This window comes from Halichoerus grypus, chromosome 7 (assembly GCF_964656455.1).
Source record: "Halichoerus grypus chromosome 7, mHalGry1.hap1.1, whole genome shotgun sequence".
Classification (NCBI taxonomy): Eukaryota; Metazoa; Chordata; class Mammalia; order Carnivora; family Phocidae; genus Halichoerus; species Halichoerus grypus.
In genome coordinates, this window is record NC_135718.1 from 148,958,875 (window position 1) to 149,103,053 (window position 144,179).

At 41.4% G+C, this 144,179-nt stretch overlaps 2 protein-coding genes across 11 annotated transcripts; one reads left to right on the forward strand and one right to left on the reverse strand.

Moving 5' to 3' along the window:
- The first annotated feature begins 12,229 nt into the window (after positions 1-12,229).
- LOC144382630 (uncharacterized) lies at positions 12,230-86,797 on the forward strand. Of its 9 annotated transcripts, XR_013449975.1 has the most exons (8): positions 12,230-12,699; positions 12,915-12,994; positions 47,251-47,337; positions 53,902-57,736; positions 57,953-58,065; positions 61,038-61,169; positions 65,175-65,309; positions 80,748-86,797. XR_013449975.1 is itself a non-coding variant. In XM_078078418.1 (7 exons), the coding sequence occupies exons 1-5, from the start codon at positions 12,692-12,694 to the stop codon at positions 61,098-61,100; spliced, it is 351 nt and encodes a 116-aa protein (XP_077934544.1). In that variant the 5' UTR covers positions 12,230-12,691; the 3' UTR covers positions 61,101-61,169; positions 65,175-65,309; positions 80,748-86,797. The 9 variants fall into 9 exon arrangements, 2 of the variants coding, with proteins under 2 accessions (XP_077934544.1, XP_077934543.1); XR_013449974.1 differs by lacking the exon at positions 61,038-61,169; XR_013449977.1 differs by lacking the exon at positions 61,038-61,169 and having other exon boundaries at positions 53,902-57,720.
- Positions 39,176-46,351, reverse strand: RGS4 (regulator of G protein signaling 4). Of its 2 annotated transcripts, XM_036103477.2 has the most exons (5): positions 46,216-46,351; positions 43,231-43,335; positions 42,858-42,919; positions 42,114-42,280; positions 39,176-41,687 (listed from the first exon to the last, which is right to left on the reverse strand). In XM_036103477.2, the coding sequence occupies exons 1-5, from the start codon at positions 46,257-46,259 to the stop codon at positions 41,448-41,450; spliced, it is 618 nt and encodes a 205-aa protein (XP_035959370.1). In that variant the 5' UTR covers positions 46,260-46,351; the 3' UTR covers positions 39,176-41,447. The 2 variants fall into 2 exon arrangements, with proteins under 2 accessions (XP_035959370.1, XP_035959371.1); XM_036103478.2 differs by lacking the exon at positions 42,114-42,280 and having other exon boundaries at positions 41,617-41,687.
- Positions 86,798-144,179: the final 57,382 nt, after the last annotated feature.

Consider the following 144,179-nt stretch of genomic DNA (forward strand, 5'->3'; position numbering starts at 1 on the left):
ATGGAGCCTACTAAAAAAAAAATATCTATATATCTATATCTACATCTGTATCTATCTTGGATGAGTTTCTGAGAGTTTCCATTCAAGAATTATTACTAGAGTGAAGATCACTGCTACTTCTGTCTTCCCCATGGAGAAGTGATGTTCTCAAGATCACTACGAATTAATGGCAGAACAGACTTAGAGGTCAGAGTGCCTCTCAGACTCCTGTTTGTTCCACTAGACCAAAGGAACCACATGTGATCCCTCAAAGCATTACAATTACTCCTAACTTGAGTAAAACAGGGTATACCAACACTGCCCAAGTGGGAGTCCATGCTATCAACCATCAGTGATGTAAGCCGAGTTCTCCAAGCTATATGATCTCCAAAGCACATTTTGCTAATTTTGCATTTTCTAAATCAGCAGTATCTTGAAAAATCATTTTGCTCATAAAATACTTTCCACATACCTTAACTCTTCAGATGGCTTCCCAATGCCTCAGTGCATTTTTCATTTAAATTAGTCTCATCTGGAAAATTCCTGGTCCTGTTTCCATGCTTTTCTACTTTTTGGTCAAATCCTACCCTCTCAATGTTTTCACTTATTAAAGTAAATGACAATTTTATTAGAAAGCAAAGCCTATGAGGAGGTACTCATTGCTCAATCTTTGGTAGCCAATGACTCATGGCCAGACTGCCAGGTCTCTTTGTTCTATTTCCAAATGAATTTCACCATGGGAGAAGGCTGAGCTTGAGGCAGGAGACCAGGGTGGGCATGCCTTCCTACAGGTGAATTTGGAAGTCTTAGTTATGTCTTGAAGAAGTAGTACCTTGTGACTGCCACTGGAAGAAACTGCTGGGACATACGATACATAGACACCTACCTCAGAGTGTCCTGCCAAATGCCCAAGGCCTCTGTGCTTCCAAGCAGAGTTCTTGGGAAACAGAAGGCTTAAGGAGGAATTGGAGCCCAGAGGCCTTAGTGAATAAAGGTAAATGGACATTGATGTTCCTTTATTTCTTTTAACTGAATATTTATTTTGACTGCTTTTTCATTTAGCAACTAAAGCCATAACTTTTATATCTCCTTGAGTTTCTCCAATAATTCTATTGACAGTGAGCAGAGAAGTGATAAAGGATGTCAGCCCTGGAACAAACATGACAAATGTCCAACATGCAGGATGAGAGTGCAGTCTTCCTCTCTCTGCAAAGATTTTCTTCAGTTGAGATGCCAGCAGCTGGGGGACAACCCTTGAGAGCAGAGGGGGCACCCTTTTGTCCGGCCGGGGAGATGAGCTGGATTGCCCTGGGTGATCAGTCCAGCTGTCACACACACAAAAAAACCACCCTGCCATCCTAAGAAATTATTCTTCCCAATCTTCATTTTAAAGATGAGGAAATTGAGACCCATGGACATGAAATGATTTGTCCAAAGTTACACATCTGGATAAATGGCATACTTCTCACAGATGAATTGATTCCCAGTCTGGGGTATTTTTCCTATGGAACAAAATTCATGGTATGCCGCACTCACAGATCTATAACCAGGAGTGTTCTCAAAGTTGATATTAAAGAACTGTAAGATACCAGAGAAATGGTAGGGTAGGGCTGGCCCAGAAAAGCTGTGCTTCTCAAAAATATATGCCTCTCCTCTATCTCTATAAGAATTTTCTCAATCAAATGTCCTTTTGGGTTAACAAAGCACTCCTTTAAAAGCAAAATATCCCATTAGAAAGTTATCAGTTACTCGACGCTAATGTGAATAAATCCAATAAGATGATACATATCCCTTATTTCTCAAAATCTTCCTGAGGACAGCCAGAGGGAAAGGGTATTTTGATTGAGGGGAAGACAGTTTTGGTTGAGGAAGAGAGGTGGGTCTTTTATAATCTTATTTTCTGAAATCTGGTCATCCCTCTATGGTCTACATGACCCCATTCCCTGACGCACCAGGTTATAAGTAAAGATTTATGGACACAGAACAGTCTTTTATCCTATATGGTATTCTAGCAACTACTGTGCATTGTTTTACTCTTTACTGGGATTTGAAGAACAAGCAAAGTAGTCATGCTAAATTTCTCAACTACTATTTGCAATTTATCCCATTTTGTTAAGCATTGTCCACATTTAAGTGTTCTCCCTTAAATGCAATCTCTCTTAAGAGGAATAACACAGAAAATCTTTGTTCTCCCTTAAATGCAAACTCTCCTAAGAAGAATAACACAGAAAATCTTTAACAGCTTTAAATGACCTGGGACAACACAGCTTATCTGATCATGTCACTCCTCTTCCGATTCATCTGATCATGTTATTCCTCTGTTTAAAACCTGTCAATGGCTTTTCATGCTTTTCAGCCTCCCAGAGGCTCTGGACCCAGGAGGAGAGTTTATAAAGACTATATGCTCCCTTCACTATCCCTTGATTAACACCACAAACTTCCATGTATTAATTCCAATGCTCAAGTTTTAAAAGCAAAATACAAATTTTACTTAAAAAGATTCCTGATTTTCTATTAGCTTGTCATTTCAAATATTTTAAATTAACAGATAATAACATTACCACTACTCTTATATAGATGCCCTCAAAAATTACTCTTAATCTTAGAAGTTTGTTTTAACTCTAAGATCTTGATTGCCATTATCCCAGAGAATAGCTTCCTAGATCCTCAGCCTAATACAGAAAAATCTTAAACCAGCCAGCCTTCCATGACTTCTCACAGAACTCCAAATGCACCATGTTGTCTCATGCTCTAGGCCTCAGTAAGGCAGTTCTTTTTACTATCTTCCCTCTATCTCACTGAGCTAACACCAATGCATTTTTAAAGAATTAGAGTACAGATACCATCTTCCCCAGGGAGACTTTCTTCATACCCATTAGATCCCACCTAACAAAAATGGGGGACATTCCTCCAGTCTGGGATGCTTCCACTAAAGACGTGTCCCTACCAGTTGGCTAGGGTAATTGTGTGGAATCGTCAGGGAATTCTCTTCTTTGAAGAGTGTTGGAAAAGCAAAAAGTTCTGGTATTTTAACTTCTGGAAAAGTCTGGACATGAGAACTTCCAGACACCTCTTTCCTTCCAAGTTCCTAGGATAGGCCCAGATTTAAGGAGGTTTAAGTTCTTGTGGCTTGTAACTATGTCCTCAGGAGACAATAGCAACGGAACTTCTTGGCTCTGTGGCTTTGCTCCTTTTCTGTACAGATAAGTCAGACACCTCTCATATGAGTCCTTTATCCCTGCACATGAAAAATAGTGAAAAATAGACCATGAAAAAATAGTGAAAAAATAGTGAAAAAAAAAATGAGTTCTTCTTGATTATTTTATGGCAGGTAGCTCTTGTGACTTTTCATCCTAATACCATTTAATGTTAATACCATTTTTGCTTCACTTTAGAGCTGGGCAGGTATTGGGGTCTAATCTTATCCCTTTGAAACTGCACTTTATTCCTGTAAAAATGTTTAATGGCATTTGGGTATTGTATGTCTCTCATCTTGACAAATTCTTCCCAGCCAAGTCCTTCCAGAATTACTAAGAATAGATAAAAGAAGGAGAAAAAAGGGTATATTTTTAGCTGTGTGAGGCACCTTCTATTTTATTTATCAGCTGTCTATAAAGTATCTGCATCATGAAGATAAAGTCATTTGAAATCCCAATGAAAGCATTTATTCAGATCTTAGCTCCTCAATAGGCAACAGGGTTTTAAGATATTTTGGTAAAAACTAAATCAATGTCTCTTTGAACTGTAAGTGCAGACTTCAGAAAATCATGTGTAGATAATATTAGGCTTTAGAGCTGGGAAAAAATGTCTTTTCTAGTTATAATCATCATTTCTCTCTAGTTGGCTCAGTATATGTGGCTTAGAGTCATAAAATTTGAGCTGTAGGCTAGGTTCTTCCTCTATTCCATCTTAAGCAGTGTAAGTAATTCCCTGAGACTCTGGTTGCTCATCTGCAAAAATGGGGCTACCTAGATTTTCCATCACAGAAATGTGATGAGGAGTGAATGAAATAGTATGTATGAAATGATTGTGCAACCTATAAAGTAAAATCTCAGATCCTCTTTTGGGTCAATTTGCCTCATGTTATATCTTGCTGATGTGAGTCATCAGGAGCCTAATCAGAGAAAGTAAGCACTTCTTTAGGTATGACCAGGAGAGACAGCAATATGTGCTTAATTCTACCCCCATTGCCCCTTCCCCCAGCCAATTCCCAACTGTGATATGGAGAAAAGCTGGGGCCATTTTTTAATCTTTGGTGTCCTTATGTCCTGAGAGTCTAGAATGTAATTTAACCAACTGGCAGAATCAGGATTGATTAACTGGTCTACCAGGTATCTACTTGAGCTATGTTGGTTTCTTCAGTACCATGGTCTTCTCGATGATCTAATAATAACTAGTGTTTGTATAGATTTTTCTTACCTTATTTCACTTAATAGATCATCATAACTCCATGAGGCGTTACAGTAGGTAGGATTAAAATGTTCACTTCAGGGGCGTCTGAGTGGCTCAGTCAGTTAAGTGTCTGCCTTTGGCTCAGGTCATGATCTCGGGATCCTGGGATTGAGCCCCACAATGGGCTCCTTGCTCCTCCGGGAACTTACTTCTCCCTCCCTTCTGTCGCTCTCTCTCTGCCACTCTCTCTCTCAAATAAATAAATAAAATTTAAAATAAAATAAAATAAAATGTTCACTTCACATATGTTAAGTCTGAGCCCCATGAAACCTAAAGGACGTTGCTAGGTCACACAGTTAACATCAGCAGAGCTGAGTCTAGACTATGGGTCTTCTGGCTCTGGTTTTGGAGCTCCTTTTTTTATACCAGACTGCAGTATGCTGTTAACTCAGCACTGAAGCATCTTTTCAGGGTTGGCAAAAGAGTGAATGACTGTGAATAATGTCTGTGTGCTCTTTATTGAAGATTCATGGATGAGTGTGTATGTATATGCAGAAAAATGTGATCTTTCCTTTTAAATCTTTTTCTTCATTAATACTAATAAAGTCACAGTTTATCTAAGTAGGTAAGAAAAAGAGAAGGATGTGGGAGTGAATACATGAAGATTTTCCTTTAGTTGGTGGTCTGGTTTATTTACAAAGCCTCTGCCTTGTTCCTTGGTTTAAAATGTGTTTGATCTCAGATTACAGCCAGTTGGGCCATCTGGTACCTTTCCTCAAACCTAGAATTCTTGACTGACATCTGAGGTTAGACTTTCGTGTCTACTCTGAAAGCCTGAGAGTGGCTCATTCTGCTTATGGTTGCATTGCTTTAGTGTTCAGTGACTTCTCACATCTGCAAGTTTCCTTTAAACTTTCAAATCATTCCCACGCATGTGATTACATTAGCTTCTCACTTCCAGTTTCTTCTCCCTCAGAGTCTTTATAGCTACTACTCTGCTTCTGGTGTTGCACTATCCTATTTTGGGATTAGGTTATATCATTTATTCTTGGATTTATTCCTTCCTGTCTTTTTTTTTTTTAATTACTCCTTTTCTCTCTCCTTTGACTCTTCTACTTCTTTCTAATTTGTATAATACAGCTTCCTTCTTCCTCCAAATTTAATTTGCTCCCACTCTTGGTGGATAAACCCATGATTTTATGATACAAGAATTTTTAGTGCATTCTGTTCTTATGAGGAACTAACACTCAAAGAGAGTCAGTGATGAGCTCAAGGTCACGTAGCTAGAAAGGGGCCAAGTGAGGATATAAAGTAGCTATGGATACTGAACTATGTGTTTTCCTTTTCCTTTCCTCCCCTAATTTTCTTTCTTCTGGTTTTAACTTCAATCCAGGTTGTTTTACCCGAAAGAAAGCCTGGGTTTTCTCTTTTACTTCTTCAAAGGTATGTAATCCCATGCACAGAATGCACCTTCCATGTCCTTTCCCCCAGCATATCCAGTCCGCGCTGATAGTCCACACCTCTGTGGAATCCCACTGAATCCTACCCAAACCCAATTCTCCCTTATCAACCACAGACAATCACCTAAGGGTGCCTGAATAATTCATACTTGTTTAAGCACAAGGAAGTAAGAGGCTATGCTAATAGCAACCAGAGGTTACAGAGATTTTCTAAGACAGTTGCCGTTCCAAATACCCTATCTTGTCTTTCCCAAAAGTACGCTTGTCATATCACGTGTTCTGGTTTGGGGTTTAGAAAATATATGTACTCCAGCTAAGCTGTAATTCAGTCCAGACAGACCAGCTTTGTATAACCCTAGTAATGTTAATAAATCAGCAGCTGTAGAAACATTCATTCCTAAGCGTCAAAGGACAAACAGCTGAATTTTCTAGATCCCAAAGGATCACTGGAACAAGTCACATAGTGCCTAAGACGTTTTCTCTTACAAAATGGTGGTCTAATAGGATAAACACCAAGATCCTGACCTGATCCTGATGAACATTATTGCTTATGAAGCGTTTGGCTGCACTTCCGGCGAAGTCAGGGGCTCCCTGCTCCTCTGCACATTAACATTTTGTTCTGAACTTGATTATAGCACTCATCACAGCTGTTCAAGATACTTATATTCACTGTGTTTTCTCCGTGCCTATGCTGGGTAGCAATGTGAACATGAATTAAACCGAGTCCCTGTTCTCCAAAAGGTTTGGGATCTAGTTGGGGGGACATATTGCATAAACAGGGTTCCAAAAGAAAGTGGTAAGTGGCATGCTAGAGATCATGAATGTGGAATCTTCGAAGGATCCCCAGCTCTGTGTGGCACAGCACAGTGGGAGAGTCTGATCAGGTGCTCAAACCACACTAACCTTTACCTTCTACCTGAAAGAGCTCATCAAGCAGAAGCTGCACTGCTGACCAACACACCCGTCCTCCTCACTGCCAAGTGCTCCCCCCTCTCCTTACCTCCAGAACCTGCTTCATTCTTATCAAGTGAGCCTTTCTTTAAGACTTAGCTGGAGGGTCATTTATTCATGGAGATGTTCTAACTATACTCCCTCCAAAGTAAGATAGATTCTTTTGCTTAGTACTTTCTCTCTAAAATAATAATAACATAAAAATACTAAAATACTTATTTGTACTAGATGCTATATATTTTGCCACATACCTTCTGTCCACAATAACCCCGAGAAATAAACACGAGGTACTTGTTACCACTCCTCTTTGGAAAATGAGAAAAGAGGCTTAGTTACTTGCTCAGTGTTGCAAGGTGTGTTGTATACATCTAGGCTATGAACCCGTGTCTTATTTAGTTGTGTAACCCAAGGAAATAGGACAGGACAGCGCCTGTGATCAATTATATTCTTAAAAAATATTTGTGAAATAAATGAATGAATGAATGAGTTACAAAAGTGAAGCTCACTTGATCTTCGTTGCAACTTTGTGAGGCAGGAAAAGCAGATACAATGATCCGCATCTTACAGGGTCTCACAAGCAGAAAGGAAGAGATGTACATGTCACAATTCCCAGTCCAAGACGCATACACTTTCATGACCCCTCCCCACAACAGCACCTCCTCAGATGCCTTCCTGACCCTCCCACGTGTCCAGATGCAGAGTGGAATTATGCTTAGTCATGCCAAAGCTAAAAATCAAGCTGAGTTCCAGGATTTCATTATTTGTGATCTCCTTCCTCTAGAACATTGAATTTTGTGTCCATTAATCACAAACATTCAGCAGCCACACACTGCTCTCAATTCTGGGTTGTCAGGAAACAGCCCTGGCTAAAAAGGGTTTCCCTGGTACAGACCTCTGGCATCTGATCAAAACACTTGTGGGGCCTCCCAGTTGGAGGTAAGAGGTCACAACTAAAGGAAAGCTTAGAAACATTTTTACTACTTTTTATGTGCTTTGAAAAGGTAACAATCAGCAACTTGCTACTCCCAGACAACTGGCTCCAGGGTTCTTATCACTGTTTACTAATTTTATGGCAAAATTTTCCCTCAGTTGCACTTGAAATTCAAAGAAATTTCATTGGGTATGGTGAATCTTATTATACAAAAATTCCTATAGAGAATTAAAAAGCTCCTGTAAGGGCACCTGGGTGGCTCAGTCGGTTAAGCATCTGCCTTCGGCTCAGGTCATGAACCCGGGGTCCTGGGATCGAGTCCCACATCAAGCTCCCTGCTTAGTGGGGAGTCTGCTTCTCCCTCTGCTTCTGCTGCTCTCTCTCTCTCAAATAAATAAATAAAATCTTTAAAAATAAATAAATAAGATAAAATGCTCCTGTAATTCAGGAATAAGTTTATATGAGTCATTTCCTGGAATTAGCACCTCAGATGGCAGATTCTGTTAGGTTTTTTGTTTGTTTGTTTTTAATTATAATGAGATTAGATATATGGTGCAGAACAGAGGTGTGGATTTTGTTGTTGTTGTACTGGGAATTAGATGTGGGTGTAAGGTGGAGGAGAGTGAAATCAAGCTGCTCCCACGTGCTTGAGCAGAAATCCACAGAGAGAGACCAAAACCGTGCTTCTGATCCTGGTGGTGTGGGTGTCCTGCAGAAGCCGGGATCTGACTTAGCAGAAGGAGGATCCAGGGTCCACCGAGCAAAGAAGGAGAATTGAAATAAAAGCATTTATTTGGGATCTCAGAATTATAATTTGGGGAACACAGATTCAGGTAGCAACCCAAACTGTGTCCCCCTAGGGAATAAAAGCCAGGGGTTTTTTGTTTTGTTTTGTTTTTTGTTTTTTTTTAAGACAAAGGGGAACACTTGTATATGTTGTTTACAAAGAATTTTGATTGATGTTGGTAGCAGAAAACCAATCCTGGCTAAACATCATTGATCGCTAGGGCTCTCCTTAAGCAAAAGTCGGCTACGTAGCAACTTGCAGATGTTCAGACAGCGTCCTTGGAATATTTGCCTTTTGGCCCATTTCAGAAGTTCATGGTTCCATCTGGTGAGGACACGCACCTCCTTAATGCCCTCTCAGCTCCATGTTAAAACACTTTGACATAAGTGACTCCATTTTATTTCACCTGTCACAAGGGTTTGGCATAGCAATTGCGGGCCCAGCTGTTGCTTCAGCCAAAGAAAGCAGCGGGCAGATAAATGACAGTGTGGACGAGCTACAGGGGCTAGGGCTCCACCTCGGCCCTTCACACAGCATCTCTCCCGTAGCCTGCTCTAACCACAAGCACACAGGGAAGGGAATTCTGGGAAACATAGGTCACCTGAACCAAGGTGATCCATCACAAAACCACTACATTTTACCCCCTTGTCAGCTTGGCACCCATACACATTTCCTGAAACCATATTTACTCTCCATACAAAGACAGTAACAAAGTCATGCTTCTGCCTAAAATTACAGGACCATCCCCAAATGGCTACCCTTTCTGCAGAAGAGGATACAAAATTCTTTCTGTCTTTGAGTGATATTCATTCCTATCCCAGCAGATTCATGTATCCCCTTTAATATCCCATAACTTAAATATGGAGACACAAGTTAATAACCATTAGCACATCTTATGCTATATGATGAGACCATGAGAGAGGGGGAGAAAATTTAAAAATTGCATTTCTTGGAATTCTGCTCACTAGCCAAATTGCCTTTCACCACTGCCCTTCACAGTTGTCCCAGATGGGGCTGCAGGGGTTCCTCTGCTCAGTTGGGGGTATTAACTTTTATATGATGCAGAACCATCTGTAAGCCAGGCTCAAGGTTTTCCTTCCTCAGTCCACTGGTCATGGGTAGAGCCCCAAGAGATAAGAGATGTGGGCAGAGAGAGAAGACAATGTAGTAGGAGAGGGGCCTTGAGCATTCGGGAGCTTGAGAGGGGCTACTTCCTTATGTTGTTTTTTGTGCCTTCGCGGTCTGCTGGAGTCCCATCTCATGTATCACTTCCATCTGATGATAAAGTGCTGCTAAGCACGTCTGACTGTATGGGTTGATAGGTCAGATAACTCCCGGGTCATGATGGAAACCTTGGTTCACATGGCCAAGCATTCAGCGTCTCCTAAGGCCTAGGAGCAAACTCTAATGTAATTTACAGAGGATGGCATGATTGCATCAAAACCCAAAGGGTCTTCTCTGTGGTTAACTTAAAGGGCCCGACAAAGGCTCCCAAGACTATCTCTACCTACGGCTGACATTTCAAGTACCATCAAATCTGTTGGGTCATATGGTCCAAGAGGAGCCCAAGATAGCTAAGAGAGCCACATGGTTAGAGCTGGCATTTGTAACTACATTCTTCCACTACCCACTCCACATTTCCACTGCCTTCAACAAGCACTGCAGTTGGTTGTGGTTCTTAGCCAGAGCGGATGACTCTGAGCCTTCATTCCTGGAATTCATGGTAGCCTAGACCTATTACGGAGCCTTCTCTTATTTTAGGCCCCATTCAAATCTGGTAGGTTTGGGGGTTACTCAACGAAAGGATTTATATAACATGCCCAAATATAGTATACATTGCCTTGAAAATCCAAAGAAGCTCATTAGCAAAATGCTTTTTTCTTAATAGTAGAAATTTTATAATTTTAGATTGTCCAGGTACAGTTTAAAGTAGGGAGTCAAGGTTCATTATGTTACCCATAAAGATACCCAATTTTTCAAGCAACATTTGTTGAAAATTCTTTCTTTTCCCCACTAAATTTCTTTGATGTCTTTGTCAAAAATTATTAACCATAGATGCATGTATATATTTCTGGATTCTAATTTTACCAATTGTATACGTTGCTAGGCTAATAATCCATTCTACTTTTTTTTTTTTTAAGATTTTTATTTATTTGACAGACAGCGAGAGAGGGAACACAAGCACGGGGAATGAGAGAGGGAGAAGCAGGCTTCCCGCCGAGCAGGGAGCCCGATGAGGGGCTCGATCCCAGGGCCCTGGGATCATGACCTGAGCCCAAGGCAGATACTTAACGACTGAGCCACCCAGGCGCCCCCCTCCATTCTACTTTGATTACCGTAGTTTAAGAATAATTCTTGAACGCATATAATATAAGTCCTCTGACCTTGTTCTTTTTGTTTGAATTTGGTTTGATTAATCCAGGACTTCTGAATATCCAAAAAAATTTTAGAATCAATATGTCAATTTATATTTTATAAAAACTGTTGTGAATGTAGTTGGGATTGTTTTGGATCCAGATCCAACTGGAGAAAAATGACATCTTAATCATAGTGAAGCTTCCAATTGACGAAAAACGTTTATTTCCCTTATATTGATTTTCTTTAATCTCCTTCTCAGAAATATTTTGTAATTTTTAATATTGAGAATTAGTAGGCTTTTAGTTTAATTTATTCCTAAGTATTTTTAAAATTTTTAATTTCCATAGTTTTATTTCTAGTACTTAGAAATACAATTTTTATACTCATCTCGCATCCTGTGACTTTGCATATTTGTTTTGGTTTTGTTTTGCTTTATAGACTCCTTATGAGTGCACAATGACATTGTCACAAATAGAGATAATTTAACATTTTCCTTTTTGAAGTTTATAAATTTCTTCTCTTTCCTTGTTTTATTCCACTGGCTAGGACCTACAGAAAAGTTTTGAATAGAAGTAGAGAGAGCTGTCATCCTTCCCTTGTTACACCCAGGCTTAGTGTGATATTAACTATAGGATTTTCATAGATGGAGTTTATCAGATGAAGAATTTCCCTTCTTTCCTAATTTATAGAGTTTTTGCTATAAAGGGGTTTTTACTTCTGTCAGCTCTTTTTTGTATTAAATGTGATGGTCAGATTTTTGCTTTATTCTGTTAATATCATGAATTACATTAAGTTGGAAATCCTCAACCAATCTTGTATTTCTGGCAAAAGCTCTACCTAGTCCCTACGTATTACCCATTTAATATATCACTATTTTGGGGGAAGGCTGGGTGGCTCAGTCGGTTGAGCATCAGACTCTTGGTTTCAGCTCAGGTCATGCTCTCAGGGTCGTGAGATGGAGCCCCATGGGGCTCTGAGCTCAGTGGGGAATATGCTTGGGATTCTCTCTCTCCCTCTGCCCCTCCCCCACCACATGCTCATGCTCTCTCTTTCTTTCAAATAAGTAAATGAATCTTTAAAAAAATACATGTCACTATTTCTGAATTGCTACTACTTTATTAAGGATTTTGTAACTATTCTCATGAGAATATTCTATAATTTTCTTTTTTTCACAATATCCTGTCTGGTTTGGGGATTAGGGTTATTCTGGTATCATAAATCAGTTGGAAGGTCTATTGTCCTCTATCATCTAAATGAGTTTTCATGAGATTAGTATTATTTCTTCCCCAAATGTTTGATAGAACTCAATAGTAAAATCATCTGGGGCAAAGTCTTTTTTGACAGATAGAAGGCTATTTACCTTTTCTTTTTTTTTCTTTGCCTTTTTCTTTCCTTTTTCTTTTTTCTTTTTCTTTCTTTCCTTCCTTCTTCTTTTGTTGTTGTTTTGATGGCTGATCTTATTTATTTGTTACTCTTGAACATCTCCTTTTGACTGGACTCAGACTCAGAGTTGGAAGCCATCAGAGAGGACAGGCTCTGTCTCTTGGCAATCTGTTCCTGGTATTTTTCTTTGGCCCTTCATTCTCTTGGTCAAAAGTTTAGCATATTCTGCAGCCTCTTCCTTATTTTTCTCAGTAAGCTGTTTCTTCAGAGCAATACGCCCACGTTTGTGTGGCAGGGTGCACGAAGTAACAAGACGCTGAATCCAGGCGGCTTTGGTCCCAGGTTTCTTACCTTCCTTGTTTAGGGGCTTGCTCACAACATACTGGTGGGCAGCATCTTCTTAGAGAGACTGAAAGGTCTGTGGATTCTGCCAGCTCTTTTGGGCCCCAGATGACGAGGTAAGTAGAATCAGTGAGGCCAGGAATATCCTTCTCCCCCTTTTCTTACAAGGACCAAGTTGAGAACCCCCAGATTGGCATCCACAGATGTGTGCTTTCTTTCTCCAGTCCTCCTTGGTCTGGGACAGGAACGCCCCTCACTCAGTAGCAGGTGGACCCGGCCACGGGTGGAGACACCTGCTTCATGGGGAAACCTTGTTTGTCCTTCCCACCAGGAGTTCACACCACAGAACCCTCCCATTCTTCACCCAGAGCATCAGCAGCAACTTCTGTGACCACACTCTTCTCATGAAAGGTAAGAAGTTTGCAAACATCATCCACTTCAGTGAGTTTCTGGCAGCCAATGGCTGGGAAACAGATGTTCAGCTTCATCCCAAAGCAGCCCAGCACCTCTGAAGAGCTGTGAAAAAGTGTGCTCTTCACCTTTTCTATTTTCTGTTATATCACTTTTATTAAGTTTTGATTTAAAAGGGCTTTTCCCACCTCATCTAAGCTCTTGATTTTATTGGCATAAATTTTTTTCTAATATTTGTTCAGTATTACGGCTATATAATGTTTTCTCTTTCATTTCTAATATTGATCATTATGTTTCCCTGATTTTTTCTTTTTTTTTTTTTTTTTTTAAAGATTTTATTTATTTATTTGAGAGAGAGAGAATGAGAGAGAGAGAACACCTGAGAGGGGGGAGGGTCAGAGGACGAAGCAGACTCCCTGCTGAGCAGGAAGCCCGATGCGGGACTCGATCCAGGGACTCCAGGATCATGACCTGAGCCGAAGGCAGTCGCTTAACCAACTGAGCCACCCAGGCGCCCCTCCCTGATTTTTTTCTTGATTTGCAGAGTGAGATGTATATCATTTTCCAAAAATCTTTTCAAAAAGTTAGCCTTTGGTTTCTTTAATTTTCTTGAGTGTCTGTTTTCTATTTCATTGATTTATACTTTTCTTTCAGTTCCTTCCTTCCTCCTCCTTTACGTTTGTCTTTCTGTTTCTAGTTGTTTAAGGTGGAAAGGTAGATCATTGAGTATATCTTTCTTTTTTTCCTAAATAAGTATTTTAGACTAGAGCTTCCTTTCTAAGCACTGCTTTCATGGCACCAAATTCTCATATGTTCAGAGCAAAGTATTTTCTAATTTCCCTTATGTTTTCCTCTTTGATCCAGGTCTCATTTGAAGGTTGATTGCTTAATTTCCAAATGTTTAGATTTCCTAAATATCTTATTGTTACTGATTCCTAAATTAATTCCTTTGTGGTTGAAAACATACTTTATACTTATCAATCATTTGAAATTTATTAAAAATTTTGTTCTAGCCCAGCACATGATTTATCCAGTGAATATTCTCTGTGTGCTTGAAAAGAATGGCTTTTGGGTTTTTTGTTCCACAAGTGGTAAGTGGGTTAGGTTGCTTGATAACGTTGTCCATAATTTCCATACTTTAACAGATTTGTCAGCTTATTCTAATTATCAGTGATGAACGGTAAAACCTCAAATGTTATTTATCTACTTTTTGTTCTGTCATCTTTTGCTCACACATTTGAATCTTTATTATTAGGTGTACATACATTTAGGATTGTTATGTCTTCTTGAAGAGTCGAACATTTATTATTATGAAATGTCCTTCTTTTTTTCCAGGGATACTTTTGTGTCTTGAAATATACTTTATATCAGATCCACTCCAGCTTCCTTATAATTAGGGTTGGTATTTTTTTTCCTCCGTTCACTTTTATATTTGCTCACATATTTATCATTTTTGGTGCTCTTCATTCTTTTATTTAGATGAGTTATCTGAAGAATTTACATTTGCATTTCTTTTAATGGATATTTGCTAGTAATAAGTCTGTCAGCTTTTGTCTTAAAATGTCTTTATTTTGCTTTTACTTTTGATGGATATTTTCTCTGGAAAAAGAACTTGAAATTGAAATGTTTTCTTGCCTTGTCTTTTGGTTGAATTACCTCTTATAAGATGCCAGCAGTCAATCTTATCTTTGTTCTCCTGTATGTAAATTGCCTCTTTTTTTCTATATATCATTAATTTATAGCTATTTCCCCATGATGCTTACTTATCATTGTGAATGCTACATTTTTTATTGTTATGTTAATCCCCATACATTACATCATTAGTTTTAGATGTAGTGTTCCATGATTCATTGTTTGTGCATAACACCCAGTGCTCCATGCAGAACGTGCCCTCCTCAATATCCATCACCAGGCTAACCCATCCCCCCTCCCCCCTCCCCTCTAGAACCTTCAGTTTGTTTTTCAGAGTCCATCGTCTCTCATGGTTCGTCTACCCCTCCGATTTCCCCCCCCTCATTCTTCCCCTCCGGCTATCTTCTTCTTCTTCTTCTTTTTTTTTTTCCTTAACATATATTGCATTATTTGTTTCAGAGGTACAGATCTGAGATTCAACAGTCTTGCACAATTCACAGCACTTACCAGAGCACATACCCTCCCCAGTGTCTATCACCCAGTCACCCCATCCCTCCCACCCCCCCCCCACTCCAGCAACCCTGTTTGTTTCCTGAGATTAACTACATTTTTGATAGTCTGAATTATGTTGTCTTCTTTTTAAGAGTGTTGAGATTTTACTGGCAGGCAGCTAATTTGCTGGCAGATAGACTTTCTTCGGCTGAGGCTTGTTTAAAGCTTTGTTAAGGCTTGACAAATAGTATCCCTGTTGAACTAGATTAGTCATATTCCTCGGTCATGGCCCTTCTGGGGTCTCAGCCGTGTATATCACATGTTCTGCTAGGATTGTTTGGGCGTTCAGAACTCCAGTAACCCTAGCACTGTGTGAGCTTCCCGGTAGCTGTGCAAATCACAGCTCCCCACTGGTCCTGTCAGTCCTGCACTGTGTCTTCTTGTGTATGCTCAACTTCAAGTCTAACAATCCAACAAGATTCCTTGCAGATTCCTTGAGCTCCTTCTTTGTACAAGTACCTCTGGAGTACTCTGACCTGCAAATTTCAGGCTCTGCAGACGTCTGAACTATTTTCTCTCTCTTCCACTTAGCAAAATCACTATTCTGCTTTGATTCTGCTTTACTCAATGACAGTTTAGAAAACACCCTTAAGCAGAAAGCTGGGGTAAACGTGGAGCTCAAATTGTGTATTTCCATTCTCCCTGGGATCACAGGGTCTCTGTCTGTATACAATATCTGAAAATAGTTGCTTCATACATTTTTGTCCAGTTTTATATTTGCTTATGACAGGAAAGTAGGCCTGGTACCTGATCTTCCAGAATAATGTAAATTGGAAGTCCCTCTTTATGTTTTGTTTTTGTTTTTAAATCCTAGGTGATTTTTTTCTTAAATGTGCATATAATGAAGTTCACTCTGTGTTGTGTTATCTCGTGAACTTTGACGAATTTGGCAAATGTCTTTCACCATACAGAGCAGTTTCATCACCCAGAAAATTCTCTGATGAAGGCCCTTTGTAGTCCAATCTGTCACCATCCCCCAAACCCTGGCAACCACTGGTCTGTTTTCCATCGCTATAGTTTTGCCTTTTCCTGAACATCAAATTCATGAAATCAACAAAAAGTAGCCTTTTGGATCTTGCTTCTTTCACTTTGCAAAATGAATTTAAGATTTATTTCTGTTGTGGCATGAATCAGTTGTTTATTCCTTTTTATTACTGAGTGGTATTTCATTGTACAGATGCGCCACCATTAATTTATCGATTCACTTTTTGAAGGTCATCTTGGTTGTTTTCAGTTTTGGGGCAGTTATGAATAAAACTGCTATATACATTCATGTACAGGATTTAAGTTCCCAATTCATTTCTGTAAATACCCAGTAATGGAATTGTTGGGTCATATGTCAATGTGTATTTAACTTATAAAAAACAGTTTTCCAGAATGGCTGTTCCACTTTGCAATAAAAGTGAGTTCTTGTTTTCCACATGCTTACCAGAATTTGGTATTGTTGCTATTTGGCTTTGGTTTTGATTTTGGTATTGGCTTTTCAATTTAAGCCATTCTAACAGGTGTATAGTGGTAATTCAATGTTGTTTTAATTTGTGGTTTCTGCATCTTTTCATATGATCATTTTTCATGAATACATTTTTAATAAAATTGTTCTGAGTGTTACTTCTCTTAATTTTGCCTGGTTAGCTTTACGGAAAAATAAGATGGACGGGCAGTCAAAGAAAACTCTTTTTTCAAAACAAAACAACCAAAACTTAAAACAACTGTCCTCCTTTGACCTAAATCCTCCTCCAGGTACCTGAAAGGGTTTCCGTTCTCCACAAACTGATTTCCAGTCTCCTTCAAACCTGCTCCAGTCATCCTAACAGCTCCACTGAAATCATTCTTTCTAGTATCACCCCTTGACTCCCACATTGCAAAGTTAATGGTAAACTCTTGGATATTGTCCTCTTCAAAGTCAGCAGCATTTGAAACCATTGGTCACTTTGTTTACTTGGTTTTTAGTCCACATTACTATCTTTGTTTCCAACTGATTTCTTAGTGTCCTTCCTTGATCCTCCCGACTTTCCAGTTAAGGAGTGCCCTAGGGCTCTGTTCTTGGACTTCCTTCTGTTACCTCTGGGATTGTATCTATTCATGTGGCTTTAAATACAATCCATAGATAGACAACGCCCACCAGATAAAACTGATCTTTTCAAGACACATCCAACCAAGTGAGTTCTTGTTATCTCCACTTAGGTGATACAATAAGCACTGAAAACTTTAAAAAATACTTTCAAACTTTAGTTCTCTGGGGACATAAACATTTTATTTTGTTACTATGAACCTATCAAGCAAGATGTATATGGCTCCAAAGTGAAAGATTTTCTTTCCCTTCTATCCTTCAGCCTCTCAGTCCCCCTTTCTCAGGAGCAATAAGTGCTGCCATTTTAAAAATATACTTCCAGACACAGATTATACATCTATAAACAAATACATATATTTCCCATTCCCCATTTATATAAATGCTAACTTGCTATTTTGCACCTTTTTTTGTACTTAGATGTATATCATCTTTAACAGTAAGTACACTATGTCAACATGGATCCATATATCTCATGCTATCTTAATTACTAGAGCTTTACACTATATTTAATAAATTCTAAGATGCACATTTATCTATTTTATTTTAATCTATATGATGATGGACCATGACTTATAATCACTGTTAGCCAAGTGGTGGTTATGATGTAATTTACTTTTTCTGAGCTGATACAAATTTGGTCATAGACATTTGTATTGTAGTCACTTATATTGAGTTAATAAGAATTATTCCTAATACATTTGTACAATTGCCCCTGAAATGTTTTGTTTAAAAAATATACACTATTATTTGTCGATGAAAGGAAAATTCATTGTGTATGCATAACATTCTGAAAATAGAGCAGCTTGGCATAAAGTTGGTGTTAATGAAGAAATATTCTTGGTTGGAGAAATGACTATAATTTCTTATTTAAAAAAAACATAACACCAAATGTTTAGTAGGACCTAATAAATTAAGATAGCTACAAGTATGTGATGCTATTTTTCATTTATTTATTGAGATACATGCAAACGTTTTCTTATCACAAACAAAGCAATTCATCTGAAGGCAGGAAAAATGGTCTAATTTCAGAATAGATGAAATTCAAAAGTGATGAGTGACTGGTATGACTAATTAATGCATTATGCAGATTATCATTAAGACATTGTTTCATAGCTTAGAGTGGCTGTGCTTTTTCTTTCTCATTGGCACATAAATCATGGCGCACCTTCCAACTATGTCATCTTAGATTTGATGAAATAAGATAACCAGTATTGATACCTGGAAGAGCAAGTTCCCATTCTCTGTTGTTTCCTTAGAACTGTATCGACTAAGAGTGTACAACACGGTATTGTGAACCGTACGCACTATGCTGTACTCCAGATCTCTAGGACACATTTATCTTACGTAACTGAAACCTTGTACTCTTTGACGAATACTCCCCATTTCCTCCTCTCTCCAGGCTATGGCAGCCACATTCTACTGTCTGATTCTATTAGTCTATTTTGGATTCCTCAAATCAGTAATGTCATGCAATATTTGTGTTTCTATGTCTGGTTTATTTCACTTAGCCTAATGCCCTCAAGATCCGTCCATGTTGTTGCAAATGGCAGGATTTCCTTCTTTTTCTGAGGCTGAATATTCCATGGTATGTGTATACCACATTTTCTTTATCCTTTTATCTGTCAGTGGACATTTAGGTTGCTTCAATGTCTTGGCTATTGTGGATAATGTTTCAATGAACATGAGAGTGCAGAGAATCTCTTTTTTGAGATACTGATTTCACTTCCTTTAGATATAGACCCATTAACTATATTTTATAATTATATGTAGTCTTCATAAAAATAATTTATTGAAATTTGTTGGGATTCACTTTATAGCCTTGCACATAATAAATTTTTGCAGATTTTCCAAGATGGCTTAAAAAGAATGTATATTCCTCCGTTTTTGGCTTTGATATTCTAAGCTTATAAGTGTTCACATGTTTAAATTGTACTTTTTAAATCACCAAATCTTTACTTATTTGTTACTTGTATCATCAATTAATTACTTGGAGAAGGGCCATTTATACATGACAGGGTAACTTGTATCATACTAACCCTTCCTCTGAAAACAACTATAAAATGTGGGAGAAATAAAAATATATGTGAAATCATCAAAGAGAACCCAGAACAATCAGAAATTGAAGGACACAATTCTAGAGTGAAGGAAAATGTATTGAGGTTAAGCCCACCTTCATCCGTTGCTTCCTACCTCTTACCCCTTAGAATTTTCTGGTTCCTGGCATGGCACTTATATTCTCAGAAGAGAGTGGTAGCCTAGAGATTTTAGCAGTGTCACTGGGCTGGAGGATAAAAATTAGAGGCAGCCAGTACATGAGGGGCCAGTATCACTGAGGGGAGAAAAGAACTTCAGAAAGATGAGCCTAAAGTTCAGAATGCAATTTCCCCTGTATCAGTGGTGGATTCCTATGTTGCACATGCATGGAATGGAGGCTAAGAAGCCAAGCTAAATGCACCTGCCAAAGCAGAGATTTTTGGCAGTGTTGGGAATTTTTAAAAAAAGTGTGTCACATTTAGAAAGACTTTCTAACTTAAAATTATGATCTAATTGTCCAGTGATTTCTTCTCATATTTTTATAGTCCCATTCTTTACCATTAAAACTTGGATTCATTTGGATTTTATCCCGGCATAAGGTTCAAGATAGACTTTATTTTTTGCCATATGGCTCTCCATTTGTTCCCAAAACAATTATTTAATAATCAACTTTCTGCTACCAATTGGAGATGTTGCTTTCCATATATGAAATTGCTGTCTTAAAACAAATAAAACCAAAACCAGAGTTAGACATATTTTCTCAAACTCGCATCTCCTCTCATGTTCCCATTTTGATGAATATCACTACTTACTCGTTGACTTACACCAAAACCTTAGACTCATCTTTTACTCCTTGTTTGTCTACATCTTGCATCCATTTCTTTTACAATCCCACTGTGTCGCCTTCAAAAATGTATACAGAATCTGGTTGCCTTTCATCACCTCCATCTTTACCCTCTTGGGTCCAGGCCATCGGAGTCTTCTTGTGAGCTCCTAAAATAGCCTCTTAGTGGCTCCTCTGCTCCCCTTCTCCCCCTGCTTTCTTCACTCATTTTATTCTATTCTCCACACTACACCTGAAGTGATCCTGTAAAACATAAATCATCTCAGAGCCTTCTGGCGGCTTCCCATCATACCTGGGATGACATCCAAAGTCATTATCATGACCTTACATGACCTAATGTCCACTTTCCAAACTCTTTCTCACCTCTCTTACTCGTTCTTCACTAACCATCCCACTCTTCCTCAAACTGCTCACAATTTTTCTCGAGGCTTTTGTGCTTGCTATTCCTTGCTTTGTTTTTTTGTGTACTTGATTTTTCCTGCCAGATACTCACTTGGCTCACATCCTCGGACCAATTCAAGTTTTCCATCAGCTATCCCTTTCTCAGATACCTGATCTAAAAGATCCCCCTTGTCACTTTCTGTTCACTTACTCTGCTTCACTTTTCTTCACTACTATAGGAAATTACATGATTATCAGTCAAAGTATTTCGTCTTTCTGAGCCTCGGTTTCAACTTCTACAAAGCAGAGATAATAACAGCTTCATTAACACCAGTAATTAAATGATATCATACTTGCCAAAGCACTTAGCACTTCTGTAGGTACATAGTAAATGCTTCAAGTCATTCCAGCTTATCTTATTATTTAAGAATTTTGATGAATTTAATCACCAACTAGTTATTTCTCTCTTAGCTTCAGGGTAGCATTTTTCTCTGCTGTGAGATTGCTTTCAAGGCAAAGTGAGAAATTACTAATCCTGCTGCTTCTCTTTGAATGGCACCCCCTGCCAATTTCTCCTCTGCCTTTACAACCCCTGGCTCAAATCACAGGTTGGTTCTCCCCAAAAATCTCATCATTTATTAATTACAGTAGTGGGAATTATAAGTATCCTGAAGGGAGAAATTTTATCCTCTCCTTTTCACAATTTGTGGAGAATGAGGCTATGGAAAGTGGTTGGCTGACGTTCATACGAGGCATCAAGTGAGAGCAAGCCAGAGGCAAGAGAAAATGGAACCGTTCATTCTGTAGAAGCATCTTATTGATATCTAGATATTACACAGGGTTGAAGCTGTGTCATTATTCTGGATTTGCATTACAAATGCAACTGTATGGAATATTTTAAAATTTAGTTAGTCATTCTTTCCTAAAAAACTATCATGTGTCTTATTATTAAACTTCCACATTTTGGTGTTCAGCTTTTTCTTAGAACTTTCCTTCTCTTTTGGGTCATTTTCATTTTCAAAAATTTGGGTCTTTTGACCATGCCTACCTTTCCTTCAGTCTTACACAACCTATTCTCTTAAAATCTGACTATGACCAGAGTTCCCCTTTTGGCAGCTTACACCCTGTATAATATTTAGGAATAAATAAAATCTGTTGCTAAAAATAATACAGGTTTGAAAATGAAGGATGTATTACTACAAAACTAATACTTCAAATCAGTGGAAAATGTAGATGCAAAGTAAAGCTCCACAAAGGCCTAAGTGCACTGTTCTCGAAGAGGATTGTACTACATGTTAGACAAACAAAGTAATCTTTCTGAACCTGTTTCCTTTAAAAAAAAATGGTAGGATAATTACTATCTGATCTACTAGTCTTTCAGAAAGAAGTCTACATAAATGTGAGAGATATTATATTAGCAATCTTCTGGCTCCCTTCAGACTCTTGGTTCGGTTTAGTTGAAATAAAGAGCAGAGCCGACAAAAACAAAACTTGGAAAAAAAACATATTTCAGTGGAAATTGTTTCCATTACATTTGCCAAAATATCAAACTATGAGATAAACCAGGACTCAATTTGTCAATAGACAAATCAGTTCCCTCAAATCAATGTTTTATTTGAATAAGGATAAATAAAAACTGCTTATCACAAAGAAAACATGCAGATCTGCTCTTAATTTCCATCATAGCCTAAGGTCGGGCAGAGTGAATGAAGAATGTTAAGATTTCCTAAAGTAAATACTACTCCTTATTGAAAATTTGATTCCTATCTAGAATTTTATTAAGTCTTCAATGAGAATCCTTGCTTCTTATCATCACCAAAATGCCCACTTATATTTACAGTTTTCTAGGAATTTTAGGTTTTTTCTTAAAAGTTTCATATATTCTGCCTCTTTCAAAAAAGGCATGCAAAAAGGATATAAATAACTTCCCCTCCCCGTCTTTCTCCCTCCCTCCTTTCCTTCCTTCCTTCCTTCCTTCCTTCCTTCCTTCCATTCATCAACAAACATTTGTATCAGGCACTGGACTAAAAGATGAGGAAATGCACAAGTATGAGACTTGGACGTGTCATGAGGAGAAACTATGAAGGATTTCAATAAAAATATGAAGGAAATGCTATCAGAACAGAAAGAAAAATTAACCAACCCCTCCCTGGGGAATCCAAAAAAGGCTTCACAGAGAAGGAGGCACTGAAGTTAGACCTTAATTATTTAAAAAATAAAATAAAAGAAACTTTGCTAGGTAAAAAGGGGGAGGGTTGATCCAGACTGAAGGAGCAGCATGGGCCAAGAATGGCTTCACAGAAAGGTCCAACAGGAGAGGGAACGCAAGGCAACAGCTGGGTCTGCTCTATGTCAGCGGTGCAGTGCAGAGAAGTTGCTGACTTTGGTGGAGAGGCTGCTAAACCACTTCTCTCGTGCTGCAAACACTTGTCAAAGCTATTCTCTTGTGAAGCATCAGCCCACTTGCTGTGAGCCTAGGGGACATCAACTTCTTTTAATCTTCTGCAAGGTTATTTCTTCTCCTTTGATTTCTCTTTACATGACCTCTTAATTCGTTGAGTTCTTAGAGTGGTCTGTTCTAAAGACAGTGGATTTATGAGCGTCTACGGAGATGAGTAACTTTTTTATAGTTCTCTGGAGTGGAGAAAAATACAGATGAAGAGAAAAAAAACCAAACCTGCCAGCCTCCCTGGGAAGCCCTACTAGTTTTTTTTTTTTAAGATTTTTTATTTATTTATTTGACAGAGAGAGAGCACAAGCAGACAGAACAGCAGGCAGAGAGAGAAGGAGAAGCAGGCTCCCCGGCTGAGCAAGGAGCCTGATGTGGGGCTCGATCGCAGGACCCTGGGATCATGACCTGAGCCACCCAGCCCCTCCCTTTTTTTTTTCTGTCGAACGAGTGCATAAATTGATGAGTGAGGTCACATAGTTATATGGTCGGGGATTAGGGAATAGGCTACGGACCCTGGGATGGGTGGCTAGCCACCGGGTTCTGGTTAACAGCCAATGCCCCATCCATAACACACCCTCTATGCCAGGGCTTCAGCGGCTGAACCATGGCTGGACCAAAGGGCAGGGTGGGGCTTGTGGAATAGGCCTAGGGAATGGGATCTGTAGTGATAGGTGGCTTCATGGCGAAAGGACAAGGACAACCTCAGCACTGGTCACCCCCAAAGAAGAGGGAGAAAGCACTCTTCCCCTTGAGCCACCAGCTCGGCCAGCCCTACCTTCTAGAGAACTCAAATTCTGCAGAATCCAAAAGCCACATCCTAATGGAGGCTAACGACAGGCAGCCTCTGAGAGCTGGGAGGGCCTCACAGGGCACAAAGCCTTCAATTCCTGTGACCTAGTGTGGCCACCAAGAAACCCCAACCCAGCACCAGAGGCCTTGTGTATAGAGATTAAACTAACTTACTTTGTAGGAGGAAGAAAAGGGAGTTCTCGTGTGCCAGGCTAAGAGGTGTACATATTAGATCTGATTTTCAATCCCAGTAAAGTAGGAAGGCTTTTTAGTGGCCTGGGAACCACAGTTTGGTCCCCTGCTACCCCCTTCCCTCATTGCCAACCGTTCATCCTGTCTCCCTCTGCACTCCCGTCACACTGGCCTCTTGGGCTGGTCCTTAAATGTACAAAGCACACTGTCCCTCTGCCCAGAACACGCTCACTTCAGGGATTCATGTATCTCTCTCCCTCACACACTTCAGGTCTCCGCACAAAGAAGCCTTCTGTGATCACAGTACGTAAAACAAGACCACCTTCCCCTTCTTCATCATATTCGAACCTTTTTCCTGACTTATTTTTCTTCTGTAAGTGCTTATGCCCATGTGGCATATCATATATTTTAATATGCCAGATTTTTTATTGTCTTTGTCCTCTCTTTGGAGTTTAAACACCGTGAGAACAGGCACTAGTCTATCTTGTATCTAGAAATAAAGTGTCTGGAAGAGTTGACATTTAGTAAATGGTTAATAAATATATCTTAAATAAATGGAAAATCCGTTATATTGATATTATTACTGAGTAAATTGTATTTCAGAGAAGTGAAATAATTTGTCGGATGTTCCATGACTCATAGGGCATCTGGATTAGAATACACAATGTCTCCCAATGTGATGATTTTTCCATTAGGCCAAACTTTATTCCCTAAAAAATTGCTTTCTGTGAGACTTATCTTCAGATATAACTAACATATTAATGTGTACTACATTCACCACGGTTCTGAAATGTAGAAACCAAATCCACTGTAGGTGGTTTAGGCAAAAAAAAAAAAAGGGTTTATTCGTGGTTCCAAAGAGTGTAGAGACTCATGGGCAGAGCTGAAGAAACAGACTTGAACTGAGCTTCCAGAAATGACTACTGACATGACACCAAAGAGCTGGCCTGCTGAGGAGGTACTGCTCCCTCTCCCACTTTCAAGGAACTGCAGAATCAGAAAAGTAGTTGTCATGGCTTCTGGCTTCAGGGCAAGACCACGTCTGCCATGAACAGGAAGCTGCTGAATCAGGAAGGTCACCACTGTGTTCTAGATCCAGAACCACCATTTGCCACCATCATGCCAGCAACATGACTGCCCTATATCCTGGTTCTCTCTCTGTGTAACTCCTTTCTGTATCAAAGACTCAGACAAGACCATCTATTAGTGGAGCTCAGATCACACTGAGAAATTTTGCTGCAAAGGGAATTAAAGAAGTATAGTTCTTTAGCTTTCCAAGCTAGCACGACTGGAGGGTGAGTTATAAGGGGATCAGAACTGTTGTTGACTGAGCTAGTCCACTGTCCTATTTTGGGCACTGTTAGAGCATGACCTTCTTCAATCTTCACAGCAACTCTGTAAGGCATCTACCATTATGTCCACTGAATTGATAAGGAGATGAAAGCTCAGAAAGGGATTTGCCTAGAGTCACTGATGAGGTCATCTATTGAGAGATTCTTGTGCCTTCTTTCTGGAGTTTATCAGTATCCCCTTTTCAGTTGCACAGGAAGCAGCAGCCATTGTTCTGTTCAGAGTTGACACTTTAGGGTTAGGGAGTCCAATGATGCTATTCTCCAGATGAAAAACCAGAGAAGGTACAAAAATGTAAATCTATGAAATTACTCCATAAATATCTTGCTGACTACTACTAGTGTTTTAAAGGATGGGAGGGGTAGTTTGGGGCTTTCCTCAGGTAAAGGTAGCATCTTGGTACACTTCCATAGTAGTGGTCTAGTTCCCAGATCTGCAGATATAAAATTTTAATTTTTATAAATTCTCTTAGGGTGACTAGACTCTCATTCATATTTTACTTGGGGCATATCCGGTAACAATGAACCAAATTAATAAGAGATGGACTTAAAACCAGATGAAAAAAGAATGGACTGCTAAGTAATATTTATGGAGCAGCTGGTAGATATTTACCTATGAATTTTTATTACTTCCCCCTAAAATCTGGCAACTAGGGTTCCATCATTGAAAAGAAGGAGAGCTAGAAAGCTTAACAACATGGTGCCACATCAGTTTGATGTGCCTAAAGTACCATCAATTAAACCTAGAAATGGGGCATATCTAAAAAGAAGTTGTGAATGTGCTTTTGGCATCATGGAATTGACCAGAATCAAATACATAAAAAACCCATAAAGTTTTGATAGAGTTGTATTGATAAAAGTGCTGCCCACCTAGATGAAAAAGTGGTTCATATTGTTTAATACATAAAACAGTCTCCATGTTCCCAACTATCTACAGGCAGAAAGCAAGTGAGAAAGCTGCTCAGGGCAAGGAGGGCAGATTAACTGATGCCATGATGGAAAAGAAGAACCAACTTCCCAGAGGCTGGACTCAAGAGCTGTGGAAAACAGTGGACTAGCATCTAATAAGAGAACTATTCTACCCTCAGTGTAGAGAGACTTGGCAACATTTGTTCAGCATGTTTTCAGTTTCTCCAGACCAGTGACTATTATGGGTATTCTTTCTCTTTCCAAATAGGAATATTCATTGCAATTGTATGCCCATATCCCATTGCATATTGAGTGCATGAAGGGCAGATTGTCTTGTAAGTTTATAGATCTATGAAATAAGATAAACTTCATCTGAACATGAAGGACATCCAGGGATTCTGAACTTGGAGCTTGAGGCTGGGATTGAATAAGACTTTTGAGGATCTTAGAATGCAGTGAGTATATTTGGAAGGGATATTAAAATGTGAATGAGAGGTGGAATGTGATAATTTAGATTACTTTTTAGCAGATATTCACTGCTTCCCATCTACTAGAGGCAAAGTATACTTCCCAGAATGGCTTCCCAGCATGGCTTTGGCTATGTGATTTTTTAGCCAATGTGATGTTAGTGGATGAGATGTGAGGAAAGACTTAAAATATATTTGCACAATAGGTCTTGCCATCTTCCACTTCTGCCATCTCCTTGAGAAAAACAGGTTGTGGATTGCCTACTGGCCAATAAAGATATGAGGTAGGTATGTGGAAAAGACCTAGACACAGCCTGCAACCTGAGGATAAGCCCAACTGTGCCTGGTTTAGGTCAGAGGACCCTCAGTCATTCCATAGGTACCTAGAAAAGAAAAAGTAATTCTTGTCTTAAGTAATTGAGTTTCAAGTTTTGGAGTGGTTTGTTATGCAGTAAAAGCTAACTGATATAGAAATAAATGGAAATTTTTAATGTCTTGGGGAGCTATCTCCATGGGTGAAGAAAGAAAAATGAGTAATCAGAAAGGTTGCTTGAAGTACATATATGAAATCTAAATAAAGAGAGTTTGGGAATTTTGTATAATATTTCCACCTGCCAGAACACATTTCTGCCAGTGACAGTGTTATCCACAGTGACCTCTGGCTTTAAACAATGGAAATCAACTTTGGTAATTTGAGAAGTCTCAAAAACAATGTATCAGAAGTACTATACAGTTTGCAGAACTGACAAAAGAGCCAAATAATCAAGCTTTGAGAAGTTCAGGACCAGGGAAGGTCTCAACAGCGGGAATTCCGGGACATTTTTGTTCTTCAGATTCACATGACCAGAGTCTGATTAGCCTTGCTCATTTCACATGTCCAGTTGCATGGAGGGGAGGAGGGGCCGTGCTCTTGTGACTGGTAGTCCCACCACAAACACATAGAATGAGGAAGGACAGTTGATCGTCAATAGTCCTCTCACACCCAAATGGCCTAGATAAATTCTTATTCTCTTATTCTCAATATTTTCCACCAGTTAAATACCCCCCAGGATCTCAATATTAAAATATTACATCATGTTCCTGCTTGCATCAAAGTTGCATCCAATCAGGGGATGTCTGATCTTCTTTTAGAAACTATTTCTTAATCATAATGACTGATGACCTATGACTACATAAAGTCATTGTGCACTGAAGGTTGTTAGTGTCTACTCTAGAAATAACACTTTGAGTTTTATACTTAGACTTCAAAGTGTTTTTTAACTGAGGTAACCCAGCGCTGTATTCATTCCTTATAGGTCTATCAATAGCACCCTACCCCAGGGTATCACCCAGGGCTTTTCACAGGTTTCACAGCCAATAAATACTTTCTGGGGCACCCTATTAAGTTCCAGCTCGCCTTCTGTGATGCCACTATAGATGGCTACTTTTGAAAAATTCCTTAAAATACTTTCCCTGCCCACCTCTAAATATTTCTCTCAAAAAATTGTGACCAGTCTCTGGAAAATAGGGATTATGTTATCTATTATTTGTTCTTGTTTTCTCAGGCTGCTAGTAAGGGTTTTTTTTTTATAATTGGGGCAGCGTGGGGGGGGGGGAATATAAATATCTATGTTGGCCCTCTATAACATTGTCTTCACTTTAATTATTATTTTGTGGATATGAGCTTCAAGAACTCTCTGTCCCTATTTAAAGAACTGAAGGTGAAATTGAGAAATGTTGCTAACAAGAAAGGATGATAATTTGCTCATGGCTAAATGACCGGGTAGCAAGCATTTTTCATAAGCATGATTCATTGGAGATTAAACAAGTTCTGCTTATCTTCATTCCATCACTGGCCCCATCCCTTTCCAAATTAAAACTGATGAACTATAAGCCATAAAAGGGATTTATTAGAGCATAGTTCCAATTTTAGCTTGTAAAGGTAATAAACTCCCTTTCCCTCCTCACTCTATTTTTCTGGCTCTCATTTCCTCTTGAATGCTGATGGATGGAAAGGAAAGTTTCATTTTAATGCCTCAAGGTCTTAAAGAGAACAGTCTTGGATGATAGATACACCTAGGTCTTCATGGTAACAATATTGGCTTCATCATTGTCATCTGCTGTTGGGAGGATGAAACCCCATGAGAATGGATTCAGCAGTATTTTGCCAATAAGGACAATGTTCCTGAGTGGGTTTCTCCCCACCCTGGAGTCAGCAGGTTCATATTTCTCCTCATGGAGAAAAAGAACTGATTAAGGGACAACCTGTCACCTGAAAGAATCAATGTAACTGCCCAGTGTTGCCTAAAATTTATCTCGAGCACTCCAGTTCCTGGCAGAAGCTAATCCAAGTAAAGAATGACTAAATGCAAGAGAGACCAAGGTACATCTGCTTTATTGGAACCACTGGAACAGCTTTCCTCCCAGTGATCTGTGAAAGAGAAATTCAGCTGACCAATTCACCTTTTCCAGTAAAGCTGGCTATTGGACAACACCTCTTAATTGAACTGTGTCTAATGTTCACTTAACTGACTGGGCAATCAGTGTGTTCATTTGAGCACCAAGTGGTTGCCAAGCACATTATGTTTCTGACTTAAATATACCCACCTCATACATTCTTATTTTCTTATTTTGCTTCCTTATTCCCTGGTTTGCCAGTCTTTTCACTGAAATTCTATTTTCACAAACCTATAAGGGATTAAATCAATGGACTTTCCTACCTCCCCTCCCTCCCTCCTTCCTTCCTTTTGTCATTCCCTCTTTTCTTACTTCCTTCTTCCTTCCTTCCCTCCTTCCTTCCTTTTCTCCTCTATTGCTTTTTTTCTTTCTCTCTCATCCTCTCTTTTGTTATTTCTTTTCATTTTTTTTTTTTTTTTTTGCATTCGGTTCCCTTTATTCAGCAAGCAAACATCACTGAACATCTACTCTGACCCACAGAGCTCCAAGGGTCCTGTAGTGAGACAGATAAGTCCCAGATGAGTTCTAGTATTTGCGTGAGACACACCTTAATTAAACACTACATTTTCTAGTTATATATTTGTGAATAAATGACATATATAAAACATTTGCAGATCACTAGTCTCAATGCCTATGATTCTTCTGGGGTTATGGGATATATTGAAGAAACCTTCCATGTGACATCTGCCTTCTTTAGAGAAAACAAACAAGAATTTAGAAAAATATTGAAGAGTGGCATAAGGCAGTATAGAACTGACTTTTATTGAAGTTGTGCGTATTGGGGATAAAGAAGGGAATCATTGAAAACAGTTGGGGTCATTCCTTTTTTCTAGAAGGGCAAGACTTCACTTGGACTAGAAAATGCAGATAAGAATTTGAAACAGGAAGGTGACAGAAGCTGTAACCAGGTTGAGAACAGGGAACAGAATGTCCAAGATAACAACAAGAGAATGAGGTGACTTCCAGTTATTATCTCCTCCTACCTCTGGGTCTTTCTGGATTTAAAACTTTAGAGCATTCACTAATCTTTATTCAGACCAGAGACTCCTTTATATATTCCTGACGTATATTCACAGCTTTCCTCATTGATATGCTGAGCATATTCAACTGGTGTTAACCTACTCACACTCTACGGCCATCTTTGGCTTACTTTTTGTCCTAATAGATCAATTACATAAACATTTAATAAAGAAAAACCTCAACCCAACATCTCTCACTGCACTAATCTCTTTGCTGCAAACACGGTCTGTTTTACATCAGTTTCTTGAACTATTTTTTGCCTCACCCCCTCCTAAGCCCAGGGCCCCTGTAAAAAACCATGTGTGTATTTTCCAATGGTAGACCAGATACCCTGAACAAATCTGCCATAGGAACAATACCAAGTGCTGGATAACATATGAAATAAGCCTTAACAAATTATGTTAATTGGCATGAAAGTAAGGAATTCTCAAGAGCCAAGAACGAAAGTAGAAGTGTGAATTCAGAGAAATATCAGCAAGTCTTGAAACTGACTTTCTTTCTGAGAACATTTCTAAACTCTAGAGACCTTGAGTTTCCCTTTGGACTATAAAGTGGATTGCAGAATGAGTAGCCTGCTGTGGCTTCACTATATATTAAAATAATTTTTCTTTTCCCTGTAGAAATGAGATATAAGCACTATAAATGTTTTTTTATATAAATGAACTATATATTGGGGATAATTCAATATTTTGTATTATGTTCTTTTGCTCTATCTTTTCACATTTAAAGTTAGATTAATTTTTATTGATATGAATGCAGTCACATCATATCTGGTATTTGGTGGGACAAATCTGTCCTCACTGTTTTTGTTTTTCATACTTTTTCTTGGCTACTTTTTTGACATTACTCCTTCCATATGACAGTTGAGAACATTTTATGCAATTCCAAAAACATCTTATTGGGATTGTAATTGGGATTGCATTACATGTATAGATTAATTTAGGGAAAATTTATTTTCAAAATGGCATTGAGTCTCAGCTTCTTGTTTTATATGCTTATTAAGATGTTTATGGTTTTATTCATATATGTGTATTTTCTTATCAAATGTATTCTTATTAAATGTATTCTTAAATATAGTAAATGGGATATTTTTTGATTTCCATCTATAGGAACTCATTGGTAGAGGAAAGAAAAGGCTATCAATATTTGAAATACAAAGCAAGTTACTTGACCAAATTTTATTAATTTTAATAATATGTTATTGCATCTTTGGGTTCTGGGTATTCAGTTTTTTCATAGATAAAAGATAAAAAACATTTTTTTCTTATTTTTTAATACACTATATACAAAAATAAATTTTGTATGTTAAAGGGAAATGCAAAAATATTAAAATAATAAAATTTTAAAGTAAAAATGAACAAACTGGCTTAAACAGATCATTGTACAATTCTGGAAGCAGAAATAATTAGTAAAGTGGAAGACAGATCTTAAGAAATTATTCAGAATGCCAGAGGGAGAGAGGCATAGGACATAAGATGTAAAGATCAACATGTCTAAGGAATTCCTGAAGAATATAAGAGGGATAATGGGCAATCATCAATAATCAAACACATTGTGTTTGAGCGTTTTCCAAAATTAATTAAAGATTTTATCTATAGTTGAGCATGTCCAAGTAATTTCTTATAGAATGAATAGACCTATAACTAGGAAAAACTGAAGACAAAGGGAAATCTAAAGGCAGAAAAACAGATATCTACAAAGGAAAAATTCTTACACTTATAGCTGACTTTCCAACCACAGCACTGGGCTCAAAGGCCATGGAATATTACCTTTCATCGGTTGGGGAAAATAAACATCCAATTAAAATTATGTTCATAGTAAAATTTTCTTTGAAGAATGAGAGTAAAATCATTTTTTATTGAAAACTGTCAAAATCAAAATTTTAGACCAAAAGAATTTTTTTTGTTAGAGTATAGCTTTCACAGATTTTCCCTAAAGGAAATCCGAGGGCTTTATAACTAAGCAGAAGGAAAATAATCCTCAAAAAAATGGTGGATAAAAATCCTGGTATGCAATAAATATTGATTGTATAGGAAAGCAATAATATTCAATTTTGGATATTTAAAAAAAAATAAAGATAAAATAATGGACAGCAAAGCCATGTAAGTTAAGATAGAGATCATCAAAGTCAAAATAATCTAAGGTCTTTGAAATATCTTTTAGTTAAGGGGTAAAATATTGATTAATGTTTGGCTCCATTATGTATGCATGCTAAAGTATACAGAGTAGGGCACCTGGGTGACTCAGTTGGTTAAACTTCTGCCTTCGGCTCAGGTCATGATCCCAGGGTCCTGGGATCGAGTCCCACATTGGGCTCCCTGCTCAGCAGGGAGTCTGTTTCTCCCTCTAACTCTCCCCCCTGCTCTCTCTCTCTTTCTCTCATGCTCTCTATCTCAAATAAATAAAATCTTAAAAAAAAATAAGGTATACAGAGTAACCTCTAAAATAATTCAGACAGAAAATTTAACTTATAAAATAATAAATGAGAAATAATTAAAATGAGAAAAAATAAGCAGGGGGAAAATAGTGAGACAGAAAACTCCAAAAAAGTGGTAAATATGAATCCAAACACATCAGCAATAAGAATATGCATATTTTACTAAAATATTTAAAAGAAAAATATTATCAAACTAGATTTAAAAGTTCTATTTAAATTATATTTTAAACTATAGTATATAGATAAGAAAAAAGTAAGTTAAGAGAACATGCATAAATATAATTTTAATATTTTTGCATTATGCTTAACATACAAAATTAATTTTTGTATATAGTGAAAGAAAAATCAAAACATATTTTTTAATTTTTATTTTTATAATGATATGTACTTCACAGGTAGTTATGAATATCCAATGAGCTAGTGTGGTTTATGTTTAATATGTTACGCTCGATTGCCGTTATCAATGTAAAATCCTGAGCAGAGGGCCCTTTGCCCTCATCTCTCAAGGACTCCATGCAGGCCACTCCGTCTGCATAGCTTCCATGTCCAGGTCATTCAGTGGGGTTGTTATTAAGTTCATTTTGCCAATGGGGAATCTAAGATACAGAGAGAGATAGGAACTGACCTGTTTGATACACAACCTCAGATTTCTGGTTCTGAGCTGGGTCCCCTAGATCAATGGTTTCCAAGCTGATTATGTAGCAAGATCATTAAAAGTAGATTTTTTTTTTTTTAAGGTATACATCCCCCAAACACCAGATCTTTAGAGTTGGAGCCTAGAATCTGTCATTTATATAAAGCTTCCCCAATTTCTACTTCAGACAAGAGTTTCCTTTTGTTCTAGATCAGGTTATCTATAACTGAGTAAAAGTTCACATAAAATCACCCCCAAATGCTAGTATCCCTTTATGAGAGCCATTTTGAGGTGATTATTGAAAGCAGTACAGTTTGGGGGAACAGTCATTATGAGTCATTAAGACCCAAAGAGCTCTGGATTCAAACTGACCTAACCTTAGTCCTGAGTTTGCTGTTTATTGGTGGTGAGATCTTGAGCGAATGAGTTGAGTGCACTCAACTCTGGATAGATTTATTAACCGGCAAAGTAGAAATATTGGAAGAGTTGAATGGGGTAACACATGCAAAGCACAAATCCCAGTACCAGGTTAAACATCAGCCCTCAGTAAGTGAAAACTATTAATAGTTTGTCTTCTACAGGAGATAGAAGGGACAAGCAGAAATAGGAGCATACCAAGAAATAAGTGAGATTAGCAGAAGAAACTTTCAGAGAAACATTTTTTTTTGAGGTAAGAGTGGTCAATTAATCCACTTTTTCTGAGTTCTAGTAGACAGTAGACCAAGTAGACAGAGTTCTAGGCTTGTGTGAGAGAGAGGGTAGCAAAGAGCATGGGTTCTGGGGCCACACTGCCCTGGGACCAACTCTTGGCTCCTCAGCTTATGAGCTGTGTGATCTTGGGCAAGATACTTATCTTTCTGTGCCTCAGTTTATCACCTCTAAAAGGAGAGTGATAAATTTTAGTGCCTCTTCACCATAGGGTTGTTACATGCAATAAATAAGTTCATACGCATAAAGAGGTATATTAGCAGAGAGTAAACAATAAATGTTAGCTATTTTCTGTTAACATTTATTGCTATTTTCTGCTGTGAATATAAACGAGAAGGTTGTTTATGTCAAGGAGCATACTAATTTTAATTGTATGTAAACTCATATAAAATATATGTAAGTTTTCACTGTATGTATAGAATAGAGAAACACACTGTTCGTACTCTATCAACTTCTTTTTTAAATCTTCTATTCTCTGTAAGGTGGTTCTAAACAGCTCTTCCTTACTCTGGTTATTTCATCCCCAACCCCTAACACAAGGCTGGGAGAAATATCCCTGCATTTTCTAAGAGGAAAATGGTGAGATTACAGTAAAGCCTGAGAGGCTCATGTGAACACTCAGTGTATGGTAAGTATTCAGGACATGGGAAGGGCCTGATGGATCACTTACCTATTTGCATCCAGGGGTATGTAAAACCGAAGGTGGTCACTCAGTCAACAAATAGTCACCTTCCATGGATTAAGCTCATTACTTGGTGCAGGGATTATAAAATCAAATGAGACATGGTTGGTAACCTTGAGGAATTGGCCATGTAGTTTGGGAGACACACTCATAAATCAATGGTTACATTGTGCTAGTAGCAATGAAAACATGACAGAATACCAAGGGAAGCCTTGACATCAGAGAAACAATGAAGTTCTGTCAAAGAAGGGGAGAAGTCTTCTCACTGTGGATAGGTCTTGAGCTGAGTTTAAAATAAACAGTAGGAGGTAGCTGGTTGAAGGAGAAGGATGGAAAGACTGGCTTAAACAATCATAAGAGGCAATTAACAGAATGCCCCATCAGGAAGCACAAATCATTACAGCTGGATCAGAGGAGGAGTCATCAGAAATGAGGCCAGAAAGCTAGAAAGAGTTCAAAATCATAAAGTTCAAAATCTCAAAGCTCACCTAGAGAGTTGAGAGCATTGCAGATTTTCAGCAGGAGAGGGAGAGGTCAAATGTGCCTCTCAGAGCTGACTGGTGGTTACATGGAATGAATCAGAGGGTATCAGACTGGAGGTGGAGAGACCAGAAGGCAATCAGCCTGGCCACATATGACGGTGGCCCAGAGAAAGGGCCTGCCATGGTCACACCAGGAGAGAGGCAGGAATAGGCTTTGAATGATTTTACCCAGAGGAATTCTGCAGAGCAGGGTAATTACTGGGTGTGAGGGAGGGAGTGAGAAAGAACCGGGGGTGATTCTATAGTTTCCAGTTCAAAGGTAAGGGAAGGTGTCTCCAAGATAGGAATTGGAAGAGAATTGATCTAGAACTTGCAAACTGCTCTAGCAGCTGTCCTTTCTAACACCGCAAAGTATGGAATTATTAGCAACATGGCAAGGGTAGCAGAAAGTACCAAGTCCTACAGAGGAGAGATGGGAAGAGAAGCGGCGAGGCAGAGCGTACAGGCATGGTGGTCAGAGAAGGAATGAGCAGGCCTTGTCTTTGACAAGACATAGCTGGGATTCGTTTTCCATCACGTATGGTTGCCGTTGAGGGGACATCTCAGGGCTACATGGCCCTGACAGAAGACAGCAACTCAAAAGCCAGATGGATTGGTGGAATAATCTGGGAATTATACAAATAATACTTCTAAAAAATCAACAAAACTCTTGCTTTACTTTCTTCAAAAGCAACACCCACCCCCCCAGTCAACCCTGGAGAGTGAATCTCAAGAGGTCACACACACCCCCCAATTCCCATGGTCTAACTCACTGCTGATTGGCACATGCTGTTGTCTTGATCAGACTTGTGTGGGGGGCAATTCCCTTTAACCTAGACCCTGCGGTCCTCACTGGCTTCCCTCGCAGGGGGAGCAGGAGCAATGTGACCAGGACCATGTGCCAAATGCCTGCTTCCCTCTGGGGTCCTGTCGGTGGCTGAATGACTTGCAGTTCCTGTGCAATGTCACCCCAAACCGGTGATGTACTGGAACCAAGGGAAAGTTGGCCTGTTCTTCTATCTTTTTTCATTCTTCGTTTAGGTGTTTTTTTTTTTTTTTTTTGGTGTTTTTTTTTTGCAGGGGAAGGGGGTTGGTTAAAGACTTGCTCTGGATCTGGGAAATTTAGAGAGAAAAAGAGGAAACAGAAAAGTGATCCTTAGAGAGAAAGCTGACCTGGTATTTATCCCCTGCTTCCCAAACTCCCTTTTCCATAGTCCCAGAGAGACCTTCTACCTGCCCCAGCTCAGACAGGGCACAGAGACCTCGAGGCAGCAGCAGGATGCTCTGCGGTGGGAGCCACCCAGATGCCAGCACAGGCGACTGTTTGGCAGTCTGTCCTTCCTCACAACATGCATCTTATTTCTGTTTCTTCTGCTTGATATGTCATGGTCCTTCCTTTCATATTTTCTACCCCTTCTGGTGTTCCATTTCTTTCTCATTTCATCTTTTTACCTCTTCTCTCCCTTCTACTTCCAGTTCTTCCTGTTAGGTTCCCCTCACTTGCTGTGAGTCCTTCTTCCTTCTCCTCCCTCCTTTCCCCTTCTACTCGACTAGAGTAATTAAATGTGTTTACTCGGGAGGCAGATTTCTGGGTTTGACCCATGCCCTGCCACTTCTTTGATATATGATTTTGGGTAAATTTCTGAGCTTGCCTGTGTCACATTTTCTCCACCCATAATGGAAAGCCACTAATCACATCTCCCTCAGAGTTTAGGTCTAAGGGTTAGATGAGATCATGGAAAGCATTCAGCATAGACTTGATGATTAAAAAGCCTGCCATAGATGTAAGATGCTACTATTAACTTTTAGTTTTCCTTTGGAAACCCAGTTCTCTCTCTAGGCATTGCTGACCTCCACTGATGTGCTTCAGAAATTCAGTAGTCCCTGGCCTGAGCTCGGTCATTATCACTTGGTATGCAAAGTCTTAAACATTGGTTGCTATCTCTAGGTGAACCCTTCCTCAGTCACCTCATTCAACTTTGCCTCTATTCTATACCACAAAAAGGTCAAAACCCAGTATTTTCCTTTCTCATGTCATTTCTCTGTGACATCCAGAAAGCAATGCATATTAACACCACCGTTTTTAATGATGAACAATTTAGTGGCCATCATGCAGTCTAATGGCCTAAGCAAACTCATGTCTTGAATTCAGTCTCTGAATTCAGTGAATGGAGCCTTTTTTTTTCTTTTTTAACTATGCTTTTGAGTCTTGGCAGCCACATGAGCCAATTTATCTGGCTGGCTTGCTCAACTGATTTTTTTTTTTGTCTGTCCACAGTGGGCCTAGGCTGATGGATAGTGAGTTTTCCCTGGAAATTGCTCTTTTTAACTTTTCTTTCTTCTTTCCTCCTTCTATCATCTCATTTCTAACTCTAAACATTTAAGCACTATTAACATGGAGTGCCGGGACACAGCCTGGCACACCACAGGTCGTGGAGTTTCTACAGAGTCAAGTTTTGTTTGCAAATTGGTATAATGTAAAGGAGTCCCCTTATCCATACCCTTGTGCCTGCCCCCACACAATAAAATGACAACCACATAGTTGAATGTTGAAGAGCATAGCCTCTGCATTTCTCAGGATAAGCAATGCTCTGCTGCAGTAACAAACAGCCTTGTAAACAGATGACTCAAATCAGCAATGATTTACTCCTTATTCACTTGATATTCTGAAGTGAGTCAAAGCATCCTTCATCCTGCTGCTACACAATCTGAAACATATAATCTCCATGGTTGTCATGGAAGGAGAAGAGAGAGATGGAAATGCATTTGGCTCTATTCCTGACCATATAGGTTTGAAAGTGACACTCTGCTCCTCATCCATTGGTGTGTGGGTATTTGGTGAATGCTCAAGTCTCTGCCATCCTCTGGGGCAAAGATGATTCAGTTCAAATCCCAGCTTTGCTCCTTGATGGACGCTTGACCTTGACAAGTTTCTTAACTTTTCTGTGCCTCAGTTTCCTCGTCCATAAAAATCAGCAGATGTTTTTCAGAGGCCATGCCCATGACTGGCATCTCTATCTCAAGGTTGGTGTGAGAATTAAATTTATTACATATATACAGAGCTTAGGACAATATCTAGCACATAACAAGCAATAATAAGTGTTTTTCAAAACATGGTCGTTGATCGCAGTCAGAAAGAGTTTGCACATATGTGTTATTTATTTCATGGCTGACCATCAAGAAGAAAGGATGGGCAAGGTGGAGATTGGAGACAAGCATACTGCTCAGAGTTGCTTGAATTCCTCTGTGATACTTGGAAGATGGTACTAGATATGAGCAGCAGCAGCCATGCACTCGTGGGGAGTCTCACACACCCATGTGGGACAGGGGAAGGGCAGCCCTGTGTGTTTTGAAGGGGAGGTTGTAAAACTTCCCTCTAAATATTTCTGATGAATTTGGATTCCTTTGTGTATTTTTCTCAGGAGATGGTCCATAATTTTTGTCAGATCCCTAAAAGGATCACTTCCTCAAAATAGCTTGAAATCTATGGTCCTTAACAGAGGACAAGACTATTAACCTGTAAGCTGACTCTCACAATGAGAAAGGTAGAATTCAGGAAATGGAGGTCTCATGGCATAACAGACCTTGTACCCATGACTGTGAATGGAAACGTTCTATACCTCCTTTCTAGGGGACAGAATCTTTAAGGGGGTGGGAGGAGAAGGATTTTAAGCAGTTTGGGCAGGAATCTGTCCCTCAGGTATCTACAGCTCCCATTTACCTTCTGAGTCTCCTCTGTTCCCACCTTCTCTCATCAGACAGATACTTGGAGACAGAGGGCAGCTCTGAAAGGCAAACTCTCTCTCTTGACCGTTACTGAGGACCTTCAAGTAAACTACCAAGTCTGTTGAGCAAAGTCTCTGGAGCCAAGATTGCCTCAGCTCTGTGATGAGAGGGAGTCAGAGCAGTGGCAGGAACAGAAGAATATACGACATTCATTTTCTGTTTCCTTCTCCAGAGTTAGCATGGGACAGATCGGATACTGGACATGAGCCATGTTCTGTCATTGCCCTACACCCTGCTGTTTCTCATCACACGTCTTTGTGGATCATTAATGTGTTTACAAGCAGATAGTTTCGTACGAAGCATTTATTTACCCTTATTATTAAGATGCGTGTGTTTCACTGGAAGCATCAGCTTTGAGGCCTTTCAAGCACATGATAAAATCAGGCATGCAAAGGGAAGGAGTATTCTGCCCACAGATCATGAGCAGGTAAGCTCAGCATGTCAGATGGTGGTAAAATAAGAGGAAAATACAATTGAAAAACACACTTGAAAATTGTATTACATAAAATAATTTACTTCTCATTCAGAATGACCTTCTGGACCTCTTTGTAAGACAGTAGCCCATGAGCACAGGTACAATCTGAAAGTCGTGACAGTTGTAATAGGGCAAGATCAATAGAGTTACACGTTTGGATCCTGGAGTCAACTAGACACAAAACTGTAGACCTAGGTATAATAAAAGTGACATTGAGGAAGAACTCTGGGAACATGGAAAGTAAGACTGCCAGAGAGACAAGAAGGGCACAACGGAGAAAACCTACATCTTTAATACAGTGAGATTTGTATAGACACACTCCGGTGTTTTCATTCTGCAACCCAGTCTGTTGGCTTAAAAGCCACAAGGTGCTCACGCATGTAATTTATGCTGGAGGAATTGGTGCAACGTGCATGCATGAGTGTATGTGTGTGTGCACTTCAAAGGCTGTAGTTTTAGAAGAATGAGAAGAAAATTACTTCCTGGCCATTTGTTAATAATTCAGGTGATATCCTGCACCTCCATTTATAAAACAATACAATAATAAAAACATTGTAGAAAACAACATCATAAATAACATAAATGAGAAATTTTCAAGTATTTCATGTGCCTTGAAAAGTTCCAAACAGTAGTTCTAACAATTGGTATCCTTTTTTTTTTCTTTTCTTTTTTTTTTTTTTCCTTTCCTCTCTCATTTAGTCTCAGAGCCTGGAAAGAGATACCCACAAGCTCTGTTAGCCCTGATGTTTGGGGTGGAATGAACAAGGTCCTACTTTCAAAAGAGAAACTTATGAGGGCTTCTCAGTTTGCAAAAACATGTTTCTCCCTTATAAAGTGCACTCCTTCCTTCACTGCTGCTTTGTAAGGGGAGGCATATAGCCTGGAGCCATTATAGGGAAACAACCAACCAACCACACAGTGAAGTAAGGAGCCTCATCTGATGGCTGACGTCCTCAGGAAAAAACAAAATGAGAAAAGCACCTTGATCAGGAGAGGAAAAAAGAGTAGAGGACAAGACTATTAACCTTGAAGTCCCATGCCCTCACTCAGCCAGGATTTTATAGCAGGTAGAGCTGGCGAGACCCTACCTGCGTGTCTTCATTTGGTTCAAGCATCTTCTCTCCTAACACCCTTACCAACCCGGCTGCTGATAACCATGTACCAAGCACCTGGGCAGAGAAGGGGAGGCCAACAGCTTTGGGACTGAAAAGTGCCATCAGTAATAACCAGCCCAAGACAGAAATGTGTCAGCCAAGCATAAGATTTTTTATGATATTTGCTCCTTAGAATACCATTCAACGTGGAGGCTGTCAGTGGTTGAACTATGCATAAAGTCCCTTGGATGCGTCTCCAACACCGACCTGTGGAGTTCTACAGAATCAATTTTCCACAGATTAGCATTCCTCTCTTGGCCTGCATGGCAACTGGTTCTGTTTGCCTGTTTGATTGCAGGATGAAAGACCAGGGATCAGAACATGCATGTAGGTATGTACACACACTCTAGGGATGAGCACCTAGGGTCTTTCCTGTCTATTCTTGCAGAAATATATATGTATATATACATATAGACACATATACATAGAATGTGTACATATGTGTGTGTGTGTAAATATATGTATATACACACATATATTTACACACACACACATATGTACACATAATAGATCAACCTCATCTTAACATCTAGTGTTTAGAGAAAGTGCCAACAGAATACATGTGTTTGTGGATGTCACATGAAATGTACCAACCAACCAACCAACCTGAGGTCAAGCCGTTGGGAGGAGAGAACTGCAACAGTCTTTGGGAAACCACCCCTATAAAACCATTCTTTGGATACTTGCTCATGTGGAACCCTAAGGAATTCTGGGAAAGCTGGACTGGAATGAGGTCCTGCCCTAATGAACACCTGAACACCAAAACTAGATCTACTTCTTACACGGGAGTGACTCACACATGGCAGGCAGCATGAACACTAAGCTACAATGTGGATAAAGCCCTGGTGCTTAATACAGATCAATATTTGGCCTCAGGGGTTCCAGGCATAGAGTCTTGGCATCTCAGCCCCCCAGCACCCTGTGGGAATCAGGCACACTGGGGGACCAGGGAGGGACAGTCTGCAGAACTCTTGGCTCCTTTCTGCTTCTCTGACCCAGCGCTGGAAGAGTTGGCCAAGTCAAGATAGAATCGAGACTTGAGGAAGCGGCGGTATGAATCCTTTTCCATCAGGTTGAAAATCCTCTTCTGGGCCTCATCAAAGCAGGTTATCGTGGGCTCTAGCATGTTCCGGCTTGTCTCCTCCCTGGTGCAGGAATCCAGGTTTACCTGCAGGGTAAAGGCCAAGATGTATTAGACACATTGCCCTGTTGAGGATGCGAGGCCGCATGCTTTGTGGTGAGCAATCCGTGTGCACCCTCCATACCTCAGAAATGAAAAGAACATTTAGCTCCACCCCAGCACATGTGAGAGAGTATAAAAGGCTCATCTGCTTCTGGGTGGGCAGGGCAAGATCTTTGTTCTTTCTCATGAATCGGGAAGATTTATCAAAAAACTCATTAAGGGAGATCATCTAAGTCATCTGGATGAAAGAGCTTTCTTAACTGATTGATTTGGGGTTGAGGAGATTATAATGACCTCCTCCGCTGTTAGATCTTTTTCCTTAACTCAGATGATCTAAAGATTCACACCACTGAATACCACTTGCAGGAAATTTCACTAAGATCCAGAGAGTTCTCTGCCATGAAGACCTACCTCTTTGGTTGCCTGGACTGAGATGAATTCATTATAGATCTTTTTGGCCTTGGGACTTAGTTTAGAGGGGGATTTGATTTTCTTGTACTCTTCGCAGCTAATCCAGAAGTCGATGTTCTCCTCACTGTATTCAGACTTCAAGAAAGCTTTGAAAGCTGCCAGACCACCTGTGATGAAGGAAAAAGAGCCACCCTCGTCATCACACTGGCAGGCCTCTTGGGACAGTGTATTTCAGAGAAAGCCAAGGTTCTTGAGAGAATAAAGCATGTGTTCAAACATCCTCCTCTCTCCCCCACTTTCTGGGGGTCACTTGGGGTCAGGTGACTGTAATCTGTTTGACATCTATTGGATCCCAGTTATACCTAGTGTTTCTCACTCAAGGTTTGAAGTCTCAGTGTTTCTAAAATACGCATGCAGCCACCAACTACTAAAGTAAGTTTGAGAAAGAAAAACTAAGGCTGATTCTGCAAGAAGTCTTCATATTTGGAACTTTTTCCCTCTACCTTTTTCCCATGTGGTGAGAGAGATGGTTTTCCACATGGTTTCCATATGAACTTCCCATTGTCTATCACAAAGCTCGAAGGCATGGTAAAATTTTAAACAGACTGGTTCTGTGAGTCTGGAAGTCAGAAGAAACCCAATTCTGTCTGCATTTCCTATTAGATCAAATATACTATGAGATAACTTGTCTATCTAGAGTGCTTTTGTCCTCATCCTACTGGGGAAGAAAGCCGTCAGACTTACATTCATGGCTAATCAGGTTTTCCAGTGATTCAGCCCATTTTTTGACTTCCTCTTGGCTCACCCTAGAGACATTATAGAGAGAAAGAATAACTTGAATGCCATGATACAAACTTAGGGCCAGAAATTTAAGATCCTGAAAAACATGCAGATATTTTCTTTCCCATTCTTATGATGAGACCTATTGTTGATTAAGGCAGTCTTTCCATTTAATGCATGGACATTTCAAATGCAAGTACAGTCTTCATGAAAATGGACTCCATCTTGATCCAAATCTAGCTTAACTAGGAACACAACTTCCTTTTCTCCTCATAGAACATCCCTGACATTAAACAGTTAATACTCAATGGGTCTTCACTGAGGCCTTTTCTCTTACCTCTGACAAACCACCACTTTGTCCTTCTTGCTGTGGGAAGAATTATGTTCACAGGAATCGGACTTCTGCAGCAGGAAACCTAGCCGATGCTTCATATCTTTTGCACTGCCCAGAAGAAGAACAAGAATAATGCTAATTAGGTCTTTTAAAAGATACCGTAGTGGCAGAGCTCAAAGAGTCCATTACTAGTAAAGGGGCAGGGGGAGTTTATTGAGGAAATGGGTGTTGAAGTTGGCGTGAACTCTCAGGAAAAGGAGATCCCACTTCTGGGTCTGCCTGTGACTTGCTAGGAAACCTGGGGCCAGAGTCACAGCCCGGCCTCCTCTGTCTGCAACAGAATTCAGACCCTCAGTCGGCTTTAGGAGCCTCTTCTGAAAGCCTGTCATTTTGACCAATGGAACGCTTTGGTGTTTTTAAAAGAAACACAGTGAAAATGTGACTGCTCTCTGGGTAATTTGTGGGAATGGAAGAGCAAGCAGTGACTGCGGAACGTGGCGCCTTCCTGTCGCGCGCCACCTTCTGGATGGCCGCTGCTGTTTCCACCTGCCTCCTTGCAGGCAGAGGGACCGACAGAAGCAGCGTGGCGCAGGAGAGGGCTGTGCGGTCCCAGCCCCGCATGAGGTGGTGCCAAGCGATGCACGTTATGGGATATTCACAGAGGTGGGTATGCAGCTCCAGCAGAGGGAAGTAGAGGGGTGGCAAAGGCAAATGCTCTGGCCAACACCTGAGCAACTTCAGGCTTGCTTCTCGAGAAATCTCTTGCAGCTGCTGCTATTGCTTTCCTGTTTAATATCTACACCGTAAGAGCATTTACAGATAAAGGGCACCCGAGAAGATAGAGAAGCAGGCAAGAGTCATCACTGGAGCTAGCGACTGTTTAATTAGAGCAGAGCTTCCAGGTTACTGGCACTGTTTAACAGGTAGCTAGGGGACAGCGGAGTGCGTGACTTACCCAGAAAGAAGGACATTTTAATAAGTTTTTAAGCTCAACTTCCTCTTTGTTAATTACTCTTTTGTTTGTATCTCTTTTATTATAAAAGCCAAGAAATGGTTTTAAAAGATAAATGTCACTTTAGAAGAAATGAATGACTAGATATTCCTCCTGAGAGGGAGAAAAATAGAGTCACAAGGATAAAAAGACATTTTAGGACAGCTCCTGATATATCCGTGGCTTATCTACACGCCTTTCTCCAGAAAGCTTGAATTCCATTATATTCTTGGACTGCCCCTAAAATGGTATTTTCTCTTCCTCACAAGACTGACTTCCCCCCTCTGCTTCTCCAACTGGTCAGGGGATGCAAAACCCTCCTTAATGATAGCAAGATATGATCATGAAGGCTCAAGTGATTCTAAGATACAAATATATAATGATTCTGTCAAGAGAGAACTCACTTCACATTTCCATGTGCCTGGTGAGGCTGAGATCTAAGTTACTGACCAATGCAAGTCATTTCATAAAGAGTTGGAAGTATGCTAAGCAAGTATGTTACATTTGTCCTTAAAATGCAATGCAACCTTAAAAATAAAAACCAGCATGACTTCAGAGGTCACTGGAGTCTGGAAGCTGGATTCGATCTTCACTTGGCCACTCACTGCCTATGTGACCTTGAGCAGTTCATGCCCTTCTGCAGCCTCAGGCATTGATGCTAGGGTGAAGTGTCGGAATAGTTGATTTGCAGCTGACCAGTGAGGAGAGGGAAGAGCTGTTGACCTTGCTGATATACAGGTTACTTCCCCAGTTTAGCTTCTTAGCTCCTTGGGCAGACTAGTACAACCCTTCATCTGTCTCCCCAAATACTTACCAGAGCATAACTCTTTCCTGACACTCCTGTATTTTGTGTGGTTAATTTTATATATGAGTTAACCGAAGCTTGGAGTAATTTGCTCCCTTCAGCTCAGGATAGTAATGGTGGAGGTCAGGGGAACTTACTCCATAGATATTCCCTGCCAGACAGACCCTCCTGCTTCATTTTAAAGCAGCCAAGAAAGCACATTTAATAAAGAATATTCTTTCACACTGCTGAATGACAGAATATTGTAAAGGTAAACTTCTAAGAAGTGCACAGAAGACTGTGCTTTCTGGGATATTTCTAAATTGAAATTTAAGGTGATTTTTATTTGCAGGGAAGCAAGGGGGTGGTACACCCACAGACTGACTTTCTACCTTTAACTGTAAGATTAAATAATATAATATGCACTAGTTTTGTATTTTTCTTCAGCTGGCTAATATATAAGCAGTCTCTGAAAGCATTTATTTATACCTTTTTTTTTTAAGCCAAAAGCATATGAGGAGCTATGAAGTAGCTTTACCTTTTTTTTTTTTTTAATCAAGAGACAGTACATCAACAAAACAATGTCTGCAGGATGAGATCTTCTACAGAACCCTTAACTGAATTGCTAGGATCAATACTTCTCAACCACCACTCATAAGGCATTTCAGGAACTGGGGAAAGGGGCAGAGAGATACGGGGTGGGGGGTGGGGTCTAGTATTGGAACTCATACTGTATTGTCCCACTTGCTTATAAGAACATAGACAGTAGAAGATACTGCAGCACCACACAGAAAGCACAGTGCCTGTGATGTAGTCAAACCTCATTCTGGGGTATCTTCCCCTAAACCACCCCATCGGAAAGCTCAGAGCCATGATTCCACAGACCCCAGTGATGCTCAAATAACAACAGCAATCACAGACCACTGTATTTGGTCCGAAAACTCGTATCACTTCTTAATTCGAACTAGCTCGGTGAGAAGATCAGAACAGTCTTCAAAACCGAGATCATATAAAACAACACATAGGTGCCAACATTCGGGGGGGGGGGGCACACTTCTCCAGTGACAATTTCTAGCTGGTCTTAGAGGAGAGCTAGCAAGTTGAGGCCCTCCTGACCACACTGTTTCTAATTCCAAAGAACTAGGTTAGCAAATAGTATATGTAAGTAACTAAGAAAGTCTGTCTGAAAGTGAGTGGCTGAAAATAATCTTACCTCCTCAAGCAAGAAGCCGGCAGACCTGCAAGTCCTTTGCACATCTTGTTCGGTGTGGGATTCGCAAGCTGGGGAGGAAATGCGGCAGCAGGAGCTGCGGCTTCTGTTTTGAGCGCACTTGGCCTTTCCTCCGTGAAGATGCTGTCAGACTCCTCGGAGCTGCTACGGAGGCTGCAGGGGTCCCTTTTATAGCTCAGCGGCGGCCGCCCGGCCAATCAGACGGCAGCTATGAAACCACCGCCCCGCAGCCGCCCGGCCAATCAGACGGCAACTCTGAAACCGCCGCCCCGCAGCAGCCCGCCCCCCTGGCGGCGGGAGTTACGCGGGGAGGTACTGACGCATCGCCGTGCCAAGTTTACAGCCTGAGAGAAACCTCTTGCGAAGTAGGTGAACAGAGAAGAAAAATATGCTCCCTGTCTCTACCGATGTCGGTCTAGGGTTTTGAATTTCTAGAAAAGGGGTGGGGGAGGGGAGAGAGAGTTTCAAATGTTAAGAAATATAGCTTTATTCATTCTTCTGTAAAAACAATGTCAAGACAAGTTGCCTCTTGGAAGGAAAGGAGCCCCCAGGAGTTTGTGGGCTCATTTTGGGACTGAATCTCAATGCGCTTCCTTTGTTGCATTAGAAACAGCGTATCCCACATGGTCCGAGATCTCATCCTCACTATTTCCAGAGGGGATTTGGCAGGTCGCGGTTTGCCGAAGTCGCCTTTTGGGTTGTCACATTCGCGCACGGGTGTGGGGTGTGGAGAGGAATGGCTGGATAGCAGACGCTTACATGCCTGGCGGCACAGAAGATTAGCCTAGGGAGAGTGGATTAGCCACATCTGTAATCAGCCTGACTGTGAAATACTTTTCTGGAAATCTTACTAAGAACAGAATTCAGCCTAGCACAGTCTCGCTCATACATGCATGCCTCCTGCCAAAAGCCACAAAACAGTAGTTGAGGACCAGAGGAAGGAGTAAATGAACAAATATAGAGACCCTTTCTTATTCGTAAATGGACTTGTATCTTATTGTGTCTTATGGAATTCAGGTCTTCAAACTGGTACATCACAATATTGGAGAGAGAGAGAGAGAGAGAGGAAGAAGGAGGAGAAGAAGAAGAAGAAGAAGAAAATAGGTAATTTGTGTGTGTCTTACCAGGCTTCAGAGTGAACATAAGAATATTTGATCCTACAGGTGCTTCTGAACACCTGGACAGTTAGTATCTTTTGTACACATATGAGAGACTGAATGCCTCAAAGAACCATGCAGGTGTTTTCATCTTGTAGTCGTGGCTCCAGTAACCACACCAGAGTTACAGAGGGGTCTTATCCATGCAGGAAAGCTATGCGTGGAAGGAGGGAATGAATTGCTGTGTCAGACCCAAACAGCTTTCATTTTTTAAGTAGATAGTTTCCTGATCATAGGATATAGTGAACTGTACTTTACATATAAGAAGCAGGGGCATCAAATGGTTTAGATGGAGAAGACAAAAAATAGATGGGTTCCAGTGAGATGCAAAGGTACCCGAGAATATAGAAAGGGAAGTGATAAAGAGCAATGTGCCTACCACACACATGACATTAGACGTCCCACACTGCCCACCCTGCTACCCGGATCCATGGCCAGCAGAGCAAGGAGATGGCAGAGAAATAGAAAAGGATGGCAGGACCATAACCTCTAGAAGGTGTGTTTAAATTATAGGAAAAATTCTCTGGCTTTCTCCAAGGCAGATAGGAAAAAATTAGATTAGCTGCTGGACAACTTTTCCTTGAGCTTGAACATGGAACAGATACATTTCTTTATGAAACTGACAGCTGTCCTTGGTTGTGTTGGGTAAGGGGACACGGTGCAATGCAAAATGGCAGAGGCCATCAGACCAAGGAAGGTGGGGAGATGGACCCATCAGAATTGGCATCAAAAAGGAGAGAATAATTAAAAGGGATAGACCAGGGCCTTCTTTGTTTACCTAGGCACCCAAGAGAGTGATCATTCAAATAATTTGATTTTAGGAACATGAATGAAGACCCAATAAGAACTTTATACCTTGGACCTGGGTCAAAGAGAAGCATGATTTGTCATAAGTTAAATACAAATAGTGCCAATGGATAAGCTGAATGGGATTCAAGATAATCTAGGCTAACACCTTCATTTTACCAAAAAGGAAAAAGAGAGGAAAAGTGACTTGCCAAGGTCACGGCTTCTTACTGATAGAGCTGGTTTCTTGAAACTAGGTGATGTGGATTTTCTACATGCTGTCATCGTATTATTAAACTGTCGTATCAAATGAGATAAACTATGTAAACAGAGATATTTCTAAAATGTAAAGTGCTAGGCAAATATTGTTTATTGTTAGACTATATACAGTAGATAACAAAATGCAATATTAATTTTAGGCATTTCATTCAAGGAGACTCTGCCTGATTTTCTCTTGCTCCGTGACAGCAAGGAACCACATTGCTCTGGTTCTCTATTAAAACCAGGTCTTTTTAACTTTGTGATTACCTATTCATCTGTCAAGGCATTTCATATTCATTCACTTCTTTAATCACAATTTCTTAATTTCTTAAGAGTTTTAATACTTCAGAGAATGTTTGGGAAAGGTTTATGAAAGTTAACTTATTTTACACTACGGGACTGGGTTGTGTTTGAGGAGGCGAAGACGGGTACATCATGATACCTTGACAATTTTCCACCCTCTTTCTCTGACATACACAAAGGCTTTTGTTCTATTATTCTGTGATTTGTCATTCCTGGATGATTCTTGTGAGGTGGAATAGCTTCATTCTCAAAAGACCTACTTTTTATTTATTCGTTGATTTAAGACCTGTCTTTTGAGCACCTACTCTGTGACAGGTTCTGTCTGAAGAACAGCAGTGAGTGTGCATAAGCAGGCAAGTCCCCACCCAAGTGGAGTTTTCACCCAGGTAGAAGGAGTCAGAAAATAAACATGTAATTCCAGATTGTAACCCATTCCATGAAGAAAATAAGCAAGTGATGTGACAGAAAGAAACTGGATGGCAAAGAGCTCATTTAGCCAACAAGGTCAGAAAGGCCTCTTTGAAGAGGTGGGATCTGCAGTGAGATGTGATTGGTGAGAGGAAATGAGCAATGAGCTATGCCTGGGAAACAGTTGCCCAAACAGAGGTTAAGAGCAAGCAAGAATGTTCTTTATCTAAATTGGGAGTGAGAAAAAGGGGACCAGCATGGCCAGAAAACTGAGAACAAGGGGACAGTAGCGTGATACAGAGGTAGAAGGGTAAAGGCCAGATCTTGCAAGGACTTGGTCCAGACACTGGACCTTCTTGGCATGCAATAAAAATCCACTCAAGGGATCAAAGGAGATGACAGGCATGAGCTGGTCACTCTGGCTTTTGTGGAAGTATGGATTGAGGGAAGAACATGGGAACAGGTAGACCAATGAGAAGAATGAACACTTTAAACCCTAACTCATGAGTTCAAAATGGATATTTACTTTACGAATATTTATTAAATATTATGTGCTAGACATCTCGTTAAGCTCTAGTAACCTAAATATGAATCAGGAATGGACTGTGCTTTTCAGAAGCTGATACTTTCATGGGGAAGACCCAGATTGAGTGCCATTATTATAAACTTGTTTATACAAAATTCAAGGAAAGCACAGAGGATACAGATAAATGCAACCTTGAAAATTTGGAGTCATTTAACAAAGAACGTTAAAGGAAGAATAGAGACTTAATAGGTATATATATTAAAAAGAGAAGAGCATTACAATAGAAGACACAAGAAAAACAGCTAATTTTATTGGACACTAATTGTGCAGGGCGCTGTTTTAAGCTCTGTATATCAGTAACTCATGTATTTCTCACAATTCATCATGAAAGAAGGCCCTACAGTGGTCCCATTTTACAGATGAGACATAGAGGGTTTGAGTAACTTATCTGAGGTTATGTATCTACTAGGTGGTGGTGACAGGAGGTCAGCTCAGACAGTCCAGGGTCTCTGTTATTAATCTCTATGCTACCAGGGCCATGAAGGATGAAAGAAAGTGTACCATTTAGAGACCACAGAGATGTATATGTGGACATGGCTCTGGGGCAGAGGGAGAGAGAAATGAAGCTAGATGGACACTCTGAGACCCGAAGGGTGTTTCTTTTCACACTGAAGACCAGATTTCACTCTGTAGTTGTTGGGGGGCTAGGCAGGGTATTGAAGCAGATCATAATAGTGTTCTAGAAGTAGAACTTGGGAAGCATTGTTGGGGAATAGAAAGAGGGTGGCAGAAAGTTTGGAGGATATCCCAGTAGTCCTGAGGATATCCCAATAGTCCATGTGAAAGACGATGACGATAAAAAACACTACTGGCCAAGGTTGATATAAGCATCAAAGGAGATAGTATGTGGAAAAGTGCTCCTTAAACTATAAATGCTTAGGATCTGGAAGGCATTGTTGGCCCAAACACTATAAACATTGTTTCCACCGAGGGACATTAAACCACACAGGATGTGACCTGTGTGTGGTCCCCAGGTAAGTTTCTAATTTCCCCACCCTTAGCTCAGGGAGAACAAGAGAAAACATTGCTCAGGCTCTTCTGGGATCTGAAACAAAGAAATAAGCTATTGTGGCAGGCACCGGATTCTTCTCCCCAGTATTAAAAAGGGGCCCCTCTCCCAACGAGGGCAGGATGCAGGCTGAGGCTCAGCCTTCGTCAACATTCACACCACCTCAGATCACAATTTCCTCTCAGCAGTTAGAACCACAGCCCCCCACCGCCAAATTAATAGTTCATTACAATGTCCGGGACGTCAGTGAGAGTTCAAGTTATCGATTTAAGGCCAAAAAGCAAACAACCAGCTGGAGAGTGCTGTACACCAGGGAGATGAACAGGGACTTCCCTGCTGTCTCCCTTTTGGGAAATGTGTCTTAACTCTGCATTAAGCTTGGTGGTCACATGCAGGAAATGAGAGCCCTTCACTCTGACACTGGACTAAAACCAGGTGACGTATGGCTCGATTTCCCTTGGATGGTGTCACACTTAATGAGCTGGGGAAAAATCTTTCTTTCCTAAAAAGTAAGGGAAGAACCAAAATATCCTTATCCCAGAGATTTCATCTTTCTTATGCAGAGCTTAGCCCAAGATAGAAGCAGGAGTTTCATAAGACTTCATTTACAATGTGTTAATGGAAAGAGATGGCATGGTGTCCTGGAATGTGCTTGAACTTCACAGTCAGGCAGACTTGGATTCTAATTCTAGCTCCTCCACGTACTGACTGGGTGGTCCTGCAAGCTAGGGTAAACGTTCTGAATTCCAGCTGCTTCTTGCGTAAAATGGGATAATAATAAATTATCTGGTAGAGGTACTCAGTAGTATTTGTTGAATGAATGTTGTTAGGATTATATGATACAATGTATGCCAAAGTTATCAGGAATACTTGGGAATCTCAAAACATAACCATTATTATCAGAAATATATTACAAATTTTATATGAATTAGCATTGTGATCATTATTCATCTCCTTAAAAAAACAAGCATGGGCTCCCACTTGCCCTCAAATGAAAATGTAAACTTCTTGGCATGACCCTCCAGGACTCTGATGGTTGGACCACAGAACACTTTCATCCCCCCTTCCACTCTGTTCATCACATTCATCCCAGACTGCTGAGGAATCCCCACACATCTGTGTATTTTCCCTACTCCGTCCTCGGCTGACACTGTGCCATCCACCTGGAATATCTGCACAGTTCCCTGCCTGCCAGGCTCTCTTCCCCTGCCCTCAGTCCTAACCAATTGCTATCTCTTTTGTCCTTGGCCAGCCCTGTGCTTGAACCTAACCTCTATCTAACTCCTCTTTAAATCTGACTGTGATGCCTTTGCTTGTAATGTTTAGCAAATCCTTATGTTCAGCATTTTCTGTGGGGCTGAGAAGGTGCTCACTCTGGAGACATTAATCTAACAAATACAGGGGTGTCTAGGTGGCGCCGTCAGTTACGTGTCTGACTCTTGGTTTTGGCTCAGGTCATGATCTCATGGGTCATGAGATCGAGCCCCATGTGGGGCTCTGCACTCAGCATGGAGTCTGCTTGAGATTCTCTCTCTCCCTCTACCCCACCCCTGTTCTCTTCTCTCTCTGTCTAAAATAACTAAATAAATCTTCAAAAAGAACCCTAACAAATACATACGGACACCATCTGTGTGCTCAGTACCATGCTAGGCAATAGGGACAGGACCAGACTCTGCACTCTTCAATCCTACATCCTGGTAGGGAGGTGGACAGCAAAAATCAAGTATATAGGCAAATAAATAAAATAATTATGAATTGGGATAAATGCTTTTAAGGAAAAAAAAGACCCAGACCGAAGGATGCCTTAAGAAATAATAGGGTGATGAGTCCTACTTCATATTACCTTCATAAGGTAATATTTAAACTAAGACCTAAAATATGAGAAGGTGCTAGTTATGCAAATAATGGGGCATCCCAGGCAGAAGGAAGCCCGTGTACAGGCCCTGAGGCCAGAAAAAGTCTGATGTATAGAAAACCACAGGGGCTAGGATGTAGTGAGTAGAAGCAAGAACAGCATAGATGAGGTTAGGATAGGATTTTAGATAGGAGCCCACGTAAGAGGCTTGAACTTTATTTCCCCTACAATGTGAGGGGGTGGTTGTGCATTTTATGACTCACATTTCCTGGATCTTTGGCTGTTTTGTGGAAAATAGAATACAGGACATCAAGAGGTTGTATAGGAAACTGTAGAAATTGTCTAGAGAAGGAATGGTAGTGGCCTGCACCAGGCAGGAGGAGAAGACTCCATCCCCAACACTGAAGAGCTTGCATTCCGGTGGCGGAGAAAGTCATTAAACAATTAATTTCAGGAAAATGCTAGACATTCACAAACAGGGATAATCACAGGTGCTAGAAGAGCAGGAGGGAAGAGCATGAGGTGGTCATGGATGTGAACTGAGTTACCTCACTACCTCAAAGGATAGGTATCATTATTTGTCCATTTCACACATGAGGGACCTGAGCACAAAGAAGCTAAGTAATGTGTTTCATGGTGACACAGCTAGGAAATCATTGAGCAAAATTGAAGCTCAAGCCACTTGGTTCCAGAGGCCATGCTCTTAACCCCCATGCAATACTGCCTCTCATATTGGTTGTGCGTCTCTGCCTGAGCTACTGGAAGCTACTAGAAGCTTCTTGTTTCATGTGCTTGCTTGTTCCAATGATACTTCATTCACATATATGCACTGTTTCTTTTCTTCCAGGGAACCGGGATGATGGGGTCAGCCTCTATCACACCCATCAATTAAACTTCCCATGTCCGCTTTAAATTTAATGACTTCATTTATTTAAAGTTTTTTAATTAAGGTACAGCTGACATATAATATTATATTAGTTGCAGGTGTGTAATAACATAGTGATTTGACAGTTACATACATTGTGAAATGCTCACTATGATAAGTGTAGTCCTCATCTGTCACCATACAATGTTATTACCAGAGTATTGACTATATTCTCCACGATGTAATTTACATCTCCACGGCTTACTTATTTCATAATTTATTTCATAACAAACAGGAAGTTTGTACCTCTTGATCCCCTTTGTCTATTTTGCCCATTCTCCACCCATCCCTCCTCTCTGGCAACCACCTGTCCGTTATCTGTGTTTATGAGTCTGTTTCTGTTTTTTTGTTTGTTTGCTCATTGGTTTTGTTTTTCAGATTCCACATATAAGTGAAATCATATGGTATTTGCCTTTCTCTGCCTGATTTACTGAATGTAATGACTTCAATCTTCACTCTTCAATCACACAGGTATAATTAACAAATCTAAGTGAAGGCAAGGTAAGAAAGAAGGAACAATTCTGGAAGTCTTATAAATTCATGTGGTAGTTCCCACCAGGATAAATTTCTCTAAGAATATGCCTTATTTTAAAAGTTTTTTTTTAATTTATAATCTTTTTTATATTTATAATAAATCATTTGACTTGACATTTAAGGTGTAAAAACTCATTGTATCTGTTTCTAGAGAGGTCAAGTTTTAAGGAAACACTGCACGAAAATCCTAAAATGAGAACCCACTCGAGGAACCCCTATCAAGTTCCATCCCTTGTTTCTGAGCTCAGTATCACCCCAGTTGAAGGTCATCAGGGAAGCAGCTCTGCAATCTTGTAGGATTTCTGACTGGGGCTTTACTTGTTCACCATGTGAACACGTAAACATCCTTACTCATGTCAATCTACGGGAACAGCTGCCCCTTGTCTCACAGGAAATAACTGATTGAAATAGTATCATCATGCCAAGGTGTTGACCCAGAAATATGGAAGGGCTGTCCCACAATATAGAGTTCAGGTGCCTTGATTGTTTTGGAGGAGCGTTGATGGGTTTTTGTTGAGTCATAAAATGGCCTCAGCCATTTCCTCTTAAAATAACCCATTTCTCTAACACTTCACAGTTTGCAAAGCACTTTTTCTACAATATCTCATTTGCCTTTCACATCAAACTCAATATGTCCAAAATTGAAATCATTTTGCCCTCTGAAAGCCACTCTGCCTCCAGTGTTCTTTATTCCCGTCAATCCGTTCCTGTGATGTTTTTGCTCTGCTCTTCCTCTCCAGCCCTTATTAGCCTGGTTCAGGCGCCCCCCCCCCCAACCTTGCATCCTTGCGTGTACGCTCGAACAGATATCTTCGTTGTTTTTTTTGTTTTGTTTTATTTTTGAGACAGAGAGAGAACAAACGGGGAGGAGGGTCACAGAGAGAGGGAGAAGTGGACTCTCTGCTGAGCAGGGAGCCCAATGTGGGGCTCGATCGCAGGACCCTAAGATCACAACCTGAGCTGAAGGCAGATGCTTAACCTACTGAGCCACCCAGGCGCCCCACCTTCATTGCTTTTATCAGAGTGCTCCTTCAGATGAACTCTTTAGGCAGAACATCAGTAATAGAGCAGAGTTACACGAAGCAGCTGCAAGGACAGAAGAGCTTTCCGCCCCCTCAGATCATCTTCTGAAATCCCTGCAGTTTTATTGGAACATAGCCTTGCCCATCTGTTTGTTTGTTTGTTTATTTGTTTGTTTATTTTTGTCTACGTCTGCTTTCATGCTCTGGTGGCAGTGTTGGGCAATTGCAGTACAGACTATCGGGCTCACAAAGGCTAAAATATTTACTATCTGGCCTTTCACAGAAAACAAAACAAAACAAAACAAAACAAAACAAAACACCGTGTGGGCTGCTGGTCCATAATATAACAATAGTCTACTAAATGGGCTTCCATATGAACTCTTCTTTCTCTGATTCATCCATCTAGCACACTGCTGTCAGATCCTGCCTGAACAAGTTTATCCCACTAACTTTCTACAGAAGAAAGTTCCAATTTCTTCACCCAGACTACCCAACACTTGACTTCCAAGTACCTTTTCAACCTTAATTTCCAATCCTTTCCCAAATACTCTGAAGTATTGGCTTTTCTCTCTCAGTGGTCCATGCTTTCTTATACCCAAGTCATTTTTATCTAGGAAAAGCCTTCTTGCTTTTAGCTACCCATTCTCCAAACTTGATATCCCTTCAGAAGAGTTAATTGAGCCCACAGTGAAAAAAGACCTCCTTCCTTCAATTTGCCAAAGTACTTTTATCACTACCTATCATGGCATTGAGCAATTTCTATCATAAATGCTAATTACACACACACACACACACACACACACACACACACACACACTAGTGTTCTTTCTTTTATTGTCTTAGAAACTGATTGATGATAAGAGGCTGACCATATTCCATCCTTGCAGAACCTACTGGTATCCAGTATTTGTCTTGCATTTAACAAGCTTAAGCTAAAGAGTTGCTGAATGAATAAACCCATGATCCTGCAGAGTAAGAATTATTATACCATCCATTTTACCAATGAGTAAACTAAGAAATAGGCTGTGTGTCAGTCAGGATAAATTAGATTCTACTACAGTAATATACAACCTCCCAAATCCAAATGCACTTAAAAGAACAAAGACTTCTTTCTTGTTCATTCCATGTGTCCTTTTAGGCTGTGTGGCTGTTGTCTGAACTCTGAGACAAGGGCTCTGTCTGGAATATTGCCGGTATTCAATGAAAGCTTTTCCTTAGGAGTGATATACATTAGTTCTGTTTATATGTCATTGGTCAAAGCCAATCACATAACCAAGCTTGATGTCCAAGGAGCAGACAAGCATAATCTGTCCCCTAGAAGGGGCAGCAGATACTTCTGACAAGGTCTACCACGAGGAAGTTAAATGACTCATCCAAAATCACACAACGAGCGAGTGACAGAAGAGGCAGTTGAAAGGAAGTCATTTGACATATAAGTCCAGTTTCTCTTTCACGCCGTCATAAAGAAACTGACTACCAGAGGGAATAAAGCGGCGCCTATAGGAGCAGCTCTGCTCTAGCCACTCGAAACGACCCACCAGCCGGGAATACTCAAAGGGGAGAAAACAAGTGAGATCAGTGATTTCTTTAGGTCAGTTCCTTTAGGGTATAACAAGTGGAGAATCCACAACTGTGGCCACAGATGGAAATACAGGAAGTGACAGCTTCCATTATTGTTGATTGCCTTAAGAGGCTGCTGGAAGCAGTGAGAATGCAGTAAATGGAATAAAGCTTCAGCTGCATTACCCAGGCTCTAAATACCATTACCAGCGTTCGGGAACAGAAAGGCCTGCGGAGCCTGGATTGCACAAGGATTATGGGCACATAGATCAGGCCGAGGGTGACTTTGCTCATATATGTCTCTTTAAATGTACTCATCTTCCTATTAATGGCAAAATCATTTGGATTTGGTTCATATAAGCAGAGCAGATTTCTGGTCATTTTTATGGAGAATTCGGCAAATAGTTAATTAGCTTCTACTATGTTCTGGGCACTATGCTGGACCCGAGGGATGAGACAGATATAATTGCTGACCTCACAGAAATTATAATCCAGTACAAAATGCAGACATGAAGTATCACATCATTATGAGGGTACTGAGAAAAAAAAGAGAAGAACAGGGTTGTAGCAGACACTCTTGGTGGTCTGACAAGATTCTCCTGAATCCCTTTCACTGTTTCTGTGAGCTTCTCCCCCCAGCTTCTGATGCCTTCACTTCTATTCGCCCACACCTGACTCTCCCTTTGGAGGACCATCTTCAAGATACTGGAGCAACTTCGGCAGCAAGCTCAAGAAGGGGGAGTTGCCTAGGAGTTTAAGTGCCTTCTCCCAGTGATTGGCAGTAGACCGTGAAAGCCAAGCTCACTTGCTTTTCCAGGGAAACAAAGCCAGAGCCATGATTCATACTACAGAGTTCCCCTGAGGCTGGGCCTTGGATGCAGTTGTACCTTTGCGAGGTGTCCCGGCCAGTGGAAGGCCCCCCACAGACATCCAACTACAAGGAGCATAATTGACAGATGGCCCCAGCGACTGCCTCTGAAATTCATTATTGGGTTTGTACTGAGGCCACACCCCCCACGCTGCTCCTAGCCAATGAGTGTGAAGGAACTCAAGAGTGGGAGACCCAGGACTCCTCCGACAGGTGACTTTGGCTCAAGGTCTGTTCGACAGTCTTAGCGAATTTTCCTTAGACTGAGTCTAGGGCTGTCTCCTTCCAACTCCCCTTCCTTTTCTTCCTCACTTAGGGTCAGACCTGCCTCCCAGCCCTATGACTCTCCCATCCCGTCCTGACTCCCCTTACCCATTTCCTCTCACAGGCATTTCCCTAATAAAACTCTCAAATGCTTAATCCCATCTTGGTATCTGCTCCTCAGAGGATCGGGACAAACACACTGGGCCTCCCCCTGACTCCCAACGTCTTCATAGTTCTTCCCGTGAGCACTTGCGCATGAATCCTCATCCAGCATCTGCTCCTGGGGGATTCCAGGTAAGACAAGGACTCAGTGGGACATATAATAAAGAGAACCTAACTAATGATATGACAGTTTTGTTGAGGTTTGAAAGAATAGTCAAGGTAAACAGGCAAAGGGATAGGAGGGGAAGGATGTTCCAAGTAGAAGAAATATCACCTTCCAAGGCTGGGAAGCAAGAGTGAGAATGTCAGAGTCAAGGAAGGGAGCAAGTAATGTGGTGAGAGATGGAGGAAGAAGCTAGCTAAGGACAGTCTGGTTGGCCATGCCAAGGGATTTCAATATTCCCCGAGAAAAGCAAAGAAGCCATTGTAAGACTTTAAGCAGGGAGGGGAAAAGAGTCAGATGTGCATTCTTTAAAACATTATTCTGGAGCATGAATGGCAGAGTACACTAGAAGTGAGGAGTTAGGGTGGCTCTGGCGAGGGCAGGGGGTCTATGAGCCACAGCCAACAGCTGGTTTCTGCAGGGCCCAAGAACAGAGAATTTTTTTTCATTTTTTAAAAGATTTTATTCATTTATTTGAGAGAGAGAGAGAGAGAAGAGGAGCAGGGTGAGGGGCAGAGGGAGAAGCAGACTCCCCGCTGAGCAGGGAGCCCAATGCAGGGCTTGATCTCGGGACTCTAGGATCATGACCTGAGCCGAAGGCAGACACCCAACTAACTGAGCCACCCAGGCGCCCCTGTTTTTTTCATTTTTTAAAGGGTTGTAAAAACAACAACCAAACGGAAGAGGAACATGAAATAGAGCCTGTGTATGCTTCTGGAAGCCTAAAATACTTACTGCCTGGCTCTTTACAGAAAAAGTTGACTGACCCCGGGCAAGAGTGAGAAGGAGAAGATGGGGGAAGTAATTGCATCAAAGGAATATTTTGGAGGTCAAATGAATTAAAATTTTTGATCTATTGGATTTAGGAGATGAGAGGAGAAACTTGGGCAGTTGGATGGATGGAGGTATTTACTGAAAATGGAAGGCGAGACTGGCTTGGGAGACTCCACAAGACATTCATAACATTGGGATTTACCTTTGTTCATTTTAACCACATTTAATTCGATGGTTTCATAGCACAGACTATACGGATGAGAAAATTGCAATCTGTTCTCAGGCACATTACAGTCTTACAACAGGAAGAAATTAAAAGTGAAGCTAACACAATACAAAACCATGTCAGATGAGTGTCACTAAAGAGTTACAAAATGCCAAGGAGTTTCAGAGGAGAAGAAAGAGATTGGGATCATACCAACTTAGAAAAAAAACAGGAAGGGTTTTATAGAAGATGTGTCATCCAGTAAGCCTTGAAATTATGACTAGGATTTCAAGAAATAGAAGACAACTTGAGCTAATCCCAGGATCCCTCTTGGTGCCACATACAAACATCTGCAGAACATCAAGCAAAAATTATTGAAAATTGGGGGCAACTGAGTGCTTCATTCAGTTAAGCATCCAACTTTTGATTTTGGCTCAGGTCATGATCTCAGCGTCGTGAGATCAAGCCCTATGTCAGGTTCTGTCCTGGGTGTGGACCCTGCTTAAGATTCTCTCTCCCTCTGCCCCTCCCCATGCTTGCGCTCTCTTTCTCTCTCACTAAAAAAATAAAAATAAAAATCGAAAATTGATTCCAATCTTACACATTGCCAATTCATAGCCAGTGCTGCACTTATAAATTCCCCCTTCCTCTTCTGTCCTATTGTCTGTCATCTTCAGCAGCTTCAGACCCTTCCTCTATCCCATTTACAAGAAGTACTTGGCATCTGGTTTTGTCTCCCGGAAGCCTGAGCACAACAGTGGCCACGACTCTTTTCAAAGAGTTGGGTTTGGGGGAGGGGAAGGAGGGCTGACTCACCTGTTAAAAAGTGTTGCCCTTGTCCCAGGAAAATAGAGTGAGCAGCACAGAGACCTGTGTTCTAGGACAATGATTGGAAGCTGGGTAAGTATAGGATGAACAGAGAAAACTGACACTATGTCTCAGGGTCTACCATGTGGACCTGTCCTACAAGCTCTCAATAGGTTTGACAGTGTGAGGTGTGAGGCCCGCATTAATTGGATACAAGAGAAATGACCGTACTTGTTGAATTAGAGGGGAAAGGGGGCAAATAAAACTTAGATTTGATGAACTCTACACACCTTAATTTTCTGTTGTACTGTTGAAACAGTATTCAATTTTTAGGAAGAAAAGTCAAGTTATGGGTGGGGGGGTGGGGGGAATATTTACATTAAAATTCTATTTTTCAAAGCTTCCAGACTGGGATCTGAAATGGGCACACAGTTGGCCCAACCTCGGTCTCTAGGCCTTAACCCCCATCTCCTGAGAACCCCACTGATAAATGGGAATTAATGTTCATGCTCCTATGAGCCACTGAGTCACCAGAGATCCAATTATGCTCATCACACTTTTCCCCCTTAAGGCAGAGAGTGGACTAATGCACTTTAGAAAGATTTTTGGTAATAAGTCTTGAAGCGAAGATGTTTTTCATTTTACATTTCAGGTAATTGGAAAATGAGGCCATGATTGTTATCAGCTACATTTTTGGCCTAACTCTAAGTCAAAAGTACAGGGCTAAGTGTTGTGGCTGATGAAAAGACAAAGAAGAAGGGTCCTAGCTTTAAAAATAGACACACACAAATAATGATATGGGGGCAGGGGAGGGGGGACGGCCCATTCAGGGTGTGCTCTGATAACCTCAAATGTTGCATCTCGAACAGTGGTGCTATGGTGAGTTTTGATTTTAAATCCTATCATGATTTCAGCTGCCAAATTAGTATCTTACCCAAAACTAGAGGTGGAGGTTATTCATTTCAGTTTTATGTTTATTATTTTTGCTCCTTGTCTTTCTGATCTGTCATGCTGGTTAAAAGGTGGGATGGAAGGAAAACGTGCTGACAGGGGAGGAGTTTTCTCTTGTTCTCTCTTTTTGGCAGGCTCTGCTTGTGTTCGGGCACTGCATTCCTCTTGGATAACTGACACCTGTCTCACTACCTCTGCCCCCAGCCGCTGCCATCCATTTACAGAATGGGCGTTTATTGGGCAGCCACTATATTCTGGCCCCTTTAAACCTATGGAGACAAAACCTGCCTGCACAGTGTCCTCGTACATATTCACAACATTTTCTCAGTTTCCAAGGTGATTTCACATTTTTTAAAGATTTTATTTACTTATTTATTTGAGAGAAAAAACACAAGCGGGGGGAGGGGCAGAGGGAGAGGGAGAAGCAGACTCCCCGCTGAGCAAGGAGCCTGACTCGGGGCTTGATCCCAGGACGCTGAGATCATGACCTGAGCTGAAGGCAGACACTTAGCCGACTGAGCCACCCAGGCACCCCTGATTCCACATTTCAATCAAGGAAATGTGTCTTATTTCTCCCCCCTTGGAGAAAATGGAGATGAGTTTGCTGTTGGAAGTCTTTGAAAAGGAAGTTCATTTCTATTTGATTATCCATCCAAGAAAGCACCCTGGGGATTATTCTCATTCTCTATGAAATTTTACTCTCTAGATCAGAAGTCTCTCTGGTTAAAAATCAGGAAAGGAAGGAATGGTTTCTATAAAGCTTACACCAACACAATGTGAGAGATATTTAGAGATCTGCAAGAAATCAGGAAACATGCATGGGTCATGTCTTGGAGGTTCTGAAAACTGGCTCAAATCCCAGAAAATCCATGTCCTTCCTCCTGACCCAGCACAGCACCCATGTGCTGCCATATGCACCTTCTTTTGTAGCCTTCAGAGCAAGCTCTGGTCTGGGGGTGGCATGAGGGGAAGGAAAACAATTTTAAGTCTTTTTTCAGATGAGGAAAAAAATACAGTCCAGAGAGCCCAAGTTAGGGAATTATTGAAGATTAATAATTAGTTAAGTAATTGCTAATAAGTAATTACCAGTCAGGTGGGAGTCCAGATCTTCTGACTCCAATTCCCGTGCTTCCCTTGATAGCTCACAGCTGTTCTCTGAAGTGACGTCTCTTTGAAGTCTCGTTAGAGACCCACATAGAAATGGCTGGGCCTTTTTGCCAGTGGGTATCCAGTTTCCATTCTACTTTATAAAAATCAAGTGGGAAAATGCACCAGGCTATTAGAAATTATGCCACTAGAGCACTGCTGATGGGAACTGTGGGCGATTTAATCCGCTTGGAGATGCCGAACACCATCCAGCGGAAGGTTGCTATGGCAATGGTACTCTTATCTCAGTGGCTTTAAACAAAAATATCTCAAGAGCAAAGTAATTAGGTAAGTAGAGCAGTGTGTCTGCATTGTTTCATGCATTCATTTTCCAATGATTACTGTTTTATTGTTGTGCCTTGGGCTCACAGGTCCCACCTAATATAGCAGTTCTGCCCAGGGGAGGGAGACTGTGTGTGTGCATGCGTGCACATGCGTGTGTATGTAGTGTGTGGGTGTGATGGGGGCAGTACCTTGGATTAGCACCTGCCCCCAAAACTCCTTTCGCAAGTGGCACCATATGGCATGCTCCCACTCAAGTGCAAATGGAACAAAAGTTCTATGTGGGACCACAGGTTACACACACAACCTCAGATTGGACTTGTCAGAGGGTTACGAGTGCATGTCATGGGAGCAATGTTCATCTGTGCCTTGCTTTTCTCCCTGTAAATTAAGTTTAAGTGCCTCTCCATGTTGCTGCTTCTAATTCCCTGTGACTCAGATTGTCATTTCTCAAGGCTCCCCAAACAGCTTTTGCTTCTGTTTCTAATGCCTGGCATCCCTACCTGCCCAACCAGGCATCACCACTACCATCCTCAACCTACCCCCTTCTCTGCCGTGGAAATAGAGAACTCTCGCCTTGAGTTGCTTATTCATCGCAGGTGAATGTTGCCAGGGACAGAGCATCAAGTTCCCTGGGGTTCCTCTTGTATCCACTCCCAATGCAATGGGCAAGATGAAAGGAAATGACTTTTATTGAGAACCCACTATGTGCAGGGCTTTAGTCAGGCACTTCGGATGTTTTCTCAGTTGGTCCATCCTGTCAATAACCCAGATGAGAAATCAGGACGCATAGAGGCAAACAACAGATCCCAGAATCACACAGCTATTAAGCAGCCGAGCTGGGCTAGAAACTCAGGGCTGGATGAGCCCATGTGGCCTTACTTAAGGATGGTTTCCATATTAAAATGTGGAAGGGTCAATAGCTCATCCTCTGCCCTGCTTTCGGTCTACTGTCTGGCTTTTTAACCACTGTCTCTATCATTCATATCAGCGACTCTCAATCAGAGTGATTTTGCCCTCCAGGGGACGTGTGGTAATGTCTGGAGCCATTTTCAGTGGGGGGATACTACTGGCATCTAGTGGGTGGAGACCAGAGAGGCAATGCACATAAATAACCCCTACAACAAAGAACTATCCTGTCTACAGTATCAATCGTGCCCTGGTTGAGGGTCCTGAGTTAGAGAAGCTGTATGGATTCTCAGGAGCTGGGTAATATTGTATCTTTTACCTGTAGAAATCAGTTCACTGACTTCTACCCAACCTTCACTCAGGTGGGAAAGTCTAGAGCACAAGCCCACTTCTGGGAAGACTCTGATCATCTGCCTTTCACGAGAGTCCTTTGAAGGTGTTAACACAAAAGTTAATTGTTAAATAGAACAATAAGAAATGTTACAACTGCTATGATAATTTGTCAGGGGGACACATGGGCAGTATCTGTGTAGGAAGTCAGGGGAAGCTGCCTTCGCAGAGGTGGTGATCAGCTTGAGCTGGACATACAGAGTAGGTGAAATCACTTAAAAGCATAAAGTTGAACAAAAATCAAAATGTCTGCACTAATGCTTCAGGGAAGCTTGATTTTGAAGGTAACCTTTTCCCTCTCTTCGGCAAACCTCCCCTCCTCCCTTCTTAGACTTTTGTTTCAGGAACCCAGTACCACCCTGAAGACAAGACAAAGGTTGGAAGCAAGTAGATGATTCCTGTCAAAACCAGCTAGATCCTGTATTTCCCTTTGAAAACCCCTAGCACCTTCCTCCAGGCAGGCTTGCTGTTTTTTGTAGGCCATAGCCTACTGCAGCTTCCTTTGCCTAATAAAGCAATAAAGCTGTTGTTCCTCTGTCTCCCAAACTCCCTCAGTTATATTTTGGCTCCGAAACATGCAGGTCGGTTTTCGACAACATAGGGAGGCCCTCACCAGGGAGACAAGTGGAGAAGTGGGCATTCTGAGAAGAGTGGACAGTGTGAGCTGTCTTGGGGTTTGAAAGAGTGTGGCTTTTTGGGGAACATGGGTTGGTCAGTGTGCCTAGAGCATAAGGGAGTGGCAAAATAAAGCTGGACAGGTAGCTAGGAGCCAGATCTTAAAGGACCTCATGGAACTTCAATTTTGTCTTCTAGGTGACAGGGAGCTTGCTCTACTGGTTCCATATTTCCACTTAGTAGAAGCATGATATCCCAGCCTAAGGACCAGCTGCCATTTCCCATCCAACAATACCTCTTAAGAATATACCGATTTATTAGTTTCATGTGGCCACCATAACAAAATACAAACTCGGGGGCTTACAACGACAGAAATATACTCTCTCACAGTTCTGGGCATGAGAGTCTGAATCAAAGTGTCAGCTGGACCATACTCTCCCTTGGAAGCCTCTAGGGAGAATCCTTCCTTGTCTCTTCTAGCTTCTGATGATTGCTGGCAATTTTTGGTGCTCCTTGGCCTTTAGACCCATCTCTCCAGATTCTGTGTCCATCATCCCATGACATTCCCCGTGTGTCTGTGTCCAAATTTCCCTCTTCTTATAAGGACACCAGTCACATTAGATTAGGGACCACCCTAATCCAGGATGGCCTCATTTTAACTTGATTACACCTATGAAGACCCCATTTCCAAATAAGGCCACATTTACAGGTTCTGGGGTAAGGATACAATTCAACCCACATCTCATTGGGTCCTATGTCCCTCCTTACAGAGGTCAAGCCCCTCTGAGCTGTGACTAACACTATATGCTGGGACCTCAGCTCAGAGGACACTCTATCTCCATGTCCATACTCATGTCACTATCTGAAATGGGATGAATACAATCTACCATGTAAAGTTCTTTGGAAGAATTAAAAGAAATTATGTCTGAGACAGCTGGACTGAGGCAACACCTCACAAAGCTGAGCCTGCCAAGGTAAACTGTGGCTCTGTCTTTGCAGGACTCTCTGCCTGGCTTTTTAGCCACATAAAATGCACCATGGAGCATTTTTTCCTGAAGAAGAGCCCACGGGGGAACTGAGGTGCCGAACTCATTGTCCTTATCATCCGAGACGATGTAGCTACATTGTCAGGAGGTGGGTGCCTTTAGATTTTACCTGTTGTCTTGTTCTGTTGGTTTTCTGTTTTGGTTCCCAAGGCTGTTATCTACACACAAATATCTCCCTGAGGAACATCCTACAAGTTGGTTTCGCACCTCCCAGGCTCTGGCATGTGGGAGAACACAGCGCCGGGACTGAGGAAACAGTAAGGCACACTTAAAGGGACTGAAGTAAAAACTTGAGCTGTCTTCTTACAGCTGCCATGAATTGGTTGTGTGACCTTGAACAAGTCAACTTCTTCTTCGAAGCCTCAATTTCCCTCTCTAAAAACTGTGATAATAAGACTTCCCTGTTTCTAACACTTAAGATCATCATGCAGAACTGATTCATTAATGCTCTAACCTGGTATGTGGTAGTTAGCAACATTTGTGTTTCTCTCTCATTACTGGCCTAAATACACTCCCACCTCATTTATTCCATAAAATTAAAGATTAATTCTTCCTTAAATCACCTCTTCACTTTGTTAAGGGAAAGCTGACACCTTACTTCACAAAAACAGTTTGGACCATCAGGCATATTCCCCCCGTCCATCTCAGTGTACACTGGCCCCCCCAGTGACCCTCTCAGGTTCTCTTCAATCCACAGAAGTTGACCCCATCCCTAGCCCAATGCCTCAATGCCAAGTCTTCTCTAAGCAAAGTGACTCAGCTTTAAAAAGCAAAGTAATAGCAAATTCGTCATTTATGTGGATTGTTGACATATACCACAAGCTCAAGGCCATTCTCCTCATAACTTACACAACTCCAGGCTACACAGTGGAATCTCCAACTGCCCATGTAAAGGGAAAGGTACACACATAGGGAAATCTGGCAAAATTAAGAAGTCATTCAAGTTTGTTGTCCATTTTCTTCTCCATGTCTTTCCAATATACTGACTTCTTCTCTTTAGCCTATAGTGCCACAAAAGTCAGAAAAGTACTTGACGCTATTGATTTTAAAACATTTTGCTGAGTACTTACCATGTGCTAATACTGGGATTACAGAAAAACAACCAAATATCCTACACCCACCAATTCTCCAACTCTCCAGACAGCAACTGGGTGTCCTACAATTCAATGCAGTTCTGACACTAACTCCTCAGGGTTAGCACAGACCCCACAGCCTAAAGGCTCAGGCCCATAAAACTGCCCCCACTTCAGATGCCAGCCTCGAGTCCCAGCTTGCCACCTGCACTTCTAACTGAATGACTCTGAGCCAGCGTCCCCACAATACCCTCCTCAGGTTCGATAGTTTGCTAGAACATCTCACAGAACTCAGGAAAGTGCTTTACTTACTATTATCAAATTTATTACTGAGGATACAAATGAACAGCCAGATGAAGAGACATAGAGAGCAAGGTCCAAGCATCCTGAGCACAGGAGCTTCTGTGCCCCTGGAGCTGGGATGCAACACCCTTCTGGTTTGTGGATGCATTCACCAACCCAGGAACTCCCTGAACTCCATCATTTAGGGGATTTTTTTGGAGGTTTCAGCCCACAGGCATTATTGGTTATTAACTATCTCCATCCCCTCACCCCCTCCCTGGAGGTTGGGGGGTGGGGCTTAAAGTTCTATGCTTCTAATCATGGCATGGTCTTTCTGGTGACCTGAAGCTATCCAGGGACCTGCAAAAGTCCCCTCATTAGAACTAAAGATGCTCCTATCACTTAGGAAATTCCAAGGGATTTAGGAGTTCCATGTCAGGAAACAGGGGCAAAGACCAAATAATTATTTCTTATTATGTCACAATATTCACAGCCTACAAGGATGTGACTCTTGCACCGAGTTCTGAAAAAGATGTTTTCATATGTGTCACATGAGTAGAAAAATATTTCAGACAGGGAACATCCTACGGAAAGGCAGAGGGCATTGAACTGCCCGTGCATTCAGAAAACAGCAAGCACACAGTTAAGACCACGAGGTAAGGTGGGATAGAGCAGCAAGTTCTTCTCTAGGCCCAAGCAGTTATCAGATACACCAGCTGAGGAACGTGGGCTTTTTCCTGCAGGTGCTGCAAGGCTGCTGTGGAATTTGAACCTGGGGAGTGACATGATCAGCTCTGTGTAAAAAGAGTCAGAGTCAAACCCAGGAAACAAGGAAGGAGATGATGTATATCTGAACAAAGGTTTTAGCAGGAAGGAGGGATTTGAGAGAAGGTAGAGGCAAGGGGAATCGACACTGATCACAAAGTGTGGGTGCAGGGGAGGATCATGGGGAGGAACACAGGGCAGCAGGTTGGTCTGGGGAGAGCTCTGTACCTTCGTTGGGGCATTTGCCTGGACAAGGGGTTGCTTGGAGCACTGTGCTTTATTCTTTTCTGAATACCACCAAATTTGATTTAAAAATTTCTGCCATTACAAGATCCTAAGGGGCCTGGGAAGGATGACAAGAGTATGGCCTCCTCTAAAGTGTGATTATTATGGGCACGGCTCTCCCCAATCGCTTCACCCCCCTCCATTCCCTTTCCAGGAACTCTCTTGGAGCCCAGTCTCCCAGACAGTGATTTCACTCTGGACCAAACTGAGACTGAGGTATCTGAGCATCATCTGATAAAGATGCTCACAGGGCGTTGCAATTTGTATATATACATACAAACCAAATACTAATACACAGAATATATAGTAAGAATACATATACTTAATTATATTGCGTATGTTCTTTTTTTTTTTTTTTTTGGTAAATAACCATTGGCAACAGAACAGATACAACCCCTAACATTTATTTTCATGACTTAAGGCAAAAAAACCCAAACGGCAGTCATTTTTTTCAGGTAAAAATCATGTTTCCTGAAAAAAGGTTGGGGTTCATCTTCCATCTCACACAAGTGCTGTTCCTCGAGACAACCCCAGCAGAGGGCCTTCCATTACTCACAGGGTATTTAAAAGACATCAATGGAAGGGTTAAGATTCAAGAAAATCCATAATTTTACAGTCCACTGTTTTTATCAAGAACGCTTTTAAGAGAAACTGGCTTTGAGGGCGCCTAGGTGGCTCAGTTGGTTAAGCATCTGCGTTCAGCTCAGGTCATGATCCCAGAGTCCTGGGATCCAGCCCCACGTTGGGCTCTTTGATCAGTGGGGAGTCTGCTTCTCCCTCTGCCCCTCCCCCTGCTTGTGCTCTCTCTCCCTCTCAAATAAATAAAATCTTTAATAAAAAAAAAAGAGAGAGAGAGAGAGAAACTGGCTTTTTATTTTCTGTGGGTGAAGAATGTAATGACCACGAGGCCAGTTGGGTACTTGGATTCCCGCTGAGGTGTGGGAAGATTTGCCCAGTATTTTCTCACAGCCTCAGTTCTGACGTTGACATTATTTTACCTAAAGAAATGACTGACACCCAAACTATGGCAATGCAGACATAGGTATTTGATAGACATTTTCTCAAAAATGAACGAAATGAGTCCATCCCTTCATGGAAAACAACTGACAGTATTTGTTACCAAAGGTAAAACTGGGGCTTTCCACTGAAAATTAAAATTTTCGAAAACTTGTGTCTTCCATGGGTTTAACGACTTTCCAATACGTCATGACTTTTTTGATGAGATGACTGGTGATAGTCATAGATTTTTTAAATATTGTATAAGGACATATGTCAATTTTCGGAAGAACCACACAACCATCGAAGTATTATTTTCCAAAAGAGCAAAATCATCCATGGGTAAAAAACCATTCAAAATGCAAGAAAGATTGGTGGATTTTAATGTAACAAAATACTATAATTTCCTTGATATAGCTTCAGATTTACACTGCACAAACTCTTTGGGAAGTTACCACTTAACCAAGTTTGGGTGTAAAAACAAAGAAAAATATCAACAATTATATGAAAAGGTTATTAAAATATTCCTTCTTTTATCCAACTATGTATCTATGTGAGGCCATAGTCTTTTCAGATACTTTCATCAAGACACTGAATACTGAAACAGGAGAATCCAGCTGCCTTCTTTTAAATCAAGCAATCAAGAGATTTGTAAAACTGTAAAATAATACTACCCCTCTCCCTTTTTTTGAAAAATATGGCATTTTTCATTAAAAAATTTTATATTAACAGGGATGAGTTTCTAATTGTTATTTTAAATAAGTAAATATTTTAATATTGAATACTGCATTTAAATAAAATGTTCAGTTTTAATTTCTAAAGTGATAAATAGATATTATCCACATTAAAAAAAAAAAGCTCTTTGGGGGTCTTCACTAATTTTTAAGAGTGTAAAGGGGTCCTGAGGCCAACAACTTTGAGAACTGCTGGTCTAAATATTTACTATAAATCAAGCTAACAAACTGTAAAATAAAATGTAATCTGTCCTCCTACGTTGACAATTCAGGAATGAATCTGGAACTTTTCTCCTTTGGAATATAAGAGTGTGGGGGAGGGACAGTTCCTAGCCCTCACTCTGAAGCCCAGCTCCATTTTTCTCCCCAAGCACGACAAGGGGCCTCAAGATGGGTAGGTGAACACCTAGGTCACACATCCAAGCAGATACCCTCCTGCTGCAAACAGCTCCCCCTTTAGGCCTAATAGCACCTGCACAACAGCAAGGGCCACTGTCAGAAGGATGGACCCTTCAGGACCCTGCAGGCCCTAGAGCCAGGCTTTGGGCCATTTGGGAGGAAGTGCAGGACTCCAGAGACACAAGGCGATGGGGACAGGTTCCAAGTGAGCATTTCCCCTCTGCCCTGCGTACTCCTCTGCCTGGTCTCCAGGAGGTGTGGGCCAGAGAACAGCCACAAGGAGCCCTCTGAAACACAGGCTGTCTTCCTACCTTTCCCTAGGTCTAAACGCAGGACTCTGGCTAATCACTTTTCTCTCCAAACCCAAGTTTTGTCTCTGTAACCAAGAGTGAGACTGGGTTCTATGCGGTACAAACTCCCCAGGACTCTGTTTCCTTCCTAACCCACAGGACACCACGCAAAGGAAGGTGGCAATAATTTTTTCCTGAGTAATCAAAACTAATTTGAAAAGCATAAAACACTAAAAATTTCAGGGCACATTAGATGAGATTGACAGAACCCTTTTCCCTCCCACCAGTAAACTGAAGCAAAGAGACTCTAAAAGAATTCTGCCTCATCTTCCCTTTTACTGATCTTAAATTCCAAAGACTGACGAAAAAGGCTTTTTCCTTCCTGTATTTTTCCCGTTAATCCTGTCCATGAAGTCTTGATAAAAAAGAGTAAAGGGGTACAAATGTGTCATCCAAAGGGTAATAAAGTGTGATTACCCTCGTTCAGCCTTCATTCATGTCACTCTGCAAGTCTGTCCTACTTCCGCTACCAGTCTGGAGTGAGAAAGATAATAGAATTCCATCGACCTCCACCACTGGAAGCCATCGTCCCCCGATCCTTCCCCTCACTCACTCAACTAAAGCAAAGTTAGTCTCTTTCCTCTGTGCTTATATATAGCACCTTATACTTTTATTAATAGCATATATAAAATGTGTTTTCTTTGTTAATTTTTATATCTTTCTCATCATTAGATTATCCACTGCTCTAAGACAGTAAACATGTTTTCATGAGTTCTGCTCTTTCCAATGATTGGAATGCAATACATCTTTATCAGATTGAATCGGCCACAAAATCTCCACTGATTGTAACTGTGAAATTTCTCTGATGATGATGTCTTTACACATTAAATGATCTCAAATAAATACTAGAGCTTTGTCCACTTGGCAAATACCTTCTCATCCTTCATGACAGCTCATGGGTCCTTTCTTCCTCCAGTACATAAATCACACTGTCCTTGGCACAAGTAGCTTTGGATCATCAAAAACATTACCCCTCTCTTATGAAAGTTTTCGAAGGAATATCTGAGTTGCTGCAATTTTAAGCAAAATCTTGCTAGGAGGATACTTTATAATAGCATTTTGTAGCCTGTATTCTATATAACAGAGTCCTTTGAAGTACTCCATGAAAAAGGCATCTATAACCAAGTAAGATTTGGGGAGGCTGCATATTATACCCCTCTCTAACAGATTTTCCACATAGAATAGTACTGTGAGAAGTCTTTTTAAAGAGAAATAAGGGAACTATCTAAATTTATTTTTGGCTAGGTTTTTTTATTTTAATTTTTTTTAATTTTATTATGTTAATCACCATACATTACATCATTAGTTTTTGATGTAGTGTTCCATAATTCATTATTTGCGTATAACACACAGTGCTCCATTCAATACATGCCCTCTTTAATACCCATCACCAGGCTAACCCATCCCCCCACCCCCTCCCCTCTAGAACCCTCTCAGTTTGTTTCTCAGAGTCCATAGTCTCTCATGGTTCCTCTCCCCCTCTGATTCCCCCCCCCTTCATTTTTCCCTTCCTACTCTCTTCTTCTTTTTTTTTTAACATGTAATGTATTATTTGTTTCAGAGGTACAGATCTGTGATTCAACAGTCTTACACAATTCACAGCGCTCACCATAGCACATACCCTCCCTAATGCCTATCATCCAACCACCCCATCCCTCCCACCCCCCTACCACTCCGGCAACCCTCAGTTTGTTTCTTGAGATTAAGAATTCCTCACATCAGTGAGGTCATATGATACATGTCTTTCTCTGATTGACTTATTTCGCTCAGCATAATACCCTCCAGTTCCATCCACGTCATTGCAAATGGCAAGATTTCATTCCTTTTGATGGCTGAGTAATATTCCATTGTATATATGGGCCACATCTTCTTTACCCATTCATCTGTTGAAGGGCATCTAGGCTCTTTCCACAGTTTGGCTATTGTGGACATTGCTGCTATAAACATTGGGTGCACGTACCCCTTCGGATAACTACATTTGTATCTTTGGGGTAAATACCCAGTAGTGCAATTCCTGGATCATACAGTAGCTCTATTTTCAACTTTCTGAGGAACCTCCATACTGTTTTCCAGAGTGGCTGCACCAGCTTGCATTCCCACCAACAGTGTAGGAAGGTTCCCCTTTGTCCGCATCCCTGCCAACATCTGTCGTTTCCTGACTTGGTAATTTTAGCCATTCTGACTGGTGTGAGGTGGTATCTCATTGAGGTTTTGATTTGGATTTCCCTGATGCCGAGCAATGTTGAGCACTTTTTCATGTGTCTGTTGGCCATTTGGATGTCTTCTTTGGAAAAATATCTGTTCATGTCTTCTGCCCATTTCTTGATTGGATTCTTTGTTCTTTGGGTGTTGAGTTTGATAAGTTCCTTAAACATTTTGGATACTAGCCCTTTATCTGATATGTCATTTGCAAAAACTCCCATTCTGTCAGTAGTCTTTCGGTTTTGTTGACTGTTTCCTTTGCTGTGCAAAAGCTTTTTATCTCGATGAAGTCCCAATAGTTCATTTTTGCCCTTGCTTCCCTTGCCTTTGGCGATGTTTCTAGGAAGAAGTTGCTGCAGCTGAGGTCGAAGAGGTTGCTGCCTGTGTTCTCCTTTAGGATTTTGATGGACTCCTGACTCACAGTTAGGTCTTTCAACCATTTGGAGTCTATTTTTGTGTGTGGTGTAAGGAAATGGTCCAGTTTCATTCTTCTGCATGTGGCTGTCCAATTTTCCCAACACCATTTGTTGAAGAGACTGTCTTTTTTCCATTGGACGTTCTTTCCTGCTTTGTCAAAAATTAGTTGACCATGGAGTTGAGGGTCCATTTCTGGGCTCTCTATTCTGTTCCATGGATCTATGTGTCTGTTTTTGTGCCAGTACCATACTGTCTTGATGATGACAGCTTTGTAATAGAGCTGGAAGTCCGGAATTGTGATGCCGCCAGCTTTGCTTTTCTTTTTCAACATTCCTCTGGCTATTCAGGGTCTTTTCTGGTTCCATACAAATTTTAGGATTATTTGTTCCATTTCTTTGAAAAAAGTGGATGGTATTTTGATGGGGATTGCATTGAATGTGTAGATTGCTCTAGGTAGCATTGACATCTTCACAATATTTGTTCTTCCAATCCATGAGCATGGAACGTTTTTCCATTTCTTTGTGTCTTCCTCAAATCTTTATGAGTATTTTATAGTTTTCTGAGTACAGATCCTTTGCCTCTTTGGTTAGATTTATTCCTAGGTATCTTATGGTTTTGGGTGCAATTGTAAATGGGATCGACTCCTTAATTTCTCTTTCTTCTGTCTTGTTGTTGGTGTATAGAAATGCCACTGATTTCTGTGCATTGATTTTATATCCTGCCACTTGACTGAATTCCTGTATGAGTTATAGCAGTTTTGGGGTGGAGTCTTTTGGGTTTTCCACATAAAGTATCATATCATCTGCAAACAGAGTTTGACTTCTTCTTTGCCAATTTGGATGCCTTTTATTTCCTTTTGTTGTCTGATTGCTGTGGCTAGGACTTCTAGTGCCATGTTGAATAGTAGTGGTGATAGTGGACATCCCTGCTGTGTTCCTGACCTTAGGGGGAAAGCTCTCAGTTTTTCTCCATTGAGAATGATACTTGCTGTGGATTTTTCATAGATGGCTTTTATGATATTGAGGTATGTACCCTCTATTCCTATACTCTGAAGAGTTTTGATCAAGAAAGGATGCTGTACTTTGTCAAATGCTTTTTCTGCATCTATTGAGAGAATCATATGGTTCTTGTTCTTCCTTTTGTTAATGTATTGTATCACGTTGATTGATTTGTGGATGTTGAACCAACCTTGCAGCCCAGGAATAAATCCGACTTGGTCGTGGTGAATAATCCTTTTAATGTACTGTTGGATCCTATTGGCTAGTATTTTGGTGAGAATTTTTGCATCCATGTTCATCAGAGATATTGGTCTGTAATTCTCCTTTCTGATGGGGTCTTTGTCTGGTTTAAGGATCAAGATAATTGTGGCCTCATAAAATGAGTTTGGAAGTTTTCCTTCCATTTCTATTTTTTGGAACAGTTTCAGAAGAATAGGTATTAATTCTTCTTTAAATGTTTGGTAGAATCCCCCTGGAAAGCCATCTGGCCCTGGGCTCTTGTTTGTTGGGAGATTTTTGATGACTGCTTCAATTTCCTTAGTGGTTATAGGTCTGTTCAGGTTTTCTGTTTCTTCCTGGTTCAGTTTTGGTAGTTTATACATCTCTAGGAATGCATCCATTTCTTCCAGGTTATCTAATTTGCTGGCATAGAGTTGCTCATAATATGTTCTTATAATTGTTTGTATTTCTTTGGTGTTGGTTGTGATCTCTCCTCTTTCATTCATGATTTTATTTATTTGGGTCCTTTCTCTTTTCTTTTTGATAAGTCTGGCCAGGGGTTTATCAATCTTGTTAATTCTTTCAAAGAACCAGCTCCTAGTTTTTTTGATCTGTTCTACTGTTCTTTTGGTTTCTATTTCATTGATTTCTGCTCTGATCTTTATTATTTCTCTTCTCCTGCTGGGTTTAGGCTTTATTTGCTGTTCTTTCTCCAGCTCCTTTAGGTGTAGGGTTAGGTTGTGTATTTGAGACCTTTCTTGTTTCTTGAGAAAGGCTTGTATTGCTATATACTTTCCTCATAGGACTGCCTTTCCTTCATTCCAAGGATTTTGAATAGTTGTGTTTTCATTTTCATTGGTTTCCATGAATTTTTTAATTCTACTTTAATTTCCTGGTTGACCCATTCATTCTTTAGTAGGATGCTCTTTAGCCTCCATGTATTTGAGTTCTTTCTGACTTTCCTCTTGTGATTGAGTTCTAGTTTCAAAGCATTGTGGTCTGAAAATAGGCAGGGAATGATCCCAATCTTTTGGTCCTGGTTGAAACTTGATTTGTGACCTAAGATGTGATCTATTCTGGAGAATGTTCCATAGGCACTAGAGAAGAATGTGTATTCTGTTGCTTTGAGATGGAATGTTCTGAATATGTCTGTGAAGTCCATTTGGTCCAGTGTGTCATTTAAAGTCTTTATTTCCTTGTTGATCTTTTGCTTAGATGATCTGTCCATTTTGGTGAGGGGGGGTGTTAAAGTCCCCTACTATTATTGTATTGTTGTCAATGTGTTTCTTTGCTTTTGTTATTAATTGCCTTATATAATTGGCTGCTCCCATGTTAGGGGCATAGATATTTACAATTGTTAGATCTTCTTGTTGGATAAACCCTTTAAGTAGGATATAGTGTCCTTCCTCATCTCTTATTATAGCCTTTGGTTTAAAATCTAATTTGTCTAAGGATTGCCACCCCAGCTTTCTTTTGGTGTCCATTAGCATGGTAAATGGTTTTCCACCCCCTCACTCTCAATCTGGAGGTGTCTTTGGGTCTAAAATGAGTCTCTTGCAGACAGCATATTGATGGGTCTTGTTTTTTAATCCAATCTGATAGCCTGTGTCTTTTGATTGGGGCATTTAGCCCATAGTTACATTCAGGGTAACTAGTGAAAGATAGGAATTTAGTGCCATTGTATTGCCTGTAAGGTGACTGTTACTGTATATTGTCTGTGTTCCTTTCTGGTCTATGTTGCTTTTAGGCTCGCTCTTTGCTTAGAGGACCCCTTTCAATATTTCTTGTAGGGCTGGTTTTGTGTTTGCAAATTCCTTTAGTTTTGTTTGTCCTGGAAGCTTTTATCTCTCCTTCTATTTTCAATGACAGCCTAGTTGGATATAGTATTCTTGGTTGCATATTTTTCTCATTTAGTGCTGTGAATATATCATGCCAGTCCCTTCTGGCCTGCCAGGTCTCTGTGGATAGGTCTATTGCCAATCTAATGTTTCTACCATTGTAGGTTACAGATCTCTTCTCCCGAGCTGCTTTCAGGATTTTCTCTTTGTCTCTGAGACACGTAAGTTTTACTATTAGATGTCGGGGTGTTGACCTATTTTTATTGATTTTGAGGGGGGTTCTCTGTGCCTCCTGGATTTTGATGCCTGTTTCCTTCCCCAAATTAGGGAAGTTCTCTGCTATAATTTGCTCCAATATACCTTCTGCTTCTCTCTCTCTTTCTTCTTCTGGGATCCCAATTATTCTAATACTGTTTTGTCTTATGGTATCACTTATCTCTCAAATTCTTCCCTTGTGATCCAGCAGTTGTTTATCTCTCTTTTCTCAGCTTCTTTATTCTCCATCATTTGGTCTTCTGTGTCACTAATTTTCTCTTCTGCCTCATTTATCCTAGCAGTTAGAGCCTCCATTTTTTATTGCACCTCATTAATAGCCTTTTTGATTTCAACTTGGTTAGATTTTAGTTCTTTTATTTCTCCAGAAGGTTTCTCTAATATCTTCCATGCTTTTTTCAAGCCCAGCTAGTATCTTTATAATCGTCATTCTGAACTCTAGTTCTGACATCTTACTAATGTCCATATTGATTAGGTCCCTGGCAGTCGGTACTGCCTCTCATTCTTTCTTTTTGAGGTGATTTTTTCCATCTTGTCATTTTGTCCAGAGGAGAATAGATGAATGGGATAACAAAATGCTAACAAGGTAACAATGACCCCAGAAAAATATACACTAAACAAACCCAAAGAGACCTGAAACCAGGGGAAAAGAAAGGGAAAGAAAAAAAAAGAAAAAGATAAAAAAATATGATCAAATATGATCAGGCTGGTGCATAGATCAGTGCCACACACTAGATTTTGGGTGTATTTTGGTCTGTTAGAAGAAAGTGCCTCCCAAAATTTTAAAGAAAGAAAAACTTATATATGTACAAAAGTAAAGGTAAATACAATGAAGGGATGGAATATGACTGTAAAGATGAAAATTATAAAAGATTTTATAAAAGGAACTGATGATAAGAAGTTGGTTGAAAAAAGAAAGAAGAGGATTTAAAAAAAAAAAAACGGAGAGAATGTGATCAGGCAGGAGACTAGAACAAAGCCATATACTAGAGATTAGGGTATATTTTGTTCTGTTAGAAGAAACTGTATCCCAAAATTTTAAATAGAGAACTTATATATATATATACCAAAAATAAGGTTAACTACTATGAAGGGATAGAATATGACTCTAAAAATGAAAAATAAAAAAGATTTTTAAAAAAAGGATTGATAAGATGTTGGTTGAAAAGGGGAAAAAGAAAAATTCAAAAAAAAAAAAGAAAAGAAAATTAAAAAAATTAACTTTGAAAGACTAAAGAATCAGGGGGAAAAAGCCATGAATTCTATGTTCAGTATTCCCCTAGCGCTGGAGTTCTGCCGTTCTCATTATCAGTAAACTTGGTCTTGGCTGGCTGTTCTCCCTGATCTTCTGGGGGAGGGGCCTGTTGCTGTGGTTCCCAAATGTCTTTGCCGGAGGCGGAATTGCCCCACCCTTGCCGGTCTGGGCTAAGTAATCTGCTCCGGTTTGCTCTCGGGAGCTTTTGTTCCCTGCAAGCTTTACCTATGGCCTTGGAGGACGAGAGTGAGAATGGCGGCCTCCCAATCTCCGCCCCGGAGGAGCCAAGAACTCGGGGCCCTGCTCCTCAGTGCGCCCCCAGAGACAAGCAGTCAGTCGCTCCCGTCTCCCCCGTCTCCGGCCACACTCCATGCTCACCCGGCCTGTGACTGAGCATTTCTATCTCTGGCACCCGACCCCGGGTGGAGTCTCCAAACCCAGCAGATCCCTGCGGTGCGCTCCCGCGCTGCTCCTCCCGGGGGAGGAAGGGGAGTCTCCCCAGATCTGCCGCTTGTTGGGTCCCTGCTGGAGGAGCAGTGGCCCGACTGTGCCCCGGATCACGGTTTATGGCAACCCCGAGCTGAGAGCCCGCACCTTGGCTCCATCTCTGCAGCCGGCTTCCCCGCTCCGATACCTGGGAGCTCTGCCGCACTCAGGCACCCCCGGTCTTTCTGTGACCCCGAGGGTCCTGAGACCACACTGTCCTGCGAGGGTTCCACCCCCCGTTTAGCCACCGGAGCGACGTCCCTCAGTGGAGCCGACTTCTGAAAGTTCCGATTTTGTGCTCCGCGGCTCTATCACTTGCCAGAAGCGGCCGACGGAGGCCCCTCCCCCGCCGTCTATCCTCCCGAATATCGCCTCGGATTCACTTATCCGCACGTCCTACCTTCCAGAAAGTGGTCGCTTTTCTGTTCAGAGAGTTGTTGCTATTCTTTTCTTCGATCTCTTGTTGAGTTCGTAGGTGTTCAGAATGGTTTGATCCCTATCTAGCTGAATTCCTGGGACCAGAGGAAATTTAGGTCTCCTACTCCTCTGCCATCTTGCTCCTCCTCCGCTAGGTTTTTTTTTTTTTTTTAAACTCTTTGGGCCAAAGGTTTCTGGTTTTTGTTTTTCTCCTTTTATTTTGTGCCTATAAACATACCTGGGAATTCCAGTTCTATGGAAAACACTCTGGGAAACTGATAAGAGAAAAATCAACATTTTTTATTAATCATTTCATGGCACCTCCTCTTCATGCATCATAGCCCAATAGTAATGAGAAGGCCAAATGTGATTTCTTTTCAGAGAATTTGGCATCTGACTAATGAAGTAAGACTCTGATCTAGTTTCTTTCTGCAGGATTGGTTTTTTTGTTTTTTGGTTTCTGTTTTTTTTTTTTTTTCACAATCTCATTAAGTCTTGACTCATTTCTGTTCCCAAGAATTTGTGAGATCAGTAGTAAAGTATGATCTTTGTTTTATAGAAAGGAAAAAGGTTCACTAGGGTTAAATGAATTCCCCATCCCCCAGCTGGCAGGTGGTAACACCAGGGTTCTGGCATTGGCCTACTAACTCCTGAGGGGCTGCCTCTCATATGGAACATGTCAGTTTGGGGGATGTGACTTTTTACCTCTTTTTCTTTTACCACCATATTTCATGTCTATTGAGTCACAAGGAAGATTCTAGCATTGGCTCTAGAGTCAGACAAATCTGAGTTGGAATCTCAGCTCTTCAGCTGGTTTGGTGTGTGACCTCTCCAAACCTTGTCGATCGTCAGAGGCGGCTTCCTCATCTGGAAATGGAGCAGATCGTTTACCTGCAGGGACTGTTGTGAAGTTTCAGATCATCTTCAGAAACACTGTGCTCATTGCTGGCCACAGTTCCTGCTCAGGAGCTATCTGTCGCTGAGCAGTCCTTGACACATTGGGGCTGGAAAGCCTCTTTGATGGCATGCAATTATTTGATACGAAAGCAGCTTCAAACCAAGAAGCCTACTTCTAAACTTTCACCCTCTGAAACACTTTGAGAGGTATAGAATCTCAATGGCTGCAATATCCTCACTGGTATATAAAACAAGTTGACCGTTTATGAGGCAGGGATCGGAGGGGCTTCACACGATGTGAATCCCCCACAGCCTGATGGTAATGGAGTCACCCAGCCTATGTCTCCAACTAAGATGGAAAAGAATTGGATTTCCTGAGACTCTCATAGCTGTCATTTACTGAGCACTGGCTATGCTCAGGCACCCTCCCAGGACATTTAAGTGCACTGTCTCTAACTTTCACAAAAACAGGCTTTGTAAGCATTATTATTGGTATTATTATTCCCCTCTTACAGATGGGACAATAGCAATTCACATTTCTTAGATAACTTTCCCAATCATAAACTGCAACATGCATCATTGTATATACATTTCTGTTCACCTGAGCAAGAGCACCTGAGAGTGGAATCGGGGGTCAAAAACTATGGCCATTTAAAATTTTGATAGATTCTGCCAAGTTGCCCTCCAAAAAGAGTTGCATAAAATTAATTCTCCTCAACAATGAATGTCAGTTTTCCCCACAGTTTGGCAATACCGTTAATTGTATACTTTAATTTTTTTTTCCAATTCGATGGGTAAAAAGGACATCCCATCAAGGGTGCTTTAATTTATAGAGGTTTAGTAACTTGTAAAAATGTGTATTGGACACATAGTGTCCTTTTTCTTTTGACTACATGTTATATCCTTTTCTTTGGGGTTGTCTTTTTCTTTGGTTGTTTGTCAAAGACAACGTGACTTTGTCAAGTATGAGGCAAATATCTTTGTTAATTTAAAACAAACTGAAGGGCACCTGGTGGCTCAGTTGGTTGAGCATCTGACTCTTGGTTTCAGCTCAGGTCATGGTCTCAGGGTCTCGAGATGGAGTCCTGCATCGGGCTCCAAGCTGGGTGTGAAACTTAAGATTCTCTCTCTCCCTCTCCCTCTGCCCCTCCTCCCACCAGCTTGCACACACTCTCTCTCTCTAAAGAAAAAATAAAATAAAATAAAATAAAAAATTTTTAAATATAAAAACTGAAAAATCACAGTTTCCATCAATGGGAAATAAGTTCATAATTTATGGTATATCCAAACAATGGGATACCATGAAGTTACTAAAAGGGAAAGGCAAATTATCTGCACTGATTTGGAAGGATGCCCAGAATGTATTGTTAAATGGGCCAGAAAAAAGAATTGTATGTATAATAGACCCCCTGCTGAGGCACTCATGTACACATTTATATATCTGTGAATTCATGAATAATAAAAAGATCTGAAAGTGTATGTTTCTAGCAAGTATAAATAGCCTTGAGGGAAAGAGTAGCTTTTACTTGTCACATTTTTGTACAATGAGCGTATGTATTACTCCTATAATACTTCTTAATTAATATTATATACATGCATATACTTTGTAAAATTAGTTTTAAAAAGTCTTTTCCTTTTAGGTGACACAATCGATAACAGGACAGACAGACTCTGTCTCCCACACCATGCTGCCCCTGAGCAGAAACGAGGCTTTTTTCCGAAGCACAGTGAAGTTTCCAATGCAGGCTTTGATGACCTTCTCACTGTCCAGGAGGGAAGGTGGGGGCTGAGAAGACTCCAGAAGATTGCAGCATCATTAGTGATGAAGTGCATGGTGTTTTTTCTTATGATGACAACATCAGCTCCCATTATCTTGTAAAACAGAGGCTTTTCAGAAGCTGCATTTCCAAGGCTGAGCTCAAGGTACTTCTATTGCCAGTAAGAGTAAATGGACAGGAGGGGACAAATTCTCCAGAAAGGAGAAAAGAGGATGGATGATGCTAGAAGCAGAGGTTAAGTGAATCATGGTTGATGAATATAGCAGCAAACTATACATGGGGATTGTCCCACCCACCATGAGAGGCTGACTGCTTTGCAAAGGACCTTGGGGAGCAAGAGGACCACCTCTGTTTCTCAGAAGGCAATAGTTTCTCAGACTTTGTTTCTGAAGAATCCCTAACATCAGTGGTCAAAGAAGATGCACCTCCTTATAAACTGAATTTGAAGTGTCATGTTTTCTTAATATCCCTATGAATTTTTAATTCTATCCTTTAATTCATTTGTGCTGGTTATAATAGAAAAATAATTGTTATTCCCCATATTTTCAATGATATCTGTTGACTAAGAAAATTAACTATGTGTGTGCCTTAAGACATGTACAATACTTACCGGGAAGAGGAGAACCTTTAGGACCAGGCAGACCTGGCTTTGATCTGCTCATCGGCTGTCCTTGTTCATGATATTCAGTCCCTCAGCTGCATCTTCCGCATCTGTGGAAGGAAGATGGTAATTCCATCTCCCTGGAACCATGTGAATCAAACAGTGGCTTAAATAAGATAGAGTTAAAATGTGTTCTCCTATAAGAGAACTTTGGAGATGGTGGTCCATAGCTGAGTCCAAGACACTCAAGTTCCTTCCATAGTTCTGATCTGCCATCGTTAGTTAGCCCATGGCCTTCACGTTCAGGGCTGCCTTGAGTCGCCTCATGCTGGTGGCTTCAGCTACAGCTGCCATATCTAAATTCCAGGCAGAATGAATGAAGGTGGAGGGAAAGGGGAAAGGGAAGGTCCGAAGAATATCCTCCCTTGAAGAATATTCCTGAAGTTCCCCCAAAAGATGACATACTTTCAAAGAAACTGAGGGTCTAATGTTCTAGTTGCTTATAGGGCTGCCCCAGATAAAAATGCAATTCTGTGAATAAGGACAAAGGAAAGATCTGCTATCAGGTGGGCAATCAGCAGCCTCTGCCACCAATAACTCCAATGATGCACCAATAGCTAACACGGAATTAACAACACCAACAGCCCACAGCTGATGCATGCTCATAGCAGCTACAATTAAAGTAAGCATTTAGGGCTGGTGGTGTAGCTACTTTGTCTTTTTAAAATTTAATTTAATTTAATATTTAATTTAATTTATTTAATTTAATTTTACTTTTGAGAGAGACAGAAAGCACATGTGAGGGGGGCGGGGAAGGGCAGAGGGAGTGAGAGAGAGAATCCCAAGCAGGCTCCACACCCAGGGCAGAGCCTGATGTGTGGGGCTCGATCCCATGAGCCTGAGATCATGATCTGAGCCAAAATCAAGAGTCCGACTGACTCAACTGACTGAGCCACCCAGGTGACCCATCCGTCATTTTAGATATGAAATAACACAGACTTAAGAAAGTTAATACGTAGCAAGACCAGGATTTGAACCAAGCAGGGTCAGAACCAGCTTGCCTAAGTGAACTGCCTTCTAGGGCCAGGGTTGAAGACTCTCACATATCATTTTAATGGATTTTCAAAATACCAATAGGAAGGCTTGAACTTTAAAAATGAAGTTGTCAGTTATTCAATAGAATTGCTGATGGCATCAGTTGTGTGTTTGGAGACAGATGTTTTACTAAAGGGACTGGATCGTTAGCGCCATTTTATTCACTAAAGCCTCACCAAATATAGCCTCAAGGCTTTATCTCATTGATATTTTGCTCTTAACAGAGAAACTTCCTTCTGGTGTAAAGGCGATTATGTATATTCATTCACTTGTGCGTTCATCCATTGTACGTTAAAATTTTGGTTTGCTCGTTGTGTACTAAAACTAGATTCCAGTCAAGGATCTGGGAATACAAAGATAAATAAGGCAGAGTCCCTACCCTCAAAACTCACAGTTAGAGGGGTGGGTTTTAAGCAGTTGAACCACAACCCAAAGTAAGAAATACCTTTTACATCACAACCCTGTACACCACACAAATGAGAATACACATACAACACACTCAAATTTCATCAGACAACACTTAAACTATGGTAAATATTCAATGCACTCCGTTTTTTTCTATCTGTTCTTCTCCACACAACTGTACTCTATTCCTGTTCTAGTCTATTCTATCTCAATTGTTTGTTTGCTTGTTTTTTACACATTATATGCCCCAACTAACATTATTTCAAGACACTAATGGGTTGTGACCTGTAATTTGAAAAACACTGGTCTATGGCAAGAGAAAGGCAACTAAATTGATAAATTCAATGTAATATGGAAATACTCTAAGAGCTATAGATAACGAGTTCTTGGACCTTAAAAAAAGAGGCTAATTCTTCCTGGGAGATGTTAGGGCAGGTAACATGAGGCTGAACTCTGAATTGAGCCTTGAGGGATGAGAAGGAAATTTCTAGGTGGAAAATGGGAGGAAGGACACTCCAAGTGAAGGAAGCAGCATGTGTGGGTGTGAGGGTATGGTAGGAAGCCAACCAACTGGGGCTTGAATATCACAGGCAGTCAGGGGAGAATGCTAGCTGGGACTCATCAGGCCAAGGACAAGCATGCCATGAAGGAGCCTACATCAGTTGGAGACCCCTGATGGCTCAGATGCAGTTGATTTCACTCATCAGCCTGGTCTCTACCTCTGGCAGCCATGTGCACTGAACATCTGCCCAGCATCAGAGACCTGTCACTGGTTTTAGTGCTCAAGTCACAGAGGAGAGCAAGATTCAACCCTAATCATGACAGAGCAGTTTATAGAAGATGCCAGACACATACACAAGACATTCTTATGCCCTGTGATTAGTTCTCGAATAGTGGGATGGCCCTCGTGCAGTGGGTGTGCGAGGCTAAAAGATATGGGTCCTGTTTGTGACAGTAGGGACAGCTCCATGGGGCCAAGTGTAGAAACATAAGCACTAGGAGCGTCAGCTGCTTGAAAGGTCCCTGGCTGTGTGACGGTCATTTCCACACCCCGCTGGTGAGAGTCTAAATTCACATTACATTTCTGGAAAGGAACCTGGCAAAATGTTTCTATACACTTAAAAAGGTGCATGGCCTTTGGCCAAACAGCTTCACTCACACGAGTCATCTGACACGTAATTCCGAGAGACTGAGGCCTCATGTGGCCACTTCATCTCCCCGTGGTGTTGTGTTCAGAAAATACAATTTGGCAAACAAATGGATTTGAAATCAGTCCCAATCTGAATTCCATCTCTGGAAGAGCACTGAAAAGGATCCAGCATAGCTCTCCTAGATCTGCTATCACACACCAGAAAAGTGTGAAGGGCTTTGTCCTGTCTATGCTCCGTGCCAGAGTAAGCTTGGGGAGGGGCAGGCATGCATAGGAAGAGGGGGACAAAACTATCCAGAAATTAAACTAGCTTGGTATCAGGAAGAGCAGAGAGCCAAAGCTGGCCTGCTATGAGGATGCGATGTCCCTGGAAATTTGTCTGACACTAGGGCTTTTCACTTCCACAAGGTGTGAAATTAGGGAGAGAAAGTTAAGAAAATCTTACTTAAATTCCCTCAGTTAACATCTGGATTTCATTTATAAAGATGAAAAATTGCTCCAAATGTGCAAAGTAATGATTAATTAAATGATGATCTATTCTTATGATACAGTATTTTCATCCATTGACTGTCATACTGTAGAAAAAATTTTTAAGGAAATGGGGAAAGCAGGATATAAGAATATAAAAAGAATAGTTAAGAAAAAAAAGAATAGTAAAAAGCATGCCAAAATATTAACATGAAATATTTTTATCATATTCTTTTTTACTTTTACTTTTTTCTGTATTTCCTTTTTTTAAAAGTTTTCTTTATTTAAGTAATCTCTACACCCCTCATGGGGCTCAAGCTCACCATCCTGAGATCAAGAATCACAAGCTCTTCTGACTGAGCCAGCCAGGTGCCTCTACTTTTCTGTATTCCTACGTTGCCTATAATGACCATGTATTCCTTTCTGTATGCAGAAATTTATTTTTTAAAGCCATTGGCTAGACAAGGGAAATTACTAAAACTTAGAATTAGGAAGTAATTATAAGGACTGGTTTTAACCTTCTAGAAGCCTCATAGGCTTTATAACTGCATTTCACTGTTGTAGAAAGTGGGGCCCAGGAAGCTGGCAAGATAATAATTATATTACATAAAATTTGAGCACTAGACTTTGGTAGTGCAAAGTATTAAATGGTGTTATTTTAAAAGGGTCCTCTAGGGACACCTGGGTGGCTCAGTCAGTTAAGCATCTGCCTTCTCTCAGGTCATGATCCCAGGATCCTAGGATCCAGCCCCATGTTGGGGTCCCTGCTCAGAGGGGAGTCTGCTTCTCCCTCTCCCTCTGCCTGCCACTCCCCCTGCTCGTGCTCTCTCTCTCTCAAATAAATGAATAAAATCTTTAAGTAAGTAAGTAAATAAATAAATAAATAGGTTCTCTAGTCAAGTGCTTATTTGCATCGGGTACTTAAAAGCAGGACTGTATAGAGCCTTTATCACTAATTGTCTCAATATCAGCAAGTAAACCCTTTATTTTTTTAGTCTTCACAGCAATCTTATGAGTTGACTATTGTCCACATGTATCAGATAAGGAAAGTTAGTCTTGTGGTAATTAAGACATTTACACAGATCCACAGATAATGGACAGAGCCAGGATGCAAATCTACTTGTCCCTTCAGCTAAGCTAAGTAGCTGCACTACAGGACATGTCAGGTCATTTACAATAAGAGAAAAGTAAAAGGCTTAGGGATAAGCAGATACAACATGGGCCAAAACTTCACAGAAAAGCTATCCTTTACTTCTTTCTTTTCTATAGAGCAGTGAGGAGTATGAAGCAGAAAGTTTTGTCTAAATTTTAACACAATCCTTGAGATTTTCCTAGTTTATTTTGGTTTTGTTTTATTTTTTAACAGAAAACTTTCTATTATTACCACAGTAGTTTCAGGCAGTTCCCAGAAGACAATTTAAAACCGATAGGTTGAAATTTAAGCCTATAATTCACCTTGGAAAGAGCCAGAGTTGATCACTACTACCAGTCCCTCCTCCCTCTGGTTTCCAGCTCTGATCACTGAGGCCTATCCCATGAAGCTCTGTCCCACTTGGGCATTTGAGCGCATGTTGGCCACCATGTTGGCCATGACAAATGTGAGTCATGAGCATGACCACTAAATCAGCCACTCCTTCCGAATGGTATGGGTTCAGCCTGGTTTGTGAGGCTCTGACTTGCTTTTCCTTTCCAAACTCCGAATTTCTAGAATTTTCTTTTTCTAGAATTTCCCTCCACTCCAACTTGTCTGAGGCTTGACTTTGTCTTTAATCTCTTCTCTGCTGCCATAATCGGCAAAGATTGTCCTCTGTCACTGTTTGCCTGCAAAGCTTCACTGTGTGTCTGGGACTCCTTTTAGGAAGCTCACACAGTACCAGAACCCCTCAAGATATCCCTCTCAACCTTACCATGCCATGTTGCTCCATCAACACCCACCTTTTCCTTTCCCTGCCTTTGAGACCACCTGCCAAAACCACCCACCTCTCTGATAGCCCCACCTAATGAAGAGCCTTCTCCTTCGTGCCCCTCCCCAGAAATTGGCTCAGTCAGTTCCAAGCATTCCCAAGAGGAACAATGCTAATCTCTGTTTGTTATTCCTTCTCCTTCTTGTGCTTTTTTAATGTGGGTGTCATGCAATGGAGTAAGTTGGAATTAAGGAATAGCCTTAAATTTCAATAAATATCTTTCAACTTTCTACTGTGATCTAGACATTGTGCTAAGTCCTGTGGGTTGTGGAAATGCTCAAAGAATACTCTCACCCTTATTGTGGGGAGTTTACTGACTTTTGAGTAAAGAAAAAATGGGTAAAAGCAATTCTAAGACATGTTGAAATAAGAGCAATGTGGTTTGGAAATGGAGAACAAGGAATAATCATTTTGTCTGTGGCCATCAAGAAAGCTTTTTGGAAAAGGAAGGATTTGAGCTAAGTTTTGATGAAGAGGTAAACTAGATACAGGTGGAGAAAAATATTCTAGGCTCTGGTAAGGAAAAAGTGAACATACAAGATGGTGTTTGGTAGGTTTCAGCCTTAAGAATTTTCTGTATGGTTGGGAGTGAAGGCTCTTGGAGGGGAACTACAAGACAATCTGAAAAGTCAGCTTTGTGCTTGATCCTGTAGAAACCTAAACATCATGGTAAGGACTCTGGGCTTTGTGATCTAGTAGAGTTACCATAGGATTTTGAGCACAGGGCATGTGTGATGCTTGCCTCATCATTCTCTAAGGCTTTTCCACTCCGGAAGGGGGTCTACTGGTGTAGGCAGGTAGGACTTGGGATAATAGAGAGGATGGATGGGAGAGAGGGGGACGAGAGACAGGGAACTCCTGTAAACAAAGAGGGACGCTGTGAGTCCCAACGGTGCAGAGGCTGTGAGAAGCTAACAGCTATGACCATGCTGGGCAGAGAATCTCTATAACCTGCAGCCTGATTTAGAGGATCAGGTTGCAGGTTGCTGTAGTTAAGGTTGCAAAACATTTTCCATTAAGGTCCTCACTTTGGACGATCATACTTACTTATCCTGGTCCCAAAGCAGCTTTTAGAAAATATTTTTCAATTTCATTTGCATGATGTCCAAAAGAATCAAAACCACATTTCTATTGGAAGAAAAAAAAATAAGAGAAAAAAATGTTATTCTTTTTTAAATATCCAATATCTGAAAGGCCTATTTTAATATGTCACACTAGCACTGCCTTAAGCTGGGTACAAAATAAGAAGTAAGATTTGGTGGATTTCATTCCAGCCAATAGTTGAAAACAAATAGCAATTTGATCATTGGGGAGTTTTTTGTTTTGTTTTTGCCTGTTTGTTTGTTGGTTTTAAGACCATTGAAACCTGTCCGTGAATGAACTTTTGAAATGACGATCTGGTGTAAATAGGACTCTCCCTCCCAGAGGAGGCTGGAGCCAATTTGGAGGCTCAGGGCCCCAGACAAGGAATACCATCCATTAGGTTGGAACAGTCACAAGTCTTAAATCCAGAAGTTTGCTTGGAGAGACGGATAGTGAAGCACAGTAGAAACAAGGACGCTTCAATCTGGAGGGAACGCTAAACATCTTTGGCTCCAACCTTCTCACTCTAGAGAGAAGGAATCTGAGTTCCAAGAGATGAAACCACTTGCTCCAAGCCCAATGTTAGTTTCTTACAGAACCAGAACCACAATGTGGGGTCTCTTTATTTTCAGATAATATCAGTATTCTGTTCAAAACTTCATCACTCAACACCCTGCCTGAAGTTTCTCAGAGCCCAAAGCAGCAGGAGGCTGGGGAAAGCACTCACCCAGTGGCTAGCAGGTGGCAGGAGGCTGGGAGCAGAGATGCGGAGACTCAAGATGACGTGAGGAATGCTGAGACGCCTGTAAATATGCAATCCATAGCATTCATTCCACAGAGTCTCCTTCCCCACTGGCATGTCCCCTCCCCCAAGCTACTTCTCCATGCCTTCCAGCACCTTTCAGAATTGCTCTCAATGCTCATTTCCATTTTAAGGTGATTTCACCTTCCTCTCTCTAATCTTTCTTCCATTCTTTTCATGCCCAAATCTCGCCCAAACCAGGCCAATGTCTGTATTCTTCCAATTCAAGAGTGACCACTTTACTGGAAAGTTCTAGAGCTCTTCCTACCCTGATGAAAAGCCAAGGTTGTAAGCACTGGGAACACTTCTAGGCGTCAGCTTTTTGAATAGTCTGGGGACTGGTTTCTTAGACTATGGAAGCAGCAACAAGAATGATGAATAGGCTTAAATTAATCTCTTCTTGCAGCTGCATCATGAATTCCTCAGACACAAATTGTTAAACACAGAAGCACCTTAGAGAATATAAATGAGAAAATATAATATCACATTTGTTCCTCCTTGTTGAGGTGGGAAAATAATATATCTATCGATATCATTGCTGTAAGTGGACAAGACAAGGAAATTCATTACCGCAATTTTCATTGTGTTCCTAAATATCAGAACCGAATGGTGAATAAGCAAAGAAACAATGACAGGTCTCAGGAATGTGAAGCCCCGCAGCATGCTGGGCTTTGTTGGGCACCTTCACGTTGGGCTTTATCTCACCTACTATTCACATCAAACCTTCTCAGTAGGTTCTTAATTATTGCCTCCCACTTTTACAATTTTTAAGAAAAAAATCAGGAAGGGTAAGCATGACTCCTAAACTAGTAAATGTCAAAGAGGAGATTCAACACCAAGTTTATTTGATGGAAAATTCCATGTTCTTTCTACTGTACTTTGCTGCCTCTGAGATCAAATCCTTAAGCACAGATGATAAGAGAAGTTATTGAGACATTACAGTCTAGGCACTATTCTAAATGCTTGGTACATTCAGTTATTTTCATCCTCATAATCCCCCTATGAAGGAAGTATTATTTTTCTCATTTTACAGATGAGAAAACTAAGGTACAGCGGAGTTAAATAATGTGCCGCCCATCACACAGCTATTACATGACTACTATACCATGATTCAAACCTAGCTACTCTGGCTTCAGAGCACAAACTCTTGGCCATCAGACTGTAATACCTCAATTTCCTTCCATTTTGCTCTTTTCCATTCCATTTTATTCCATCCATCCTTCTTCCTTTCCTCCGTCTTCCTCCGTGCTTTCCTTCCCCTCTCTCACTTTTTTCTTCCATTCACTTAACACCTACAATGTGCGCAGGGTTGTGCATAAGATGAATGACCTACAGTTAAGGAACTCAGAGGGAAAGAGACTCATCAACATATCGTTTTAATGGGTGTCATAAACATGAATGCAGAGATATGTATCCATTTTTATATCATATACGCGCACACATGCATGCACACACGTGCACAATGGAGCTATCATGGGATTTCCTGCTTTTCTGTCCTCCATCCCAAGCTGTGGTCTACTGTCTGAATTACAGCAAGTGATTCTGTTAAAATGCTAAATCAGATCATGTCACTCCTCTCTACAAAATTGTCCAAAGCCTTCACGTAGAGTAGAAGCCAAAATTCCTCAGTGGCTCTCAAGTCCACCAAGATTTGGATCCCATGGCTGCCTCCCCTACAGCTCTCACTACTTGAGCCACACTAGTCACCTCTCTCTTCTCTGCATTTGTGAGACCTTGCTGTTCCCTGGAATCCCCTTCTCTTAAATGTATCTGTATGGTTTATTCCCTTGCCTCTTTGAGGTCTTTGCTCAAATGTCAACTTCTCAGTGAAGCCCTTTCTGACCACCCTATCCCAGTACTCTATTCCCCTTTGCTGCTCTCTTATCCAATAGAGCACTTGCCACTATACAATTCATTATTTTGCTCTTCTCAGCATCCACTCCACTCCATTCCCCATAGAATATAAGCTTCAATAGCAAAGGGTTTTGTATCTGTTCTGTGTACTTATGCATCCTTAACACCCAAAATAATGTTTGCCATATGAGTGCTCAGTAAATATTTATTGAATTCATGAAGAAAGTATTTAATAGTGGAGGGGAAGAAGCAGAGATAGGAAATTCTTCACAGAGATGGAGACATTTGAACTGATTGTTGGACGAGCAGGGTGAGGAGGAAGCATTTATATAAGACATGGAAATCAGAAGCTGCACAGCCGACAGGGTTCTGTGGGCAGTTTGGCAGGTCTGAATTTGAGCATGAGCAGTAGGAACCAGAGTGAGAGAGAGAGATGAGGAACAGATGAGGGAAGGCCTCCCACATGAAGGACAGGAGCATCATCACTCTAGCAATGGGGTTTAAGCATGGGAGTGACATGATATGATTTACATATTCTGTCACAAGGTGGGGTCTGTGTTTTTTCTAAATATAGTTTTCTAAAATATTGTAGCAAATGAAGAAATAATAATATAGCTTAGATATTAAAACAAACAAGAAAACATCGCACTCCCAATGTGAACTAGGGCAATGACAGTGGAAACCAGTAGAAAAGGATGCATTTGATTGCCACTGAACAGAAAGAACATTCATGAAATTGTGACAATCAGCAGGAGATTCTAGAAGGAGAGTGAAGAAAAAGAAAAATCAAAGGTGATCCTCAGAGTTTAGGCTTGATAACGAGGTGGACAAAGAGGAGGAGGAAGTTGGTTAAAGTTGGGCATCATTGCTTCTGCTTGAGGCAGGTAACATTGAAAGTTCTTGGGTTATATTCAGAAGAACATGGGGTAGGATACGAGGAGGTAAGTACAACTTTCTGATTAATCAGGAGTGGCCCAAGACCCTATACAAATAATGTAGGTCCACTGATTTACCTTCTGCTAAAGCGGGAATTGGCTAGTTAGCCCATTCTGGAAGCCATTCAGCTGGGCTGTATCCAGATGACTCACGTCAGCACCACCTGTGGTGCTTGTTAAACAAGCAGATTCGGCAGGTCTGGGTTTGTATTTGTATCTGTGTCTATTTTTTTTAAAAGATTTTATTTATTTATTTGAGATCAAGGGCATGCACTCTCAAGCCGGGGGAGGGGCAGAGTGGGAGGGAGAAGGACACGCTGACTCTGTACCCAGTGCAGAGCCCAATTTGGGTCTTGATCTCACGACTCTGAGAGCATGGCCCGAGCTGAAACCAAGAGTCACAACTGAGCCACCCAGGCACCCCATCTGTGTCTATTTTTTTAATGCATTTTTTTTTAGATTTTACTTATTTATTTGACAGAGAGAGAGCACAAGCAGGGGAAGCAGCAGGCAGAGGGAGAGGGAGAAGCACGCTCCCTGCACAGAGCCCGATGTGGGGCTCAATCCCAGGACCCTGGGATCATGACCTGAGCTGAAGGCAGACGCTTAGCCAACTGAGACACCCAGGCGCCCCTGTGTCTATTTTTTACAAGCACTCTCAGGGGATTCTGATGCTGGTGGTCCATGGACCATACTTAGGGAAATACTAAGTTAGACAAAAGTGAAATCACTAATAATTGCTCATATGGGACCAGTCACAGGGCAATCTCTAACTTCCCATCAGTCTGTATTTTCAGCCTGCTTCTGATACTACCTCCTCAAGTTCAATTCACATCCATGGAGCATACTTTACATTAATTGTCAGATTTAATTCTCACAACCTTGACAGGTAGATATTATTTGCTACATTTTGAATATTAAAGGATCTGAGCTCAAAGACTTTAAATAACTTGCCTAGGTTCCTTGAATTAATCAGTAATAACAGAGAATCATAATTCTATCATCTGATCCCAAGGCTTGTATCCTTTCCACTGTGGCACAGAACCTCCTCCATGAAGCTTTCTTGACTGGTGAATCACTTCCCTTTTTAAAAACTTATTTTTAAGTACCATAACTTTCAGCACTCGTTAACAAGTGGTGTGTTATTAGCTGGCTGATTTCCACATATGAGAATTATATCCTTAACTCTATGTCTGTCACAGACTCTTATTTCCTCTCCATCCCAAAGAGCCTGACATTCATGAGAGCATCCAGTATGGAGCTCAACAAATGTACTTAGTTTCTCTGAGATGCTGGCTGCTTCAAGGAGCAGCAGGTGCGGACTTCCTGTGTGCTCTTGGGTGACTCGCATCATGTCTTAAACTCCTCCTGTTTTACATGAGGAAATGCATACATTTTTTGGCACTTGAGTCACAGCAATTGGAGGAAAAGTAATGACATACTGTGGCCAACTTACAGCGAATCAAGGTAAGGGCATTAATTTGCAAGTAGACTATTAAAAACCACATTTCCAAAGTCTCTTTGTTAGAAAATTAATAGGCACTCCCTGCCCCCCAGAAAATCCATTTACTTACCCCAGGAGCAGGATGGGAGTAGTGTGCTGGAATCCTTTGAGGAGCCAAACGAGGTCTGGTGCAGAGATAAAGGGTGGAGCTCCAGAGTGTGCATAGAAAACAAACACTGGGATCCTGCAGGATCAGAGGCCAGCATCTCACTCCTCATCAGCAGCCCAGGGCCGAATCAAAATCAGCTGTACTGTGAGAGATGGCATCAGGGTCACTATTGATACCATGATGACCTGTCACAGAGCTTCCACCTGGCTCACCAGGAGCTTGCTTCTGAGAGGGTAACAGGAATAAGGACCAAATTACTATTGAATCAGAACCAAAGAGAATGATTACATGACCTCATTGAAAACTGAGGAACATTAAAGCAAGACCAAGAGATCAGAGACCTACAACTTCACTTTACATCTAAGGAAACAAAACCCAAGGAAGTCCTTCCACTTCCGATCAACCTAGAAATCATTCCTTCCAAAGCATAAGGGAAAAAAAAGGTAGCTGGACAAAATAGAGAGAGGCAGTCCAATTATAGGAAAATTCAGATTTATGTAAACAGCATGAGAAGCCATCCCAAGACAATAATTAATTAATAACACTAATCCCATCATGAAGGCACCACCTTCATGACATCATCTGAACCTAATTACCTCACAGAAGCTCCACCTTACAGCATCACACTGAAGGTTAAGACTTGAACATATAATTTAAGGAGGATATGGGGTGGGGGGAAGGCAAAAGCATTCAGTCCATAACAAAGCCTGAGGTTGATTTGGGCCATTTTATTCAAAATTGGAACTTCAAAAATTTGACAGACAGAAACAAATAGTTACCTGCAGTGGATAGTATATAGATTTGTTACAGGAAACAGGCAACCCAGGACCTGTGAGCACTGGAAAATAGGATACAGGAATTTCTTCACACCAGGGACATGATGAAGCAGAAACATTTCCCTTATCCACAACTAGCTGAGGGTTGTCATTAATATATTTCAAAGCAGTTCCCACAGTGTATTATTTATCCATGGTGGGATACGGTTATAGTTTACCAAATGTCTTTTGTTGTCTTTCCATGGTGTGGGTTGGTCCTTCATCATTTTGCCTTTTTTCCCCTTATCATTGCAAAATTGAGTCTACAAGCATCCCAGGCATTATCATTATTGCATACTGCAAACAACTGAACCCTGCCTGAAAAATTTAAGTGACATTCTGGTGTGCTGAATGAGCAAACCAGGCATGCCATATCCCCAACAGCCCATGTCTTTGGCCAAGCTTATTATGACCAGAACATCAAAACACCAAACTCATTTGAAATGAATCCAAGTTTTCAAGATGAACAGAATATGAGTCCAAAGGAATCTGAGAATTCAAAATGCTTTGAAGATTTAGGAATTTAAGACAATGGGAAATGCTAAATGCAAAAACCGGATATAAGTACCCAACATGATGGTTTAAAAGATGAATGTTGAAGAGAACAGAGTGTGAATAAGCTTACAAATAAAATGAAACTATAGGGGCGCCTGGGTGGCTCAGTTGTTAAGCGTCTGCCTTCGGCTCAGGTCATCCCAGGGTCCTGGGATCGAGTCCCGCATCGGGCTCCCTGCTCAGCAGGAAGCCTGCTTCTCCCTCTCCTGCTCCCCCTGCTTGTGTTCCTGCTCTCGCTCTCTCCCTCTCTCTGTCAAATAAATAAATAAAATCTAAAAAAAAAAAAAAAAAAGAACTTTAAAAAAAAAAAAATGAAACTATAGCTAAACGCTTCCTTAAGTTCTCCACGAACAGGTGGTTTGGGAGACTTGTCCTCTAAGCTCACTACCTATAGTTAATTTAAGATTAATCAATACATTGTAAGTTTCAAGCATTCTTCTGGAGGTGTATGGGTGTGGGTCTGTGGGTGTACTGTGTGTGTCTGTGAATTTTTTTTTCAGTAAAGAAAAAAAAAAAACATACACACAAAGAAGAGTGTCCAGAGGGGGAAAAATTGAGAGGCAGAAAATTTTTAACAGCAAACACATCTTTAAAAACGTTGACCATATCGAGTCATCACATCTCCTCATTTTGCACATTTGATGACAAAATCAGTGTTATTTGATCCTAAACAAGACACAGTCACACTTTACAGATCTGTCAGAGGAGACTATTAATGTAGATCTGTAGCAGGGCGGAAAACCTTTTTCAGTGGGCACCAATATGTTTCTTAGGAAGGCAACAGTCTTGATTTAAAAAAATACTCTAATAAATATTTAGGAAAGGATACTAAAAATCTTTGGGTGTGGCTTTTAAAAGACAAAGTTTCAAAGTATATAATTAAACTGTTCTTAAGAATAAATGAATAGGGAATGAAGAGGGGGAAATCGGAGGGGGAGACGAACCATAAGAGACAATGGACTCTGAAAAACAAACTGAAGGTTCTAGAGGGGAGAGGGGTGGGAGAATGGGTTAGCCTGGTGATGGGTATTAAAGAGGGCACGTTCTGCATGGAGCACTGGGTGTTATGCACAAACAATGAATTATGGAACACTACATCAAAAACTAATGATGTAATGTATGGTGATTAACATAACAATAAAATTTTTTAAAAAAGAATAAATGAATGGGGATGCCTGAGTGGCTCAGTTGGTTTGGCATCTGCCTTCTGTTCCAGTCATGACCTCAGGGTCCTGGGTTTGAGCCCCACATCAGGCGACCTGCTCAGTGGGGAGCCTACTTCTTCCTCTGCCTGCTGCTCCCCCTGCTTGTGCTTACTCTCTCTCTCTCTCTGACAAAAAAAAAAAAAAAGAATTAATGGTCATAGAGCAGAAAGTTCAGGGACATGAGAAATGATGAAGTCTGTGATCAAGTTGGTAGAAATGGCCAGTGGATTATTTAAAAAAAATAATGAATAGATTTGATTGTTCTTAGTACAGTTTTAGATTTACCGAATAATTGAGCTGATGGCACTAGAGATCCATATGTCTACCTCCTTCACCCCCACCCCTGCACAGAGTTTCCCCTTCTGTATGTTACGTTAGAATAATGCTTGGTATTTGTAACACTTATCATTAATAAATCAATATTGACATGCTATTATTGATGATAGTTAATAATGGTTTATATAGAAAATTTCACTGCCCCCCAAATCTCCTGTGCTTCGGCTATTCATCCCTTTATTCTTACCCTTCCTCCAGCCCCCTCCCAACTTCCTGGGTGGCTGGGAGCAGACATGGTGTCTTACTCATCTTGGTATATTTAGCATGCCTAGCCCTGTGCCTGGGATTTATAGTTTTCATTCAGATGTCTTTAAAAGACAACCAACAGAATGGGAGAAGATATTTGCAAATGACATATCAGATAAAGGGCTAGTATCCAAAATCTATAAAGAACTTATCAAATTCAACACCCAAAGAACAAAGAATCCAATCAAGAAATGGGCAGAAGACAGGAGCAGACATTTCTGCAAAGAAGACATCCAAATGGCCAACAGACACATGAAAAAGTGCTCAACATTGCTCGGCATCAGGGAAATCCAAATCAAAACCTCAATGAGATACCACCTCACACCAGTCAGAATGGCTAAAATTAACAAGTCAGGAAATGACAGATGTTGGCGGGGATGCAGAGGAACGGGAACCCTCCTACACTTTTGGTGGGAATGCAAGCTGGTGCAGCCACTCTGAAAAACAGTATGGAGTTTCCTCAAAAAGTTGAAATAGAGCTACCATATGACCCAGGAATTGCACTACTGGGTATTTACCCCAAAGATACAAATGTAGTCATCCGAAGGGGTACGTGCACCCCAATGTTTATAGCAGCAATGTCCACAATAGCCAAACTATGGAAACAGCCAAGATGTCCATCGACAGATGAATGAATAAAGAAGATGTGGTATATATATATATATATATTATATATATATATAATGGAATATTATGCAGCCATCAAAAAGAATGAAATCTTGCCATTTGCAATGACGTGGATGGAACTGGAGGGTATTATGCTGAGCGAAATAAGTCAATCAGAGAAAGACATGTATCATATGACCTCACTGATATGAGGAATTCTTAATCTCAGGAAACAAATTGAGGGTTGCTGGAGTGGGGGGTGGGGTGGGAGGGATGGGGTGGCTGGGTGATAGACATTGGGGAGGGTATGTGCTATGGTGAGCACTGTGAATTGTGTAAGACTGTTGAATCACAGACCTGTACCTCTGAAACAAAGAATACATTATATGTTAAAAAAAAAAAAAAAGAAGATAGTAGGAAGGGAAAAATGAAGGGGGGGAAATTGGAGGGGGAGACAAACCATAAGAGACATGGACTCTGAGAAACAGAGGGTTCTAGAGGGGAGGGGTCTAGAGGGATGGGTTAGCCTGGTGATGGGTATTAAAGAGGGCACGTATTGAACGGAGCACTGGGTGTTATACACAAACAATGAATCATGGAACACTACAACAAAAACTAATGATGTAATGTATGGTGATTAACATAACATAATAAAATTTTTAAAAAGGCAAAAAAAAAAAAAAAAGAATCAGACTCCTAACTGCAGACTTAAGTAGATCTCGAACAGTGACAGTAAATAACAAAAGAGGGAATTTGGACACCAAAGTGATCCAAGATTGCTACAGGTCAGGTCCTCTGGAAAGCTGATGCCAAAAAGAAGGTAAAAGTGCAATGTATTTATTGGAGGACAATGCCTGTGAAAGCTAGGGGAGAGGGAGAGGTGGGCAAGGAGATCTTTAGATGACAGTGCAGGTTCAGCACCTGTGAAAATAAAGAGGGAAGGACAGCAGATTGGGCAGGAGGAACCCCAGATTGAAGTGCAGCTCTGAGGTCTCAGCCAGCCCAACATGGAGCTCCAGAGCAAATACCCACCAGAGGATGTCCACATTGCACGGCAATAACCAAGTCCTAGTACCTCCACCACATCTAGGCAATGGCAAGCACAGCTAGAGACAGCATGTCTTTGGCTCAGGGCTGCAAAGGATCCTGAAGGTAATGCAGCTGGAGGCTGTCAGCTGCCTGCCCATTGGGCAGGTTCTCTCTTGAGAGAGATCTGGGAGGTGTTCCACCACGACTGTCAGAGACACTTAGGCCAAGAGGGAACTCTTTGCCCAAAGGCAATTCCTTTTGCTCCGGGATGTTGTTGGAAATACTGTGGATTTCCAAAATCTCAGAATTATGCATTTTGAAAGTTGTATATACAAATATGCTCCTAAGCTAAATATGGATGTATCTGCTGTTTTGAAATGATTTCCAACCTATTTAGAGCAGAACATTAAGAGCTAGTTGCTTGCCACTCGATTACCAGGCAAGGTTACCCCCACCCACACTGTACTTAAATCTACCCATTTATCTATTCCTCCTTTAATTTTTATGTGTGGGAACTTCTGTTGGGTGTTCACCTCTTAAAAATGGAAATGCATAAATTTACTTGAAGATTTTCAAAGTTGAATATCTATGCAAGTATGTCAGTGCATAACATGTATTTTTAGCAGGATTAAAACTAAAAATATTCCATTTCTGTTGAAGAGGTAACATCTCTTAAAGTTCCTAAACAAGGAGAAAAGAAATCATGCGGCCAGGGAGTTATTTTCCAAGGAAAGCACATGCATAGTGTACACATCAGAGATCATCAGAAAGCACAGCAAAACTCTACTTCTTTTCTTTTAGCACTTTTGACATTTCTGTTTTTCTACCAGTCTTTTTAATAATGGATATACTCTATGACACATGCCTACCTTAAAGCATTTCCCTGTAAATGTTCTAATGGCTGTCATGGAAACAGCTGAGAATGCTTCATTTTAAAGCCCTGGTGTTAATGATCATACTGAAGTCCATCGCCCTAGAACCTCACGAAGGTATTTTCCAATCATGCTACCAACTTTTATAGCCTTTAAATAGGATCATTTGGTTGAAACAGTTATATAACACAAGACTCTAGCTCATTATACGTACTCAACAAATTATTAAATTAGTCTAAGCTCATTTATACTAACTGATTTCAAAATACATATTAAAAAGTAATTTTCTAGAATGAGTTTCATAAAGGAGAAAAATAAGCTTGAGCTTTTATTCAGGCTACTAGTGTGGTAGTATCTCCTCTTGTTTGTTTAATACTTGTAAATAAATGGCATTCTTAATTAAAATGGCTTTTTTATTATCCCTCGAGTAATTCTTAGTAATTAGATGAAGGTTGTATTTAGCAATCTCTCCAAAACTCACTTCTCTTCTAATGTTTTCTCTCTCAGCAAATGACATCTCCATTCAGGCACGCCAAGTTCTATTAATTTTACCCACAACATATATATTTTTTCTATACTCTCTCCTTCACTACCACCAAATCAGCCTTAAAAATGTTACCTCTTGCCAGGAATATTACAATTACTTCTTAAATAATCATGATCTCCTGCCATATGATCTCCACATAATAGCTAGAGTAAACATTTGTAAAATGCGAATTTACCATATCATTAATGTACTTAAAACCCTTCCACTGGGGGCGCCTGGGTGGCTCAGTCGTTAAGCGTCTGCCTTCGGCTCAGGTCATGATCCCAGAGTCCTGGGATCGAGCCCCGCGTCGGGCTCTCCGCTCGGCGGAAAGCCTGCTTCTCCCTCTCCCACTCCCCCTGCTTGTGTTCCCTCTCTCGCTGTGTCTCTGTCAAATAAATAAATAAAATCTTTAAAAAAAAAAAAAAAAAACCCTTCCACAGCTTCTATTTACAGTTAGGATAAAACCTGACTCTTACTCTGACACCAGCCATGTGGCATCTCCAGCGTCGTTTCCCACCTCCTGTCATGATCACTACTCTCTGGACGTGTAGCCCACTCTTTCTCTCCTCAAACCTTTGCCTACCCTATGTTCACTGCCTGAAAATTTCTTCTCCTTTTCTTTTCTGTAATGACTGCTACTTGTCTCTTCGGTCTCGACTTCAAGTGTTGCTTCTTCACAAAGAAATGCATCCCTAGCATGGGAGGTTGTACTGTTGGCCTCAATTAGTTTTCCCTCCCTGCATCCGTGCCCTTGCTGTGTCCTGACTGTGGGCTAAGAGTATTCTCCTGCCTTTGACTTCAGGCTTGGCTATGGGACTTATTTTGTGTAAGAGTGACAATGTATCAGTTCTGAGCCTTGGTCTTAAGAGGGCTCATATGTGTGTGTGTGTGTGTGTGTGTGTGTGTGTGTGTGTGTGTGTGTATGTGTGTTATATCTCTGGACAACCCTGACTGTTATCCCACTGAGCCCACTATATATATATGGAGAGAGAGAGAGAGAGAGAAGAGAGGGAAATATATTTTAAGGAATTGATCTGGGGGCTGCTAAGTCCAAAATCTGCAGGGCAGGCCAACAGGTTAGAAACTCGGGCAGGATTTCTCTACTACAGTCTTGAAACAGAACTCTTCAGAAAAAGCTCAGTTTTTGCTTTTATTTACATAGAATCACACAATATGCCTTCTGTGTCTGGTTTCTCCCACTCAGCATTGTGTTTGTAGGAGTCAGATATGTCCGTGTGTGTCACTGGTTCATTCTCACTGCTTTTTAGGATTCTGGCAATAGATATTGGGTTAGTTTTCAGGTTTGACCTATTACAATAATGCAGCTGTGATTATTCCTGTATGTGTCTCTTTTGGTGAACACACATGTGCATGTCTTTTGGATGCATCCCCAGGAATGGAATTGCTGAATCGTAGAGGATGCCTATGAACTGCTTCAGTAGATACTGCCAAGAGTTTTTCAAAAGTAGCTGTACCAATTTACACGTGGACCTCCAGTGTACCATTGAGCATGGGCTTCATGAGAGCTTTCCCGATGTCTAATGTTCAGCCAAGTTTGAGAACCATTTTTTTAGAAGCTTCCCAGAAGCCTCAATGGATTGATCCAGATTCTTTCTTCTACACTGTTTCTCAAGAAAGTCCTGAAATCCTTCTCAACTCTTGGAATTTCTAAGCCTGGTTACATACAGCTACTCTTTGACAATTGTCACACACACACACACACACACCACTACCACTACAACTAAGTAATAACATATTGTTTATAGCATGACATCATGTACATCCTGATAGTAACATCTCTAAGGATCTATACCCCCATCCGTATTTGATTATATCCACCCTTTTCTTATGGGCTTCCTGTCAAATATACAGGCGTAGGTCCACACACAGTTGAAAATCTCTAGTTAAGTTCAAACGACCCCTCAGTCTACTATCTAAAGTTATTCTCGGCTGCCCTGGGGTATGTCAGCAGGGACCGAATGACCCTCATTCAGAATCTGGTAGAGAAAGATTTGTTTGTATTATATCTTAAAAGGGAACAGATATAAGAGTAGATAAACAATAATTGATCTTTTTGAAACAGCATTAGGTCATGTTCTCCCTGTGGCTTAGCAACCAGACCATGCACACGTGGAAGGAATGTCACATGGAAACTGTGAATCCCGGGGGTTGGAGACTCAGCTCATGGAAATGAGGAGGAAGGTCAGATACTGCTCAAACTCCATATAATGAAATCTTGTTGTAATGGTTTCATTTCTAGGAATCACGTTCTTGTTTTGCAATAGCTGGGGACCAATTTGTTTCTCTGAAGCAAATTAGCAAGCCAAAAGCAGTACTCTTCCTATAGCAAGAGGAAAAGGAAAATGATAAACAGAAGCCCCCACCCCTCAGCTTTTTTTCCTTGTAAGCTCTTTGAGGGAGAGAACAGATAACTTTTTATTACAGCGGTAACTGGAATGTTCAGGCTGGAATGGGGAGCATAGACTAAATGGAATTTTGTAGAACCAAAGAGTACTGTTCTGGAGCCCAACCTCTAGATTTCAGTGCAAAAACATACAAAATGTATTTACATTCTCATGAGCAAATCGTAAGAGTTTAGTACAAACACTTGCTTCCAGTTTACAAACCCATAGCATTCAAGATCTTCCTCAATCTGAATCCAGCCGCCCATTCACACCTCATACCCTCTTTTCCTTCCACCCATGTTATACCATCATGCTACTCATTTTCCCTAAACATGCTATACATTGTCATGACTTTGTGACTTTTCATCTTACTCCCTTTAATTGGATGCCTTTCTCCCCTCTTCACAACACTCCATTCTTATTTCCCCAATCTCTACTTTCCAGACCAGCTCAAATGCCACCTCTTCCAGGAAGTCCTCCTTAAATTTTCTGAGTATTACAAGGCGTTTGATTCTCTCTGCCCTAATAGTATTCCTTTACACTTCTGTTTAGTGTTTAGTACACTGGGCTTCAGTTTATGGTTAGCGTATTTTTAAGTCCCTTCATGTATTGCATGGTAATCTTCTAGGGGCCAGGTCCTGTCTTCTTTATTTAAACTTTATACTCCCTATAGCACCTGGACCATGTCTTGAATTAGATTTGTCCAAGAAAAAAGAGAAGGATTTATGGTACAAGGTTAATGATTGTAGAGCACTCCCTGCATTAAAAAAAAAAAAAGAAGAAAGAAAGAAATGAGTCATCTGATAGAGCACAGGAATGGCTCCTTTTTATAATGACTCTCATGCCCCCTACTGTGGCCAGGGGATCCCCCTGGCAATCTTCTCCTTTGCCAGTCTCAACGCCAGCCCTCACCAAGATCACCCTGGCTGCATGGCAACTCCTGACTTTATGAGAATAAGCTTCCCCTATGGCTGAACACGAAGAGGGAAGAAGATCTAGCATGCTTCAGGAAGGGAGGATGGAGAGGGACTTGAGGCAGTAAATCTCCCCCATGATCAGAGAACACAGAGGGGAGAATCGATCAAGGGTGTTTTAATGGGATTTAGATTGCTTTTGTCTTGATTAATCCCTGTAGGAAATAGGTTTCCATCTCTATAAAATAATGATTTTCTTTGCAGCAGCTGCTGCTCACCAACCTTCCGCACGTGCAAGATCTCTCACTTGGAGGATGCCCCGAGCCTCCTTCGCTAGCCCTCCCCCACTTCCAGGCCAAGAACCAGCACCCAAAGATTCCATGGCCTAAATCCATTCTATTTTATTCCAAAGAAGGATTAGGGTAATAGCCAGAAATTTTCCACTGCATCTAAGTAAGAATAACAAAAGAGAATTACAGGAGCCTGAGGGACTGTTCACTGGTTTATTTCCTTGAAGGCATATTGTAGTCTCGTTTCTCTTACATCCAGGAGAGGGCATTGCTCCTAATAGGGGCTCCATCAAGTTTTGCTACAAGTGTTGACTTATTTATTTGTTGAACATTTATTTATCTCTTGTCCTGTGGCTTTATTTACTAAACGCTCCCCTTCTTTCCGTGTCTGAATTGTACCCACCATGCAAATTACTTTTCCTTCATGAAACCCTCTTCCCTGATTCTTGAAGCACTTAAAGGCAGATTTCCATAATCTAGTCTTTAACTGAGCAAATGACGAGGTCTGTGTTCTACTTGACCTCTCTACCTGCCTCATTTATCTGCCTGTCCCATATAAACTTTAACAGGAACTGATTAATTTAGACTAGTAGTTCTCAAAGTCCAGTGCATATTGGAACCACTCAGAGGGTTTCTGATTCAGCAAGTCTGGTGTGGGGTATGAAAATCTGCTTTTCTAGAAAGTTCTCAGATGGTGCTAATATTGGGGGTCCAGGGATTATCCCTTGAGAACCACTGATTCAGAGGAAGCTTGTCACAGACTGAAGTATGTTAGTACAGCTCTTCTTTCTAAATTACTCTCAGGGCGCCTGGGTGGTGCAGTCCGTTAAGCATCCAACTCTTGGTTTCAGCTCAAAGTCATAATCTCAGGGTCATGAGATCAAGCCCCACGTTTGGCTCCACACATAACGCAGACTCTGCTTAATACTCTCTCTCCATTCTCTCTCTGCCCCTCTCCACCGTTCCTCTCTCTCTCTGTATCAATATAAATAAATAAATCTTTAAATTACTCTCTCACCTTCTTAACCCAGACCATGATATTCCAGGTAGATTTAAATCTTAACACAGTGTACACATTCTTTCCCAGGCTGGTTACTGTCTGCCTTTGTCTTTCAGGGGCAGATGATCTGCCATCCTACCCCATCGCACACCAAACATGCCCTCTAGCAACGCTGTGCTTTTTGTGTGGTCTCCTGAACATCCAAAAGGCTTTTTCAACTCCTTTGGACATGCTCTTCCTTCTGCCTTGTCTGACAACTTCTTTTTTAACCTTCAAACTTCAGCTCACACCCCATCTTTCCTAATGGTTTTCTCTGACCAACATTCCTACTCTGCCTCCCTCAAGCCTGTTCCTTCCAACGCTTTCCACGTATACACACACAGTTAACTGATTTGTCCTCTGGCCACCACGTGATAGAGTATCTGCTTCTATCTGTACTCACCGCACTGTCATTTTGTCACGTTGGCCTCCTCTAACTGAGGAGCAGCTCTTTGGTGGCTGGAATGATGTCTTATCATTTTGGGGGCCATGGCCAATAAGTACTAATATGAATGCACATCTGAGGTTTGATACGTGTTTCACGTGGCTGTCGTGAAGTAAGATGAGGAGGGAGTAAAGGCATCACGATGGTGAATGGGCAAGAATCCTAGAAGGCATGGCAATGAGGATTAGGGGAATGCAGATGAACTGCTTGAATAAGGCCAGTGCTCATGGCTGTAAAGCTCATGACTCTAAAGTGTGCTAAAGATTGTGACAACAGTTAAGGGAAGAATCAAATGCCTTGGGTGTACTGAAAAAAGCAATCGTGCTACACTCTGACAGCTCCATCATGAGCAAGAAGCCCCGCAAACTGCCTTTGATTCTCTCCAGAAGTCACCTTTCTTGCTTCACCGATAGACTTTTCCACTGACCCAATTTGCTTGAAGGGAGGCTTGCTAAGTGCTCCAGAAGAGTGCCCTGACCTTGACTCCAGAAATTCCACAGAGAGAGGACATGCAAAGACGGGAAAGGCAGGCAGTGTGCACAACTTTGCAAGACAAGAGATGAAACAATGGCTATTTGTCTCTTTAGAGACATGAATTCCCAGGGCTCTGCAAATACACGTGCAATGAGATTTTAAAAAGAACATTTCCAGTCTTTGGAAAATGTAGACCCTCCTAGTTGGCAATTTTCTTTTTGTGTGGAAGGTGCCAAAGAAGGAACAATGTTTACCAGTGGTTCAACTATTGCCCCTCAGCCTAAGAGAACTGGTCAAAAAGTCAACACCATCTTTTTGCCTGCTGCCTTCATCAATTCTTGGTGAGGAAAGAGCCCCACATTGGACTCATGGTTTAGCTGCACTGCTCATGGCAAGCCTGGAATGGGGAGGACTGGATGGGGTCGGGGGGATTTCCATGGAGGTACTTGTGCCCAAATATGGATCTGCTTGGGCAGTGGGCTCCCCAGGACTGAAACCAGATTACATTCCAAAGCCCTCTGCGGGGAGTGGCCTTCCAATGCATATGCTTTAGTATGAAGGGCGAAATCTGTGCAGGGAGAGCCTAAGAGCAGATTTTAAACAGAGCAGGGCGGAGGTGAGAGAATATAGGTTGGAGAGGAGGAAACACTAGGGAAAGAGTTCAACAGGAGATTGGTGGGTTGGGGAAAATGTTGTAACTGGTCCTAACGGTACAACGGAACCCTATCTTTCTTCTATTCTCTGACTTCCTATTTGAAAACTGGCAATGATGACCCTGCTCTTGCCTTTTTGATTCGGGGACACCCATTTTCTTTCCACAGAGAGGAGGGCATATACTCCACTCTTGCTACCATTTTTCTTCCAGTGACCCATTTTGACCCTTAAGTTCCATAACTTCATGATTCTTCAAGAGAAAAAAAAAGGGGGGGAGAGAAAGAAATATTAAATGTGTGCCAATTCCTTCTGATTAGTTGAATTTTTGGTGATGGTGAGAGTTTGTAGTGGGCTGTGTGAGGTACATGGGAGGGAATATTTAGGTTCATGGGATATTGGACACGGTAAGGGCTTTAGTTCTGCTCCAATCCTCCACCTTTATACTTTATTTGGTCGCAGAAAAGCATGTGGCTGCACTTAAACTGGCCAAGAAATCTCTTGAACTCAAGATCCCATGAGATATCCATTAGAATTTTATTTTGTTTTGGCTTAGAGCATTCCAAAACAGGATGGCTTCGTAGAATGGGGCATGAGACCTGTCTGTCCCATTTGGCATATTATTTCCCAAGCCAGACTTGGCGTTACCTTCAGCACACCCTGCTGTCTACCCCTAGACTAGATTGCCCTAGTAGTCCTAACGGAAAGATGACATTACAGGTCCACCACTTCCAGGGGCCACTTTATCTTGGAAAAAGGCCCTCTGGAACCCTCTCAGGCACCCGGATGGTATTAGATCAGGAACATGGCTGCCCCCAAATGTCTCCCACGAAAGTAGGGGAAGTGAGTAATCCATCTCCCCTCCTGCACTTGGGGCATTAGGTTGAGGCTATTTAAAGATCCTGTAGTTTCCAAGCAGTTTAGAATTCTTGCTCATCTCTCTCCCTTCTGCCTTCTGGGCATCCCTTGAATCAAAGGTAGCTTATGCCAGGTGGCTATTCCATCGTGACACACTTCTTCCCTACCTGATTTACCGAAACCCAGTGTCATGGCTATGGGTTCTGCCAAGTCTGCTACGTCCTTCTCCCTGCTGCAAATGGCAACCTGGCTTTTCAGACAGCATAGCTCCGTGTGCTCACACACAGACACATGCATCCTACCCCTACACATGGCTCCCTCACTTACCTGAACTTTTGGGGGCGCTTTAGGAGCTCAGGAAGAGATAGGTGTTGAGAGCTAATCACAAAGACGGTGTTCACTGGGAGCTCTGGCTGGGGACCAGGAACGAGCTCCCTAGAGGGTCTTGGGCTCTCTGCTCTGAGCGAGGTTTGGCACTGCATCATAGGAGCAGAAGGAGGGAGAGGGGGAGGGGGAAGGTAGTTAAGCCACTTCACCACCTGTTTCCTTCTTCATCCTCATGTCTCCACGCGGGAAACTTTTCTCACACCAGGGCTCTACGTATGGGCTAGGGAACGGAGCTACATCAAAATCTCAAGGGTTAGCAGGTGCTGCATTGGCCACATCAGGGGAGAGCTCCTTGAAGCTCATTATCATCGGGGTGGCGCTGGTACCTGTGAGAATCCACAGGAGGAAGAGGAGCTGAGAAGCTCCTGAAGAGCTCTCTTTTCTCTGAGACAGGCCAGGAGCACCTGGATCACTCCTGGGGCTGCCAGCTTATTTGCTTCTGACTCACAGGATGACGGTAATTAAATTTCATTATCATTCAGTTTCCAGCTCTGGAAGCTTCTGGCTGTAGGTAGACCATAAGCTTCAGCTCCGCCAAGGGGTTTTTGACTAATGTGCTCTGGCATTGAATCACCGTAGATTTTCACACATTCATAATTAGTCTTCTGAAGTAACACATATTCCACGTTATCTCCGGATAAGAGGAGCAGAAAGAACAACAGTGTCATTTAACTCTTTTCTTCTAAGAGATGGAAGCAATTTGTGACCTAGATTTTTCTTTGAGTATCCTGAACTCCCCTGAGGCCAAAGAAAAGAACACAGCCTTGACAGCTGCAGTGAGGACCAAATGAGGAAATGCAATCACAGCCCCCACACTTGGGATCAGAACCACAGGTGCTCTCCAGAGGCACACTTTTCGCATGTACATTTCTTTGCTGATAGGATCCCAATAGGATCTGATTTCCTCAGATGCTCAAAGGGATCCATGACCCAGGGAAGGCCACATCGCAGCCTCAGCCATAGGTTTACTCACTGTGCTGGGCCAGGCGATGTATATAAAAATACAAAGAATGATGCCCATGGGAGATTCAACTGAACCCTGTTATTCTCCTGTTTTAGTTTGTTGTGGAACATATCATTTTGGTTTTCGATCTCCCCTGGGTTCCTTGTTAGGAGGATGTTCAACTTACATGTCAGTTTAAAATCAGGGACCCCCAAATACAGGGTAACAGTGAAATTGAGTTTCCAGAGCATGCACAAACCCATTTAAGACTTTGGGGGGAAAGTTAAACAGCTCCTCCTAGATCCGTGCGGAGCCAGGAATAAAAGAGACAGGAAACCAACTGTCTCAATGAGTGATCAAAGAAGCCCAAATAAAGGGGTCGACACTCTGTACTCAAACCATTCAATATTCCCAAGTGACATTTACATTTGAGTAATTGATTTTCCAAACATCTGAATGCAGCAGGGCATTCTAATCTGGGGTCCATATGCTCTTAGTTACCCCCTCTCCCACCCCCCCCACACACACACTTGCTCCTCAGTGATCTGTTTCTGTTGGTCGACATGGGAGTTTTTGCTGGGTAAGTGGGTGTAGAGGGAGGAATTTTGGTCAGGGACAGAGGGGCAAGGTAAAGATAGAGACAGAGGGGGTGGAATGGAATCTTTTCCTACATTTCTTCATCCAAAAGAATGAATACTCTGACCTCATCATTTCACTTACTAATATTTGCTCTTTTATAGTCAGGGATATTACTACCTCTAAAGAGGTACTCTAGCAAGATCTATTCTTAGATTTCCATTTTGCAGACCAAAAAAGAGGGAGTGACTCCATAAAGGTCACGCAGCTCTTCAGTTGTGAAGCGAAAGTTAGAACAGTCATCAAACTTCCAGTTCTGAGTTGTCCCCAGTGCAGGATCTCCCTTCTCAGGTGTATTACACTAGGAACAGGGACTCTCAGCAGCCAGGAAGCCCTTCATGCTCCCCAAAAAATAAAATGAAATAAAAAATATGGGACTTCAATAAAGTGACAGAATAAGGGAGAGAGATCTGTATTCCGTCTACACCAGTGCAGCTAATGCAGTGCAGGTGAAACCACAGCAAGCCCCTTGAAGAGGGTTGGTTTTTCTCTGCCCCTCTCTCCACTCTGCCCCATCTCCACATGAGTAGCCCTTGGTGTGGGTGGACAGAATATGCATGTGGCCATGGGCATGGATGGGCCACATAGCACGGGGGGCCATCCCTACCGGCGGCATGCTTACTACTCATTTTCTATGAAGCATGATGAGCACCTCACATGATGACCACCTCCTTCTTTTATAGCCTCTACTCTGACAGGGGCCTTAAGGAAGGGAGACCCAAGCCTCTGAACCCTTTATACTCATGTTTATATAATAAAAGATTTATATTTCTATAAAACCAGAATATCTATGTCCTGGACTAGAAAACAGTGTTATGATCCCCACAAATTCTAATGAATTGCATACAAAGTGAGCAGGGTGAACATAGGGGTGAAATGGCAAGCAAAGCAGCCAACTGGTTCTTCCTACTTGAGGATGGTCTCACTGCTCCCTCTCCAAACCAAAGCCGCTTGGTGCCAGTAAAGCTAATTTGGTCTGAGTTGCTATGGGAACTGAGAAAGGAGTTCCTGGAAATGTAATAATAATTGCTGTCATCTGAAAGGGCAGCTTTCTACTTCGATATCTTCCCATATGTCTGCATTAAAGTGGTGTTAGCAAAAGGGTGTCAGACGTCATTCACATGCATGTTGGTAAGGGGATAACTTCCAGTGTGAGGTGTTGCTCTACTGAGCTGATTTGCTGAAGGACAGTTTTTCCAATGTTGTTTCAGGTCTGAATTCTTTTTACAGTCCTATATGATTTGGCTGCCTGGGAGAGGATCCAAACTTTGCGCCCCTCACCAGACGCCAGACTCATGGTCCAGGTCAGGTTAGGAGCCACACATCTGCATGTGGTCAGAGTGTATAGCTTGAGTCATATTTTTGACAAACACCTGACAAACACTGGAAACTCCATGGGCATCTTTACCCAATGAAATGCTTGTATTTTAGCGGAGGTAGTGAGGAAAAGGAATGCTCATGGATACAGGCTTCAAAGAACCAACGGAATCAGAAGCACATACCTGAAAGATGGCCTTTGGGGATCAACTGGTCCTTTGCTATTCGAAGTGCAGCCCATGCACTAACAGCATTGGTGTAAGCTGGGAGGTGGTTAGAAATGCAGAATCTCAATACCCTTCTCAGACTTGTTGAATCAGAATCTACATTTCAACAAGATCCCCAGGTGATTTGTTTGCACAACGAAGTTTGAGAAACACTGGTCTCAAGTTGTGTTTGGGAAACACAATTTCTTAATTTTACCAATGGTAATTTTACCACTGGTCTCAGGTTGTGTTTGAGAAACACATTTTCCTAATTTTACCAATAAGGGATCACAAAGCAAAGCCCCGAGAGAAGCAGTGACTTGCCCAAGACCTTGCTGAGGATCCATAGTGGAACCAGAACAAGATTCCAATATCTCTGAGGGTGACACTTTTGTCACTACTCCATGATCCTTCTCAGAAGCTGTGGTTGAGAAAGAATGTTAGAAGTGGCATCCAAGGGGCGCCTGGGTGGCTCAGTCGGTTAAGCATCTGCCTTTAGCTCTGGTCATGATCCTGGGGTCCGGGGGTCCTGGGATCGAGTCCCGCGTCAGGCTCCCTGCTCAGCAGGGAGCCTGCTTTTCCCTGTCCCTCCGCTTATGCTCTCTCTCTGTCAAATAAATAAATAATCTTTTTAAAAAAAGTGGCATCCAAGAATTTCTGGCCTTGTCCTTAGTTTTATGCCATTGCAGGCACTGTCCCTTCCAACCTCAAATTGGCAATATTGCTAGCCCTCGTGTGCCCGAATTGACCAGTCTGAATACCAATTTTGGGAATGCTCCATTGGCCTGTGAAAGTAGCTGACAGAAGTTCTGCCCTTCTCTCCCCTCTCTCCAGGCCCCCAACAGCGGCAACTGATTCTTGGTAAAATACTCCAAAGAGGAATACTTCTCTCGTTTTCTAAAAGCTGGAAGCAAGACCTTTTCCTCATAATTATATGAATGAACAAGTGAAAATGAGGGACATAAGAGACATCAGATGCTTTCTGCCTTCTCAGGGATCACAAAGCAAAGCTCTCTCTGGGCTAGAGCATGTTGGGATGGGTGTCCCATGTTCCACACATGAATCAGTTGGGTGTGGGTGAATGCAGACTGTGATAGTTCTTGCTCTCTCTTGGCACCCTCTACTTCACCTCAACCTAAAGATGAGCCTATTAGAAAGTGACACGCGTCCTGCTTCCAGACATAAGAGATGCCTGGGAACATAATAATTTTCTGTAACTCTCAAAGCCTGGCATAAACTTGGTATTCCTCATTCCTACTGCCCCACTTCTCCACAGATTTCTGTATTGACTGTTCAGGGCCAGTTGATCCTCACATCATGCAGTTCATGAATTCCTAGTTCCCTGCTTTTGTGGTAGTCTTTTGTTTCTGATATCTGTTGCTGTATGACCAATCACCCCAAAGCTTCATAGTTTCACACAAGAAGAGTTTTATTATCTCTCATGATTTGATGGGTTCCTGGGGTCTGCAGCTGGGCATTTCTGCTCTACAACAACCCTGCTGAGACTGTAGTTATCTGGCATCTTGACTGGTGGGAACATCCAAGATGGGTCATTCATATGCCTTGGCAAGGACGGATGGAGAGCTGGGCTGATCTGGGATATTGGTAGAGCTGGCCATCTCTCCCTTCTATCTCCCCACTTGGTCTCTCCAAGTCTTCCTGCTGGCAAGGGATACTTTTTACATGGCAGCTCAGGGCTTCCCCGAGCACAAAAAATCAATGTTACCATGCCTTTTTAAGGCTTAGGTCCTGAACTGGCACAGAATTACTTCTATTATATTCTGTTGGTTAAAGTGAGTCACAGGAAAAGCACAGACTCCATCAACAACAGGGTTCTCACAAAGCCCTCTAGGAACACCGAGTTCCCTTCTTTTTGTGAATGACTACCTATTCCTTTCTTCAAAACCAAGAGTTTTTAACTGGAAGTCTATAGTTGGGTTTCAAGAGAGTTTATCAATAACCAGAAGTGGTATTGTTACACAAATTTTGAGTCTTGATGAATATTATGTACACTTTTCATATGTTTGCTTTTCTGGGGTAAGATCCCAGACTTTCATCAGATTCTCAAAGAGATTCATGACCCAGAGAAGGTGGCATCACAGGAAATATGTACCCTGGACACCCTTCTAGGAATGAGTCACACCTAGTTCCTCATGTCATCTGCTCAATATTTATGTGTTGATGTGGGTCTTTGGAGGATACATTGTATGTGTTCATAGTGTATCTCACTAAATAATTTTGAAATTCTACTAGGCAAGAGCGTATCTCTTATTTATTTCCAGACTCCCTAGTTTTTAGCACAGTCTTTTAAAATAATAGATGCTTCATGGGGTGCCTGGGTGGCTCAACAGTTAAGCGTCTGACTTTGGCTCAGGTCATGATCTCAGGGTCCTGGGATCAAGCCCCACCCCCTTTCCCCAGGCTCCACGCTCAGCAGGGAGTCTGCTTGTTCTTCCCCCTTTCTCTCTGCCCTTCCCCCCGCCCCCGCTCATGCTCTCTATGTCTCTCTCTCAAATAAATAAATAAAACCTTTAAAAAGAATAAATAAAAATAAAAATAAATAACATAATAGATGCTCCATAAGGGATGTAGGCTGGTTTCCTATGAAGGATTTATTGGATCTCGATTTAAGAAGAACATACATAGAACACTAACCACCACTAGCATTACACTTACTGTATATTTGTGTCCTTCTTTCCAGTATAAAAAGCCTTTATTTTATTTGATACTTATCTAAATGGATTCTACAAGTTCAGTGGAGCAGATGTTACTATAATACTATTTTGCACCAAGGAAACTGAGGTTTTCATAATCTCTCTCAAGGAATTAAAGAAAGAACCGGAGCTAAAATCCAATTCTCCTGATTTTTACTCCCATTGTGTGGTGTGAGCCTCAGTAAGGAGGAAGAGGGAAGACAGGTGGCCCAATGTGAAAAGTTAGAAGAGTAAAAATTCAGTTGTATGGAGCCCAGACTTTGGAAGTTTGCAAGTGGAATATAGTTTAGTCTTATCGAGAAACCAGAGATGACATAGTAGGGAGAGAGCTGTCTTCCTATGTCCTGGCTATGAGGCCTTAGATGTCCCTCTTTGTGCCCCAATTTTCTCAGCAGTCCAACCAGTGAGAAGAACTAGAATAGTGGTTCCCATACTGACTGACCACCAGAACCACCTGAGTAACTTCTTGAAATTACACATCTCTAGCTCCCTTCTCAGAGATATGGAGTGTGATTCAGCAATTGATATTTTCAAGTCTCCATAGATGATTCTGCTGATCACCCAGGCTTGGGAGCCCTGAACTAGATAACCTATAAGATCCCTCTATCCTACTGTCCTGAGATATGGAGAAACCCTGGTGTGGTGGAGGGTGGCTAGCTATGCAGAAGCTTTTGAGTTTGATGTAGTCTCATTTGTTTATTTTTGCTTCTGTTGCTTTAAGTGTCATATCCAAAAAAAAAAATCATTGCCAAGACTAATGGCACAGAGCTTTTTCTCTACATTTTCTTCTAGTTTTATAGTTCCAGGTCCTACTTTTAAGTTGTTAATCCATTTCAAATTAATTCTTGTGTATAGTATAAGATGGGGCTGGAAACCTGGCCAAGCCTGTTCTCTAGGCCCTAACCCAATGTCTATGTCTTCAAGTCTTTGCCCCAGAGGATTCTCCTGCTCCCAATATCCTTAGCCACTGACTGGTTTTCTGAATTAACCCACATGGACCCTAAGTCAAAACCAAATGCCATTACCCACTAGAAGCTAGATACTGAGACCTGATATCTCACACGTCTTCTCAGATCATTGATTAGGTATCTGCATACTCATGAATTTGACCAAAGGTCACTAATGTTAGCCCTTTGAAGACTATAATTTGGAATACTGGCCTCTCTTTATGGATCTTAATTTTCTACCATATAAGGAGTCTTGTCTCTGGGGGTAGGATCTCTCTGGTGGGGATGTGGTCTAAGTCAGTGGTTCTCAAAGCTTTTGTATGCAGGAGGATTATTTGGCAGGCTTGTTAACAATTGCAGGTCTCACTGCAAGACTTTCTGACTTAGCAGGCAGGGACTGCAAATTTGCATTTTTCATGAGTTCTTAGGTAGTGCCGATGTTGCTGGTCCAGCCTGAGAACCCTACTTTGGGAGATTCTCATCTAATCTATGGCCACATATGATAATAAAAATTTATCTGAGCCTACAGTTTCTATTTATATTCTGTTCAGTGATGTCCAAGATATGGTGGTCATCCATTTCCCTTTTCACACCCAGAAGAGAGTGGGAAACCTTCCCCAGCCTGAGCTGAATACACCTGTCCTCTCTTGAATGAAGGAGAGAATCCCAGCAATCAGATGCCACAATATCCTCCATTTCCATCACTATTAGGAATCCATGAGGGAAGAGTCAAGAGGGAGGGTCATTGAAAGGACAAGTCAATAAAGCGGACCTTCCAGAATGTGTAAATGAGTGTAAGTGTGGCCCACTCTGACAGCAAATGGTTGACTGCATCAGAATTGGAGAGTTATGCTCATATCAGATTATTTGGATCATAATTTGGCAGAATATATCAAGAACTAATTTTCCTCAATACTCCATTCAAACAAACTTATTTGCCTGGTACTATTCTATTTCCAGTTTTGCAGAAGAGGTGGGTCCTTTTTTATTTCTTAATAAGCATATTTAGCTGCTCTCCTCATCCCTCCAGAATTAGGGCTTGCACAATCCCTATCTTTGAATTCAAAAAATTTCCCGAAAATTTTAAGGCTCATGGACTGATAGATTCTTCATGAAGGAAAATGAGGAAGTGAAACAGGCATTGTGGGACTTTTCTTTTTCAGCCTTAAGGTCATCTTGCAGTGCACAGAGTATACTTTGGGGGCAGTTTTTTTCCCTTGCCCCTTTAAGGGCTCAGACTATCATGAGATTGTTGAAAGGATCTATCATTTGCATTGGGAAAGGTTAATGTATTCCTTCCAACTATAAGCTCCTGTTTATGCAAAAGCATGTCTCTTCTATTAGCCCTGTCAGAGCTCTAGTCCAAGCTTGTATTTGAAAGCTGATGATTTCAGGTAGATATAAAAGGATTTCTGGGGCAGAACATGCTCTTGTTAATGAATAGGAAGGAGTTTTATGTAGTCAAAATCATCTGGAAGGGAACTGGTCTTCATCAAGTAGAACATTTAGATTCCTATTAAATATTCCTGTGGGTTAGGGGAAGGGCAGTTCTGCCCAGTAGTTATACAGGTAGGGACCCTTCACCCTGTGATGGAGGGCATCTAAGATGGGGGACGCTGCCACACCTGTATGGCTGCTTGTTAACAGAGCTGTCAACCAGCTCAGGGTGATTTGTGGGTCCTCGCTCCACAGGTCTTCTACTAACAGTCCAGCAACAGAGAAAGGGACAAGGGAGTCTGACACACTTTCCAGAGGACAAAACTGAGGCAAGGTGGAAAACAGATGGTTTCAAAGAACCAGTGACAATTTTAGAGAGAGCCAGTTTCCACAATCTCCATCCATTGTCTCTGACAATAAGAATTTGAGAATGTGGCCATTTTAAAGGTATGTGGTGAAATCCACTCACTTGATAAAGTAGGAAACTGAGAGCTATGGAAATTAACTCTTCGTACTTCAGAGATACAGCTAGTTAGAAGTAGAATCTAGACTAGACCTAGCTGTCTTGACTCCTAATTCAGTGCTTTCTCCACAACCTTCTTTCTCTCAGACTGAAAAATTACCCTGTGAAAGATCATTCTCAGTCACGAGAAGGATAATGTCATTAAACAGACACATTTATGGTATGACCTAAAGAAGTTCTGGGTAAAACTCCTGCTCCAAATATCTATCCTAAGGCTTATTAGTTTGTCACTGGAGTTTTACTTGTGGAATCTCAAGACCTTTTGTTCTTGTGTTTTTGTATGCCCAATCTCTGGGAAACCTAAATCTTATCAACCTTGACCTTATATCTTTGTTAATCATCAGTTTAAGAACAAGACCCTAAAGAAGCCAAACTGGGACCCCTGAGGGGGCCCAATGACAGCTAAAGGAAAAGGTCAGTCAGGCCAAAACAGATGCCCCACCAAGGTCTGTAGGGATCTAATCAAGCCCAGGAATTCATAGAATGTGAGAGTCCCTGAGCAGAGCTTACCATAGATACCTCACTGTCCCCCTATATTCTCACCTCTCCTAGGGTGTAAACTGGTTAAATTATTTTCAGGGAGATCAAAGGAAAACACTTGACACCAAAGGGCAGTAGGAGGTGTGTGTGAGAAAGAAGAAGGACTTTGCTGGGGGAGGTAGACAAAGTGTTTATATGCTGAGAGTTTATATCTATTTTTTTATTATTAACATATAATGTATTATTTGTTTCAGGGGTACAGATCTGTGATTTATCAGCCTTACACAATTCACAGTGCTCACCATAGCACATACCCTCCCCAGTGTCCATCACCCAGCCACCCCATCCCTCCCACCCCCTTCCACTCCAGCAACCCTCAGTTTGTTTCCTGAGATGAAGAGTCTCTTATAGTTTGTCTCCCTTTCTGGTTTTGTCTTGTCAGCCACTCTGGAAAACAGTATGGAAGTTCCTTAAAAAGTTGAAAATAGAGCTACCCTACAACCCAACAATGGCACTACTGGGTATTTACCCCAAAGATACAAATGTAGTGACCTGAAGGGGCACGTGCACCCCAATGTTTATAGCAGCAATGTTCACAATAGCCAAACTATGGAAAGAACCTAGATGTCCATCAACAGATGAATGGATAAAGAAGATGTGGGGTATATATATACATGGAATATTATGCAGCCATCAAAAAAATGAAATCTTGCCATTTGCAATGACATGGATGGAACTAGAGGGTATTATACTAAGTGAAATAAGTCAATCAGAGAAAGACAAGTATCATATGATCTCACTGATATGTGGAATTTGAGAAACAAGGCAGAGGATCATAGCGGAAAGGAGGGAAAAAATGAGTTTATATCTATTTTGTCCTATTTTTACTACCAATTAACTCATCATCTTCTCCCCAGCTGGATGCCTCTCTGAATCTAGTTACAAAAGAATCCCATCAAGTCATGGATTAGAGCATCACCCCAATTGCCCATGACCTGGATCTGCTAGCCTCAGGAGTGCTCACATGTTTCTGTGGGATGGCTCAGGATTTTAGGCACACCTGCCCCTTTCTGATTAAGTCCCCATCCATTCTGAGCATGGAGATAATGGAGTAAGAGACATTGGCAAGAAATAATATAAGCCAGGAAGATAGACCTGGAGCCAGGTTCAGAATCTTCAATTTAGGAGCTGCATGATCTCACTCATGAACTTCCTTCAGATGATACTTACAAACACTCTATCAGAGTCATTGTTCTCAGACCTATTGCCCCAGACTGCAAATCTCTGTTTCCTATTGTGTAAAATGGGAATCGTTTATCATTTTACTGCCACTTTGCCATCCTATCTAAGGATTCAGTGAAGTAACATGTGAGGTCTTGATCTCTAAGAGGCATATATGTAACAGCTATTATTTTGGTTGTGCACATTATTTCATCCTTTGAAGGGTGTGTGTGTGTGTGTGTGTGTGTGTGTGTGTGTGTGTGGTGAGGGATGAGACTGTAAGAGGGGATACTGTGAAATCTTCATCAAATTCTCTCCTATCCTCGGGCTGAACATCTAATTTACAAACATGGCAAATCATTAAATAATTATTTCTAGATCATTGCAGACTTTTTTCTGTTCCATTTTTCCACATGTGATGAACCAATCTGAGAGCCCAGATTGAAGATTTCAATGGGATTTCACTCACTTCCAGATCCCTTGCATTCTTGACAACTTTGTTTCTCAAAGTGGGAACCCAGCCTCTTCGTTTCCCATCATCTGACTCTCCGGTTCTTACTTTAAGGAGTGAAGCTCCATGGGGAAACACCGATGATTACGCATCCGATTCCTTCTCATTTGGATTGCTTTCTCGGCACTCAGTTCATTTCCAGAAGCACCTCAACTCCAGGATGTGCAAGAGTCTGGGACAGAGCATTCTCTCTCCTCGCTTGCTAACGAGATAAGCGTAGCACTGTAAGGCAGCCGCAGGAATAACAAACACTCCAGCACACACTTCCTCTAATCACCATGTTTGTGTTCTTGACGGTCTGAGAGGGATTTCTGTGATGAAGTGAGGCCACACTTCGTTTCATCTCCTCTCCTAACTCTGGCCTCCTCAGGAATATCTGTAATATTTCCTCCTCTCCTGGTAGGTTTTTTGCCACTAATTAAAGCATTTTTTTATTGACGGCATTGTGGGCTAGCTTGGGCATCTGGATCCCATCTGCTGCTCCTCCAGAGTCTGAGAGGGCAGTGCGGGGAGGGGGGCAGAGTTTACCACTAACCTTCATCTCTGGTGCTTTGTATCTTGGTAAGAAGGTCAGAGATAGAGGGGGGATTAAATGTCACTTATGGGGCAGTGGAAGCACTCCTTCTGGTATTTTTACAAGTAATCAATTAGTACTAGGTTTTTACAATAGATCTAATGTCCTGTAGCTCCTAAGGGTGATATAAAACCAACATATGGCATGGGGACTGGCGGAGAGAGAAAGAAAAGGAATAAGCACAAAACCTCTGAGGACAAGAGGATTTATGTGGGTTCACTTCTATGCCCCCAATTAGGCACCTTGTAGGATATCTGGTAACAAGAGTGACGATTTATTAACACCTATCATATGCCAGCTGCTATGATAGATCCCTCTAAGCCTGTATAGCCTAAACGTCAGCCTCTGACTGTCCCAAAGTGCTCCACCATCCTGAAGTCTTGTCTTTTCACATTGAAGTAAAAGTTGACTTGAATGTCCATCTTAAGTGTATCAGGAAACTCAGAGCCCTTCTCAGTATCGCCAAGGATTCTCGAGGTGCTCATATTTTTTCTAATCCTTCCTGGTTCTCAGTTCCTTCTTTCAAATAATGTATGTGATATTTTCTTGCATTTTATTCTGAAAACTAGCAAAACAGATGCAAAAGAAAAGAGTGTAGTAAACCTTCACATTTCAATCACCCAGCTTCAACAATTCATGGTTGAATTTATTTAATCAATTTCTCTCCCTTCCTACCATCACCGGATCATTTTAGAGCAAATTCCAAACATAGTATTATTTCCAGAAATAATACTATTTTCATATATATATTATATTTTATTCAGTACATGTGTCAAACAGACTCTAAAGTGGTTCCCACGATTCCTGTTCCTTTGTTCTCACACCCTTGTGTAATCTCCCTCCCTTGAGTGTGGACAGGACATGTGACTTACTTCTAACCAATAAAACATGGCAGAAGTGACAGAATGCACATGATTAAGTAACATAAGACTGAAATATCCATGTTTCTAGGAGACTCTCTCCCTTGCTGGCTTTGCAGAAGCCAGCTGCCATGTCATGAGCTTTCCTAGGGAAAAGGCCATAGGGCAAGGAGATGAAGGTGGCCTCTAGCCGACAGCCAGCAAGAGATTAAGACCCTCAGTCTGGTAGCTTCCTGAATTCTGCCAGCAATCACATAAGCTTAGAAATGGACCCTTCCCAACAATATGGAGGTTCCTCAAAAAGTTGAAAATAGAGCTACCCTACAACCCAGCAATTGCACTACTGGGTATTTGCCCCAAAGATACAAATGTAGTAATCCGAAGGGGCACATACACCCCAATGTTTATAGCAGCAATGTCCACAATAGCCAAACTCTGGAAAGAGCCTAAATGTCCATCAACAGATGAATGGATAAAGAAGATGTGATACACACACACACACACACACACACACACACACACACACACGGAATATTATGCAGCCATCAAAAAATTGAAATCTTGCCATTTGCAATGACGTGGATGGAACTAGAGGGTATTATGCTAAGCAAAATAAGTCATTCAGAGAAAGGGGAAGGGAGGGAAAAATGAAAGAAGACAAAACCGGAGAGGGAGACAAACCATAAGAGACTCTTAATCTCAGGAAACAAACTGAGGGTTGCTGAAGTGGAGGGGGGTGGGAGGGATGGGGTGGTTGGGTGATGGACATTGGGAGAATATGTGCTATGGTGAGCACTGTGAATTGTGTAAGGCTGATGAATCACAGACCTGTACCCCTGAAACATTATTTATTAACCTTATATGTTAATAAAAAGAAAAAGAAAAAAAGGAAGAAAGAAATAACCATGAAACAAGAAAGAAAGAAAGAAAGAAAAGAGAGAAGAGAGAAAGAAAGAAGAAAGAAAGAAGAAAGAAAGAAAGAAAGAAAGAAAGAAAGAAAGAAAGAGAAAGAAAGAAAGAGAAAGAAAGAAAGAAAGAAAGAAAGAAAAGAACTCTTCCCCGCCCTGGTAGACACCCTCACATAGTCTTGCAGAGAACTCAGCTAAGCTGTGTTCAGATTTGACCTACAGAACTGAGATCATTAGTGTGTGTTGTTTTAAGCCCCTGAATGCATGGTAACTTGTTACATAGCACTAATTAACTACTACAATATGTATCTCTAAAGGATAAAGACTTCTTTTTTCATATTACCACAATAACATTGCCACATCGAGGGGTAATTCCTTAATGTCATCAAATATCCAACTTTTCTCCAAGTTTCCCCAATTACGATTTTCTTTTACAGTTAGTTTATGCAAATCCAGACCTAAAAAGTTCACATATTACTTTTGGTTGCAATGTTTCTTAAATCTCTTTTAGTTTTGAGATTACCTCTTTTTTTTTTTTTTTTACATTTACTTATTGAATGACTGGGTCATTTGTCCTACAGAGTTTCCCACTTTCTAAATCTATAAAGCTAATTTGTTTTATTTTATTTTATTTTATTTATTTTATTTTATTTTAAATTCCAGTATAGTTGACATACAGTGTAATATTAGTTTCAGGTGTACAATACACTGACTTAACACTTCCATGCATCACTCAGTGCTCATCACGACAAGAGCCTTCCTTAATCTCCATCACCTATTTCCCCCATCCCCCCCATCCACCTCCCCTGTGGGAACCATCAGTTTGTTCTCTATAGTTAAGAGTCTGCTTCTTCAAGGGCAAAAATGAACTATTGGGACTTCATCAAGATAAAAAGCTTTTGCACAGCAAAAGAAACAGTCCACAAAACCAAAAGACAACCGACAGAATGGGAGAAGATATTTGCAAATGACATATCAGATAAAGGGCTAGTATCCAAAATCTATAAAGAACTTATCAAACTCAACACCCAAAGAACAAAGAATCCAATCAAGAAATGGGCAGAAGACAGGAGCAGACATTTCTGCAAAGAAGACATCCAAATGGCCAACAGACACATGAAAAAGTGCTCAACATCGCTCAGCATCAGGGAAATCCAAATCAAAACCTCAATGAGATACCACCTCACACAGGTCAGAATGGCTAAAATTAACAAGTCAGGAAACAACAGATGTTGGCAGGGATGCGGAGAAAGGGGAACCCTCCTACGCTGTTGGTGGGAGTGCAAGCTGGTGCAACCAGTCTGGAAGATAGTATGGAGGTTCCTCAAAAAGTTGAAAATAGAGCTACCATACGATCCAGCAATTGCACTACTGGTATTTACCCCAAAGATACAAGTGTAGGGATCTGAAGGGGCACGTGCACCCTGATGTTTATAGCAGCAATGTCCACAATAGCCAAACTGTGGAAAGAGCTAAGATGTCCATTGACAGATGAACGGATAAAGAAGATGTGGTATATATATACAATGGAATATTATGCAGCCATCAAAAGGAATGAGATCTTGCCATTTGCAATGACGTGGATGGAACTGGAGGGTGTTATGCTGAGCAAAATAAGTCAATCAGAGAAAGACATGTATCATATGACCTCACTGATATGAGGAATTCTTAATCTCAGGAAACAAACTGAGGGTTGCTGGAGTGGGGGGTGGGGTGGGAGGGATGGGGTGGCTGGGTGATAGACATTGGGGAGGGTATGTGCTATGGTGAGTGCTGTGAATTGTGTAAGACTGTTGAATCACAGATCTGTACCTCTAAAACAAATAATGCAATATATGTTAAGAAAAAAAAAAGAATATAGCAGGAGGGGAAGAATGAAGGGGGGGAAATCGGAGGGGGAGACGAACCATGAGAGACGATGGACTCTGAAAAACAAACTGAGGGTTCTAGAGGGGAGGGGGGTGGGAGGATGGGTTAGCCTGGTGATGGGTATTAAAGAGGGCATGTTCTGCATGGAGCACTGGGTGTTATGCACAAACAATGAATCATGGAGCACTACATCAAAAACTAATGATGTAATGTATGGTTATTAACATAACAATAAAAATTTTTTTTAAAAAAGAGTCTGCTTCTTGGTTTGTCTCTCTCTCTCTCTCTCTCTCTTTTTCTCTAAAGCTGAATGATTCTCAGTAGTGTTAACATTGTCCTTTAGCCCCTATATTTTGAGTAAATTTAAAAATCCAGAGGTGTGATTAGATTCTGATTTTTTTTTTGAGAGGACAAGATTAGTTTCTACATAATGTTGTGTACATCTGACTGCATCATACTGGAAATTCATAATATCTAGAATCTGCTTTTGGAGATGTTAAGAAAAATCATTGGGTGCAGGTATTGTCAGCTTGATCCAATCATTATAAAGTCTCTCAACAACCTGTCACTTAATAAACTTAGCTGCCCTTAATGATCCTTGCCTGGACCCATTATTTCATTATGGTTACAAAATAGTAGAAATAAATTATTGCTCTCCACTCTATCTATTTCCTCTTTCACATGTTTTCCACTTGGGCTCCTGCCTCCTGACATGGTGCTAGGGTGACCAACTTGTCCCGGTTTCCCTGGGATTTCCCTATTTTAAGCACTAAAAGCCCCTCCTCCAGAGAAATCCCTCTGTCCTGAGGAGGGTTGGTCATCCTACCTGGTGTTGATGCCGCTTCTCTCTCCTTTAATGCCTTCTCCTTCCTTTATTACATGTCTCCAACTCCTCAAGCCCTTCTTCATTTCTTAAGTAGTCCTAGCCTGACTCTGGCCCATCAACTTATGCCCAGAGGCCTTATCCTCCAACTAACCCCATCCATAAGAATTTGCTCCTTAAATAATGAGAGCTCCCACCCTTCAAAAGGAATTCTAAACTCAGTTCTTAAAGTAGCAACTTGTTATACTCCTGCTAAGTTTATAACCATCATGGAATATAGGTATTTCTATTCCCATTTTAGAGATGAGATCCAGTTAACATTTATGGACAAGTGATAAATGATAGCGGGTTGCAAGAATGGGGAATATTTCAGTGTGAAAAAGGAAGTGGCAGGAGATAAAGCTCTGTCAAAATGGATAGTAAAGGGTTTTTTTTTCCTAAAGACTCTCCTTTTTATTGAAGACTTTGAACCCTACTGCTATGGGCTGAATTGTATCTCCCTCAAATTCATATGCTAAAGCTCTACCCGCCCCCCGCCCCGTGTGGCTTTATTTGCCCATAGGGACTTTAGGAGGTAATTAAGATTAAATGAGGTCATAAAAGTGGGATCCTAAACTAATAGGATTGGCAGCCTTACAAGAAGAGGAAGGGGAGGGAATGTTCCTCCGTGCCCGCACCATGGAAAGGCCATGTGAGCAGCAAGAAGGCAGCAATGTGTAAGCCAGGAAGAGGGCTCTCAGCAGAACCCAACCCTGCTGGCACCCTGATCTCAGACTTCCAGTCTCCAGAACAGTGAGAAAATCAATTTCTGTTGAGTAAGCCACCCAGTCTCTGGTATTTTGTTATGGCAGCCCAAGAAAACTAATACACCTACCTTATAGACCATGTTGAATTGTTGGAGGATTTTAATTATGAAAGCAACATGATCAGATTTGTATTTAAGGAAGGAGGATTGGTGGCAATGTAGAGAGGGGGAGCACAAGTTGGGAAGAGTTAGAGGCAAGAAGAAAGTGAGGAGCCTTGAGAAGCTGGCCACATAAGAGATGGGGGGGGGTCCTAGAATGACTAATCAGCATCTTATTCTGAAATGTGTCCCTCAAGTAACTTATCACTGACACCCACATCCAAGTAGTGGGGTAATGAACTGAAGTATCAGAACCATTCTCCTCAATGCTTCTAAAGAGAAATTTTGCAAAGCTACAGCTCAGGACCTCCCTGAACTGCTGACACACACAGATGCAGGTATCGCAGTAGAATCTGCTACTGAGTTCATAGTAGCATATGGTCAAACTCCCTACTGTAGAGTTGGGAGAAGAGTAGTCTTGTTGAAGGTTAGAAATTGGAACCAGAATTCTGCTTCCAACTCACTGGTCTCTTCACTGAAACTGTTGTCTCCAGCCTCACAGAAGTTCTAAGAAACAAATAGGTCCACCCTGACATTGAAAAACATACAAGTGTACCTGACCGGGCAGCCACAGAGGCATTTTGAGAGACCAGGAGAGAAGCTAGTGAAGAGGCCCAACGTTTTCATCCTACACTCACTCAAGATTCATCACCTGTCACCTTTGCTTTAAGGGGGAAGGCATCTAGAAAGACACATGAGTGTTAGTGGTAAAGGATCTTATGCACCAGTAATTCCAACCTCCATTTTACTGAGCCTCAAAGAGGTGCAGCAACTAATCCTCAGTTATGTGCAGGGTCTGTAGCAGAGCTGGGAATTGGTGTTGGCCTCCTGAAGTCCAGTCCAGCATTCGTGCTACAAATACATTCTAAACTGCACTCTTCCTGTCTCACGCTTGGAAAAGAAAGGCTTAATGCGGGCTGCTCTATATGTGGTTGGCTTTCAAGTTCCCCAAAGAGCTTCAGCATTTCTTCTTTTCATGTTCCCCCAACTCCCTGTGCAAGATATACACACACCATGGAGACTACCAACCAGCTATGTTCTGTCTTGCAAAGATTCTTATGGTAAGAGCTTCCTGATTAAGGAAAACAATTCACACAGAGAACATAAATTACTGGGCTTTTTGTCTTCTTCAGATTTCCTAATCTATTAAAGAAGAAGATTCTCTATTTCCATGTCACTATTATACTCTATGACCTAGCAAGAGGAAGCCATGAGCTGATGTAAACACCGGATACCACGCATCTCCCTTCCAAGAGGCAGTATGGTAGGTGGTAAAGTGCATGGGCTCTGGTCAGTGGAAACAAAATGTCTGGTTTCAAAACCTAGCACCACCAGTTACTAGATGTGACCTTGGCACATAACTTAAAATCTCTATACTTCGGTTCATCTGTAACATGAAAATAATTTTTTAAACAATTACTCACTTCCTAGGACTTCTGTGAGGATTAAATGATATAATCCACATAAGGCACTGTGTACAGATTCTAGCATACGGTAAGCACCCAAATCAGTAGAGTTTATTTCTCTTAGAATGAAAAAATATATACACAGACAGGTTCTCTCCAATAAAGGCAAGAATCAAGACTGAGTTTCTACAAAATACCCTATATTGCTTAGAGAAAGATGTTATGGCAATAGATATATTTTATTTTAAAGTAGAAAGTTATGTGGGCAAAACAGATTTATCTTCCAGAGCTTAGTCCCAAAGCCCACATCTTCTTTGAGTGATCTCCAAAACATACTTATTATATGGGGGAATTTCCTGCTTTTGGATTCAGTGATGTCATCCATCATTACCATGGTAACAACAAGGCCAATAACTTGAACTTAGGTCATAGCAGCTAAAAGGAAGGGTAATCAGTTTGGGAATAATTAAACTGAAATCCATAGTTACTTAAGACTCAACCAAGATTCCTGAGGATAGTTTGTAATCAGCTTAAATCAAGATATGCCTTCTAAAAGAACAGAGAATGAAAAACCTAAAACAAGGAAAAAAATCAAATCATCCTATCTTTATGGTACATTTACTATTCTGGTGAGTCACAGAAAAATAATAATACCCCGTAGTCTAGAAAAAAGACATAGGCGAAATTCCTTCCATTTAATGGAAAAAATTAACTTGTGATGATTCTCAAACCGATTTGTTCATTAAAACAAGGCAAATGCACCCACTTTTATGTTGAAAATATTGATCCATTGTATTTTTTCTTCTATAATATTATAGATTTCAAAATTATAGAATTTTAAAATTAGAAGAAATCTTCCACCACAGTTTTATAGATTTTTAAAAAGCCAATATTCAGAGGGTTGATGTGATGTGACCAACCCCCAGTACTCCTGAGGGACCCAGGGGAGATCAGGACACCAATGTCAAACCATAATTTTGTCTTTTCTATGACACCAGGCTACCTTTATTGAGAATCTGACATTTCATCATGTTCTGCTTCAGCAGAACTTTTCTATCTAGTGAGGGGGTGGAAGATATTGAATCTCTTCCCAGCTGCCCCACATCCCGGGAAAAACAAATAGTGATGTGTGGGGGTTGACAGCATCTCAGAAGTTTCCAAAAATGCCTCTGATCTGAGGGAGGGTACAATCCTTATTTCCATCTTGCAATTATTCTCCTCTGCCATCTAACTCCTGCTGAAAAAAAGAGCCCTTTTTCCTTCCAAACTTTCTCTTCTTTCCTGTTGCATTTTCAAGCATCCTGCCAGAAAAGCTGGTTAAGAGGGTCCTGCCTGTTCAAGAGATGAAAGGGCTCATGCTCCCTTCAGTCCTCTCTGCTCTTGGACCCAGTAATGAGTGCTCCCTGGGAACAAGAAGGTCCCCTGGAGCCTGCATTCTTCATGCTGTTTCCCACCTAGTTCTGCAAATCTCAGTTTGATTGGCAGATCCAAAGGAGAACTTTTTGGTTGCCTCTATTCCACACAAGATTTACTGAATGGAATATGCATGGATAGGCAAAGAAGAGATCCTGATCTAACTTCTGGAGGCCTGCCCTGCCCTGACTCTGGCCTGGGTTCTGAATGCTTTATTTATCATATTTATAACTGATGGCAGTATCTTCCTACCTGCAGTCCCTTGTCTGTCCATCATCCCTTCATCTCTAATTAATCCTTCTCACAGTTACTGAAGTTGCCTTTGTCAAGCTTGATTTTTCATGGTCTCTCTCTTTTCCTTTGCTCAATAGCTACAATATTCCACTACTCAGTGGGATAAAATCCAAACTCCTCCAGCTCAGGATATACCACTCCACTCTAACCAAGGCAACTGGTCTGTATTGCCTCTTGCTCTGCTCACTGCCACACACTCCTTTGTTCTTGTCATTCCATGGCTACAGTGTCTTCTTATCATACCACTTCCTGGCCCCAGCCTCTCTCCTCAGTTGGGTCCCCCTTGCTCCTCACCAGAAAGGAGGCATCATGATGCCCAGAGCAAGTCAGGCAGCTGTGCCCCACCTGTCCATCCTCTACTAACCCCAGCAGCAGACTCTTAGACCTGGGCTAGCAGGGCTGCCCATGGCACACATCTTCCCACTTCCATACCAGCCCTTCCCTAAAAGTGGTCTTCTGTCTTGGTCCTTGTTGTTAGGTCCTGGCTGAGTTATCCTGCTCACAAGATTAACTCGGACTTCATTTTTCTCTGTTTCTCAACTTCAGCCAATAGCTGGGGCTCCATTCTATATAGACTCCATTCTCTATAGACACCAAGGCACCAAGTGCCTGCTCAGCTTGCAGACTGGTACCCAGAGAGTGCACTTCACTGAAGTGGTTTGATGCCAAAAATAACAGCTCCCATCAGTTGTGTTTATTTACTAATTTAATATTTATTTGTAATTTTATTTATATTATTTATTTAATTTGTAGATGTTGTTTATGTTTTATTACAACATTATCAAGTATTTTATCAACATTACAATATTAAACCTCATGATAGCCCTGCTCAGAATATATTCATATTTGAATTTTTCATATGAAGAAGTCAATGCTCAGAGAGGTTGAGTAACTTTTTTTCCATTTATTTATTTTTTAATTTAGATTCAATTAATTAACATATAATGTATTATTGGTTTCAGAGGTAGAGATCAGTCTTATATAACACCCAGTGTTCATTACATCACTTGCCCTCCTTAATGTCTATCACCCAGTTACCCCATCCCCCCACCTACTTCCCCTCCAGCGACCCTCAGTTCGTTTCCTACGATTAAGAGTCTCTTATGGTTGACAAACCATAAGAAGTTGAGTAACTTGCCCAAGATCACAGAGCTTATGAGTTATAATGATGTCTTCTTTCAACCTGGACCTCAAATCCACCTCTTTCATGAACACTTTCCAATGACTACTTACTCCTTGGCTCCTGCTCTAGTTTGTGCTGCAGCTTTGCGGCCTCCCCATATCATGGGCTGTAACTATTTGCAGCTCGCCTCCTTACTGATCCTCAAGGACAAGGATCTCTTCACAAACAAAATAATGTTAACTCCTCCAAAGACAGAGAACATCATAGGAAATGGTGCTGGTTGACTCATTCCACTTTCAAGCACACATGAGTAAACTGGGAGGCAGAATGACTGCTGTTTAGAAATATAGATTAATTCCCCTGGGTGGCCTCTCTGATCAGTAACTCAAGCTTCTTTACTGGATAGGCACAGTAAGTCCTGAGCCTGCGCTGCCTCCTATGGACAGAGGATACCCCACCAGGAAAGGCCCATGGCTTCTTACTCATGACGCTTCCTGAGAGCAGCAGAGCACAGCCCACAAATCAGGGAAGCACAAATCTTTGCACTGGGCAGACATAGCTATCACTACTTAACAGAAGAGGAGATGGAAGTTCATAGCATTTAAGTAACTTGTTCAAAATCATTCATTAGAAAGAGGTAGAATTAGTTCTCAAACCCAAACCCTTTGTCTCTCATCCAGTGCTCCCTGTTACAATACACATTTGCCTTTTCTTGCATGAAAGAATTCAGTGATGCAGGCTCCAGATAGGAGAGAATGCAGCATAAGAAATTTCCATTTCTAAAGATGAATGGACACTAACAACTTCCAAATTCCCTAGCTAAAAATACTTTGAAACAACAGTTGACTGGACCACAGCCTAATGCAGCCTTGATGGAAAGGTCATACTATTCTCCAGCCTCCCAAACTCTTTTGTTCCGTCAGTTGTGCGTCTCCCTTTGCTTTATTCCTCCTGGGTCACAGGAATTGCAGAGACAGTGGCTGAATGACCAAGGGCACCAAGGATCAATGATAATTCAAATACACAAACATAAGGCCTAATTTTAGACTTTCCGAGGATTGTGGACAATCTGGGGGTCTGAAGTGCTTCCGTTTCGGTTGTTTGGTCTATGGCTTCTTGTTAATTAGCAGGGTTGGCTTAAAGGTCACCCAGCACAGTCAGCCCCATCATAAGGAATGGAAGAAGGTCTGAGCAGTGAAAATCACTCAAGCTATGAATTGCATTTGGAAATTGTATCTTCACTAACAGGCAGAAGCTCTATATGTCTTGCTATCTGAGCTCAGAAGCTCATTTGCTGACCGCATCAAGGACAAAGAAAACCTGTTTCTCAATTGCAGAAAGGATGAGTCTCTGCTCACCTGCGAAGGGGAAGGCAGGCTACTCCCACCAAAAATATCTTTCTTACCTTCACATGAGTCACTGGCATTCTATCTCTGGTCTTTGTGACCTTTGAAAAAGGTCTCTCCATGGACCCAAGGACAGCAGTGACCTTCATTTGTTTTCACAATGCTGCTACAATGTAAGAAGCTGGAATGGTGGTGGTGGGGATATCTCTGTTAACAGAGAAGGACCCCATATATAATAATCCTTCCAGGGAAGGAGCACTCAGTGAGCAGAAGAGAAGTCTCCATAACAGCCACCAGCCCAGTGAGATGGGTACACTGTACAGGGCCAAGGCAGGCTATGAGAAGCATCCATGTGACACATTTTGTTAAATCCTCCTACTGTGTGCCAGGAAGTGTGCTGGCTGGTATGAAAGCAAAAAGCATCAGTCATAGTCTCCATCTTCACAGATGGAACCATCTAAGGGAAAACCAGATATATACTTGAAGAACATATATTAGAATGTAATTTATAAAATCTTTTGGAAGTCCAGAGGCAAGAGCAATTGATTCTGCCAGGGTTGGGTAGAGGGGTCAGAAAAGTCTTCATGAATAAGGGGTCACTTGAATTTGGTATTGAAGGATGAAGACAAACTCATTCCAGGCACAGAAGAATGAGGGAAAGGCAGTCCAGAGAAAACCTATGAACAAAGACAAAGAGATGCAGAAGTACCCATTTGGAGGTTATGGGTACTTTGGGACAGCTCCAGCCAACAAAAGGTTTTGAGCACGAGAAGGTCTGGGTCAGCTTTGCATCTTAGAAAGGGGATTCTGATGGTAGTGCGGGAATGGGGTAGAAGGAGGCATCTGGGCCAAAGATGACCATTTGGAAACTCACCTGCTTAAATAGACTAGGTGAGAGCAGCGGAAGACCTGACTAAGACAAAGGCCATAGGGAGGGGAGAGGAGGGAAGTCCTTTCTGGCATAGACACTGGATGCTTTGGATAGATATTTTTAAATCATATTTGAAAAATGAACTAAATGGGTGTATGGTTTCCAAGTGTGCAAAACACTGTCACCTTCATGATTTGATGTCAGTCATTCCCTAAACGCTTTGAGGTAGGCAGAGAAATCATCTTATTTTATTCTTCATTTAATCCAAGGTTTCAAGTTTATTTTCATAAAATTAAACAAAATAGTTTTTATGGTTTTTTCTCTGTTCCTATATTAATTTTGTACTTGTATTTTCTTTTTTTTCTTACTTTTTATTTTTAGCGGAAGTATAGTTGACATATAATGTTATGTTAGTTTCAGGTGTACAACATGGTGACTTGATGATTCTATACATTAAGCTATGCTCACCACAAATGGAGCCACAATCTGTCACCATATAACGTTATTATAATACCATTGACTATATTCCCTATGTTGTACTTTTCATCCCTGTGCCTTAATTTATTATATAACTGAAAGTTTGTACCTCTTCATTTCCTTCACCTATGTCTCCTATCCCCCACCTCCCTTCCCTCTGGCAATTGCCGGTTTGTTCTCTGTATTTATGAATCTGTTTCTCTCTTTGTTGTTGTTTGTTTGTTTGTTTGTTCATTTATCTTATAGATTCCACATATAAGTAAAATCATGTTTGTTTTTCTCTGTCTGACTTATTTCACTTAGCATAATAGCCTCTAGGTCCATCCATGTTGTCGCAAATGGCAAGATTTCATTCTTTTTATGGTTGAGTAATATTCCATTGTGTGTGTGTGTGTGTGTGTGTGTGTGTGTGTGTGTGATAGATATATCTTCTATATTCATCAATCCACCAGTGGACACTTAGGTTGCTCCCATATAATGATGCTATTTTAGAGAGAGGTGCTCAGAAGAAACTGAAACCAAAAAAAGAAGGGGGGATGTTGTCCAAACCATGGGACCTTCCTCCAGGACAGTGACCCTAAGAGATACCAATAGGACCAAGGATGCATGAGAGTGAGGGGATGTGGAAGTGCCAGGAGAGCAGAGAGACAATCAGATAGGAGGTGAGATCAACTTCCGCTGGTCTTGCCATCAATACACAATCATGTGTTTGTGTTTCTGACCTGAAAACAAGGAGAAGAAAACCTGCCTTGACTCCACTGTCCTTACATGCTACCAACCCGGTCCTCCAAAACATTGTCCCAACTTGCTGTCTCCAAAGCCTCTCTTTCCATTCTCCCTTGAACCCATTCTAAAAAGGCTTTCCTCACTCCCAAGGTCATGAAAACTTCTCTCCATCCAGACCTAATGATCAATTCTCAGTCTTTGTCTCACCTCAACTACCCTCAGCTTTGAACACAGCTGATTGCTCCCATCCTTTGCTGCACTCTCTTCACCAGGCTCACAGGATGCCCACTGTCTTGGTTTCCTCCTGTCTCGCTGGCTCCTCCTCCTCTGTCTCTCATGGGTTCTTCCTCTTCTACCCACATCTCCATGTGGGAGTGGCCCAGGGCTCTGACTGAGGTCATCTTTTCTTTTTTTTTTTAAGATTTTATTTATTGGGGCACCTGGGTGGCTTAGTCGTTAAGCGTCTGCCTTCGGCTCAGGTCATGATCCCAGGGTCCTGGGATGGACCCCCGCGTCGGGCTCTCTGCTCAGTGGGGAGCCTGCTTCTCCCTCTCCCTCTGCCGCTCCCCCTGCTTGTGCTCTCTCGTTCTCCCTGTCAAATAAATAAATAAAATCTTAGAACGAGAGAGCATAAGCAGGGGGAAGAGTAGAGGGAGAGGGAGAAGCAGGCTCCCCGCTTGGCAGGGAGCCCGATGCGGGGCTGGATCCCAGGACCCTGGGATCATGACCTGAGCCAAAGGCAGATGCTTAACCATCTGAGCCACCCAGGCACCCCTGGGGTCACCCTTTCTAGTGATGCTCACTTCCTGGGTGATCTCAATCACTCACTGGGCTTTAAATTTCTTCTTTTTGCTGAAGACTGGCAAATTTAAACCTTTCTACCTTCAGCCTCAGTCTGTCACCTGAACTTTAGGCCCATATATTCAGCTTCCCACTCAACATCTCTTCATTTTTCTAAGTAAATATCCCAAACTCAACATATCAAAAACTAAAATTCTAATATCCACACTCTTCCAAAAATGTGTTTCACTCTCAGATATCCCTATTCTTCCAGCTGCTCAACAAAATTTCCAGGAGCCACCTTTGGCTTTTCTCGCATACTTCACATCCGATCTAGCACCCATTTCTGTGGGTTCTACCTTCAAAATGCATCCAGAATCTAACCACTGCCCACCAGTCCCCCTGATATTACCCTATTCTAAGCCTCCACCATTTCTTCCCCAGATGACTGCATGTTACAGGTTGAATTGCACCCCCAACACACACAAAAGTTAAAGTCCTAACCTCCAGTACTTCTGAATGTGATTTTATTTGGAAATAGGGTCATTGTAGGTGTAATCAAGTTAAGAAAAAGTCATTTAGGGGCGCCTGGGTGGCTCAGTCGTTAAGCGTCTGCCTTCGGCTCAGGTCATGATCCCAGGGTCCTGGGATCGAGCCCCACATCAGGCTCCCTGCTCAGCGGGAAGCCTGCTTCTCCCTCTCCCACTCCCCCTGCTTGTGTTCCCTCTCTCGCTGACTCTCTCTCTGTCAAATAAATAAATAAGATCTTTAAAAAAAAAAAAGTCATTTAGGTGGCAGCTTAATCCGATATGACTGGACAGACACACCCAGAGGGAAGGTGACGTGGAGACACACAGAGAGGACAGCCATGTGAAGACGGAGGCAGAGATGGTGTCATGCTGCCACAAGCCAAGGACCTGGAGCTACCAGAAGCTGGAAGACACAGGAAGGATCCTACCCTAGAGACTACGAAGAGAACATTGTCCAGCCAACAGCTTGATTCTAGACCTCTAGCCTCCTATCCTGTGAGAGAAGAAAATATCTGTTGTGTTAAGCCAGCCAGTTTGTGGTGCTTTGCTATAGCAGCTCTAGGAAATGAATACACCACAACAGCCTCCTAACTCGTCTCCCTGCTTCCACTCTTTCCCTAAATTTATTCCCAACAGAACAGTGCAAATAATCCTCTAAATATAAATCATACCCTGTCGTGTCTCTACTCAAAACCCTCACCTGGCTCTCCATCTTACTCAGAAGACTATCAAAGGACTCCTAATATAATGATTTAGGAGGCTCCACATGTCCCCATTACCTATGACCTCACCTTTTACTACTGTCTCTCTCCTGTACTCCCGTCCGGCCATCTTCTGTTTTTCAAACATGTCAGACATTTTCACACATTACGATCTATGCTCTAGCAGTTTCCTGGAAGACTATTTCCCCAGATACTCACATCCTTCAAACCTTGGCATCAATGTCAAGGAGACATTTAGTGTCTCCTTGAAGTCTCCCCCACCCCACCCTGACCATCCTCTTTAATACTGTAATCTGCCCTCCCCCTCATAAATACTAATTCCCTTAGTCCTGATCTGTCTCTTCTTTTATGCCATAGCGCTTACTGTCTCCTACCATAATTTATAATTTTCTTATCTACTTCATTCATCTTTATTATCTACCTCAACCTACTAGAATGTAAGTTTCAAGAGGCAGGTGTTTTTGTTGCTTTTGTTCACTGTTTTATCTTAAGCATCTCAAACAGTACAAAGCACGTATTGGAATTTAATAAATACTGGTTGAAGTATCAAGTAAATTTTTTGCTTTATCATTTTTCCTATAGTCTTAGGTTAAACATTGACAGAAACAGTGCTGTGTGCGTGTGTGTGTGTGCACGCATGTATGTTTGTGTGTGTGTGTGTGTGTTGAGGAAGGGATGCAAGTTGGAATTGGGTTTAAATCCCAATCTTGCCAATTTCTAATTGGATAACCTAAAGTGGGGCACATCAAATGCTTCCATTCCATCACCATAGAATGAATGCAATATAATATATGTTCCAATATAATATAATAATTCCTACATCACACAGTTGGGAAGAGTAAATTTGAAAATATATTCAAGTGTTCTGGTACACTAGAGAAACTCTAAGAATACCATAATTGGTAGCATTTTTTGTGTACTGATTTTTTTCTTTATAGTTCTATTTTTTGTCAACATTCTCTGATTAACCTAGGAATTCAGTTCACCAGGAAGATGTGGTATGGAAGAAATGTCATCTGGTTTGGCATTGGGCCTTTGTTTTGGCTTGTAGACAGCAGCATATAAAGCCCCTTGCCATAAGGGAGGGCTATGAGGTGCTGCAGGGCAAGCTAACTAGACAATGTCATATTGGCCTGTGCTTCCTCTGGCTTTACCTCTGAGTTGCACAGAACAATTATCTTTATCCTTCTATTTTTTATAGCACTTTTGACTCACTGGAAATGAACCTAAGCCAACTATCTCTCCTTGTGCTTTTTACTTAGCTCCAAATTCAGATGTTCAGTCTAAAGAAATCTTGGCTGAGGTGAAAAATTCCTTTAAACTCATGTGTTCTGAACATTAACTTGTTCAACAATATTCTTTCCAGCCAAAGGAGAAAGTCATACTGATAAGGAGGAGCAGTGCCAAAGAGCTCCAGACCCAGAGTTAGGATTCTGGTACCAGTGCTCTTTCCAACAAGTTATGAAAACCTCAGATAATTTGCCCTCTTAGGTATCTTTGATCTTATTTGTAAATGGGGAAAAAAAGCTATTTTCATTTTCTCTAAATTTTGAGGTTGCCATGCTGACAGTAAAATCCATCTTTGGAATTAGAGTCCTGGCCAATTCCACATGTATGGGGCTCAGGGATGTGGATTGGGCAGAAAGAACTGCAGGAGTGTGGTATGGGCAAGCAACTTTGACTGACCATCCAGATTTTGTCCAGGGATCTCTGAGCTGGATGATGTCCTGCTCTAAAAGGTAGTTCCTTCTTCTGCAAAATGGAAAATTAACACCCACCCCATTACATAAGGATTAAATCACGTCATATACATGACATATTCACTACAGGGCTTTAGCACATAGCAGAAGCCCCCCGAATGGTAGCAATTATTATAACTGAAATAACCTTGAAGTCACATTTGTAATCACCATTCACCAAAAGAGCCATATTAACTGAAGAGATAAAGTAGTTAGGAATTTTTTTTTAAGAGATGAGTTTTATATTAGGCCCGAAGGTTGTATAGAATTTTCACAATTAGAGGCAGACACAATTGTGTGAGGGGATTTTGCCTTCTGCCATGCTGTAGAGCAAAGCTTGTTCTACTCCTGCTCAGCTGCACAGGTTGAATTGACCAAAGAAATGGTTATAGAGAAGCCTAGTCCCCTGCTGGTGGGGCGGGAACTTATGAGGAGGTATTACACACCACTGAACCAGGCCCCAACAAGCTTCACAGATTTTATGGAAGGAACCCTTCTTATGTCCGTGGGGGATTGGATTCAAATGGAAAGCCAGCAGATGCAGTTTATGGACAGAAAGAAATCCATAGCAAAATGATGTCACAAAACTGTACCAATTGCCACACTAAGATTCGTCATGTTGATGCTCATGCCACTCTGAATGATGGTGTGGTGGTCCACGTGGTGGGGTTGCTCTCTAATAACAACCAGGCTTTGAGGAGATCCATGCAGACATTTGTCCTCCTTGCTCCTAAGGACTCTGTTGCAAATAAGTTCTACATTCATGATGTTTTCAGATACCAAGATAAGGTCTTTGGTGGCTTTGTCACTGAGCCTCAGGAGGAATCTGAGGAAGAGGCAGAGGAACCTGAAGAAAGACAGCAGACACCTGAGGTGGTACTTGATGATTCTGGAACTTTCTATGATCAGACTGTCAGCAATGACTTGGAAGAACATTTAGAGGAACGTGTTGCTGAACCAGAACCAGAGCAAGAAGCTATGTCTGAAATCCAACAGAAAAAGTCTGAGCTAGTATTAGAAGAACCGGCTCCTGAGGACACACAGAAGTGTTCTTCCCCAGCACCCACAGACATAGCTCAGACCATATAGGAAGACTTAAGGACATTTTCTTGGGCATTGGTGACCTTCCACTCAGTGGAGCTGTTCCAGTTACTGGGATATCACCTCATGTTTTTCAAGTACCAGCTTCACAGCCTTGACCAGAGTCTAAGTCTGAATCTCAGATTCCACCACCGAGGCCTCAAAAGGATCAAAGAGTGTGAGAACAACAAATAAGTATTCCTCCCCAGAGGGGACCTAGACCCATCCATGAGGCTGGTGAGCGAGGTGACATTGAACTCCAAAGAACTGTGAGACACCCTATAGTCACCAACCTGCCCCATGAAGTGGACAAATTGAAGCTTAAAGATTTTTTTTCAAAGTTATGGAAATGTGGTGGAGCTCTGCATTAACAGTGGCAAGAAATTACCCAGTCTGGGGTTTGTTGTGTTTGATGATTCTGAGCCCCTTAGCCTCAGGCCCATCATGTTCAGAGGTGAGTTCCATCTGAACATGGAAGAAAAGACCCGGGAAGGGGACCATCGAGATAACTGCCTGTGGGGACCTAGAGGCCCTAGAGGTCAGCTGGGTAGTGAACTGAGCGGCCCTCCCTGTGGAGGCACGGTGCAGAAACCAGGATTTGGAGTGGGAAGGGGAATTATTCCAAGGCAGTTAATTGCTCCTCACTGGTCTTCAGGCAGCAGTATAAATCTTCCAGCTCCTGCCAAATGGTGAATTTCTTATACCAGTATTTGGTGTCCCAGACTATGATCTTAGTCTACAATAAACTGCTTAAATTTGTACAATTTTACTTTCTGTGTTAATGATGGATGCTCCCTCTCCCTCCCTTCCTTCTCCTCACCTTTTAGCCCTTCACTTCCAATTTTGTGGAATGACATTTGAGGAAAAACAGATTTTTAAAGATTTAAGGACTCAATTCCCTTGCTTCACTTTAGCATATACAGACTGGATTTTTTTTTTTTTTAACAGCAGTTTCCCGGAAGGATGTGTCTTGCTTATTACTTACATTTGGTATGCTTCATTCACTGGAATATTTCTTATTTTCTATGTGTTTCAAAAGTCTGTGAGAAACACAGAATTTGATAAACATCCTGACAGCATGAAAGAAAAGAATTTTCACAAGCAGAAAGAAAGAATATTGGCCCTTTATGTGGGAGAATGATCATGAATAATGCTGAGAAGGTAGAAAGGAGCATAGGGTCTTTTGGAACAAAAAGTACAAAATCAAATGATTTGGGAGCAAATGATAGAATCATTAGAAGATAATCAGATAGTGAGGTAGATATTTGTTGCTATTGTCCATCCAGCTGCCATCTGCACTCCTTAGTCAAGTAAAAGAACCCTCCTTCTTTGTAAGAAATCCTTCTCATGCTACTCAGGAAGGAATGACGCCTCCCTCCAATCCAACAGGAATTACCAAGTACAAAAATGAGCAATTAACTATTACAAAACACTTGAAGAAACTAAAACCATTAAAGAAGGAAAAGTTCCCCAAATTGAGGGACTGAATACTTGAAAAGGCAGAATAAATAAAACAAGATGAAGCCATCATTAGAAGAAATGTAAATATCTTCAGAGAGCTGTGCAAGGATTTTGTATTCATAACAAATCAACTTCAAAGAAATTGGAGATTAATAGTTTAAAAAGGAAAGAAGAAGGCTACATAGATAGATAGAGAGGGGACTTTAGGGGATTAGATCATTGAGAAAAGTCTTTTAAAACACAAGAGGTGGAACAGATGACATAAAAGTGGGGATATCAATCACATGAGGCTAATTCAAATGGAGCTTTAGAAAGAATTTCTACTGGGTTTAGATTATTGGAAAGGGTGAAATCCAGAGTTGCCCACTGTTGTATGGAAGATAAAGCCAAGCAAATAAAAGGAGAACTGAGCAATAAGGAAGGACAACACGAGAATTCCACTTCTGGCCATGTTGGAGGAACAGGGACTGGACTTCCCTCCACATAATACAGTAGCGAATGGGACAGAATATATGAAATAGCAGTATTAAGACACTGGAGAGCAGGCAAAGCAGATCTCATATCTCTATGAGACAGAAGACCAACTGGAGGATTTTCCAGATTGCCACACAGAAAGGAGAAACCCAAACAAAGAGCCAGAGATGAGAGTCCAAGGAGGCCAAGTCAATGAGATGTGATGGAATGGAACATCCAAAAGAAGAGACACATGGAAAGAAAGCTTCAGAGAGATCTGTAGAAAAGTCCCCTTGAAACTCTGGATGAGTGAAAGGAAACTTCCCAAGGTTAAGGAACGGACAATGAAAAAGTAGTCAGCTGGACAATTTCCACACCTTACATAGGGCCGGGATTCATTCATGTCCCCAAAAGCAGAGTGAAATGACCTCATAATACAAGGGGCCTCAGGCGAAGCCCTCAGAAGGTTGTGGCTTTAGTCATGATGTGAAATTCTCCCTAGACCAAAGGCAACCCTGGGCATGCCTTAACAAAGATTAAAAGTAACTTTGAAAGGATTCAACTGATCCCAAGTAACTTAACCAAATGCCATAATGCCTTCCAACTCTACTTAATAAAGAATACAACAAAACTCAGCACATAATGAAATAAAATTCCCAATGTCAGGTAAAAACTTACCAGGCAAGAAAATATGACCATAAGCAGAAGAAAATTAATCAATAGGAAAAAAAAAAAAGACCTGAAATTACAGAATTAATGGAAGTAACAATGAAGGACATTAAAACAGCAGTTTTAAATATACTCTGCATGAGGGTTGGCAAACTTTCTGTAATGAGCCAGATAGTATGTTACTGGATTTGAAGGACAGATGGTCTCTCTGTCACAACGACTGAATTTGGCTACTGTGGAACAAGAGCAGCCATCGACAAGGCACATGTTCACACCAAAAACTGGAAACAACCCAGACAACCATCAGGTGGCAAGTGGATAAACCACTGTGGTACATCCACCCTTGGAACACTAGTCAGCAACAAAATGAATAAGCTGCTTCAATAACACAATAAAAGGGATGAATCTTAAGAACATTTTGCAAGTGGAAAAAAGCCACTCTCAAAATGTTTCATACGATATGATTGCCCTTATAAAAAATTCTAGAAAAGGCAAGACTCTGTAACAAAAAGCATTATCGGTGGTTGCCACGGATCAGGGATGGGAACGAGGGGACTGACTGCCAAGAAGTGTGAGGGAACTTCCTGGAGTCATGAAAACATTCTGTATCATGACCGCAGTGATGGTAACAAAAACTCTTCACATTTTTCAAAACTCATTAACTGCACACTTTAAAAGGGTATTTTTACAAAGTAGATTGTTTTTTTAAAAATCAACTATAGAGATTTTAGAAATGAACAGGTTAAGAATTGAAGTATAAAGCTGGGCTTTGTAATTGGCTGAACAACCCAATGTACGCAGCTGAAGAGTGAATCAGCATGCTGGCAGAATACGCCATGAAATCCTCCCCCAAAAGTGCATAATGTTCAAAGAATGGAAAGTATGGTATAGTTAGGAAATGTGCAGTGTAGACCTAAAAATTCCACTTTTTAAATGTGTGTTTAAATGTATATATATGAATGTTAATGGAGGGGCAGTCTGGAAGGATGTATACCCAAATGTTCAAGTGGAAATGAGAAGTAGAGGAGAGGAAGGAGAGTTTTCACATTTTGTTCCATTTGTTAGTCATTCTTTTCCCTACTCTATTCTAGAACTCACAGGAAACAATAGCAAAGAAAATCGAAGTACCAACTTATTAGCAGGGCTGAAACTCCAAATCATAGTTCTGATAACGGACTGAAGCCCAAGGCCTAAAGATGGGTTTGAAAGGCCCCCTCCTCTTCCTGAGCCCACACCCAGATTTCCAATTAGCTGCAAGGATAGGAAGCCAAAGAGAAGGGAGTGCCTGAGAATACTGAAGGAATAAAAGGGAGAGAGCTCTCAATGCCAGGCTCTTCTCTTGTAGTCTTGGCCCTATGAAAAAAATGTAAAGGGCATTTGGAAGGAGAAAATGACAGAGAGAGAGACAGACAGACAGACCTGGTCCTTAGGTTAAGAGCAGCTGGGGTGGGGAGCGGGGGAAGCAGAGAAGAAAGCCCTGTGCCTGACCCCTGGTACCTCTTCCCAAGAGTAAAGAGTGGTTCCCAGCTACAACCTTAGAATCAGACTAGTGTCCTCTGCTTTGGGTGAGGGACAAAAAAAGAAAATATGAAGCACTTTCCCTTGGATAAGAAGAACAGCTAAGAGCTCGTCCTCTCCTCCATTCCACACTCCAGTGCAGGACTGGCTACCTATTCTGTTCAAAACTTACTAAGAATTTCAAAATAGTAACAACAGAGCATTTAACCCAGCCCAGGGCCCTCTGCATGCCAGGCTCTGTGAGATTGTATACCCATGAAAGTGGTCCCACCCCATCGTATATCACTCTTTGAAAACACTGTACTTTATAGGCCAGGCTTCGGCCAACAGGATGTGACTGGAGGAGAGAGATTGAGACCATCAGGGAATCTGGGGGATGCTTTGCTGACACTTCTTCTCTATATCTGTATTAGTCAGGGTCTCAGCAGAAACAGATGGCATCCTCAAAAAGGGGTGGTTTAAGGAAGTTTAATAAGGGGACTTTACATAAAAGTGTGGGAGAATTCAGAGAGGGTGGGAAGCCATACGCTTCCTAGGTGAAAGAACAAGGGGGAGGCGTGGCCCCTGCAACTCCATAGGTGGAGCAAGGGAATGCCTGCAGCCTTCCATGAAGGGATAAACCACTCAACCAAAGGCGCTGGGGAGGCGGGTCAGAAGAAAAAGACCCGAACCCTTCTTGCCTCCTGCCCCTGGATCTCCTGCCAGGGCTCCCCACTGGTGGAAGTAGAAGCCAGAGGGTCAGGCAGCTGGATAATGCTGCCCATGAAGGTCTGCCTTCAGGGCACAGAACAGAAGTTCTGGAAAAGCATTCTGGAGGTACGGATGGAAAGTGCAGCCTGGAAGCAGTGAGACAGGAGGGCAAAGGCAGCCCACAGAGGCTCCTGAAAAGAGCTGCAAAAGATGATCAAGGTCACTTCCAGCCCATATTAGTTGCAAATACACAACATATTCTCTTTCCTATCTCCAATTAGACCCAGTGTCCAACTTAGCTCACCAGGAGGGTTACACAGTGAGCACCTAATGGCACCAGAGACCAAATAATATAATGCCAGCCATGTAAAAATGCCCCAGACTTAGACCATGCAATCTCCCTCCCAGAAATAAGAAAGTCAAAGCCTACAATATAAAATATGTGAGGAGAGGGAAAGGTGCCATGGGGACAATCGTCTGAGAAAGCGTGAATATAGGGGATCTCCCGATGAGCATGACCTCTTTAAGGAATATTTAAGATGCAATGATAGCAGAGATTCCCCGTAGGTGATTTCAGAGAAGAGCAGTCAATTAAGCAATTCCAGGGGCTTGAGATCATTCTGTATCCCATAAACACTGTCAACGTTCCCCTATGCAGTAACAGTCTGTGCTAAAAAATCTAAAGCAATTATTTTTGTCCTCCCAGCCTTTTGAGCACCTACTTCAATCAGAAGAAAGGTTAAAACAAGCGCTAAATATGCCTCTTTGTCACCATGAGGGCAGTGCCGTGTTTGATGGAAGCATTCGTGAGGCCGATTCCTTTAAGCCTTTTTGGGGCCAGGGGAAAAATGTGGTCAATTGGGACACTCAAAAACAGCAATTGCCCAAAGAACTGGGAACAGGAACATTTGAAATCAATATCCCTTGAAAAATAAAGTGCAGCTCATTGCGTTCCTATTATAATTTTGCTTTTCCTCTGCTTTAGCCCGGAAACAGTAATGACAGTTGAAAACCATTTATTTACTCATTCTTTCCCTCAAGGCATTTTGTTTTGTTGCATTCATTTTGCTGCCTTTTCATCTCTAGCTATATGTGGGACATTTTGATAATAAAAGTCAAGGGAAAACATTTCACTGTAATGTCATCCTCTAGCTGTGTGACCTCAGGGAAGCCAATTCACAGAAAAATAGCCTTTAGAAGCTGCAATGAGTTTTAGCACCATCTCCAAACACTTACTGTATGGATGGCACATATAGGGTTAGGGAATAGGGAAGTCTCCAAGAAAGTGGGGATAAGAGCTTTATCCCCACAGTATCCTTTCTAGAATCACCCCCTCTTCAGCATTGCACAAATATTTGTTGTTGCCTATGTTTTTTTTTTTCACTCTAAAATTCCATGAGCTCAGTCTGCCTCCACTTCACACTACTGCTCAGTAAACCTTATTAAGACACTCATGTCATTTCATTACCCCCATTGTGCCACAAATCATAGGTATGATTTCTCGTGAAGTATTTAAACTTTCAGTCTTGGTTTCTTTATATGTCAAGTGAAATAAATATGATAATGTGGGTTAAGTATTTGCAAAGTGCTTGGCCCATAGGAGTATTCAATAAATGGTAGCTTGTGTTGTTGTTGGTGGTGGTGGTGGGGGTGGTGGTGGTGTGGGACGGTGGAGACAGTCCATGATGTCATCTTTCTGATTCCTATATTAGGCTGCTAACCCTCTCTATTGGAAGAAATGTTAGGAAAAGAGTCTTGAGATGGAATTATTGTACCACCTGTGATAACCAATAATGATAACAATAATTGATAACCTCAGTCACTGAATATCCTCATGGCTCTAATAAGTCAGTGTGAGAGTATAGCACAGACACATGTACACATACATGTACAGAGTGGATACTCAAGAACTACTTGTGGAATGAACGAATGCCATGGGACTGAGTGTTGACAGGGCTTTGACAAAGTAAGATGGCACGCCAGCTCACTGTAGAGGACAAGGCATTCACTGTGACTGGGTCACCCTCTAATACAAGTCACGAGTGTGAAGAATTCACAGCAGAGGCAGAAGTAGATACCAAAACCTTGGGATGACACCGTGTCATGTTTATTTATATCATGGGTGCTGTTGGTAAACATCCATAGTGGGCATCAGAAATGATGTGGTTGAAAACAAGAAATTGAGGAGAAAATGATGCGTTCTACCTCATGAAAAACAACAACAGTTTGCTCTGTAGTAGGTTCTTGTGCTGGTAATATTTAGAAGAGGCAAATGACACAGAAAATACAATCACTTGGTGGAGGGGATTTAAATGGTGATTACTATTTACAAAATTCAATGTAGTTCTATTCAGCCCCTTCTCTGCTACCTTAAATAAAATTCACATATGCATACATACACACACACACACACACACACACACACACTCACGCAAGCACACCAGGTGCCACCCTAACTGCAACGTGGTCCCAGCTTCTTTCCTGGATTGAGAGATCAGACTTTTCCTTGAGAGACCAGACCACACCTTTTCCTTGGTTTCTCCCAAGCGTTCCTTCTCAGCCACTTACTACTCTGTGTATACTCCCCCTGGTACTCTCCCCTCTTTCTAGAGCATCAGCTATCACCCACCTGCTGATTGCTGGCAAATCTATAATTTCAGTCGAGCCCTATCTCTTGAGCAGCACATCCATCTAATGGCGGCGTGAACATTTTCACTGAGCTGCCCTGCAGTCATGCCAGACACTGCTCCCAGCGCCGACGAAGTCCTGCTTCTCCTCTTATTTCTTCACGTTCTACATCTGTTTGGGCAACACCATCCTCCCGGGCAGTCAAGTCTGAGTCATTTCTATCTAGTTCATCCCCTTTGCCACTGTGGCTCCTTCACATGCCCACCAGGTCATTTTATTCCCAGGGATATTTCTAGTATAACACTTAATGCATTGACCTATAATTATTCATTTGTATGGTTTTCTCCCTCATGGGTCTCTGAGCTTTTCAAAGGTAGAAAGTTAAGCATGCAGCAAACACTCAATGGGTGATCGCTAAATACACTGCAGGATTTTACTGAGCCTGAGTTGACCTATGTACCCTTGATGTAGAGCCTTAGGGTTGCAGGATACCTTCCTGCGACCATTCCTTTCATCTACTTGACTACAGAGAACAAGGTTATGAAACCTCCTCCCTGGGCTCAGTTACTCACCAGAATCCTGGCACCTCCTAGACCAGCGGCACCAAGCTGAATGCACAATAGCCCCTGGGAGTTTGGCCCCATCCAAAATCCTAAGGAACATAGAACCTCAGGGAGGAAGGTGAGATCTGAGGAGTGTTTTGTTAATCCAGAGATGGTAGAGTTGAAAAGGGCACAGATATACATAGTTTATTTGTGAAATACTATTCTCCTTAAAAGTAGATTTAGCTGAGTAATCTTAGAGACCGCCAGTTGATTTATATTCCTGTTAAGATGCAAATATGTAATTTGATCCAAGATATATAATCT

What these genes read in the sequence shown, in the direction of transcription:
- LOC144382630 (XM_078078417.1), top strand. Translation starts at nt 12,787, where the DNA reads ATGTGTGCTTTCTTTCTCCAGTCCTCCTTGGTCTGGGACAGGAACGCC. An exon ending in GAAGAAGAAGAAGAAAATAG is followed by an intron (nt 47,338 to 57,952) that starts GTAATTTGTGTG and finishes TCTGCTCCTCAG; the next exon opens with AGGATCGGGACAAACACACT. An exon ending in CTGCTCCTGGGGGATTCCAG is followed by an intron (nt 58,066 to 60,967) that starts GTAAGACAAGGA and finishes TCTTTTTGGCAG; the next exon opens with GCTCTGCTTGTGTTCGGGCA.
- RGS4 (XM_036103477.2), bottom strand. Translation starts at nt 46,259, where the DNA reads ATGTGCAAAGGACTTGCAGGTCTGCCGGCTTCTTGCTTGAGGAG. An exon ending in CCGGCTTCTTGCTTGAGGAG is followed by an intron (nt 43,336 to 46,215) that starts GTAAGATTATTT and finishes TCTTCTGGGCAG; the next exon opens with TGCAAAAGATATGAAGCATC. An exon ending in AAACCTGATTAGCCATGAAT is followed by an intron (nt 42,281 to 42,857) that starts GTAAGTCTGACG and finishes CCTTCATCACAG; the next exon opens with GTGGTCTGGCAGCTTTCAAA.